We start from the raw sequence: 144,179 nt of genomic DNA on the forward strand, positions 1-144,179 counted from the left end.
GCCGATCGACTAAAATAATTGATAAATAGATAGCCAGATTAGTAACTGAAATTTCTCGCGTATAAAAAGCGTCTAATACACCAATATACGTAATACATATATAGGTAATATAAACAAATAAATATCGAACTATACATTTAATAAGGGTTAAGGGGTTATTATAATTGATTTAAATTTATATACTTAATTTTGTCGTAGCACGGCATTCGCACATTTCCAGATTACTAGTGTTGAATTTAAAGCGTGTCATAACATCTAAAGAAATAAGTGAGGCTACATGTATTGAGGAATTATTAATCAGATCGTATTCGGGGAGTGAAAACGAGTTAACAAATTTTCGGCGATTGTAAACTACGCCCAAGGTACAGGTAAACACAAAATTACACATATAAACTGTGCCGTGGTAAAATATTAAAAATGAAGAGCTATATTTTACAAAATTAAAATTTCAAATTTATACTTAGCTCTATACAGCCATAAACAGTTAATAGAATAAAATTAAAAATCATAAAATATATATAATTTAAAAAAATACAATATTAGGACAAATAATAACACTTCTTATTTATAATTGGTTCATTACAGCTATTTTATAATATGAATATTTAATAGAATAAAATTAAAAATCAAAAAATATATATAATTTTAAAATGTACAATATTAGGACAAATAATAACTTTTCTTATTTATACTTGGTTCATTAAAACCATATTATAACATGAATAGTGAAAAGAATAAAATCAAAAATCAAAAATCAAAAAATATATATAATAACTCGTATGCTTTGGTGGTTAAAGTTGACTCTGCTGATACTTGAGCCCATAATTCAGGTGGATACTGAGCTTCTTCATTTATATATACATCTACCAAATAATCAGCAAATCGTGTAATTCTCTCGTCGTCAGGCTTTGATTCCATTAAATAATTAACAAAATACTCGCAGATACACTTCCAGAGCTTAAATTTGGGCGCAGTTTACGTATGCCCCAAATTTTGGGTACCTATTACTATATTTATCGGATTTATATTTAAATCCGGGGAAAATTGTTTATGCGTTTCTCATCTGAAACCGAATAAGATTTAAGAGTACTGTGGGTAAGGTGCTATCGCTGTGTAAGTGGGTTTACGTTACATAAAAGGATTCCCTTCTTCCGGTTACTATTATTTAAATTCAACACTTTTCTAATTCTAAAACTATACTTAATATATAAATATTAGAATATAATAAAAGGTATACCTTTATAATCTCATTGAATTTCCTAGACAATTACTTACAACCGTAGTGTACTATGGTCTGCGCAAGTCCAACATTTTTAGTCTCCATTTCTTCGTCTTTTAACACTTAGGTAATAGGTATATATTTGGTCAGCAGCTCCTCGTGACTTGAACGGCCCCAAATTGTGAGCGGCTCATCGACATTACTTGATGACTGATCGAGCCAATCCGACCCTACCAAGACTTATATAAAAGTAAAATAAACTTACCATCACATGGACCGCAATAATTTTTCTACGGTGTCCGTTGAACTGCTACGTAACATTGAGGTAGCTACATCAAACTATTCCGGTACTTGGTTTTGAAGAATAGGAGCCGTTGTTAAATTAAAATTGCATTAATTTTTATCTGTGCATCTATGAAACTAAAACGATGCACCTAATAATTTATATTTAGAATAAAAAAAAATAATTCTACATCAACAAAAGGAATCAAGGAAAGTTAAAACGAGTTGCGGAAACTTTTAAAAATTACAAATAAGAACAGTAATCGAAAAAACATAAATATTATTTATGAAAATAAAAACTGATGTATATTATTTAAATGTTTTTTGAACGAAATCAAAAAAATAAAAACAATAATGAGAAATAAACAGTTTAATAGGTTTATTAGTTTATTAGTAGTTCCATGTATTCGTTAAAAGAAAATTAATAACAAACATTATTTAGCCAGTGTATTATTTTTTTTTTTTATTAGCATTTATTATTATGAATTATAATATAAAATTTTAATAAATATTTCATGTTTTATATTATAATGTCTTAGCCAATATACGATAATAAAAAATAATACTAACTATACTACTATACTAGAGTATTTTATAAATTATAAGTACCTATTTAATAAGTATAATCAATAGCGTAGCAAGGGTTATGACGAAGTATGCCTACGTAAGTAGTATTTTTATTCTACTTTAAATCATAAAAACGACATTTTTTTCAGTATACATTTTGAAATGAATATGAATTTGTTTATTTATACACACTATTACGTGTGACTTTAATAATGAAATCATGAAAATAGCATAAAGAAAATCCCATATTGTTATAAATATTCCATATTAATTATTGTTATTAACGTGTACATTATAGCGTACATTTGTCAATATTTTTAATTGGTACTGATACTCTGCTTAAGTCATACCACACATAAATATATTTTATTTTAAGCACGAGACTTCAAATTATATTGTTTTAAAAATGATTATCTTTATTTAATCGTATAGTATGCTGGATATTTGGAAAATGTGATCGCTTGGAATTGTGATCCAGCGATTAATAACAATATATATGTCTGTTTATTTAAAATATATAAACTACATCGTGTAGGACGTAGGTCTTCATAACCCGATACATTCATTATCAAATATTAAATACAGATATTTCTAGTCAGATTTTTCCACGTAATTCAGTGTCCCTTAAGATGCACTTCAAATATTGCATAATTATTGTTTGGGCGGTCATCATTTCTGCCAAAACGAAAAAGGTTGCAGGATTTTTGTTTCTGCCAAATCTATATAAATATATAATGAATGTGTTGAATTTGAATGTCATGTGTCATTATGTCATGTATCATTGATCTTATACGAAAAACGATTCTGAACGAAGATAATTTGTCAGTCAATGATAATAGGATGTATTATATTATTATACCTATATTTAAATTGTAATATATCGTTATTTTATTGGATTTCGAAAAAAAATAAATTCCAGACGCTCTTCGAATTTTTTCTATATTGATGCGGGATTTTTTTTTACAGTTACTTGAAGGAAAACTTATGGATAACCTTGTATTGGGTTTTTAACCTTAGCTATAAATTACAAACATTTTTTGAATTTTAACTTCAAAATTCCTTGCAAATTTTCGCGATTTCGTAAACATTTGAACTTTAAATGCTTATAAACAAAAATTGTGACCAACGATTTTTGATTTTCTTTTTTACAACGATAAGTACAACTTATAATAAACCTTGTATTAAATTTTAAATATTTTTTGGAAAGCTAGATTTTTTTATCAACATTTCAAGAAAAAAAATTTAGAAAAATCGAAAATGTCAGCGGTTTATAAATAATTTAATAAAATTCTAAAAACATCAGGAAAAACCCTAAAAAAGTGACGGAAAAAAGGAAATTTTTAGGCATAATCAGTTTTTGACAAAATTGATCTTTTTATTTTGCTGTAACTCAAAAACTAATCATTGTAAATACTTGAAATATTCACTAAATGTTTATATTAACGTTATCTATTTACGATAGTCGTTGCGCTTCAGTCTAATTTTTCAATTATATTCTATAAATTATAATTTTTTTCACAAATGTATAAACTATATTTTAACGTTATAAATACAAGTCTTTACTTTATTTTTTTTATTCGCTATTAGGTATACTATGTTTTTTATTGTTATTATTATTTATTTATTTAAGAAAAAAAATGTTGTTATTGATTCAAAATTGTAAATATAAAATATAATATTCCCTTGCATCAATAATGTACTATAATATTAGAATATTATTCTATAAATCATAATATTTTTTACAAATCTTTACCTTATTTTTTTGGTTATTTATAGTATATTAAATATTTGTTATTGTTATATTTTTATACAAAAATTATTATCGTTATTTATTATAATTATTATTGTTCGTTTAAAATTGTACCTATATTTCATAATATAGAGAATTTTCTTTAAAAAAAATGTATATATTTTTTGTTATCGTACTGTTTTATTAATATAACTTGTAAGGAATAACAACTATAAGATCATTGTATAGGTAATAAAATATTTAGTAATCATAGTGTAGATTATACTTTACTGCTCAGTAAGCTATTGCACTTATATCTTTAATTTGTCAGTAAACATGGAAAAGTAATATAGATATACAGTGTGTCCCGTTTTAAATGTACCACTAAATATCTCAGCCCGATAATCTTAGATTGAAATACGGTTTGCTGCAATAGCTAAGGGGTACTGAAGTACACATTTAAGGACAAATTTCAAATTTTTAACTCTTGTAGTATGCGCATGCGCAACACAAATTTTTTTTTATAAATTGCAACACCTATTTTTGTCACCGGATATGGATAGATTATTTTATTCTAAGTAATTTTGATCCATTGACCATAGTTCTAAACTAAAAATTGAATGAGTTACACCTTTTGGAAATTTTAAAATAATTAAATTTTTTCGATTTTACCAAAAAACATTTATTGTTTTAAATTTGAATTGAGTGATTTTTTCATAGATTTTAATAAAGAATGTGAAGTAGGAAATTAAATAAAAAATACTCCGTTACATTGTTTTGACTTTTGTTTATTTTTTTTATCTAATAAAATGTTCAAAATTTCCTCCGTTTTTTTCTAAACACATTTCCAATCGACGACTCACTTCTCTAAAGGTTGCTGCCAAAATTTATTCTTTTGTTAATTGTCTGCACGCTACCGTTATTTTATTTTTTAAATCCTGTAAGTTTGCTGGTGGATCTGCATAAACAACAGTCTTTAATAATGACCCCATCAAAAAAAATCTAATGGTGTTAGATCAGGTGACCGTGGGGGCCAATAATCAAACAATATCTACAATAATTATCGAAGTACTATGAATAAAATTAGAAATAATTTACTATTATCAAAGTACTAATAATAAAACTGGAAATAATTAAATAACTTTTATCGCACAATAATAACGCAAATTACAACGTCATTGTCAATTTAGTTGGTAAATTTATTTTTAAATTAATTAAATTTAATTTGGCTATACATTTTTTTTTTGGTAATTTTGTATTAAATTATTTAAATGTATTTCATTTTAGTTCAAAAATGACTTACTTTTGTATCAAATTCAAGCGTGTAATGTTTTTGGTAAAATCGAAAAAATTTAATTATTTTAAAATTTCCAAAAGGTGTAACTCATTCAATTTTTGGTTTAGAACTATGGTCAATGGGTCAAAATTACTTAGAATAAAATAATCTATCCATATCTGGTGACAAAAATAGATGTTGCAATTTATAAAAAAAAATTTGTGTTGCGCATGCGCATACTACAAGAGTTAAAAATTTGAAATTTGTCCTTAAATGTGTACTTCAGTACCCCTTAACTATTGCAGCAAACCGTATTTCAATCTAAGATTATCGGGCTGAGATATTTAGTGGTACATTTAAAACGGGACACACTGTATAAATAGATAGTTATAAAAAACCGGGCTGTGATATTAGAACTTATACACATTGAGAACACCACTTTACCTGTCATAATAACTTTGAAAACGGTTGGAGAGATAAGTAAGAGTTATGCGTATTCTCATCATAAAATAACAAATTGGGACAGAGTTTTCTGTTGGATATTTATTTGTAGGTTTAGTATTCTAAAATCAGACATTTCTGAAGTCTCAGTCTGAATATCTTTTAAAAGGTGTAAACTTTTTTGATTTCATAATAAAATAAGAATCATTGTCCATGTTTGTGTGCTGTTGTTGTTAAGTGTAAGTGTAAGGTGTAACAAATGGTTCATTGCGGCTTATTTAATACTTTTGTAGTTATTATGTGTAGTTTTTATTTATTATATAATAAATTAATAACTAATAAGTTAAACAGCATTCCTATCAAAGTTACACCGCGGGGCACGGTGCAGAAACAACTACTTTTACTTGTTTATAATGAGCAAAAATGAAACGTTTTGCCTTTCGATGGTGGGAGTAACCTTAGGGTTCGAATAAAATAATCGTCCTAATTTCGATTTTTATCTATCGAAATACTCCGAAAAATATTCTGCTTCAGAATATGAAATTAAAAACGTTTGTTGTCATTCAAAAAAAAATTAAAACTTAAAAAATGATAGGTAACAATAACAAATATTAAACAATTTAATATTTTTTTTAACGTTCTTTTAGTTCGACTGGAAATTACCTATATAAAAAAAAATATTTTCAAAAACATTAATGGATTACGAAATAGGTATTGAGTTTTGGTCGATAAAAGAATCGCCTTTATTATTAATAATATATTATTATAGATACATACCTACGCATTGCATTTGCATATTATCATGATTCACAAGAATAATTGCAAATGTATTAATTGTTTAAAACTGATTGCCATTGCATTGCAGAAAACTTATGTACTTGCATAAATATAATCAGTGGCGTATAGGTATGCGCGTATTTACAACTTATTTCTGGGGGGAGTGAAAAGTTTATTACGTTATAATATATTTGCATGTATAAATATAATCAAATTACAATATGAAATAAAGCTTTTTGTTCTTATTTGCTAAAAAATCAATCCTTTGAGGGGTTGGACCCCCTCCCTTTCCCGGTAAATACGCCACTGAATATAATATATATTAATATGATAATATTATCTATTTATTATACATATTTATTATTTTGTATTAAATATTATAATGTCCAGAAACCGTTTCGTATGACGTATTACATTTAGTGCCCCAACTAAGTTAGTTAATCATGTAGTGCCCTACCCAGCCAGCGTGGCTTGTTATCACCATTTTATAACCAAACCAATGGTAACAACAGAACTGTTGGTGATTACACGTTTCATATTATTCATAATATTATTTACATTACACACATTTACTCAGCTGTTTTACAAGTGAAATTGATTACGTGAACACTAAACAGTAAACGTGAATACGTGATAAATACAAAAGTGAATGAGAATTGATGAAATAGTTTTTATGGTTTGCGCCAGTCTCGTCTGTGATGAAATATTATTAAATTTGTAAATTTTTGTTTTTTGTTATTTGTAATTTTATTAAAAATGTTGGACCTTTTTACAATATTCAGCAAAGGCGGCATCGTTCTTTGGTGTTTCCAAAGCACCAGTCAAATTAGCCAGTTTTTCATTCCCTCAGTGAATTCGTTGATCAAAACTGTTATTCTTCAGGTAAATAATATTCTTGTCACATACTGTTAGATATGTTATGTATGTTTCACTTAGTTAATTTATCAGAAAATTGAAAAAATACATAGAAAACTATAAAATATTACCTATTTATGTTTAATAGATAAAATTTGTTAAAGATTGACATTATTTTAATTATTTTCAATTATTAATTAAAATAATTATAATAATAAAACATTTTATAAGATGCGATAATATTTAAATCATTTTCATGTTTTGTCATGCTCGAAAACTTAAATTTTAAAGATTAGTGCCTACATTTTAATTATTTATTTCTGTACTTGACAGCAATTAAAAAAAAAAAAAAAATTCAATAATAAAGTAATAAACATTTATAATAGCAAATAGCAAGCAATTGAATTGTAAAAATATACATATCATCAAATCAAAACATTGTGTGGTTTAATTCTTAAGATTTATCTTATACTTCACTTGGACCAAAAATTTAGGAAACAAAGAGTCCAAATTAATTATACTCATGGTTCTTTGGATATGGTTTTATGTTTTATAATTATCTTTTCAGTTTATTTGAAATATTGTAGTAAAATATATATATTTATTTCAGGAAAGGACAAGTAGTAACAACAATTATGAACAAGATTCTCTTTCATTGAAATATAGATTAGACAATGAGTTTGACCTGGTATTTGTGATAGCATTTCAAAAAATATTACAACTGTCTTATGTAGACAAATTTCTGGACGATATACAATTGGAATTTAGGGATAAGTATAAAAATGACTTAGCCCGAAAAAACTATTTTATGGTAAGGTTGTATTGTGTATTTTTTAATATAAATATTAATAATTTAATTTCATCTTAGGAATTTGAATTCAGTAAAAATTTTAAAGAAGTTCTTAAATCTGCTGAAGAATGGGGTAGGGCTCAAGCCTGTATTCCAAAGCAGATGCGTACATTCAATGAGTCTACAAAATCAAAAAAAACTGTAGCATCTATGATTGAACGAAAAGGCGATGATAAAGAAAATAAAAAAAATAGTAAGTTGAATCTTTTTACTATATATATTATTGAAAGAAAATAGTTACTAAATCAAGAAAATAATAAATATTTGAATTATTAATATCTAGTAAAAATGATTGAAACTCAAAAAAATGACAAAGAAGTTAACCATAACGGTGTTTCATTTAACGAGGAAGACTTAATCACTCAAAACCGATTAAAAATGGCTCAAAAAATGGGTGCTATAAATTCTAATAAACTAAAAAAAAATAAAGAGTAAGTGTTTAAAAAAATTTGTCTTTTCTTTCACATTTTAGAAATTAATAGTAACCAACATATTTAATTTAGGAAAGTGCCAAAACCTTCTCCTAAAGCAACTAAGCAACCGCGTACATGGCCATTAGGCGGAGCAGCAAAGGATATAAGCTCTTTAGATTATACAAAAGATAAGCCAAATAACAATGCAGACACTCCTATTGAAATCGAAACAAATAATGAAGTAAATAAATGTTTATCAATGTTTAATTAAATTTTATTTCATTGTCATCTATATAGTATATTCCATTTAAGTTAAGATTAAACCGTTCAGCTTACCATTAGTCATTGTGTTGGCGTATTTCCACCACTAAACAGCCCCTTATGCAAGCATTCTAAAAATACCAATATTGAAATATTGACACTTTCAGTAGGGGCTGTCTAATAGTAGAGATTTGTGAATACTTGAGTTATGATTGACTGAACAGTCCAATCTTAATTAACTGGAGTAATAGTTGTATTTAAAGTTTAAGCTATACATTTTACAATTTTAAGAAAATATCTATATAAACATTATTATTAGATTGTTGGACAAATGGTTGGAGGAATAAAAGACATAGAAATTGATAGCGAGAGTGAAGAAGAAGAATCTGATGAAAAATTTGAAACAGCTGCTGAACGTAAGAGGAAAAACGATAGCAAAAAAAGTGTATTCTCCATGTTCAAGTAAATAATTGATTTTCAATATTTTTGTGAATGTATTAAAACCGAAATCTAATTATTTTTTTAGAGGTTTAGTTGGAAGAAAAAATTTGACTGCTGCTGATATGGATCCAGTATTGGAAAAACTTAAAGAACATTTAGTTGCAAAAAATGTAGCTATTGAAATAGCTACTAAACTTTGTGACTCTGTTTCCTCTAAACTTGAAGGAAAGGTAAAATTATTATTTTTTACTGAAAAATTGAAATATGATCTTAAATATTTTTAAAATTAAAATTTATTTTTTATAGGTTCTTGGTTCATTTGAATCTGTGGCATCAACAGTAAAGAATACTATGATCGAATCTCTAGTACAAATATTGTCACCAAAACGTAGGATTGATATTTTACGTGATGCAATGATGGCTAAAAAGAATGATAAGCCTTATGTTATGGCATTTTGTGGAGTTAATGGTGTTGGAAAATCTACAAATCTTGCAAAAGTATGGGCTGAATAAAATTTCTTATTTGGTTCTTTTTTTAACTTAAAATAAGTTACTTATTATTTTGTCATATTTACAGATTTGTTTTTGGTTGATTGAAAATAATCTGAGAGTATTAATCGCAGCTTGTGATACATTTAGAGCAGGTGCTGTTGAACAATTAAGAACTCATACAAAACATTTGAATGCTCTTCATCCGGCAAAAAAACATAATGATCAACAAATGGTACAATTGTATGAAAAAGGATATGGTTAGTATTTAACATGAACTTTATTATGTACGTTTAATAACACTGTATAATACTGTTTATCCCTTAACTAGTAAGTTTAATATATAATAACTTATATTTATATAAAGTTTAGAAGGTAATTTTATAACAATCTTGAAGTTAGATGAATTACCTTATGTTGAAAACTATTGCCCATCTCTATTTCTTATCGATTTTACTCTAGCATATCAAATGAACACAATTATTGATGATACCAGGTGATTTTTTTTTATCATGAATGAAACACTCATTATTACAAAAACTATTAATATTTTTGAAAGTATTTCTTTTATATAATTTACAGTCAAAATAAAATAACAATAGTTTTTACATATAATTGAAATTCAGATGAGTAGTTATAAGTTATAATATTTAAATTTTAAAGTTAAAGATCAAAGTCAGGGAAGTAGGCTAAAATTTTCCAGGATTCCCTATGATATCACTGCAATATGACTAACAATTTTCAATTTAGAGCTATCTCTTAATACTAAGAAAATTTGGTCATGTCATACGGTATTTGAGTATGATGCTGCTGTTTGTTCACAGTATATTTAATGGCCACAATACAACAAATTGATCTAGTATAAAACAGGTTAATGAGATTTTTAGATTAATGTTTAAATACTGCCCATATAACCCACAATTAGAAGCCTATAAATGAGGTACTTGGTCTTAAAACATTAGCTGTCAGATGCTATGTCTTCAGTCATCGTTTCATTTCAGGATTGATAAAATATGGTCATATTAATGCAACTACTGTATTTATTAGAACAGCTCAGCATCCATATTTCTTGCTATTAATGCTCTTTCTAGTTTTTATCAACCGATAATTTGTTTTACTAGGATTACACCTTTAATTAGGATGATATAATATGTAGCCTAAGAACATTTTAATCATTATACCTAGGCATGGTATTATATTGTTATTTCTTTAATATAAATAATTTAACTATAATATTTTATTTACCTCTATTAAAAGCAAAATAGTTGTTATTTTTAATAAATATCTAGTAAATATATAGTATAAGAAATAAAGTAAATATAAAATAATTATATCACTAATCGTTAAGTTTATGGTGATTACAGGAAAGGATGCAGCTGGAATTGCTATGGAAGCGATAAACCATGCCAAGGAAGCCAAGTATGATATAGTTCTTGTTGACACAGCTGGAAGAATGCAAGATAATGAACCATTAATGCGAGCTTTGACCAAAGTAATTTATTATTTATTGGATATGTTTTAATGCTATGTATATTTGTATATTTTTATGAGGTTTTTAATATTTGTTATATTGATTTTCAGTTGATCAAAGTAAATGAACCTGACATGGTTCTGTTTGTCGGTGAAGCATTGGTTGGCAATGAAGCAGTTGATCAGCTGGTAAAATTCAATCAAGCCTTGGCCGATTATTCATCTTCAGTTACTCCGCACTTGATTGATGGAATTGTGCTCACAAAATTCGACACAATTGATGATAAAGTAAATTAATTTATTTTAATAATGACTAAATAACCATAATGTTATTTCTAATTAGTGTACAGTGTACTAAAAATATAATTACGTTGTAGGTTGGAGCTGCTATTTCAATGACATACATCACAGGTCAGCCAATAGTATTTGTGGGAACTGGACAAACATATACAGATCTCAAGTCACTGAATGCAAAGGCAGTGGTTGCTGCTTTAATGAAATAAAAACATGATTGCTGCACATTACATTTAAACAGTATCTTTAATAACTTGATTGACCTACAATATTTGAACTCCATGTATTTCTTTGTAATCTGGTGATAATTTTTTGGTTTTTTTATTAGTTATTTAATGAATGTACTAAAGTATTTTATGTTTTATTATGTAGGGAATGTTCATCCTACTTAATATGTATGTATTATTTGTTATTTTTCATTCCATTGTATTTTTGGTAATAAAAAAAATGTGGGCACCTATCTATTTGTTTATATATTTTTTTTATTTAAATCTAAATCCCAAAAACGACATATAAAGCACAAAAATCAGTTTTAAGATTCAAATTAATTAACTACTGAGACTTAAAATTCACAAAGTATGTGTTATAAATTATTGCATTGTTAATATATTGTAAAAATCAACAATTTATCATTTACTGCAGAACTACATTTTTTAATTATTCTAATTCTTAAAAATTTGTACACTTTTGAAAAAAATTTAAATATTTTTTATTATCTTTCTCTATTAACATTTTATTCTGTAAAATAAAGGATTACCAAAAGGTTACCTATAATGTTAAAGCATTTTTAATGATCAAAATTAAGTAAATACTAGATGACTAAATTAAAGATATTCAAACTTTTTCATCCCACGGCTCAACAAAGGCTCCTTTGTGTCTTCACAATATTTTTATGGCTCCCACAAAAGAACAACTGCATCCGAATTGTTTAACCAACATTCCAAGCAACATATATTCGAATTGGTTTCCGATATTTTTGGTAGGCGCACACATCAAAATTGGTCTGGAAAAAAGCTTTCTAAAAAGGTGAAGTATAATCTTATACTATTTATAATAAGTTCAACAGTTTCTTCTATTTCGCACATACAAACATCTTTCAATTTATGGATGTATTAAAAGAAGTTCAAATTGAAATATGTAAAATTGCGAAGTACAGAAAAACTACAAAATCTTAAATTTAAAAATAAGGAAATATATACAGGGTGATTCTTTTATCATAAAACACTCATTATTTCATAAAGTATTCATGTTTTTGAAAATATTTCTTTACATAGTTTCAAGTTGTTAAAAAGACTACGTTTTTATTAAAAAATTATATTTTTTTACTTTTTTGAATGGCAACATAGTTTTAATTTCATATCCAAAGCAGAATAATTTTCTGAGTATTTTTATTTATCAAAAAAGTAAAAAACTTAAAAAAATATTTTTAATAAAAACATAGTCTTTTTGGATATTTTTGTATCCAACCATGATCTTTCAACACTATGTGTGCGCACCTGTCAGGGGTCAACATAATTTTCTTAATGATTTTTGATTAACAGTTTCATGAATGAACCCTTCATAACGGTATGAGGGCCACTCATCTGAGTGCAGTGGCGTAATTGTGGGGGGCAAGAGGGGGCACTTGCCCTCCCTGACAATTTTTTGAAAGCTAAAGGTATATATTTTAACCGGGGGAGGGGTGGAAGGGTTTTGATAATAATAAATATATTACATTCATTATACATTGCCCCCCCTAGATTTTTTCCCATTTACGCCACTGTCTGAGTGAATGACGGAACCACCTTCAAATTACCAATAAAGAACTGGGTAGTAATAGGTAGATCCATGATATAATAGGTATCTTAAATCTTTTAAACATCGAATCGGTGCTTATAGTTTACACCAACATTATTGTACTTGGTAGGTACGAAAAAAACAGCTCTATTTATACCTTACCCAATATAGTGATGCGCCTACATAATTCTAGCACTATAAATATAGTTGAACCACTTAAACATTAAGAAACGATTTGAGTAATAACTTCAAAATTAAGTTAATGCAAGAAGAAGACTAGGTACCTAATACTGTAATAGGTTTAGGTAAACCATATTATATATATAGGTACATTAAAACATTAAGTTAGTCGCCAGACAAGATTGGACTGAGTGGACTGATTGGAGTGTGAAGTGACTGTCTACTGGACAAGTGTACAATAATACAATATTATATTTTAAATTACCGTTTTGGCGTTTTCTGCGAAATGAGACACAGCTTTGAATAATATAAATTATTTAAATTACGTATTTATATTTAAATTAAACATGCATATTTAATTTTATTCTTCCATGATAAAATTCCATGTGGTGTGATTTCCTATCAACATTATCAACTTATAAAATTAGCTAAATATTTATGTTCTATCTTTTAAAGATTATTTTATTTGAAAAGAAATTTATATTTTATTTTTTATCTATATTTATTCTATCCTCAATCCTCATTCCTTACGTTTGTACTGTTTGTAGTTTTTCAAATTTTATAATAATAATAATTATAAGTTTATAGTAAAATTTGATTGGAATTATGTCTATTAAAATGTCTGATAATGATTCACTAAATATTGGGTAAATTATATTTAATATATTAAGAACTTATTTTAAAATATTAGCCTTGCCTTTGAAATGACAAACTTGTCAAATAATATATGAAAGTTAATATACATAATTTTATTTTGTATTATAGTAATACTTATAAAGTGGCAAACAATGGTCAACTTATTAAACTAGAATCAAATATTCTTGGTGCACAAACTTTGATCGTAACTGATGATGATGGATCTCTTGAATCTGTTGATGAACAACCTACTGCTGCTGTCATAGAAAACGGAAACGTAACTGGAATTGTTATGAGTAAAACCAACGATACAAACATTACACAATATGAGCTTAGACCAAACAATAATGCTAGTAAGCATTCTAAACACTAAGTATATAGTTCTAAATTTTTAAATGTTGTTCTTGTTTGTAGCTCAGTTTTTTGTTGTACAACCAATTAATGATTTATTTACAACTACAACAACTGTTAAAAGACCTATTGTACCACTCAATAGTGAAGTGTCCAGAAAACGAGTAGATCGTACTGTTGTAACAGTAAGTAATTTAAAATGAATTTAATTTACATAATATTATCATCATTAATTATGTTGAAATAAACATTACTTTTTTTGTATTATTTTAACATCATTTTAAAGCTTATGTTAAATTATAAGCTTTATATTCATATTGTTGATAAATAAACTAAAATACATTTAAAAAATGTATGATAATGTTTAAAGAGGGATGCTAAAAGACGATTGACACACAATGAAGTAGAACGTCGAAGACGTGATAAAATAAACCAATGGATAATGTATATGAGCAAAATTATACCAGATTGTGCTGAAGAAAACAAGACTAATTATGATAACCAGGTAATATTAGGTACTTTTTTATAATGTCTATTTATTAAATAAGTTTTTTTAATGAATGATTATAAGAAAATTAATATATATCAGTCTTGTTTTCATTGTGTGTATAGATAAAGATATTTTTAATATCTCCATTATTGGATTAAAAAAAAATTCTAATAATTTTTTTTAATTATAAGCTTTACTGTATTTGTCAACTTAAATATTTATTATTAGTCTACTTTGGACTTTTTTGAAAATTTTTCTTAATAGTTGAAATCTATTATAATTTTATAATTTAAATTTAGTATTATTCGTTTATTTATTAATTACTTATTTCATTAAAAATTAAAATAATAAATTATAAATTATATTTTCAATTTTGTATTAATAATTCATAATAATTATCATTATTTGTTCTAGAGTAAAGGAGGAATTCTAGCAAAAGCATGCGATTATATTAATGAATTAAAATCAACTAATCAAAGATTGATGGATTGTGTCAAACAAATGGAGGCTGTTAGTAGACATAATGATGAACTAAGGATGGAAAATGAAGAATTAAGAGGAATTTTATCACAACATGGATTATTATCTGAAAGGTAATTGTTAATATTTCAATAATTGTTGACTGAAATTATGTGAGATATTTAAAATATGTATAAGTAAATGATTATTAAGCATAATATATGTTTTAATACAATTGTAATCTAGAGTATTGCCTACTGTATAACATTTTCAGCAAATTTCCAAATTTAGACTGGCACTGGTAAATTATAGGGTATCTAAAATAGTTTGGTAAAACTCTATAATATTATCGTGGTTGAGCATTAGCGAACAAATAAAAGTAAACCCAAGGATAAACAGTATTTAATAGTTAATTTTGGTCTATAGTTCTATATAAATAAGATAAGTAGAAGTTATAAATTAATAAGTATATGCTAAATAATCAAATTACCAAATAAAATACAATGGATGTTAAAATAGTCAAATGATCTACAAATTTTATTTTAAAGATATAATTCTATTTATATACAGTATACTATTCAATATATGATTTTTTAATATTTTAAACTTTTAGTTTTTATCATAAAATATTTATTAGGATTTACCAATTCTTATTTGTAAAAGTCTGAGCTATAATAATTTTTAGGAGTTTGACCAGACTACTTTGAATATTCTAGAATTTATTAAAATCTATTGGTGAAAGCCATCATAACAGCCTACATTTTGCAAAAATTTATATTTTAACCTTAGTAGTTAGTATGACAAATATTATGTATGTAATTACAATTGTATGAATTAATATTGTTATTATGGTTTTAGTTTTGTTTCGAGAGATGGTGATTCTTCGTGAGAATTATTAGAAGTTATAAATTGTGTTAAACTGATTTAAAATTCATCTTTGTTACTATATTTAAAACTTTCATAATACCTAAAAGACCAATGTTTTACTATTTATGTTTAAAATTTTAAATGTTTTCAATAATATTAAAATAAATAAGGGCTATTTAAAATACTAAATATAATATTGTATTATTAATAGCTGACTTATGATTTATTTTATTCAGTCCATAAAAAGTTAGTTAAATCTAACTATAATTTTAGATCAAATACTAAAAACAAAAACATTTTTTAAATAATAAGTAATTTATTATTAATTATTATTATACTTTAGTGACTACCATAAATTGTACTTAACTTCTATAATATATGTAATACAATATTTAACTGTAAATTATTATAGTAAGTTTAGAATATATAAAAGGTGTGTTTGTATTGACCTAAATTTTAAATTTCTGTTTGAAAATTCAGCTTGTTTGGTGACTACTGAACTGAACCTAACTTGAGATGTAGAGTTAAAATTAAACTAAATTAATATCTTAAATAATTCTTTGATCTTGAAAAATTCAATGAAACTAAAATAGTCATTTAAAGATAAATATTGTATGTGAATTTAACTGTTAATTGAAATATAATTTTTATTTTACCTAAATAAAAGCTCAGAATATAATTAAAATCTATTAACAGTCAACAAAACTATGCAAAATAATGCTTTTTTTAATTAAAAATATTCATTATCTGGTTTAATATTTTTTATTTGCAACTCTATAACATTTTTTTTTTATAGAATTTTAGTGATTATAAGAACTTAAAACATTTTTTTATGATATATAAAAAAATGTTATTGAGTGCCTCAATTTGAAAATAGAACATACCTTGTATTTATTTGTTGACTGTTCATAAATCTGTAATTATATTTTATAGTTTAGGTTATTGAAATAATTTTTTTATAAAATCTTCTCTTTATATCATTAAACAATTTCTAAAACTGTATTATTAATAATATATAAACAGTTTTCAGGAACTATTTTTATTAATTATGTATTTTTAATGTATAATAAAAGAAGATTTATATTATTTTAAAATAGTCTTCATATTGTCAAGTATAAAATTTATGTATAAGGGTTATTGTTTTTATTTTTTGTTTATAGTACTAATCTTGGTAAGTTTATTGTTTTGTGTTTTTGTTATGTAGTTTCTAATTATTTATAAGAAAAATGTTGAATGGAATTACATGCGGTTTTTTTTGTAAATATTAATTTATGCGTGGTTATTTTTATTTTATTTTCTTGAATATAAATCAGAATTTAAAAAAATAAAAATTTGTTTTCATTTTGTAAATTTTTAACCTTTTAAATTTTATTTTTATTAAATAATGTCCAATTTGATTACCATAATATTAAACTTCAAACTATGTATTTCACTTTTTTATTGGTAGTCTAGTGGAATGTACACAATTTAAATTCATTTATTTAAATTTAAAATTGTGATGAAGTAAATTATTATATTATGTATTATTAACAACCCGCTTGACGTCAAATGTCAAACTGTTGCTACATCCTGCATACTTATTGTGAACCGTTTAAGGTATTATAGATTTAATTAGTTAGAACTGGGATTTGAATTTAATGCAATATAATTTTTTTAGTGTTCTACTAAGTATCTATCTCTGTCCCCCTGATGTTTTCTTGGGATTATTTCAATAAAATTTTTATTTTACATTTTTGACTAATTCTACTTTATCGATAATTTTCAATGGTTTAAGAATATTTTTTACGATTTATTTTTGAAGCGAACGTAAATATTGTAGTACAAAACATATAGGTACCTATAACGTTTATTAAATATTGTTGACTACTGTAATAAAAGATGGCATATCGATTGCTGTCAGGCTGTCTGAGTGGTCAATTAATAGCAAATATCGGTCATTCAAACAAGACGTAGTTGTGGAATTTGTAGATACAAGATATTAGATCATAATAATATGCGTTAAGCGTATATGATCTGAGATACTACCCCAATTATTGGGACCCAATAATCTAATTATTATTTTATCATTTTTAAGAAGGTACCTATTTTAAATTGTCTTCTGAAAAATATTCACAATAACACGTTTCCGTCGTACTTTTTTTCTCGAGTTTAACGAATTTTTACTAAGGAAGTAGGGACATTTTTGATATTTTTCGAGGCATTTCTTAACCCCAGTCTTAATCGTGAAGGTACTAGTATTTAGTACCACTATTATATTATAGCATTGTGACGTTGACATGTGAACAGAAAACAACTACGTGGCGAGGGGGATGGATTTATTAGTAGGTAAAACATCTTACACGACCTATGACCGTGTCGAGAAATCAAATATTTTTGAATGTATAATGTATTAAGTATTTTTTTACATCAAATTCGTTTTGTTTGACAAATTATGATCGTCCAATCGAGCCAACCCTAATCCGGATAATCCCCATTGCGGCCTGCGGGCTGTTATTCGTCGACGTGATAAAACCGAACGAAAAATGAAAATGCACGGACATTTAACGCTTTTTATTACTACTAGAGTGCAGTCGTGATTTTCATTATTTTTTTTTTCTATAAACAAATGCACAGATGGAAATGGAATAGTGTTATGTTCACGGGTTCACCGTAAATGTTATTTGAATAATTGGTAGTTGGTACTGCACTACGCCGCTCTTGCATTACTCAATTAGGTACTGCATTCAGCCAGACCAGCCAGTCGACTTGTAGTGTCTTGTTCGAGTGTTTTTTTTTATACTAGATCATTCACGTCTATATTTATGTCCTCACTCGTCGTGTATTACTACAACAATAATTATCGTTCATTTTATTTTAATTACAATATTTTTTCATAGAAACGATTCCTCATAGTTATTTTGTTAATCTCTAATTTTCGCATCTTATTTTTAGTTTTTTTTGAATTGAAAAAAAAAATCATGAGCCTAAAATTATCTTCTCTTTTGACAAACTCAGGTAATTAATATTATAATTTTTTTTCTAGCAGTATTTAATCGAGCTAATATCGAATAGAGTAATATAAAATAAATAATATAGTTTAAAATCTTTAAAAACTGTGATGTATTCTAATATATAAATATATAATGTTGCATTGTGTAGGGATGAGGTTTGCTCTGAATGGTGTCACGAAAAGGTCGATTGCCTCTTTGTCGTCCTTGTCAGAGACTCATCGATTGCTGTATAAAACCTGTAGAGATTTTGCAGAAGGAGAGTTAAAACCTGTTGCAGCCAAAGTGGACAAGGAACATTTATTTCCCGAGAAACAGGTCTGTGATGACTTGTGTTAAATATTTAACTTAAAAGTATAATAATTGTAGGTAATGTAAGTATAATGAATTTGCATCATTGATAAATGTGATAAATTAATACTTATAATCTGTTAGTAATTTAATTTAATGCATTGAAATTTATATGGAAATAATCTTGCAATTTATATTTAAAGTACAAAGTCCGTGTGGACAGTGGACTATTTAATAAATACCTTTGTTCTGAAATTGCATATATGTTGATCAAGTATATAATAATAAACATTTAGTTATTTTAATATTTGCATGTTTTATGTCTATGTTATGATAAATAACTGTATTATACTATTCCTCCTACCAAATGATTATGTTATTGATGAGTTATATTTACATTTATAATTATATTCTAATATTTTATGTTGATGTTAGAAATACATTTTATAGTTAAATTCAAAAGGTATTAGATATTAAATTACAAGTATAATATTGCTATAAAGTTATTTGCTTAGATTATTTTTACTATATAGACATTAAAATTGATAGATATTATAAATATCTTTACAAGATAAAATCTCAAATATTGTCCTTAATTAAAGTTTTGTATGGTATTGACTTGGTATAATCAAATATATTTTTTTACTTGCTGTTTAAAATATGTGATTATTGGAAATTTTTTTTATGTACTTCAGATTAAAGAAATGGGAGAATTGGGTTTAATGGCAATTGATATCCCAGAGTCATTAGGCGGAACTGGTCTTGATTATTTGGCATATGCTATTGCAATAGAAGAAATTTCTAGGTATATTAAAAATTTAAAAATACATAAAAATAAATTTACTTCTATAATTTTTACTTTTTAGTACTTCTACTTTCTTATATATTATTTAAATATCAATATTTTTTTAGAGGTTGTGCATCAGCTGGCGTTATTATGAGTGTAAATAATTCTTTGTACCTCGGACCAATTAATAAATTTGGAAATGATAAACAAAAAGAGGAGTATATCAGACCTTTTACAAGTGGTGAAAAAATTGGTTGTTTTGGTCTTAGTGAACCAGGTAATTAAAACATTTATTGTTCAATAATTAATAGACCATATACTCAAGAAATTCCAGATAAGTCTAGTTTCAGTATAAATAAATTAATCATTATGTAAGAACGATCAAATTTCACGATTTATTTAATTTTATTGTTAAATGATTTAATCAATTGATAGTTATGCTTATTGATATTTAATGTTTTGATAAAAATAAACAATATGTATAAAATAAGAATAATTATTATTTGGATCATATTTCAGGTTAATAGTTCAACCTAATACAAAAAATAATCATAATTATTAATTACTATTACTAATTTGATTAAACATTGACCTTTAATAACTTGTTTATCATTCTTGATTTATTACATTATTTATATCTATAATTAGCCTAGATTACAATTTTACTCTTTTATCAAGCATCAACAAAATGTATAATAATGTTGCAAGATCTTTATCATAAATGTGAATAATGTATAACAAGTATACAATACAAAAGAATTTTTCTTTTTGATTGCTAAGTTTGAACAAAATTCAATAATGTATATTTATTCTACATATATATAAATATATTTTTATTGCAGTTATTAAGTAAAATTTTACCTTTATGTCTATATAATGTTGGGAAAGAATCTAGGCATTAATCCATGTTGAAAATAATCTATTTATGAATAATAATTCTATTTAATTTGATTAAAATAATATAATATAAACAAAAATATTGATATTGTACTTAGTGGTTTTTTTTAGTCACTACAAATTTTTATAATTTATTGATTGAAATATTAATAGGTAACAATTAATTGTAATTATGTTATCTTTGTTTAAGAGTAATTAAAGTCCAATATTTTGTATTATTAAATATGATTTTATTCATTTTTTTAAGGTAATGGAAGTGATGCTGGTGCAGCTTCTACTATGGCGGTTAAAAGTGGTCAAAATTGGGTTTTAAATGGCACTAAATCATGGATTACTAATGCTCATGAAGCTAAAGCATCAGTCGTATTTGCAACTACTGATAAAGCTAAGAAACACAAAGGAATTAGCGCATTTTTAGTTAAAAGAGAATATCCAGGTAAAAATAAAATTTATATATAACATAGATTAAAAGTTATAAAAATGTGTTATGTTAAACTGAATTTTATTGTTAGGGTTTTCATTGGGAAAAAAAGAAGATAAACTTGGCATACGAGGTTCATCTACAAGTAATTTAATTTTTGAAGACTGTTCAATTCCAGAAGAAAACATCTTAGGTGAACCTGGTATGGGTTTCAAAATTGCAATGATGACTTTAGGTAATTTTATATTTCATTTTTTTTTTCAATACTTTTCTAAAATAAGTGTATTCTTGTAGATGCTGGCCGCATCGGGATTGCTTCTCAAGCACTTGGAATAGCACAAGCATCTCTCGACGTTGCTGTTGAATATGCAACTAAAAGAATTGCATTTGGCGCTCCTATATCTAAACTGCAAAGTATTCAGGTATTAATATTTATTTTTATTTAATTAAATTGAATTAGCATTTAGATTAAAGTACTGTGTTATACAATTTGGACCTTACCATATTATGTTTTATATTTAAACTGTATTTTAATGAAAAAAAAAAAAAATATTTTTTAGAATAAAATTGCTGACATGTCTTTACGAGTAGAAAGTGCAAGATTGTTGACATGGAGAGCAGCTGTTTTAAAAGACGAACACAAGCCATTTACAAAGGTTCATATATTTTATTTTATTTGTTAGACTTATTAATTTAAAATTGATTTTTCCTTTGAAGGAAGCAGCAATGGCCAAATTAGCTGCGTCTGAAGCAGCAACATTCAATGCACATCAGTGTATTCAAGTGTTGGGTGGTATGGGTTATGTTTCCGATATGCCCGCTGAACGACACTACCGCGACGCTCGGATAACAGAAATTTATGAAGGGACATCTGAAATTCAGAAGCTTGTGATAGCTGGAAATGTATTCAAAGAGTATAACAGTTCTTAATGAGTTATTAGCCATAAGTATTAATACTGATATACTATTACCAAATAATTCAAGTGTGTACTACACAATCTACTGATGTTTAGACTGAATTTTTCATATTTAAAAGTATACCCATGTAAGTGTAAATTATACTTACTAAAATCATCCAAACATAATATATTATAATTGTTTCAACTCACTTATTGTTAAAACTGTATAGTATATTTTATATACTATTATAAATTTGTGACAAATTTTTAAATTTGATATTAAAATGTATATAATTAAAACAAAATAAGTTATAGGTATAAAATATTATCCGATTCAATAAATTAAATAATTATAATTATATTTTTTAATGAAATATAACTTTAATTTCTTGATTTTATAATTGAGAATTTTGTTTGATATACATATATTTTTTTAGATAAATAAATGTATTCAAATGTTATATAATATAATTTGTCGTTTATAATTCCTCGTTTCTATAATTTACTAATTTAGGACCTGGGTAAATTTCTAGTAATTATGATTCTTGTAAAAAGTGCCGATATATGGATTAGTATTTTAGATAATTTCATTAATGAAAATTAAACGATGATTAAAATTAAAAAAAAAAAAAATGTATTATAGATAACGTATAGTAACTGAAATGAAGACAGTATAATTTTTGTTTTGAATTTGTTAAAATCATTACAACACAACTAAACAGAAAATAAATATTTTGTTTTAAAAGAAAATTATGATAAAAAATTTAAGATTGGAATAATTAATTAATGAGCATTGCTTCTTTTTTTCATAATTTACTTGCATTGGTTGCATCTATAACCGTATTTTATTCATGGGGCAAATGTTGTTAATTTTTTGTTTAAAATAACTAACATGGTGAAACTGATGAGAGGGCTTTGGTAGCTCAAGTACGCCATCAAGAATTTAAGGCGAGATATTTTCCATATTTCTGTGACTGAGATCACAGATTCTAGATCTGTAATCTAGATACTATTTACAAGAACATGTTGGTATTACCAGTTGCGTTGGAAAATTATAGAAAATAATTGGTAAAATATATTACAAAATATAATAATTACTTACATTATATTATTTTATTAATTTATATAAAGTGTAGAGTAAGCATTTAAGCATTACTAACTTTTGAAAAAGAATATATTTTTAATTTTAACTAATTTAACTTAAGCCTTTCCCCACCTAGTTTTAAAAGCCTAATTATACCTATGCGAGTATACGGCTGCAACAATTATCGTTTTAGTGTGTGCATGTCGATTAAGAATTCATCACCACATAGCGTATATTAATCATAAACACCAAACGTTATGCTAACCAATTTTCTTCTTTTTTCATTGATGCAATAACAGTACAGAACAGTGGTTTTTAATAGTGGTCTGCGATACAAATTATGTGGAATCATTGCGCGCTATTGATGGTTTAGACTGTGGACGTATAACATACGAGTGCAATAACAGGGAGGATCAGAAAGTATATTATTTTTATTTTTGATAGAGTTACCTTAATTATTTTCTGAGATTTATTGCAAAAAAAGTTGTATATAAAAAAGTAATTTCAAGACACACTCATAAAAATAAATAACCTAACTAAAAGTCACTGGCAAGACTCGTGGGAGAAGGCTTTAAATACAAATAAACTCAAAGAAATTAAATCATCAATCGACCTTTGGAAAACTCCCCCACCCTCATCCTGGCATGAAGCAGTAGTCATCACAAGAATTCGGATTGGACACTCCCGTCTTACGCACTTGCACCTTATAACTAAGGAAGACCCCGCCCGACTTGTGAACTCTGTGACAAAGTGCTAACAATCAAACATATCACACTAGAACGCCCAAAGTTCAACAGTTCTAGACAAATTCTCATAAAACCCATTAACGATGCAACAAGGACTTGGCGAAGAGAACTCAAAAAATATATACAAGTTTTTCACAAACCTAAAAAAATTTAAAAAAATAAATTAAAATAAATGCACATATATTTCACAAACTCCCTCTATTGTTAAACATAATGTATTCCCAAAGTTGTAAGACCTTTACTTAACTGTTATTATCATGTAATTATTATAGGCTAATGACCTCAGAAGTTGAAGCCTTGTTTAAATAAAAAAAAAAAAGTAATTTTTCAAAATAAAATAAAACTGGGAAATGTAGACCACATTTTGAAAGTTATTCATCAGAGATTTGTATACTTGACAGAGTTCAAGAACTTTTGGATTAGAACATCCTAACAACATTGTTCTTTTAAAGTTGCAGCGACGAGAATGAAAACAAAAACAGTAATTTGTAATATCTTTTTTATAGTTTTATTACGTAAACTAGCATTTATTGTGACACTTAGTTTATAATAAATAATTAAATAACAAATCATATGTCTAATGTTTATAATTTAATTTAGGGTAAAATAAGAATCTTGTATATAATAATATTCGGTAAACATAAAATGTTGTCATGTAGAAGTATAATGAAGAGAGGACATATTTTCAATTTAAATACTTTTAAGTAGCAGTACGTGGTTGTAAATAATACAATGGATCGGAATTAAAGTAATCTATTTATAATGGCATTTATTTGTAGTTCTTGCCAAAATCTGCTCCTTTCTTAATGTTGGAAGCCAATTCGGGTAAGGCAGCCTTTAGTAATTCTTTTTCAAAATCGGACAGATTACCCATGCCGAAGTTCTTTTCAATTCCATTTTTCTAGAAAAAAAATTTAAAAATTAAAAATTATATACTGGTGATGGTGTTCAGTAGAGTCTAAGTTGCAACTTCAATGTGAATAAATTATAATTAAACAAATATTGTTCTTTTTGTATGTCATGTCGAATTGACAACTCAAACTCGAAAAGGGTTGAGTATTTAAAATTGCTAGTAAAAGTATTTTAAATTATAAGAGAACAGAATATTTCCCGTGTATGCTGACATTGTAAGGTTCTATTTTTACTTAAATTAGTTTATTATATAGTAATTAATAAGTTAAATAATTAAATAAATAGATAAAAACTTGAAATAAGAAGTTTCTTAATTTCTTACCATCATAAAATTTAAAAACTTCAATATATTTATAGTTTTTATTTATTTTTTTCAATAAAAAAGTTAAGTAAAGAATAATAAAAAAATTCAAGTCAAGTATTCACTCAACTCTAAAATCACTTAATATCAATAACCGATAAATAAGTAAATTGAATCACTTTAATTGTTCTATGATTTTATTTTGATAAGCACAGAAAAAATATGATTGTATAAAATATATGAATACATAAATATGCAATATTGCAATTATTATGAAACCATTATCATAATTTTTACACAATCACAATGTATTCAATAACAAAATAATTATGTTGGATATTGATTTGAATGGCATTTAATTAAATTTAATATAAGCTGTTCATAATATATATATAGCCTTGGAAGATAAATTTTTATGATACATAAAAAATAACAACATAAGCACAAAATTACCCCAATGAGAACTGGTGTACTGAAGTATGGTGAATCAGTTACTGTCGACTCTACAAATGAGCATTCTACGACATTTGGTTCCCCAAGAATTGCTCTACACATAGAAGTTGTAAATTTGGCACCTGCAAACGCCATAGACAGGGTTGCAGAGCCTGCTCCGGCTTTAGCTTGTACAACTTCAGTACCAGCTTCCTGAAAAAATAAATGATTTTTACTATTAAATTGTGTATAAAAATTAAACACAAAAGTCTAATTAATAAAAAAATATATTACTTGAATACGTTTTGTAAGTTTTACGAGCACATCATGGTCAAACTTCACTTGAGGTGTGCATTGAGATATTAAGGGAATTATTGTTGGTCCGGAATGTCCACCGATTACAGGAACGTTGACATCAGTAGCATTAAGACACTACAAAATAGATATTTATTAATAAAATATATAAAATATATACCATCAATTATATAAACAGACAATACTTACTTTAAGTTCAGCAATGAATCTGTTAGATCGGACAATATCTAAAGTGGTCACACCAAATAACCTTTTTGGATCATAAACATTAAGCTTCTTCAATATTTCTGCAGCAGCTGGTACAGCACTGTTGACCTAAATAAAATATACAATTATATAATATATTAAAACCTCACAGTAACTAATGTTAACTAATGATCAATAAAATTAAATATAAACTAATAACGAACTGAAAATAAATCAGAAAAATGTTAATGCAAATATACTCTGTCCAGCGAGAGAACATGCCGCGTCTTGACAAAAATTTGTTCTATACATTCTCAAGCAATACCCTATCATATCGACAGTGGTCTTGAGGGCAGTGTCAGGTCAAAATGCATATAATTGGTGTGTTCTCTTGCTGGACATAGTATAGAAATTGGATATTGCTACTGAAGTTGGACCAAGAGACATGACAAATAAATTTTATGAAAAAATATTTTAAAGCAGTTAAGTCCAGAATTGATAATATGCCATTATATTTTATGCTATAAAATACTTTTAAATTTACTGTATGTATGAGAAGAATTATAAATATTACAGACATATTATTTGGGGTAACAAATATACAATACATTTCAAGTAAATGATATTAATAAATTTGATATTATTATAAACAAATAAACAGTTTTTCTTATTTAACATTTAACTGAATTTATTATTATTTATACTTTAAACTCGACTGAAATGATAAATTAAATTATTTGTATACATAGTGTATACTATTTCAATAGTTAAGACATTAGTACCTAAATATTAATAGACAATAATACAGAATAATATCTACTAACTACAAAGTAAACAAAATAATAAATTCACAATAATTAAATCTAGAACAAAGAATTATACCTAAAATTGTACTTAGTATCATACAATGAACTTCGGTATAATAAAAGTATATTTAATATAGAAAATAAGTTAGATCAGTAGTTAACAATACTACAAGAGTGTTGGTTGATTAATTACAAATACAATTTTTAAAAATCAAAGTATAACAATGACTTTAGATTGGTGAGTATCTATTATTTATAATTTACATTTTGAGAACAGTGTTTTTCAGTTCTAAACCATGAGAAGATTTTTATTTATCGAGTTATAAAGTTTGTTAAAAGGACACCTAACCCACATATTTTGTTTCTGTTTACACATAGCAAAATACAGTACAGCAGATCCAATTTTTTGTTATTAGTAATATTAATGAACTGATCAAAGGTAATACAATTAAAATTAAAATATTATCTAGATTACCTTATTGGCTTTTATTGATATTTAAAATTTTAAAATGAGATGATAATTCAAAAATATCATAACTTAGTTATAACACAATTTAGTTTAAAACTAAACTATTAATAAAAGAAAATTACGCAAAATTTATTTTTGCTGAATTCATATTTAATATGTTAGCTAATATATGTTGTTTACAACATTTTTTACATTACAAAGACCACACAAAATGCCTTCATCTTAAGCAATTGACTAGCTGTTGACCTAAGCAAAAGCACTTTAGAACTTGCACATATCAATTAATATTATAAACGTTAAATGATATTATTAGTATAATAAAATTAATATTGTATAATCATATTTAGTGATTTCTCTAAAGCATCACCTTTAGTCAGTGTTTATCGACAAAATGTACTGGAAGATTATGACTATACAAATAGATCGTTCTTCTTGGGAATAAGAATATATTTTAAAGTAAGTAACTATGACTTAGATGTACCAACAAAATGTGAAAATGATACTTCTTTAAGTAATACAGGTAAAGTATATGTTAAATACGATGACAACACTTTATACCCAGAATTTATTGTTTATTATCGTTAGTAGGTACTGTGAATAAAATGTAATAATTTTTTTTTTTAATTTATTGAAAAATAAAGATTAAAAAAAAAAAAAATATTAATATTTTTCAATACTTAAAAAAATAAGAAATAAAATAGTAATTAAAATAGTTATTTTAAAAACTTTTCAAAATGTTTACTAGACTAGAAGAAAATTTATAAGTGATAAATTAAATATTTATATTATAAAAAAATTAAGGTAAATAAGAGCAATACATTACATTTATTTACTTAAATAAAATATAATAATTATAATTAATTATTGTAAATCTAGTCCTAATACTATAATAAAAAAATAAAGAATTATTTTTATTTTTAAATGAACACATATTTAAATTGTTTAAAAGTTTTTTTTATTTATTTTGTAATAACTAATTTTTATTTTATTGATTGTTTCAAATACACTTAATCTATATTTACAATTATTATTTAATTCAAAACTTAACTATTATACAAATTGAACACAAAATCACTTCCTTGTTATTAGCACCCACAACATGTTGAATGTTGTCTAATGAAAAGAATATTTTAGGTAATAGTTTATTACTTTCCAATAAGTTTAAGTATTGAATGAAATATTTTATATAGTCAAATATATAAAGGTAGGTACTTACTGGATTTGATATAATTCCAACAAGAGCATGAGGACTGACTTGTCCAATAACCTTAATAATATCGCATACAATTGAAATATTTGTATTGAACAAATCATCTCGGGTCATACCAGGTTTACGAGGAATTCCTGCTGGGATAATAACTACATCGGTATTAGCAACTGCATCCTAAAAAAAAAGTAAATACATAAAATTACATCAAAATAAAATATTAAATTAAGAAGGGATATTAATATAACAAGTTAAAAAAAAATTATACCAATTTCAAAGATTGACATCTTATTATCTAATACAATTTAGGAAGTAAAAAAATTGGCAATCAAAACTTTTCCTTGAAACATATAATGATTTATTTTTAGAATTTATTAAATTTATGACTGCCAAGAAAATAAACATATTGGCAATAATATAAGTAAAAACTAAGGACAATGTGTTATTTATATACTAAACATATAAATATTCTCTCATTATCTTATATACACAATTTTTTTTAATAATTTAAGTATTATACAATAAATTAGAAAGAAAAAAATTATGTTGGTACAATATAACTTTTTGTAAATATATGTATAAAAGAAATGGGCTACAAAATATAATTTATACAATTTTAAACACTAACCACTTACACTTATTATTTAAAATTTAATTTGGTTCAATAAACATTAAATAGTTATTTAGAAAACTCACTGATGAGTATTTTATTTTTAAATATTACTTAGGTACCTATTAACTTAATGAAATAGAGTAAAAATACTCTTAAATGACTTAAATATTACATTATATTTCAATCTTTGTTCTTTTTTAAATATTTTTATTTAAATCTTAATATTTTAGTTAAATCATTTAGATATTTTATTTTATATTGGCATATATCTAAAGATTAACATTTATATTGTTATGTTGGTTAATATTGATTTAACTAACAATCTTTACATAATGTAAAATTATGTAATATTATCAGTAGGGCTATCCACAGTTCATAAAGGTTATATTTGATTAGGGATGGTTTTATAAAGTTGTATCATTTAAAAAATTTAAAACTGTTAAACACAAATTAGTTTAGAATTAATTAAAAATCAACGTAAAAGCATTGAATTTTATTTATTTGATAATTTGTTAGTATTTATGGATATTATATTATTATGGCTGTTATTTAATATAAAGGAGCATATTTTATCAATTTGTGACTGCAAACATTTTTTTTTTATTTGTTTTTTAAATTTTATAATTTTTTGATTGTACCTATGAATACTAATTACTGTCTATATTAAAAACTAAATAATTCTTACAAATACATACTTTTAAGTTGTCCAATCCAACGTGACTGGTTACATTTGAATTAGTATCCATATGACTCAAATCAGCAACTACACCTGGAGTTACTGGAGCAATATCATAAATAGCTAAATCCGTGATGAGTGGACTTTGTTTCAACAATAAGGACAAGGGTTGACCGATGCCGCCTGAACCTCCACATACTGTTACTTTTAAACCTTTCTATAAATATATACAACATACAAGTATAAATAATTTAATTTATTAAAATATGAGGACAGGTACATGGAAAAATACATAATAAATACAAATCACATGTATGAAATATAATATTTATCATGTTTAGAAAAATAAAGAATTTTAAAATAGGTAATATTGTGTAATTAATCGACATGATGGTCAAGATTTTAAAAAACACATTCACATTACAAATTTTAGCAAATACTTAGAGTTAAACATTTTCTATTGCCAATCAATAGTTAACAGGATAACATAAAACCTAAATTATTTCATCAAATGTGTGGTAGGTATCGTTATAAAACATGTATTTTATTACCTTTGAAGAATACTGTCTAGCTCCTTGGTTAACGATGTTCTTGAATACTTTGGAAAACATATTTATAGTCGTAAGACGGAATTCAAAAGTAATAACAAAAAAATATAATTAATAATAAAAGGTAACTGCGAGGAGCACTAGTGATGTAGGTAGTTGTAGTAATAATAAGTAATAACACGTTAGTCGTACGGTTATAAGAGTTTTGAGGTAGAGACGGCAGAGTGCCAGAGTCGTACACCTACGTCAGTACAAAGTCGGCACGAAAACGGAAAAGAAGGAAAGATATAGAAACAGAAAGATGGTCGGTTTCGATATTTTCCTTATCAAAAATGGCGATTGACGTGTGGCGACACAACATCTGTACAACCGCTCTCTAGTAACAAATTCACAAACTATTATCGTCACAATTTTATTGTGTAAACAATTATAGTACCATCACGGAACAGTGCTGTTTATTATAGTTTGATCAAGGTGGATGTCAAGGTGGATAATGGATATATCCACCTCGAGTTCGATGATGTCGTATGGACGTGGACAAAATATGCATAAGATATTAGATACTATTACTGAACATACTACATTAGTACATTACTACAACTCTGTAGACTGTACTACTTATTATCGATTACAAATTATAAAGTAATAACTAACAAGACGTATAAATCAGGGTGGATTTATATATGTACATAATATTTTTTTATGTATCGTCCGAGAAATATTCTGTTTCGGAATACGAAATTAAAAATGTATAATATGTTGTCATTCAATAAATATGAAATTTATTGAAAAAAAAAAAACTTTAAAAATTGTATATCTTGTCAGGTGGCACTGTTGAAAGCTCTCGTTGTAAACATTATAGTGTCACCTTACGTCTTATCGTACAACTTTGTATAGATTGAAAATATTATCAAAACAGCTAAGAGCTTTAGAACTAATGAGTATCTGTACATATCTATCTTTTTTGTACATAAAATATAGAATAGGTATCTGAATATTGATTATAGATGATTTAAATTTTAATAACTAAATGAGTGAAATGATTTTATGAATCATATTCCGTTGGTAGTTCTACGCATATCTATACATCATATTGTCGCAACCATACTCATGATGATGCATTGCATGGGCGAAGGGCTGTGGATAGATATTAATTATTATAGCTGTTCAACATAAATCATAGATCGCTATATATATCAGGATAGGCGGCTGTGGTTCAGTATGTCATCTATCTTGAGTCGAGACGTTGATATCTACCACCTATTTTTTTTTAAATTTAAATTAACGCAAAATAGTATATTAGTATTAAAACACAATAAATTGCGTACATACACATTTAAATACAAAAATATGTTTTATGATTCAATAACATTTTTATGTTAAAAGATATTTCTAGTGTAGCATTGTAGCTACATATTTATAAAAACAAAAAAAGTTAGGTATCTAGTTATATTTTAATAGATATTAGGGTGGGCGTACGTAATTTGCGCCAAAAGTCTAAAAACAACCTCCCACCCCTCCACCAAAAATATATTTGTAATTTTCGCCACTTTTTAATAAGGTCGTAGTTTGCGCCAAATAGAACTAAATAAAAGGACATTATGTAATCTGTGCCGTTTTATACCTTCAAAAATTGTAATTTGCGCCCTTTTTACGCCAACTAATGAATTTTTTTACAAATGATAACGATCATATTGTATTTTTAATCATTGATCAATTAAGTTCATTTAAATAGTTACATTTCTAGAATGCACATGCGATTGATATCATGCAGACATGTAAATATCAAGATACCGCTGTTCAATATTGTTTTTTATTAGTTTATACTAGATTAGGCAAAAGTCGGTAAAAGTGTGGCGCAGATTACATATTCCATTTCGTTTTCTGTCGCAGCGCAAATTATATAAAATATTATATTTTGGCGCATATTACATACGTATTTAAATATACCTATCATTGATGGCGCAAAATACCATATCACATTATAGAAGTGTTGGTATACAGGTATTGTATCTCAGGGAGGCCACGATGAATCAATATAATTAAATGTGGTTTTTTTAAACGCAATAATCTATAAGAAAAATTCAATTTAATGATATTCGCATTTCTTATAGAATTACTATTGTAAGAACCACATTTATGTATATTTATTTGTCACTGAAATAATTATAAATTGTACAAGTGTGACACCGTAGTTTAGGACTTTAGGGACAAAATGTATATATTATATTTTTGCTTTTCGAGCAGCCATATATTACCCTTACGGCCTTACCCTTTACAATCCCTATAGGGTTTACCTAAAAACGTCAACCTTTTTAGTTTTAATGGTAATAAAAATGGTAAAATATGTTCAACTCCCTATTATGATAACTTGTGAAAGTATTTATTTTACATTAATTGAAGTTGAGTGCTTACAAAAATATGGAAAATAGTTTAAAATATCGTTGTGAGTAACTATAACATAATAGCTGTATAATGTATATCCTATAATAATAATAAAAAAATAATAATTACGAGGGGAAGACGTTTTTATATTTCGTATTTATTTTTAAATTTGATTATACAGGATTAGCCTTTGTAACTATTATATCCTATTTAAGCTCATGTCTAATACCTACATTGGCTACACTTAAATGTATTTAGAATGAATAGCATATTATAATAATTATTTAAAAAAAATCTATTTTCCTTTCTCATTATTCATTAGTTTCAAATTATATATTTTTCTATATTACAGATACTGCTTTTTTGTTAAACAATATTTCAGTTTAATTAAAGTCGTTATACACTTCACGATTCAAACAAATTTTAAACCTCATTGGGCTCTATATTTAATCTGTTTTTTCCGTATTTTAATAAGTTAAGAATAACGGTACAATCAAAAATTGTCGTCGGTACTTGATTTAGAAGTTATAGCTGTTTGAAGTCTGTTGAAATTTTGCAACATTTTTCCATTTATGTTATAACTAGGTATTAAAATATATGATCAATCAAAATTTAATGGTTTTTGGATCGTGGTTTAAGTCTTTATGAGTATCTCCAAATTACTTATGAATATGGGATAAATTCAACATTAAGGTATTTAGCGGAAAATACTTCACAGTTAGTGGTTTGTTGAAAAACTTTCGAATAGTCAATAAGATATCATTATTTTAAATATATATTATATTTGGTGAAATATTTAAATGTCTGCAATGTCTTTCACCAAGTGTAGCATTACGTGTGTTAAAATAAAATAAAATAAAAAACAGACAATATAATTATATAGTTGTGCAAAGTCCAGAAATTATCGACGAAAAAATAGTAAAAAGTGAACTATTAATTAATTTTTTTTTTATGATAATAATTAAAATATTATAATAGCACTATAATACAATAAGCACGTGTAATCAATTGTATTTACGACACTAAATTTAATCGTAAAGTGTTATCAGTGTAATAGATCGGGCTAAAAAGTATTACATTATAACGCGTAATGTATGCCTATTTGTTGAACTTCAAAATCTTATAACTTAGAATTCAATTTCGACTGACAAATTGTGTTCGCACTATCGTTACTATCGTTGAAATACGTAAGTCGTGAATAAAAATATGAAAATTGACGAAAGGCGTGGTTAAACGAGATGATTTTTTTCTCTATATTATTATAATGATTGGGAGTTGGGATATTATAATATAGAACATTATAATAACATTTCTATAAAACTTTTTATACAACCTAATAACGCTTAGAATTTTTAAAATCTTTTATCTGACAACTGTCTTTAGATTTCATAGAATAATGTTCAAAGGTTACTCAACGTCAGTCGGCTGAACTAGTTTCGGTGATATGATAAAGAAAAATTACGAAACTGGATTATTTAAATCTACTATGGAAAATAAGTTGTTAATGTTTTTGGTAAGAAAATGTTTAAGGAAATTTAAAAGACTGTCTGCGAGGTGACATCCGATGGAGTCATAATATATTTATAAAAATTATTGGTACTGGACACTTTACACTTATAGTTATATTTTTTTGTTTATTTTATCTCTGTGGTAGACAATATATAAAACAAATAAACAAATTGTATTTTATACAACTGCTTTATCAGGAGAATGGTAGAAAATATCAAGTAAGCTATTACTGCTATAATTAGTGGATATTTTTTCATATTAATTATAATAAAATTAAGCACTTGTTGTTTATGTACACCTATAGAGATAAAACTATAAAGCACGAGGAAATAATCAACGGTTAATTTTAGAATAATGTGTTCATTTTATGTCTCATGTATATAGAATATAGATAAAACGTGACGTAAGTAAAGCCGTCCAATATTTAATCTATAAAATAAATAATTGTCTACTAATATATTATACAAATCCATTAATAAAATATAAAAAAAATGATTGGTCAAAAAACAACAATCACGTGTCGATAAAATATTCAATGATTTTTTTCTGACGGCGCTTTGTATAGGCAATTTAGGGGCATATGTCATGTTACTGTACAGTACACATTTTTGTCATTATAATAACATAGTTTCATATCTACCTACTACGCTGCGTGTTTCACGATGGCGCTTAATTTTTATACTTATCAAAAAGAAACAACAACAGTATGACAATATATTTCAATAGAAAAATCGTTTCTACAACTAATATGAATTTTCTAAAAATAAGCTTATAATATATTACCAATAAAGTAAATAAGTTACATTTTTTATTTAAAGTTTATTCACATGATTCCCCTCTCCACTAAGCATCATTGTTTCCACCTATAGGTATATATATATGTATCAATATAATAACAAATAATGACATCTCTAAACATCTTTTGTATCTTGGTAACCAAATATAAACACCGTAATTTGACTTATTTTGTGAAACCTTATTGCGTTATATGTATATCATTGTTCCTATAGAAACAAACAAATACGTCTCTACAATCATTATTTTTTTTCTAGTCAAATAATGTATATTTTTTTGGTATCTTTCACCAATCAAGTTCAATAGTTCAATATTATAAGCGTTAATATGCGTATACGGTACGGTTATTGTTTGTTTAGTTATAAAAACGATGACGTTATATATTGTACGTAATCGTCTATAGTGTGTTTAGTTATATGAGTAGTTAGGATAAAATGAAATACGTCATGCTCAAAATAATAATAAAAATAACAAGACGGGGTTGGGCGTGTGTACCGTGATTTCGTATAAAACCCAACGAAAATGCAAATCGTTATTACATGAGTTATGAATTCATCAACCGATGAATCAAACAAACTCGATACTGCTGCATTAGGCGCGACTTCCGAATGTGATCGAATAGATTTACAAGAATTTTTAGATTTTTTAATATTAGCCTATCGGATAAACGACGTGTTAACTTCAGGCAAGGGAAAACAAGTACACGATACCTGCTGCATCAATTGGACTGAGCTGTCTCGTAATAATTTGTTTTTACGGTTGTCGGATAAAAAATCCAATACCACGACCGACAACGAGACGGGACAAGGAACAATGCTAAATACAAGCACCGAACGAGTGCAATGTATTCTCAAAAACAAGCTCAAAGACATTATGAATGAAGGTATTTTGGACTCTGTACTTCCATTTATAGTTAAAAAAACGTTGACAACAAATGTTTTGAAAACATTTGAATCGTTTGGCTCCAAAATTAGTAATAATCCTTCGAATAAAGACAAAACGTATTCAAAACCAAAATGTAATACAATCGACAATTCGTCCAGATCTAATAAGGAGTAAGTACCCGCAGTTAAAATACTATGTTAACATTTTTTTTCCATTAATCATACATTCGTACATTATTAATATATTTTTTAAATCAAAAAAGTACGGAAATTGAGATTAACGTATGTGATGCTGTTCAAAAATTAAAAAAAGTATTTCGATGTCCTAAGCGACTACTTATCTCGAAAATGGGATATTTTTCTGAGGTGACCAAAGGTATACAAATAAGAGATTTAATAAATAAGTTAAAGCCATAATGATTTATTGTCATTGTTTTATGAATTTGAAAATTATTTATGTCTTAGGACAACGGTTGGAAGATATTGATATATCAGTACATTGTGAAATACCTATATTTGACTGGTTAATAAAGTGGGTTAAGAAGGATTTAAAACCAAAAAACGAGTGGCCATCATTAGGTACTAATTTATAATTTTAAATTAAATATTATAATAATTATCTTATTTTTTTTTTTTAAAAATATTCATATTTTTGTACAGATAATGGAAATGTAGTGCCGATTTTAGTTTCTGCATCATTTCTTCAAATGGAACCTTTATTTCAAGAATGTTTACTATTTTGCAAAAATAATATCAATGATGTATTATCGTCTTCGGCAAGTTTTGGGTGTGTTAATGATGGAGTTATTACAAGGTTTGTAAGTAAATTTACATAATTATTGTTTATCATTTTTGGTTTAATAACTGTCAAACTTGGTTGCGTTTATCCATTTAGATTATCAAATCAGTTTAATAATTGTGATGTAGAAAATATGGTTGACGTAAAGGATAAATTAAAATCACGTTTGTTTACAAAATTGATATGGGATTTATGCAAACGGGATTCAAAACGTGAATTAGGTCATTATAGTACACTAGCTTATGCTTACTAGTAAGTTAAACGAATATAATTTTTATAATTTTCTCCTAATAAATGTTATTTTAATAATTTAAAATTATTGAAATTTTTATGACCATTATGTTAAACATACAATTAAAAAGAATAATTAATTAATTTTCATAATTGTCTATTTAAAAAACTAAAATTATAGACAAATCATTTTTTTTAAAACATTAAATTGATAAATTATATTTTCATTTAATAGTTCAAGCTTAAATATAAATATTACATATTGTATAACATTTTATATTATATTATCAGTTTCGTTTTCGTATTACTTAAAAATATATAAAAAACACAATTAATGTTTCTTTAATAAGCAATCTCATTAAATAATAATTCATTCATTATTATGGTCATATAAAATCTAATATTCCCTTATTTTATGTAATTAATATGAATTTTTGATATCTGAGTAGATATGTACAACAATACAAATATATACATAACATTATATTATTAAATATAATTAAATATTAATTACTAAATTATTTATACTAAAAGGTTTTAAACCTATTATTAAAACAAATTTTATAACTTAATTGATTAATTACCAATTATTCTTATTACAATTACCCGCCAAATAGAATACATTACGATATTATTTCTATATATTATAGATTAATTTTAGATTTACTATTATTTCGTTATTAATAATTTATTATCATAAGTAGAAACATATTTTTTTTAGGCATTGAAACATTCGTTATTAATTTTATTTATAATATTTAAAATACTTTTGTGACTTAAACATACATTTATGTTAATTGAATTGCCTATTTACAAGGAATAAATATTAAAATTAAAAATAATTATAATTTATTTTGTTTAATAAAATAGACCGAGTGAATAAACATAGTGTGTACCTTTATTTTACATTTTTTTATGTCTAATAATTATTTTAAACACACACATATATATATATTAGTTTTATTTCTATGATTTAATTAAAATTAAAATATTCAGTATTGGTCATTATTATAAAATAATTATTTATTATAATTTTAATAAGGTAATATATCTAAAATTTTATCAGAACTAGATATAATTTAAGTCAATCATATAAAACAAGGTTTTTTTTTATTAATCATATGTTTATAATAAGTTGGTAAGGTTTCGTATAGCTTTAATACAATAATACCACAGTTTTGTTTTAAATAAATCGATTTAAATGTTTTCAATTACTGTCATTAAAATGCCTATATAAATATCATAGCGTCTATTGAGATCTCAAAATAATTTAACTGATCTATTTTTAGTTGCTGTCGATGTAATATGATTTTGGTTCCAAGCGTTGCTGGCAGGATACCTTGTAAACCACCAACTTTTAAGATTGCTCAAAATGGAAGTGTCATTGCTTGTCATTTAAGGTAATATATATTTTCCTCTGCATTGATATTTTATATCTATTTATCTTGTAAGTATGTATAAATTAGTATAATATTAAGTTATTTGCTTTAAATATTCTAGCACTATCATTCAATAATATTTTATCATATTTTTCAATCTTAAGATAGATTGTTCTTACGTTATAATAAATTTAATTATTTTAAAATTGATCTATTCTCAGAATTAAGAGCATTGCGTAGTCATGCTGAGAGAAATTTAGATTATATTAATTATTAACTAATATTATATTATAATATATAAATATGTTAAATTATTACCCCGCAAAAATCTTAAAAAGTATAATAAATTAAATTGAGTTTAATTAATCTTTTTATTATAATATTGTAATATTGTTGAAATGGTATGTCTCCTACAGTTCCAAGAAAATATAAAGTGACCTTATAAACATAGAACTTATTTTAATAATTTTTAATAATATTTGTAACGCATTTAGTACTAAAGGGTTTCCATCTATTATACATATTTAAATAACTTTTTTTCTATTGAAAATGTTAAATCAATTTCAGACATTTCAACAAGACGCTTGTAGCGTTCAAAAGTATGCAATAGTTAATTTTATGTTGTTAAACCACCTTATAATTTATATAAAGACAATTTAAATTAAACTGCTTATTAATAAATCGATATTAAAAGTAAAACTATGAAAAATGAAATGAAATACAGAAAAACAGTGCTAACTAACTTACTAACCCAATGGATTCATTAAATTAATGCCCTAAAGATATATTTTCCTATGTCGCAGTATTATGAATTTGTTACTCAATTTTAGAATAGTAAAATAGTGACAATAGTCGTGAACAGTTTCAACTGAAAAAGGGCTTCTATAGTCTGATATGTATAATAATATAGATTAAATGATTAAATGATTTGATACTTATAAGTACTAAAGTACCTACTTAATGAATGAATTTTAATGTTAATGAATCAAAATGGATATTGAAATAAATAATAAGTATTATTGATTTATTATGCTTCTAAAAATAAAAGGTGTAAATATTAATATTTAATTTGTTTATTATTATCATATTTATCCTTATCATGACTTATTAAATTGAATTCTAATTTTTGGTGCTAAGCCACTTATTTACTTATAAACCAATTTTTATTATTATTTATTCAAAAATACATGTTTGATATTTACTCAAAAATGTGTTTTATCATTTTAAACATTATAGTACCTAATAATTATATCTTATTATTTTTCTTATTATAATTAATATTATTTTTCTTATTGTTTATGTTTGCTATGTTTCTGATTGAGAGTATACTATTATGTATACAGTATACTTGATAGTAAAATGTACGAGTTGAATTAAAATTAAAAATAAATAAAGAGTATCACTTATTTTTAATTTCGATTGGTTATACTTACTATACATTACTACTACAGAGATTCAAAATGGACATTAAACGATCACGTGAAGTCGTTGTTTTCTAAATACAAGTGTTGGCGAATTGTTTACTGGTCTCTATGGTCAGAGTGCCATTTCATGCGGTGTTCGCGTTGCCAATACATGTACCCGGTCAAGAATCAAAGGTGGTGTCAATTCCATACGCAACAGCCACAGTATTATCCGGTGGAAAACAATCGATATCTTTATTACCCTATTGGTAAAAATTATGTCTTGTATTATAATTGTTGTGTAAAGGCTACTATAGCTATGTATACAGCAATGACGTATTGTGAAAACACTGAATACAATATAATATTAATATTATTAATATTAAAAAAAAAAAAATTGCAACCTACGGAAAAAATTTAAAATCTCGTAGATATTAACACTGAAATCTTATATTTCCGAATTGGTAGTGTAGGAAAATTAATGAAGAACTCACCACATCGTTGTATTAACCTTAAATATGTTCATATTTTAGCAACTAAAATTACAGCTTATGTGAAAAAACATCATTTCCTTGAATGACCAATCCCTGAATAATTATATGAGGTTGTACATTTTTTTTATAGAGAGGAAGTTGTTAATTATTAATTAAAAAGCTTGAGCTTAATACGATAATTTGGGGGAGCTTTTAATAAATTTGGCTTTTCCCAATTTTAAAAGCAAAAATACGCGTGTAAATACTCAACACGAGATTGCTACATTAAATTGCAAATTACTTGCAAAATATTGATACAAGTTTTGTACAAATATCATGAGATGGGCGGATGAAACTTCATGTATTTAGGGAGTCTTCTTAATTTAGAGTCGTGTTGAAAAATTGAAATAACTCGAGGGGAGTCGTTGGTTGAGCTTTAGATCCACCATTTCTTATCTTGTTTAGGTGCCTATTTAATAATTTATGTTAATGTAAATTAAAGTAATTTTATGTTAAAATTTGTACTTAGTTATTAAAAATAATTGTCACCAGTGAAATGTATCTTTATATAAAACTTATTTGTATATTTTTAGGTCGTTATCCATGTTGCAACGAAAAAACTTTTAAATATGAGCCAATCAAAAATCCATTTGTAAGTTTCCACAAAAGATTAAAAATTTTATAAATGTTCAATTTAATAATTGAAGAATTATTCATCAGCGTGTATTGATTTATTATTCTGCTTAATAATAATCCTGTTTTTTTACTATGCCATTGCAAAGATGAGTTTTGTATATGATGGCACGAATAATTAGTTTAATAAATCCCAATTCAAACATCCAATTAATAATATTAATAACTTGACATTTTACAGACAATAATAAGAGATTATAAGTATTATTTTTCTTTCATCAAGAAGTATTAAGTTTTTCTTAAAAAGTATCAGATATACCGTTTCATCTGCGGAGGAGGGGAACATTGATTTGAATATATGCCAAAAATATTATATAATACTTGGAATTATTTTTAAGTTATGTGTACATTTTATTTTTCATATATACCTAATAGGTACAATTGTTGTGGCAGCCAAAAAATAAATAAATAATAATTATTATTATTAAATACTTTTAGTTCTCTTTTATTCAAAAACATTTTGTACATTTTATTTTAAATTACAATTTATCATTTATTACAATTAATCGTTGGGTCACGAGTGAAATTTTTCAGAAGGGTTAGACTGAGCTTATGGGGGCGGCTGGTAAACGAAGCGAAAAGGGGACAGAGATCCCTATAGTTATTTACAATTAAATTATTAAACTATAATTTTTTTTTTTTTAATAAATTGAGAAATATATGTATGCATGTCATCGTGTGAAATGTTTAAATGTAACTTTATAGGCTCTGGGTCGACGCTAACCAGTTGATATTCTGGATCTGTCCCTGATAATATAACATATTTTTGCAGGAAATTAAAACATATTGAACTATATTTTCACGTGTTATTGTAGATGACAAACATTAATATAATACGATTATATATTTATATTTTTGTTTTTTTATCTTTGCATGTCAAATTATTCCTGTTTTAGCAATAATTGTATTAATTAAACGTATTATTTGTGTAACGTTAATTTTATAACACGAATAAACACCATAATTTATATTACAACATAATATTATTATGTTAATTTCGGTAACTACCTATTTATGTTCCCTGCAAAATGTACACAAATATACAATATTAAATGACTTATCTATGTATTTAATAATCTCTTGTAATTGTATTAATCCAATAATTACATTATAAAATGTAATATTGTCAAGTGTTTATCGCATTAAACAAAATAATTTATTATCTATATTATGGCTTGTGTAAATAAAAATCAGTCTTGATGACGTTTTATTTAGTTAACGGATTGAGTTAAGTCCCATCGCGTACATATATTAATTTGTTTAATGATAATATTATTATACAAACAAATCGTAAAGTAACGAGTTTATAATAATTAATAATACTATTAACACAATTGTCATTGCTGAATATGATATAAGGAATATAAACAATTATTATGTATTATGTTTAAACAGGGTTGTCACTATCGAGAGCACATTCCGTTACTTGAACATACAGCCGAAATAGAAACATATAAAGTTATGCAAATGTTTCCATCCTTAACCATCACCGATCCACCTATGTTTTTCTCAAATGGGATTACAAAACTTATGGATGCGCATGGTAGGCTGTTATGGTGCTCATACGAAGATGTCTTGCCATTTCTGGCACGTGTTTACCGACAATTTTAATTTTACCTTTGACCTACTTTAAAAAAAAGATGCTATACAAACAATACATTTTTGAAAAAAATACTAAACTTCGAAGATAAATTTAAGTTTATAATAAAATTATATACTGATTGATTTAGCAATCATGCTCGCCCCCTTTTTTTCTTAAATAAAACATTAAAACATTTGTTCAAATTATGATTTTTGAAATTTTTAAACATAGGTACTTAAAAACCATTTTTTAAAATACTTATATCATACTTTTTAATACTATTATACTTTTACTTATTTTTGAACTATTAAATTTTAAATTAATATATAGAATTATTTTTTGAAATAATTATTACATTTGAATTTTAAGTATCTACAGTAATTTGTTTTCAAGTTACAATGAAAGATAAAATTGGTTCTGTCAAAAGTTGGATTCGCATAATAATTCTCGTTGTACATTACTTTTTTGTTTTTCCCATTTATCAAAAAGTATTGGGAATATTTTACTTTTAATCCCTTCAAAAAACCAACAAGATTCACTATTTTACCAGAAACCACCCTCATTTTTATTGCTTTAAATGGTAATAACAAAAATTATTATATAAAATAACCAAATTTTATAAGAGAACTCGTGAACTAATTTTATTACAGAACATACTATAGATTAAATCGTTTTGGGTCTTTATAGGCTTTATAGTGAAATATATATATATATATATATATATTATATGTATACATTTTTAATATTGTTTCTTGTAAAATATACGTATAGAGAATTTTTTTACAAATATACAAAATAAGATTTTGATGTACAATGTACCTACATCTACAAATTGTAAATTTATTGTCAATTATAAAATATTATACAATTATAATAATTTAAAAAAAATATTATTAACAATTCAAAATAAATTTACTGTATTTATAATATATTAATTTAAAGGTCAAATTTTATTTGTGAAGGTATTTGTTGACAATATTACAACATATAAATTACCGATTTTTAAAATCTGTTTTAAAAATGTGATCGATTGTCGAAAGTAGCACGTAACTCATGTAATGCATGTTTATCGAAATGATTAAATACTTTAATTATTAATAATTATTTTTCTTTCACTCATTTTATAAACAGGCGATGTAAAGAGCAACGATCAAAACAATAAGGCTTGGGCCACTGAATCTCATCGGTTCGCTCCGTTTATTGGTATACTATTATACTATACTTATATAGCTCAGATTTATATATTATACCACAATAATAATATAATTATAATATAGAAATCAAGTAGGAGCACGTACGCAGTTTTTCAGACTTCATAATCGTGTTTTTGTGCTTTATTTATAGCTTCAAACGAAGGTACGTCAAGGAAATCGCAGTTTTGGTGGGATAATATTGTGATGGGCACGTCATCAAACAAGAGACAACTGTTGACGGAATTGTGGGATAAACCTTTCGCTAAACGACCCGTATCGCCTAGTACAAGTAAAACATAATATTACAATGCATAAACACGTATTATTATAATTTATAATTATGACTGTATTTTATGCAAATGTATATTAATTCATATTAATTGATTAATTATTACAAAAAATATTTCGTTTATTGCGTGCGCGGCTTGTAAAGTTGTAATATTTGTTCATTTAAGTAATTTAAGAATATAGTAGAGACGGTGGTTGTATTCTATTACCCTTGCCAATTTGTAGCGTAATTTCGTTTTTTTTTTTAAATGGTATTGGAAATTATTTTTGATAATTAATTCCTAAAATATAACGTGTTTCCAACGAAAAAAATATATTAACTAATCGGAAAATTAAAAATATTATAATAAGTAGGTGTCTTATTGCTACTATAAATATCTATGATGAATATCTATTATATTAGCTTTAACTCGTTACAATTCAATTTTCCTTGTTTTGAAAAAATGTTTACTTGCTTTGTACTTTATTTATAGTAAATCCTTCTCTGAATAAATTTCTTGTTTTGTCCTGTTAAAATTATTTTAATATTTATAATAAAAATAAGAGAAATAATATACCATAATATATATATATTTATATATATACCGTATACCGATTGTTTTTTTTTTGTAGCGTGAAAGTTACTTTTCTTATTGAAATATAAATTAATTTAATTTCTTTTTAAAAGTAACTTACCCAATACTGCGATCAATTTAAACACAGATAATTAATTAAGTATAGGTACATTGGTGATACGAAAATATAATTGTGAAAAATGCCATTCTTTTTCTGTCCCAAAATAATAGGTGACAATAATGTATACGAAGCGACTGAAGTTCCATTGAATGATCGTTTGTCGTTTGGATCGTCATTTGAAGAAGTCGAAGATTCGTTGTCGAGTTTCAGTGACAGTGATTCGACTCATTCGGAAAAGACAACTTATAACAATAGACAACAAAAGATTAAACGGTCTTCGAAAGCAATCAGAACACTGAAACAAAGATACAGGTAACTCCGCTGTATTCTAATAAGTTCGGTAAATATTTAGGTAATATGTTTATAGTCTATAGTCTATACAATATATTGTAAATAATTGATAACATTTTTCATTTCAAAGATACTCTGGCACATATCAATGGTCGTTGACGGCACCAATGCGTTGCAATCAGGACAATCAGAGAGAATACGAAGAACGTTGTTTTAGACAAATTATACATCATCTGTTACATCAAAATGGTAATTCGAATGCAGATTGCAGTCAAGTGTTGACTACTACCACCAATCCTGTTGTTGATATTAGTCAACGATCTGGTAATTATTATGAAATACATACACTAAAGTATAGGAACACTTCATATTATAATATTACATTTTTTATTATGTATATAATATATATTTAGGTGGTTATTACGTAAAACTCGAAACTGAACTTCTATCAAAAATCGACCCAAAAAATGCTCAAAGACCGACAAGTACCGTGGAGCCGAAAGCTGTACAATTGAAAACTAAGCTAAAAAAAACCCCTAAACCACCTAATTCTTAACCTTAAAAAAATATTAAAAAACATTATTTGTTACAGTTATTATTTAAAAGTAATATATAATATGTTTGTTATCGTTTTAACTGAAGGAGTTTAATTTATGATAAAAAAAAAAAAAAAACTTAAATTAATAGTTTTATTAAATTGCAATTACACACACACAAAGAAACATTTTGGAATAGATACAAATATTATATTAATAAGAACTACTTTATATAATTTTGGTATAGATGGTCTAAAATTTGAAATAACATATTATAATAAATATAACTTAAAAGGTTACCCTTTGGTTTGGTCGCCTATTTTGCGACTAGATAACACACACACATACATATATACACACACACAAGCACGCATACGTGAAATCACACTTATTGATATTATCATATAGGTACATTAATGTTATACATTAAAATAAATAAAGACTTACGCGATCTGATAATAAACATTAGGAATCAATTAGGAAATGAATCATTATAGATGTGTTATAATATTATACATTATATAAATGCCAAGGGCAGTAATCACAAATCTTAACATATTTTGTATTATAATATAATATATATATATATGTACCTATGCTTAGATAATGTAACAAATATATACCTACCTAGGCGGAATCACAGAGGACTACAATAGAGAGTTACAATATAATAACTGTTAATGTATATTTATAATCATGGCCTATAAACGAAGGATTAACAATAATCGCAGTTTATTTGACATTTTCCGATAATCGGGTAGGTTCATGATTATGACTATTATATTATAATTCTAAATAATAATATTGTATTACCAAATATAATGCAGTCATGACACTTGGGTACAATTAAGCGATATATATTTAGTAAAACACGTAACTTAATACATTTCAAATGGTTTATCTAAATTATATATTTCTAATAACTAACTAAACTAAATCGTCCATGGACCATACATAATAATATCATAATATAGATTCTAATGACTATATATATATATAAAAAAAATTACAATTTAGGTATCTATAATAGGGTAATATATTAATATAATCGTGTAAATACAATAACCACTTTTGTGACATTAGTACACGAAATAATATATATACATTATACACTTATACATAGGTTAATAACACGAAATTATACGTACCTATATATATATATATTATTACGTGGCAAGAACAACGTTTTTATGCGACCCGATCGCGTGTAATATCAAACTATACTGCTTGCTCTATAATATAGAGTCTATATCATAATATAGGTACTCGTATTATAGTGATCGATCAATGATTTATCGATTTTCATTGGATGGGTATAATAATTTACTTTCTACCTATTTAGCTTTTTAGTTTTAAAAGACATGATTATGTGATACAAAAAATATTTTGCAGACACTCGATACAATTATATAAGACAAGGCAACGGTTAAATGATTATTACTAAGGAATTACGCAATAAAAACAATATATATATATATATAATTAAAAATAGAGTAAATCGAAAATGGTATAACTTTGTCGAAAAGCTGGTTATATAATATAATAATATAAATAACAGGAGCTACGCGTGGACTTTTCAACTTAGCTAAATATTATTGGCAAAACGAAATTAGCTGGCAGATAGTCACACCGGTGACATCATACTATTAACTTTAATATACGTTTCGATTTGAAAGCTTCGGCAATTAATTTAGTATGTGATATACACATACCTATATGTTATATAGGTTGTACATAAGGACTCGCTTATAATTGGCTATCTGAGGGCGATTGGAAAATAGGAGGTTTTAAAAAAATGTCATTATTTATGTTTACGTATATTTTTATACACTGTTGTAAATTACGATATAGTTCCGAATAGGTTTCAATCAAAATTGGTTCTCCACGGTGGACTGTTTCGCACGGGGTGTTGTATAAAAATTAGTTCCTAGTTGGAATTTTCGTACATATATTCTGCAGCTTTTTAAAAAAACAATTTGCAATAAGTTTTAAATCCTTGTAACCAAACTACAATTCCATTATAATAATATTTTATAAACTCAATATATATTTTATTTTATTTTTAATGATATTTTGGGTGGGGATATGATTGTTTTTATACTATGAAACGTGGAAGACGTACACCTGTGGATAACCCCTGTCGATTTGGGGTGTGGGTCGCTGAAGAGATGATGATAGGCAGTGATTCAGTCGTGGTAGGAGACGTAAGACTCCAGGGGCTTGGGCAGGTTTAGCTCGGCAACCGTGTCGGGGTGCGCGTTACCGTGGCGGCCGCGGAACAACGACCGCCGTATGGACTTGCGGCACAACTGCTGCAGCGAGTGCGGTTGCACCCACTGAGGTGCCAGGGCTTTTTTGATCTGGAAGAACACTGGTCCAAATATATTGTAACACTGAGCGTGACTGAACATAGTGCGCATGACGTGCGAGTGCATCCTGGTCGGGTCCTCGCCCATTGACTGGGCGTATCGTAAAAAAAAAAACGAAAAAAATTAGGTACCTAATTAATGTTTTTGAAAAGAAAAAAAAAGAAGAACCACATGACAACATACGTTAGGTTAGGTATTGACGTATTTAAATAATTAATATTTAGACATTAGACGTTAAGTAACACATCTACAACACAACAATATAAAGTTTAAATAAGTTGAGTAAAATTGCGAAGTTTAGTACTTATAGATGTTTAAATCCATTTAAATTCTCCTCATCTAAATTTTGAAATAGCTTAAATCCTATTATTAATGCATATGACCCAAATTTATATATAAAAAAATATTTTTAATAATACGATATGTCATATGAATTATATTGGTAAAAAAAAAACGAGAAGTACGCAGCAAAATTAAAAATGTAGAAATGACTTGCAACAATTGCAACTGGGTTTGATTACCCAGAATGTGGATACGTAATAATTTTTATCACAAGGGATGCAATAAAATATATTGTTATTTGTTGAAGTAATTTATTTTAAAAAAATGAGGAAAACAATATTCAGAACATTCAATGCCACCCAAAGTAGATTGTACGTTACCTATGTCTTTGATAGTTATAGCATGCACCTATCTTTGAGTGAAGAAAAATTGATACATTTTTTATAGTTTTTTATAATTTATAATAAACTTAATTATTGAATATTTTTAATTTTATTTTTGCATGATATAAATGCATACTTTAATACGTAATTAAGAAACTATCAATTAGTGGTACATACGTATTTACGCAATATAAATCATTACCTATTGTAACTTTGAAACAAATAGCAATATGAAGATACAAAATAGATTATATTAGATTTGAAAATTAAAAATTTTAATAGTTATCACAGCATTTGAATGTATTTAAAAAAATTATAATTGTACTATTTTTTTAAATGCCTAAATGCATAAATATACAATACTAAAATGTTTTTTAACTCAAATATGCCAAAGTACTTGATCAAAAATAAATTTCAGCATTAGCTATGAATTTAATAGTAACCACTAATGATGAAGTATATATACAATTTTAATTAGAAAAGTGCCATGTAAAATTTAAAAATAAAATGCACTTTGATATCCGGATCCTATTAATAAAAAATATTTACTATCAATATTCGAATTAATTGTTTTGTAAAGAAGTATGGCGTTATAACAGTAAAATTAACCTTTAAAAAATATTTTTTTTAAACCAATAAGCACAAAGATAGACCTTGAAAATTCAGTGTGATAATTTATTTAGATTACTTTGTATATTTTATCATTTATTATACCAACCTGTGAGAGTAGTGACAATGTGCGCAGGCAACTGTCGTCCATGCGCCTTCTGATCATGACGGATCGTAGAAACCAAGTGAATATACTGTCCAACGGGCTCTCAATCGGGTCATCGGTCAGGCATCTCTGAAGATCCGTCTCCGTTTTCGTGCGGTATTCCTTCAGTAGTTGCACGTAATGAAGTCTAGCTTCCGAATTGCAATCTATCAGCAATTTAAAAAAGTTAAAATAACGCGAACAACGCGTCACAATCTGGTGTATAATAGGTTTAGAATTTGCCTCGGCAGTCGGAACTGAGTGGGTCGCAGTAATGGATGCTTTTAGTTTTAACTAATCAATCATTATTTAAGTAAAAACTAATAAGATTTTTAATGGTGACAAAAATTTTACATATGTCAGCCTCTATTTCTAAAGATATTTTATACTATATTAATATATTACTATTAAAGTAACACTGGTTTCAATTAAAACAACTTTCCTATTTGTCTTATAAATTATAATAAACCTTCCAATTATCCGGTTATAATTTTAAATGTCTAGTTATTAAAATTGTGTTGGGTATAAAATAAGTGTAATAAACATGGACAGAGAAAAAAATTGTGTTTAAACAACTATTGCGTAAATATTTCCATTTTCCGTCGTTCTGTGTTAGTTTTTCTCAGTTATTATGAGAAAATTATAAAGAATTTCCCACGTTTGACCCCACAGAATATCACCCAGATCACATTAGCTATCAGAAATAACTCCCAATGATGAAGATTGAACCATATATTAAAAATGTGGGGACAGACACAAATAAAAGACTTACATCATTGTAATAGGTGCCAAACATTGTTCACCCCACTCAGAATCTAAAATGCCATCAGTCTTAGTCACACTGACGTACTTAAGTCGGACCGATATTTTTTAGTGATTGAAAAATAACCCTGTTTACAGCGACCTACTTAAAGAAGTGTTTTATATACGGTTCAAATATGGTTGAACTTATTTACTAGGATTTGGTGAATTAGGTAATACTCCCTCAGTGAAAACTAATTTATCATAACAGCAATAGATTAATTGAATTTATTTAAAATATATGTATTATACATTTTCTATAAAAGTTTTTGTATAATCGTATTATGTTTCTGGATTGAATACTGTGCGAGTGTGTGCAGTGGAAGATTTAGGATTTTGTTTTTTTACAACAATAAGTGTGCAAATAGTATTTGTTAGTACAAAAGTAGTAGATAAAACGTATATATTTGTATAAGATAAGATAAGATGAAACTACATGCTTTCGGTTGAAATATAAGTAGTATAAAGTATAAAGTTATTAGTTGTTTATTGCGTATCAAATAAACGAATATGATTATGAAACCTAGCTAAATCGTAAACATATAAATTTATTATTTATATCATTTTTTTTTTAATTTTGTGACATTAGGCATTAGACTAATTTTCTCTTAAGTACACTACTGTGTGTGGAATAAAGGAAGTAATTTTCCGCTAAAAAAATATAGGTCTTGAATCCTTGTCGATTTGATACCTAGTTGGTAGTTATGGGAAGATGGGTTGGGGAGGGACTTTTCCGCTGTAGATCGTCTCACCTTCTAGCCAAACGGTCGCTCCGCAGTTCAATAAGAGTCTTGTGATGTCTATCGCCTGATCCATGTAATGAACAGTGTACGTGATCAACGACCGACCACCGTTATTCAGCCAGTTTACATCACTACCAAATTTCAGCATCATGACTGCGAACTGGTACGCGCGTTTAAACAATCCGCAGTTCATTAGCCGCTTGGCGCCCAATATTAACGCAGTGTTGCCGTTCTCGTCCACAGCTTGCGACCACCTGCGTAGCTGTGCGACGGTTGCGTTGGCTGATGTCTCTTTCAACCGGCGTACCACTTGCATCCAATTTTTATGGATATCACCTGCAACCAATATAAGTGGATACCGTATATCAAAATGTAAAGTTGTCTGTAAGGAGGGGTGGTCATTTATCACTTAAATTGTTTGTAATTGTGTAATGTGTATATTGCTTACCCGAAACGATGTCAAAAAATATGAAACAATTGGCGTTTGGCACGTTTGGATGCTTTAGACATTTTGGGCTGGACTTGAACCGAAAGCAAAACTGTATGTTCGCTATCTGTAATACGATAGAAAATTTATAAGAAACTACGTAGTTAATGTTGGTTTTCCCCCTAAAACGTGTAATATTTTCTTAAAATTTCATACGCATATCATTTAAAATTGTTGAATAGTTTTTGTTTTTATTTTCACATATTATTATATTATATAATTCTCCGTAAAAATAATTATGTGTTTAAGTAAGTACTTCAATACAAAAAATAATCTATCTGCAGACATATACCAGTGTATAGTGATTAAAATACTCCTAACTCTAAGTCCTAATAAACTAATTAAATTAGCAAAAATTATAAAGTAATTGTTGGAAGTATCTCCAGTAAAAATATAATTAATATTGTTTGTATAATTAATAATTATGTGCTATTATTCTCAAATCGTTAAATGTTATAGTTTTAAAAAAAATGTACTGTTAACAGAATTTGAATTATTATTTTAAAGTATTATAAAATAGTAAGAATAAATAACAATTTACCGCCGGTCGAGTTGCTATCAATGCATCATAGTCTTTAAAACAAAATAACTGCAACTTATCACCAACCAGCCTCCATTCTCTGAACGCACACCTGCTGCAGCAACCTGCTTTTAACAAAAATATAAAAAACAATATCATTAAACATTCTAGTTTATGTATATACTATATAATATTATATATTGCCATAGCATCTGGCAGGATATGTTCTAAAGGCAAGAAGATCTAATCGTATGGGAATGATATTTAGTATTTTGGTGTTCGTAATTATAGTCCATACCTAGTAATTTGCAAAATTATAGACAGTATATTTATTTAAATATAAAACGAACAAATATAAAGTGAAGCAATATATGCATTAATGGTAATACAAAATGTTGAGTGCATAGTACAAAATTAAGTGTGCAGTGAAATTATGGTATAGTTAAATTTGTTTAATTATTATTTTTGATTCACACATTTAAATATAATTATTAATTATTCTAGAAAAATTTTAAATCTACACTTATCAATTGTCAATATCAATGCAAATTTAAGTTAAATAATTATTAGTTAAAACATTGTACACTTAAAAATAGGAATTAAATTATTACTCGTAATCAAAAATTGACTTTCAAGATACCTTATAAAAAATCTTATAAGTTAAAATTTTTTATCATAATAAAATTCAATGAACTCTAAATATCGAATATTTAAAGTACTTTATTTTACCTAACAAATGAATAATACATCTTCTGTCAACAGTCAAGCTAAAGATGTTTGAATATTTAATTGGTAGTTGCATAGTAGGTTATTGTATATGATTTAGGTACACATTGGCAACCCCTCCCCCCTATGTGGAGGCACTATAATGTTTGTAGTTGGTCTAATCAATAATCCCTTATATAGAGTTTTCAATACAAAAAAATACATACTATTATAGTCTTTGCAAAAAAGGGTTTATTTTGCAGAAAACTTTATACAATCTAGTTGTGGCCATGTGAAATGCATAATGTTGATTTATACGGAGTTATCCGTTAAACATTTAAGATACTCATTATTTAAGAAAACACGTTTTAAAAATATTTCTTTAATAATATTTTAAGTTATTAAAAAACATTATTTTTGGGGGAAAAATAATATATAATATTATATACTGTTTTTTTATCGTAATCATTTTTAAATTTTTCCCCTTTGAATGACAACTTACATTTTTAATTCATATGTTTAAACAAAGCGGAATATTATTCAAAGTATTTCGATCAATAAAAATCAATTAAAGTTTAGATGAACGAAGTACTGGACCAACATTTTTCAGGGTACACCTATATCACTCCACTCCGCTCATCATAATATAAACTATAAATAACCACTTCTAACTATAAGGCGTGAATTTAAATACAAATTGCATTTTTTTCCATTTATCCCAAAACATTGGTTGTCATTCACAAATTCGTTTAAAAATATTTTATTCTTGGAATTTTTTTTTAAAACATAGTACATTTTTTGTTATCATAATGGATAACATTTTATGAAAATTTACCATAAACTATACAATAACAACACTAAAAGAAAAAATATTAAATAGGTATTTATAATAGGTGCTTTGTTGTATTATTTTTATTACGTATGTTTTTACCGTGCTAGACGAATGCGATGGTAGCTGCATAATTTTCTGACATGTGAAGTCACGAGCAGGTAGCTACGAGTATAGATATGAAGTTTTATTTACAACTTGTATTACCCCAAATTTCGAAAAATTAAATAATACAAATAGATTTTTGTTTAATTATTTTATTTCTCATTATATTGAAAACAATTTTTAAGGACAATATTATAAGTTATATAATATTATTAGTGCATTAAGCCATATTTTTTTAAAGGCATTTTTTTTATTTTTTGGGATATTTAAATTTACACCCTACTTATAAATTATAACCTACTTGTCAAAAATTTAATTTTTATATATCAAACTACTAAAAAAATATTCTGCTTTTTAATAAAAAAAAATCAATGTTCTAAAATATTAAAAAAAAAAAATAACAATATTAAAAAAATATAATTATTTTTAAATGCTGTTATTTAACTTCCTAGAAATTATTCAAAAGAGACGATTTCAAAAATGTTAATAGTTTTTGAAATAACGAGTATTTTACATGAAATTGATTACCCGGTATATGTATAATAAATATATATATGCCGTATATAAAATATTGCTCAATCCGCAAACATACTTTTGCATTCTCCTCCGTGCCATTCACCGGCGATTATTTTGTCGATATCATTGTCTGCCGATGATATACACAGCGTGGACACTTCCGCCTGGCTCTCTGGTTGTTGGCTTTCTGACGATGGACCACCGGAAGCGACGTCTAACTGCAATGAAGCCAGCGGGTCGTCGCTACAACCTTCTGCACCCTCGGTCATACTGTCATTTTTGTCACTGTGATCAGAATTAAAAATATTATACCTAATATGTATAAGTATTCTAAAAAAATACATAAAGTAGTTATATAATTATTCATTTTTTACGATGGTTTTTTTAAAATATAAACCAAGTGTTTAATGTATGTCAAGTCATATTATATTATATGTATTAATATTATAGTTTTGATATTAAGTCTTTTAGCTATAGCTATACATATACTGCAAAAACATCTTCAGAGCGCTAAAGTCCATAAATGTTGCCCTGAAAAGTTTTCACAGATTCTTTAAAAGTTTCAATAGACCAAGAATCATTAATTAGTTCGCTACGCAATTATATTAAATAAAGTTAAAAATAAACAATTTATTCTAATAAATAATAGTAGATATACGCACTATACGATATATTAATTAAATTTGTATTACTCATTCGTCATTCTTATTAATTGGTATGTCTTACCATGTGTAACTAATACATATTGTATACTAACATCTAGCTAATTTTTACTTAAAGTTAATATTTTATATTAAGTAATTGAAAACTTAAGATAGGTTTTTAAATCCTATAGTATGATATGTAAGATATAACATACATCAAGTTGTATATCTTATATACTTAAATAGGAAGGTAGTTATATACTACATAATACTTTATCAGAATTATTGATAATAAACTGTTGGGTACTTAACGTAAGTATTAAGTAGAATTGTTAATAAATTATTGATATTTTATTGGCTTGTTAGAATAAATTATAACCATTTAAAAAATAAAAATAATTAAACCATTATATTGAAGTACAATAAACGGCACTTACGAAATTTAAGATTATGCCAATTATTGTGTCACTGAACTTTAGAATAATTATATTATATATATATAAACACACACATATATATATGTTTGTATATTCAAACATAGTACAATTGTTAAATTAAAATAGTAAGAAATATAATATCAGCCATCAGCTATTTTTTTATTGATATTTCGATAAATAAGAAAATAATATGTTTATATAACTATTGCAATTTTTAAAAACTTTAATACCTATCATTAATTATATTTATCACGTATATTAAACTTTTCGAACAAATCATGTACGCTGTAATAGATAATATTACATATGTATACATAACATACATAACAGAAAGTTAAATGGTTTTTTAAAAATTTGACTATTACTATTACTATTATTATGTCAAGTAGTGTATACCCAAGTTCACACGGTCATAGTTTTTGATGTCTTTATAATTGACTTCAGCGATAGCGCGATAGACAAACGCGTGGCGGTAGTCAAACTAAATTGATATGGAAAAAAACCGTGTTTTTTTTTATCTTTACCGTTATTCTATATGTTAACGACGTGTGAGGTGAACGGGAAACAGGGGAACATGGAATGCTGAAGGTTATTGCCTCTTCTACACCGCGCGCATAAACACTCCATGCAACGCGGAATTGTTCAAATCGCCACAATAATGCACATTTATAGAAAGTGGAAGTAGATATATATCGGAGTGCGACGCATCGTCGTAGTTACCATGTACTATAACGACGCTGGTAACAAACGATATATTATAATTAATAATGATTATTGTTACTTATATATTATATGCACAATATCTATATTATACATTGTATTATAATATGCGCTGCAGTGCTGCACTACTTCGTGTAACTGCAGTTTTAAGTATTTTTTTTATTCACCATTCGTGTGACATCCGTTTATATTGTATTAAACAATATAATAAATGTAGTTCATCATTAAACATAACTTACAAGTTGTTATAATAAGTCAAATGCAATATCATCGATAATATTATTGTTTTGTCGATATCCATTATTTTTCAGTACATAATAATATTCGATATTCTTTATTAATTCACGTTGCAAGTCATAAAATACAAGCATTATTAATAATGATTAATGACTATAAATATAAACTACTATAATATGTACAATAAATATAAAATTGTATTATATCTATAAAATATTATGACACCAGAACAAATATGTTAGGTAGGTAATTATTAATGCGATATCACGGAATTTCTTTAATAATAAGGAAAAATTATTTTAACTAATATAAGTACACATAAATTGGTTACGTTTTTGTATTTTATAAGCATGAATCATGAACGCACGATATAGCTGGTAATTTGCATTGATTGCAGTGTTTAAATTTATATTTTATATCAATAATGATACGTTATGATTAAAATACCATAACCATATACATAAATATTATTTTTCACTAAGTATAAGCCTCGATCACGCTTGTTAAAACATCAGTGCGGGGTAACGGTATGTCGGTATTTAATATTACATTACATTATGTTATAGTATCATACCAAGGTAGTGTGCGAGTATAGTATTTAATGACATTATGCTACGTTATTCACAAATATTTATATTTTATGACTATTATAGTGTTATCAATACATATTAAGTATATATTATATATGCATATCTATATAGTGATACTTATTATACCGTATGGCATTTATTATACATGTACAATATATATATATGTTTAACCAATGGTTATTATAAATTTTAATGTTAATGTTTAACATTAATATGTTTTGTTATATTTTTTAATAACTTTCAACGCTGTATTTGTAAGATGTGAATATCTAACCATATATTATGTATTAGATATATTTTTCAATCCTAATTTGCTATTTATTAATTATATTTCTTTTTTAATAACTTTTTGTTTTCAATATTTTAAAATATAATATATACGGTAATCGTACACAATAATAAAATAAAAGATTAACACAGTGTTTAAATTTTATATAAAAAACTACACAATTGTTGTATTAGTTGTAATTAATTTTTATGTATTACCTATTATGGGTTTCAATAACTGTCCTGCGCGATTTTATTATAATTTATAGGTATTTGATCTTATCTCATTCTAGTATTTTATTATTTTATTTTAATTTGGTCTATCAATATGATAATTATTAATATAATTGATAATACGTTAAAATTGCATATAGCTATTAAGATTTAAGAATACATTATTATAATTCATTAAAAAAATATCTGCTATCGTTGTATTGCGTTTCCGATGTTTCCATAATAGTACAATACATAATACGACAGTTTAAACAATAAGCATAACAACTGTTTTAATAATTTAATTGTTTTATTAATATAAAATTAAAGATCAGAACAATACTATCTCAGTGTAAAAAAAATATGAAAATCATAAATATTATATTAATATACCTATATACCTTTAAAAAATGCATCATATAAAGCAATGTTGAGTCATTGGGAAGTAGGTATACATTCATACCTAAATTAGAAACGAAAGAATATTATACAGATGAATATTGTGCAAGCACAATGCAGAACAGTACGCATAGGTCTGCTCTAACGGTTGTGTGTCCGTTATGTTCTTCATCGTTGTAACGATTGAATGAGCGCGTGTTTTTCGGCTACATTACACACCACTTCAAGTCGTCTTGGGAAATAAATAAATAATAGGTATTTATATATATATATATATATACAATATGTATACAAAAACCTAGAAAATAAACCCAGAAAACACTTTATAAAGACAGAGGTGTGCAGAATAGGAAAAAAACGAATAAATAAAAAAAAATATAAAAAATAAAGTGATGAAAGGTCGATCCTCTTTGCCCGTCGATGACCTCACGTATACCTACGTACAGCTGTTATATTCAGTCAATATCCTTTAAATTTAAAAAAATACACATGACTGAATATTCGGCGATATTTTTCTTTAGCTTACTTATATCTAACAATTCACGATCATGATAAAGATAACATTTTTCAATTATCATTATCAAATTAAACTATACAATTTGATAGTTTTAGTTATTTTGGATTTTAATTTTTAAAGAAAATAAGTAATAACCCATAATTTGGGTGTTATACTCGTATATATTTTATGTTTGTTTAATTCTATGCTAAAGTAATAAAAATATTATTATAAGTTAGGTATTACAAAATAATAACTAATAGAAGTAATGACTCCTATATTTAATATTTTAATTAGTGTTATATAGTTATAACTTATAAATACGACTTGGTAATAATGGAATAAAATCTAGACACAGTAATACATAGTTTAGGTATTTTGATTAATTTATACGCGTATATAATAATAAAATATTAAATTACATATGAGTTGTAAGTGATACTATATCTATATAGGTAGGTAGGAGTATAGTCTATACACATGGTATATAATGAATACTTCAATTCAATTACTCATATACCTGAGTGGTAAAGAAATATGAAAAATGACATCATATAGTATTACTGCTATTTTCCATGGAGTTCATGAACTTTAAGCTTAAAATGTTTATGACACCCGAGAATCACATTTTTGAAAACTCGATAAACATATGAATTCTAAAATATTTACCTTTAAAGATATTGTATAACGTAGAGGTTACATTAACAAATATTACAATTTATAAGTAATTTAATTTTCTCAATTAAAAAAAAAAACATTATGATAGCCATTTAAAAAAAAAAAATTTTAATAAAAATATATTTGCAGATTCCTAAAATTGAATATTTTTTGTTATTGTTTTGGTAAAAATAAATAATGTTTAAAATATTTGAAAGATATTTACTCGAGCGAAAAAAATGAATGAAAAAAAAAGAAAATCGTCAATATAATATATTATAATGTTGGTATGTTATAAATATTTTATGTTACGAGTATATGGTAACTCATAACGAGTATGCCAACTTCATGTTAAAAACCAAATACGCGTATAGTAATCAAACACACTCACTCGTTCGATGATTCCAGATGTCCGTTGGGTACTAAAATAAACAGACTGAAGAAGAGAAGAATAAACGTGAACTCGTTATTATTTCGAGTGGATTGAACGTGATATATCATATATACGGAATAAAGAATAAATGAAGTAACAATATATAATATTTAATATTTAATTTATTATATACCTATATAATATAGATACAAATTGTTTAATTTGAAATTCCGACGAACGATTTCCGCGCGCTGGCACATAATATATAGGCTCACCATGGAAACGCACTAATAATCTGTATCAGCCCGAAATGCGGAGCGGAGAAAAAATTACATGGTGAGAATGACGAATAAAACGAAAAACAAAACTAGGGCCTCTACGTGGATTTCTCAATCTCAGTCAGTCCGCGCTGTCACCTCAGCATGGTTCAACGATTCTTTTGTGATTCGAGACCTGCAGCCGCCTTCTGCTCCTCCCCTCCCGCTCCTCCTCCATCACCTCCTCCTCATATTCAACATCCATGCGGTCCAAATAAAAACCGATAAACCCGTTCGCCAAAAATAAAATATATATTTAATATAACAAAGAAGATACTTGAAAGGAAAAAAAAGAAAGAAAGAAAAAAGGCGAGTATGAAAAATATTGACGACATAACCGGTTGAACGTTAAAATAAAGAACATCTGTATAGTTTACTAGCTATATATATGTTTAATACAGCAAAGGGTAGAGTTACTTTGCTTGATGTACCTATATCATGTTTTTTCTTTGTACCTATATTCGTATACAGGGCGATTCATTCAACTGGGTGAATTTTGTTTTAAAAATAAATAAATTTAAATTCTGATTTTTAGAAATTTTATGTAAAACCATATTATTTTAAAATGTTTACATATTATGTATTATTTAAACAATATTCTGTGGTGGTATAAACTTATTTTTTCAAATATATAAATATTATATATATATATATCTATATATATATCTGATTTAACAGTAATAGGCAAACCTATTAACTCCGTGATAATACCTATCGAAGATCGAGGTTATAAAATATAGTTAAACAAACAAATAAATAAATAAATGTATACTTTTACTTAATCAATTACTTATTAATTAATTATTATACCCAAAAACCGCTTTCAAATTATAAAATTCTAATAGATCAATGTTTATTAATTATTAATAATTGTTATAATTCTAAAATCATCATATTTTCCAATCTGTTAAATTTTTTTACCATGAATTTAGTACATAATTAAGTGTAATAACTCAGTAACTACTTATTTAAATTTTGATACAATTTTATATATTTATCCTAATTTAAATACAAATTAAATTTCAAGTAATTTACAGTAAAGACAGATGGGCTTCAAAAAGGAAAATGGGAAATTCTATCATTACATTTGTCAAAAGACACTTTTTAAATGGCATAGGTACATATTCTAAGTTTTTTAAGATATGGCCTTTAAGGGTGTAATTATAAAAAAATAAGTCCAGAATTTGATTTTAAATACATAATTAATGAATAAATTAAAGCTGATCATATTTGATAAAATAAATCACTCTGTATATATAGCAGTTGGTCGGAGGCGGTCACTAGTATTGCGAAAATGTGAGTACGATGGAGAGGAATAGGTGGTCAGAAAAGGGCTAGATACATCCCGCTGAACTACCCGAACTTTGTGTATGTTCATATGTGTGTGTGTGTGTGTGTGTATGCACGTGCCATCGAAAACGCAATATAGGTCCTACAAATGGCGCGCGCCTCTGTCGATTGCGCTTTTACAGCGCTCGCCGCGGAATAAGGACGACACTATCACGCAGAATGGCCACAGAATGATTATTTTTTCGATTACAAATTTCAAGTGGATCGCATTGAGTTATATTTATATTTATGCATATTATATTGAATATGTTATAATATTATGTGCGTTCTTCCGTATTGCCAGTTTCAGAGCGCGGGAGAGAACGACCATCAAATTATTATTATTATTATTATTATTGCCGCGCCGTTAGCACACCGAGGTCGGTGAACCATCGGCGGTCACGCCAGTCCTTGCCAAATTATATTACCGTACGATAGCAATGCTCGCGTCGCCTACTGCTCGTAAACGTATTAATTTGTTCGTCGACAGTAAATTGCAAAATTATCCCTTAGGCATGCCGTTTCCGAATCTCAATTATTATTATTTGCGTCATCAGTTCAAACACTAATCGGCATACTTATGGAAGTGGTTATTTATTTTATACAAAAGGTTTTTTTTTATTTTTCTAATATAAATACAAATGTAATATAAATTACTTTTACCAATAGAAATCCTAAGCACTATGCTACAAAGTTTAAAAAAAAATTATTAATATATATATTTTATTATTAAACATAAGTAGAGTTTTATTCATATTATGAAACTGTTGCACCACTCTATAAAAAATGTATATAGGAGTAATATAAATAAATAAACTTAATACTATAGGTACATTGCATAGAGTACGTTAAACTCAATACATTTTTAGAAAATGCCAAAATATAATATATTTATTGTATAGTAATTAGTAACACAGTATTAACTACATGGAGAATAATTTTTGTAATACAACACATTAAATGATACATGAGTTCACAAATTACAATTTTTCCAATTCACATGTTTTGAGTGAAATTACTGATATATATGTATGCGTGTATAACTTTTTAACTATAAATCTGCAATGTATAGATAATGATAATACATATGTTATGTTGGACAGTTTCAACATCTATGATTTGAATTTTTTTAATTATAACAGTTAACCATGTATAAAATTGAATTAATGTTAAAAAATTTATGATTAACCTTGTATTTATTGTCTAACTATTTGAATTAATACAATTCATATTATAAACATAAATAGTACCCCCCCCCCCTATAATTTTTCCCAATTATTAAGAAAAATACTAATAAAATTTTACTTGCACTTCAAGAAAAAATTAAGAGGACGTCATACCCACGTGTGTTGTTTCTGTCTTACAATGGCCATAAATTAAAATATAAACAAAAGCCCATGAGATGCTCTAGATAATATTATTACCTTTAAGTTTGATAATAGGTAAATTGACTCTAATATTAAAGCTAACAGCATAAAATTGAATCTGGTGAACGGAAATTTGCCATGTCTTACGTTCGTAAGACAGACAATACATGTGGGTATGACGTCCTCTTAAGCCAAACTCACTACTGAAAACCATCTCTATTAAAAATTGAAGCAAATTTTCTATTTCAAAATCAAAACATGACGATAAAAATAAAAAATAAATACTGATTTGTTAGTAGTTAATAATATATAATTTTAATTTTAATTATTACGAAAGTTGATAAGTGTTATGGTAGCATATAACTATAATGAATTTTGAAATTCCTAAACATCAATTTCTTCTGTACTTATATGGCACGACTCATTTTGCGACATAAATCACATTGAATGACATGCAGACACAATAAAAATACACATAGAGGTGTGTGGTATCGTCGTTTGGGTTCCATCAATTTAATACTTATAGTTGTTCGCACATTTCAACAGGTTTTCCTTCACGGGTCGCGGAGTTTATAGCGTATTGGATTTGGACGTCGACGGGGTCAACGCACACCACGATCGGCCGTTAATCTTTTTAGGCACACCCATATTATCACCGAAAACTAAAATAAAAAAAAAACCACCAGCAGTCCTAAAATCCATTAAATGTAGCCGATAATTATAAACCAAATCGTGATTACACGATTGCCACGGAAGGAGAGAAAAAACAACATCACATACACATATATAGTAGAGGGACGGTTTAGAATAGCAATTATATTTGGTCAGGACGTTAACCCACACAATTCCAAGCTTAATTAAATTGTATAATGATTAAATTTCACCAATTTACCCCGTCCTATTATAGTGACAAAATGAACCAAGGCTAAACGTTTATTATATATTGAAAGTTATGAGTTATTTTTACCAAAAGCTTTTGCTTGATTAGTTCATACTCGTATCATATAAAGTTTTATCTCTTTACCCTTAATTTGTTCAATTAATATTTTGCAGCAATAAGTAATTAAACAATTTAAAAAGTTTAAACTCTTTGAATAACTTAAAAAAATATATTGATATTTATATAATTTTTTTGTTATTTTAGTATCTTTGTATTCATAGATTTTTTTGTTTTAGAGAATAACATACCTAATTTATTTTTTAGATCATAACATTTATAATTGTAAAATATAAAATGTCTAATTTTTTTTTTTAATATGACAATTTATAATATATTAGTATTTTAAAATTATATAATATTTTTTATTTATATGTCTATCATCTATTGATAAAAAAGAGATTTGACCAACTTAAAAACCATAAAACATTATTATTTACAATTGATTTATAGCAAGTTAGTAGTTTATTAGTAAAATAAAATGTTTTAAAAATTCAGTATAAAGATGGATTAGTCTATAATGAACTTTTGTGAAAACAACGATGGAAGTTCAATCAAAGGTGTAATAGATGAATACGTTTTTAACAGTTTAATAATTAACATATATTTTACGATATTACTATAATATAAATAGTGCAGTTTACCTATACTTCATTATCTGAATCATTTTATATAAAATACTTTTTGGTAGCTCTTTTAGTTCCTATGTGTGTGTGTGTGTGTGTGTGTGTGTGTGTGTGTGTGTGTTTATTACCTATATACTTTTATATTATTAAATGCAATGTAATTATTTTAATCGTTTTATCTACAAAAAATAAGTTTTTTTAAACCTAATTCAACTATAGTGTGTTAGTAATTATTATGTTTTATAACTTACGAGTATTTCCATATAAAACATATTTTAAATTTATAAATATATATTAAAATGTACATTAAAAAGCATTCGATAATATGAAGTCTTGACCTTATACTAGTTATACCTTATTAATTTGGGATTAAATGCAATCATATATTATTAACATTAATAACACCTAAGTAGTAAGTACTTATAAAATATGAACATCGTATTTTATGTTAGAAGCTTGAATATAAGTATCCGAAATATTTCAATTTTTAAATAGGTAATGTATTAAATAACTTTTAATTTACGATTTATGAGATTTATCTAAACAATTATTAGAATTTATTAAACTTTCGAATTAAGTTAAGTCACTATAATATAAGATGAAAGTTATTCGGTTAATCGGTGAAAAATTATATTTTTAGGAGTGGAGGACAGTGACCGACCACGCCAAGTACCTACATCGTGGGTCAATGATCTGCCTCCGTGTTCCGTTACTATAATATTATTATTGCCGTGTTGCTATATCATCGCGACAACGGTCGCTTTGTTTTTTTTTTTTGCTATACGTTTAGTCGGAAGAGGTTTTTTCATTCTTTATATTTTTTTTTCATATACAAGTCTATGAAAAAAATAATAATAATAAAGAATTGATTAATAAAAACCATATCCGGGTTGACAACTTCTTGACATCGGCAATGAAAAGAGTTAAGTAAAGAAATCATCGTATAGTGAAAATCTCGGTTGATTTGTACTGGAACGCACAATTCTAAAACCTAAAACATGCTACAGAATAGTCGCTATTTATGGGATTGTATGTTTCCTTTTAAAATGCAATGGTTGTCACTAACCTGATCTAATAAATCAAAACTAAAAACAAGAAGTTAATTTAAGTATTTTAACCCTTATCGTTGTATAATATTTCCCAACATGTTATTAACATATTGAATATTAAAAATTAATTTAACGTCTAAATTTGTTCTTGTTTTATTTTAAGTATAATTAAAGATATTTTATAAAAATTGTTAGAATTATAAAAAGTTAAAAACTAAATATACCGTAGGGCGGAGATTATTAAGATAATCAATACATTAATAAAATAAACTTAATAATTTATTATGTCATAAAAAAGTAATGACTACTTAATATTATACGTAGAAACTTTTAAAAATAGAACTTTATGAACAGATTAAATAACAAGACTATTTAAATTAAAATTATTATCAATATTCTATAACCATAGATAGGTACAATAATTACTTATTATTACTATTAGATAATTAGGCACAATTTGTGATATTTATTTATATTTTAAATATTTCAAAAATAATATAAATTATTCGTTAGATAATATTATTATACTGATTACACAAAATTATAACAAATAGTTTTACATTTTATAAACAAATTTATTGACCTATTTTGTATAAATTACAGTGTCCATGAAATATTCAAACATAAACTAATTTAAACAAAGGGTTATAATATAATTTACATTACACTACTACTTAAAAGTTTAATGTATAGTAATTACTCGCGAGACACCTTGTAAGTGCTGTAGATGCTTAATAAGTATAAGGCATGTGTATTCAATATAGTGCATTTAGTTCAATAACTATAATTTGCATAGATAATTTTATCTATTAATTAGATCAATGTTTAAATAGACGTAGGTATATAGAATATATAGAAAAATAATGAAACTGTAACAAACTTTTTACCCTATAATTGCATTGTGCGTAATAATACTCAAAATTACAGTTGGGTATAGTGTATACATATCCTCTATGTGAAACCAAAAATATTTAACATAATAAAAACAAATTTAAAGTTTAAAACAATAGTCACATTACCTACTGACTGTTAATTTTAAGAAATCCGCAAATATTTTTGAACGTAAGTAAAAAATTATAATACAAATTTAAGAAATGCAAGTGTACGTTCAATTGTATATATTAGTCAATTATTCAAATTTAATCCAGATTACATAGATATCACAAGATAATTAAATATTTTAGTCAACTTAGGACGTCTTCTAATCACTATCTACGGCAATTAATAATGGCGAATGCCGAATAATACAAAAATGATTACCGTGCATTTATATTATATAATATTTTAAGTTTGCTATAGTACAAATATAGTTGTATTTTATTCATGTAGATACAATTTCTATATAGCCAAACTCATGAAGCTGAACAAGTTGTGAGCAAGCAATCTACCAACTATATTATAATCACTACTATACGTTCTACTAAAATTATTACTAAGAATTATCAAAAATAATATTTATTATTAATTTTGCATAGGTACTTGTTTTAATATACGAGTAATCGGTTTAATTTGCAGAAAATGAAATTTTAAAACGACTGTTTCATTAAAAGTTGTCAAGAATTGTTCAAGTAAGTTATTTATTATCCTATGTTTTATACAATTATATTCATCGATAAAATAGGAAAAATTGTATTACGGTATTAAAACAAATATACGGTATACAGATTTAAATTAAACTGTTAACTTTTTTTCGTATAATTTTTTAATTAAATATATATACTATATTTACTATTGTTGGGATAAATATTTTGAAATCAACACCATACAATATATATCACATAAGTTAAAACGGACAGTTCCTATTTTATCGTTGTAGACAAAATATCTATTGTATACATAACAATAACATGTTAAGTATGAATACTTAGGAGCAATTCATTATAATAAGGTTTGGCTATAAAGAATGTGAAATCGCGTGGGATTTCTGACAAAAAGTGTTAAATGGATCTCTATTATAACACAACCTAGAGTAAGCAGTTTCATAGAACAAAAATTGCAGAATTTAATAAAAACAAACAGTTATATTTACTGTTGACCAAGTTAAAAATAAATATAATAATACAACTTATATAATATTATCGTATACTTCTAACTCCTACATTATAATAATATATAAATAGATATAAAAAATAATAAGAACATTAAGAACATATAATATGAGTTAATGAGTTATACAGGAAAAAAATTATTCGTATTTCTGATATTAGTTAGTTACATATTTTTTTAGTTGAAGTCTAGTGACCACTGAACCGTTGTATAGATGTAAAAAAATGATAGAAAAATTGTCTCTAAGTTAAATTATTATTTATGTGATGTAAAAAAATATCATAGTATGTAGATTGATGAACCCGTAGACACATTTACTAGCTGTATAGTACCTATAACTGTACTATCGCGCGTATACTTATATATATATATATATACATGTATATGTATAGTATATATATATACATGGTGCCGGATGATCCGTTACATACTTCATCGGGCGAATGGCGCATAACGGCAGAAAGATCGAATAGAGCGTCAGGGGGAAGCAGAGTGGTAGGTATAAATAAATATATAGTGAGATAGAGTGAGCAAGACAGAGTCAAAGAAGCGCGTACGGTATAGAGGGAGTGAGAGCATGACAACGCACAGGAATATACGATCAATGTCTCGCAGACGCACCAGCACCAGTTTCTCGGGCGGCGGGGTTGTACTAACTAGCAAGAGAGGGGAAGGTTAAGCTGCGCTATCAAAATTTAAGGTTTATGAGTCAATTGTGTGATGTCGATGATTAACCTGTTACCGTCATATATAAGTACTACCTGTTCCGGTAACGGCGTTCTCCTACAGTGGTGCTTCCGCCGCGCGGCTGCTGAACAAATAATATATATGCCTATCTGCGCAGTTACTAGTTAGGTACGCTAAGTCACTATCGTTATTTAGTTTTGTACATACATAGATGGATAGATACCTACCTAGTACATACATACGACTACAGTTAAGCACTGTACTGTAAGCCACACTAACGTCTAAAACACCGATAACCCATCGCAGTAGGTATATATATTAAATATACATATAATGTGGTCAACCACACAATATAATAATATACATACGCCTATATTATATTATCATAATTTGTGTTGAACGCATAAGGCGTAAAATGTCATTCAACTTCTATTCCATCGAATTATCAAAACGAATAAACCGTTAGCGAGCTACTCAAGTCAACAATCACAGATAACGAAAAATTTTAAACATAATACGTATATTTACAGTTTCTTAAACATTAGTTAATATAATATATATGTACCAAGATCGTTCGTTAAATTTGTCGAATATTTGTGTAATTTAAAATGAAACTAATTAAAAATCTAAACGATATTATACAATTGTTATAATATCTCGGATTTTTTTTTTGTGTGACAAGTATAAATTATACGTGAAACCCAAATCAGAAAACAGTAAATTATTCATTATTCAAAATAATATTATACTACTCTGTAGTCTGTATTCCATATTTCCATATTCTACTAGTATAATATGTAATTGATTTGTGGAAAAGTTTCAAACACAGAAACTCGTAGGATTTCACAAGTATTATATAACAATCAATTATCGAATTTAATTTTCGTCGAAATGAGGAAAACAGTATTAATATTAATTAACTTACCTAATTATGCTTTCAGTAGTTGTGACCCTAAGTCCTTTGGTTCGGTGTTCCTTCATAACTAAAATAACAAACAATTCAAAGTTAGATATATGTATATACATTTTTATAGTCATAAACTCATAACTCATTAATAATTTTTATATATTTCATTTTTATTGATACTTGAATATATATGATAAATATTGTCAAATTGTCAAATTAAAAAAAAAAAAAAAATTAAGCATTACGAACATTTGTATTTTGTAAGTACATACCAATTGTATCAATAGTTAAGTATCTAACGTTAGGTATACACATTTTTATCTTTATTATTAGGTAATAGAGTAACGACCGAAAAAATTGGGTTGAATGAACCTATAGTAAAATGAATAGAAGCTCTATGCGCTCGCCTAGTTTTTCTTTTATTAATAGCCTAAATACCGTTTTTAACCAATAAATAGAAATACAAAGTTCGATTAACTTCATACAATTAAAGATATTTTATTGAAAATTTAAATTTTATTATTTAAAAAAAAAAGGGTTGATATAATTTTATTAAACTTAAGTACATCAAAATTTAAAATAATCGACATTTATTAATAAATATTATATTTTAATTTATTACTGAAGTAAATAAATATTTAAAGAACTAAAATCCTTATTATTTAATTATATTTTAAATAAGTAGGTTTATCTAATATTATAATATATATTTTAATAAATAGTATTGTTAATTATTATAAATTTAGTATTTTAGCTATTAAAAAAGTACCTTTATAAAAAAAAGAAAAATTTTATATTTTTAAAATTTTTACAAATTGATTTTTAATATAAATATAAAGCAAAATTAATTTTGTTTGGCAATCTTAATTTTAAGCAAAAATTTCAACTGAGTGCAAAAAATAAAATAAATTTTAATGTAATGATGGATATTGTTAAATTAGTATTCTAAAGTAGCTATTAGCTATTCCAAATATTATGTTATATTATTGTAATATGGTGTGCTGCAATCGCCCCGTAATGTTATGGGATTATAGTTCAAGTACAATTGGTAATTATTATGTACTCACCGGAGAAAAGACGATACCATTTGCGTGCACTTAAGCCCTTAATTTCGATTACACCTAAATCAAAATATAATTGGAGAAAAAAAAATAATGAATTGAAAATGTGGTACAAGTGTAAGCAAACTAAAAACACTTCACATAAAACGTTATCACAATAAATGGTTTATTGACATCCGGGACAACAAAGTCGAACGGCGGGCTACGATGCACTGCGATCAGTTGAGTTCGCGCGCGCGGTCATCGGCTCGATTGGATTTCGCAGATTCGCCGGCGCAAGTGTGCCTACACTACGGCGCGCGGCGCGGCAGTAGACAGTATGACCACGTCAGGTGTGAGCCCGCGCAAAGGAGGATCTGCAGCAGAACCGTTACAATGTATTACCGTAATAAATATCTATATAGACCATAGAAATAATAATATATATATATAGTAAATACAAATTATATAATATTATTAAACCTACAGGATAAATAGTGTGTAATGTGGATAATAATTGGAAACTTATGTAGACTACTGACTAGGTTTTAATACATATTTAATATAATAAGAGTATAGGTGTATAGTCTAATCTGATTATGGTAAGATAGGTTGATTTTTGCTTAATATTTATTTATTTTATTTAGGTATTATACACCACAAAAATATAACACATTATTATAAATATATATTTATATATAAATTATATGTTTATATAATTAATGCATGTTATATGTAATATACCGGATGATTTAATGTAAGACCCTCATCATTTCAAAAACGTTTATGAAAATATTTTTTTTTTAATAATTTTAAAATCGTTAAAAACAACATTTTTCTAAAACAAATACCTATATTTTTACTATTTTGTATCATGATAATTTTCTTAAATTATTTACTTTTTAATGAAAAATACATGCTTTGTTAATACCTTATTCCAAATCAGAATATTTTTTTGAGTACTTCGATGTATAAAAATCGAATTTTGGTCTTCTGACAAATAGCTAATAAGTTATAGATATTTAAAGTTTTGATGAGTAGAGAGGAATATACAGAGATAGGTCGAAAAATGATGATTCAATACTCACTCCACTCATCTAAATTATAAATACTAATAAACTTATAATAAAATTATTATTATATTCAAAATTGAATTTTTATACATTCTGCTTCAGAATATGAAATTTAAAATGTATGCTATAATTCAAAAGAGTAAAGGTTTTAAAAAAATAGTAAAAATTTTGTTTTTTAAGAACTTAAAATTATGTAAAAAAAATATTTTCATAAATATTTATGAAATAATTTGGGTTTTACGTTAAATTACTCGGTATATTATGTATAATATATATAAATATACATAGATATTTATTTGTTTTATACAAATTTTTGTTATTTGTTGTTATTCATAAAATGTTTGAGGTTTTTAAATTGATTCAATACAAGATTTCTTTTCTTGCTGCAATCGAAAAATAGTAAAAAGGTTAGCGCGTAGATATGTACAGTCATATTAATTTATGAGCGCTTGAAATTTTATTTTTATTGAAACTTTAAGCCATTCTGAATATTGTTTTTAGTTATACGCAATGATATTTTTAAATTATTTAGTATGAATTTAAGCTACTTATTAAATGATCCTATTCAATAACAATTTTTTCCTAGTTACTCGAAATTATTTTGGGGAGGGGAGGGGGGTTGAACCCTAAACCCCTCTTATATACGTGCCTGATTTGATATATTATTATTATGTATAATAACTACTATGTTTTTGTCAACAATTAGTTCAATATACCTATCGCATTACAGATAAAATAATTTATTTTTCAGGATTGTTTTGTATGTAATTATTTATCATTGAATTCAAATTTTAAAAATCCATTACGGTGATCTATTCAATGATGACTCGTCATTACCGGGTTGCACTCGGAATCTATACATTATAATATATAGATACATAAAATCATTTGCCCGGATATTATTATTTGATATGATTTTATTTTTTGATATTTTTAAGTGAAAAATCTACATTTTTTTTAATATTCATTCTCATATACCTGATAATTACCAGATGAATACTTCATAACTGTGACACGTCATCAAAAAAGTAAGTATTGAAATATTATTTTATATGCCGTACTAATAAAAATCTTTCGAACAATTAATAACTATTTGATGGTTAAACATGTAGATTCAATTAGCTTAAATAAATATTGTTTAAACTGTGTAGTCTTATAGTCATTGAATACATGCATTAATATATTATTGATTATACATTTTAACGACCGGTTGTCTCGCATACGATTTCATGACTGTAATATTATAATTCAAACATACAGCCATACAGGTAAAGTCCAAAGTTCACCAAGCTGAAAAATGTACAGAAGCCAACATTCCAATGGAATCACAATAAGCATACATGCAATGCTACTTAAAACTCATGGTTTGTACGCCATATAATTAATCTATTTAAATATAAGTAACCACAGTCGTGATTTATGCATTGTATAATATTCTAGTTTATAGTATTTTACACTATGTATAGGAGAATCTACGTAGATATACAAAAAACCACTGAACTATATTAATTTATTATATTATTACTAGATACCCTCTACAGTTATAACTATAGGAAACGGATTTAAATACAAATTGAATTTTTTTCTGAATGTCCGAAAACATTGCTTTCTAAGCACAAAGTTCATTTCATACATCAAAGAATCAAAAAATGTAACTTTTGTTTTGTATTTTTAGTACATTTTTTATGTTTTTAAGTCATTTTTATACAGGAATTGATAAAATTCTATCAAAATTAAGCAACCTGATTATACAGTGCAATTTTTAAACTCAAGGTATTAAAAGTATAACAAAATAATATGTATTTATCTAAATTTTATATTCAGTTTTTGGAAATAATTTTCAGAGTAAAAAGAAGATAGGAGAACTAAAAGATGATGAAAATGATACAAATAATTAATACCCAAGAATAACAATTTATATAATGAAATACATTTTTTCAATGTTAAAAATAATATTAAGAGAATTTTTTTAATGTATTTTTAAAAAAAATGCCTGTTATAAGTCCATTAAATCGTATTTTTAATTTTTTTTTTTTTTTAGAGCATTTTAATCCGTTCCTTAGTTATGTTAACTGTCATGTGTAAAACATATAATAATAAAGATATAGGAGGATTAAATTTTAAACATTTTCAAAATCGGTTCAGCATAGATCCAGAGATTACCCCTAACGACGTCAAGAAATGACTTTTCTTTATATAATAGTATAGATATAGATAATTAATATTCACTATTTTTTAATACAACACACAATGTGTTGTATAATTTTTATAAAAATTATTTATAATATTCAAATTTTAAATGCGTGTGCCTATGTTACTTACAACTTACTCCTTGAGCGGGGCCTGATTGAATCAATTGAATTAATTATTTTATTAATAACTACTAAAGAAGCTATTATATTACATACATGTTAAACGTTAGTAAACCTTTTGTTATAATAATTTATTTTTTTTTTTACTTTTTAGAAATCCATCTCCAAATGAACTCAATTGATGAAATCCAATGATTTGAATAATATGAATCAATGAAAATATGAATCATAATCTGCATACCATTTTGATGGTAAATTAACTGATTTTATATTTTTTAAATACCTACGTATAATGCTATAGTAAGTTCTACTTTAATTCAATATTTATTTACTTATTTATTTATTAGATGTTGCCCGCATTCAACCCGCTCCACCACGACATGATGGATTAGAAATTGCGCCGCGTTTCGTTGTAGCCAACATCTCAAAGAGCCCGTCAAATAGTGGTCATACTATACAAAATTCCAAACTTTTACTTGACTACTTTGACTTTTACTCTAACGGATATGACCAATCATTTTCCTACAATGCATCTTATTAAAGAAAATAATAACTCCAATATAAATATAGAATTTGATAAAGCTGAGATCAGAAATATAATTAATATTGACCACTTAAATATGCTTCTTAGTATAGAAAGCTAGGATATAATATTATAAAATATGAATATTAATAAAGCTTACGAAATTTTCTCTAAAAAAATAAAACAACTTATTAATTTATCAACTAATACCTAATATTATCAAGTATTCTAAGATGAATAAAAAGAAAACTTAAAGAATGAATACCTAACGCAAGGTTTAATATTGTCTCTATTATGAAAAGAAATGTCTTAACGAATATACTACGTCTAAGACCATTTGATAGAGAATTAAAATCAAAATATAATTGTTATAGAACTTTATTAAAGATTTTAATAAAATAGGTAAATATATTTCATTACCAAAAAAAAAAATTATATTAGTAGGTAGGGATTCAAAATCTATTTGGAAAATTATAAATGAAGAATTAGATAAAAATAATACTTAGGTATAAATGTATAATATTAAGTATATTTATATTATTTATAATATTTAAACGAGAATTTCAATTTCTGTACTGTACCACCCTTTTTAATACTTTTAGATGGTCTTTTTATATATATATTTATATATAATATTTTATTTCTTTTGATTTAACACTATATATATAATATATATATATATATATACCTTTTACCAATAAATAAAGTTTCTTTTCAATTATTTTACATCTAATACAATATGATAATCGAATATACATATTAATATTATTATGTTATCGTTAAATTCACTATAGTTTCAATTATATTTTATATTTATATTGTTGTGTATAATATGTTTGTTTTATTACTAACATGGCCTAAACCATATTTTCTCTACATATTAAAATAAGACCTATTTGAAAAATGTATTATACGATGACTGATGATAACAATACATTTTGCAACTATATAACTTTATTTTAATATAACTATATGCTTTTTATGTATAATTACTTATTAAAGATATTTCGATATTTTCTTTCCAAGTGTTGTAAAAACAATTGATTTTTAGTTTTTATAAGTAAAAGTAGTTATAAAACCATTATTTTTGTCTGTTTTTTATCTTTATCAACTTGAACTCGGAATAGCTCATTAATTTCGTGATATTTATTATTTATCATTCATAGATATTTGATATAATTTGATATAAACAATACCAATATTATGATTATTATGATACAATGACTATTGAGTGACGAGTATACTTTTTGTGGCCTTGCAATGATTTTAAAGTGACCTGCTAACATTTTGGCACCAACATCCTTAATCAAATTCTACCAAGGTTATAATTATTTATTTTCAATTTAACGTCTTATTTTAAACATTACTTTATTATTATTATAATTTCCTATACGTGATGCGTTTATACTGATTGACTAACCTAAAGTCCTAATTTAACCAAACCTTATTATTTTGTTCGCTTAATATAAAAATACAAAAATGTTTATTCCAAATATACGCATTTTTAAGTTTGAAACTACAATAATATAATATATTAATCTCTATGACTTTAAACATGTTGCAATGTTTCATCACTATTTACTTCATATATACATTACTTATAGACTATAGTATACAAGTATACTAAATATACTTACGTCTTATAAATTGTAATTATAATGTATTAGGTGCCGTAACAATGACTATAATAGGCAAGTAAGAAAAACTAAATATAATATCTTTATATCTTTATAAAGATTGTATAGACTAGTAAAGTAGGCTATTGTAGAAGTATCACATTATTGAATTTTAAAATATATTTATATTGCATCCGGTTTTTACAGCGTTATATTTCAACAGTATTATTAAAATACGCGATGTAAGTACAAAAGTTTCATACATTAAGTCGTATTTATTTATTTCTCATCAAAATACTAAAAATCATACCTAATGAGTAATGATAAATTTCATTAAGTGATAAGATTAATTAAAATAACTTATACTGAATGTTTTTTAATTCAAAATGTGTATGCTAAATAAAGAATATCCTATAGTAAATAGTATAAATTAAAATGAAAGATTACTAAAATTAATAAAAGACTCATTAATCATACAAATCTTTTAATGAGTAATAGGTATTGCTAATTTTACCTCAAACGATATTATATTGCTTTTCCTACTTGGTAACTGACGTATATATTCTATATTGACTTTTTTAGTATTAAAATACTTACAAACTCCCAAAATAATAATTAATATTTATATTTCATTTTTTATAATATAAAGCATAAAGAGTTTTTCACATAATTTATAATAGACGCTATTTCATATAATGTATACAATTAATATACATTTCACAAAATAAACCAAAATGATCATTATACATCATGTATCGAATAATACGTACATGTACCTATTCACATTATTAAAATTTCACGATACTTATATCTATTTCACAAATAGAATAATTTTACTAAATAGAAACAACATACATATAACAATACATATTGCTTGGTATTTTGTTTGCTAAAAATGTTGGTATCATATAGAATAAAATATATTGTCTTGGCGCACTCTATAGACTATAATCTATAAGTACTGTATAATGCAGGGGTGGCCAACTTTAATAGACTTGCAATCGACCTCCGAGTTGTCGCGATCGACTAAAAAAAAAAAAAAGGTCAATAAACAAAAAATATATTACATGTACATGCGTGCGTGTTACACTTCTTTTATACTATATGACTATATCCGTGTATAATTATTTATTGCCTTTTTCTAAATCTAATTTTTATATTCTTAGGATATACAAAGATGCTTAAATTTATAAAAAGAAAATATTTTATTTGTTTTCTGAAAAAATTTCAAAAATTCAAGAAAATGCGAAAAAGTGTCGCGATCGACTAGTTGGCCACCACTGGTATAATGTATAATATATACACTACGTCTGGACAGATATTAAAGAACCTTAACTGAAAATACCAAGAAAACAACATATTTTTTAGATTTTTATTTGCAGGTGAGTGAACAAAAATAATGATGTTCTTCCAGTGCTTCCATACCACATTAGTATACAAAAGGTTAGTATCTTGACTGGGTATATTTGGATTTTCAAGATGACCCTATAATTTCTTTGTTTGGTACATTTGCTTGCGTAGTTATAAAAATATATAAGGTAGTTTTTATAACAGTTATAACAGTAAACAGATATTTCAAGTAGTTTTGTTATTTACACAAAATTATAATGATTAATTAGTTTCCGAATTCCTGCATGATATAGATTTGATCTGTATTCCAAATTGTAAAACTAATGTATTATAATATATACCTATAGTAGCATTATTATTTATTAAGAGTTTTAACAATAATATTATATATAGCTAATAGAATTGTCAATTTATTCTGTCTCACGATGTACGTATATATTTAATTCTAACGATTTGTAACTCCACGTAGATACCTTCTTACATGTTTTTCACACTATTGTTTGTTTTTTTACCACTATTATAACCCTTACTTGTACATATTTGTATAGTTGTATAGTTTTTTTCAAAAATAAAAAATAAAATGATTTGTTACTAAAAAAAAGCCGTAAAGTAAGTTCAGCTCTGCTGTACGTAAAGTTGAGTGTACCTCATTATTAAGTACACTGTAATTTGGAATGCGAGTGCATCAAATCTAAGTTCAATAATAAATCAATCATCAATGTATACGTTATAAGACGATTCTGCATGAAGACGATCTAAGTTTTTGGCAACTATAGTATGGTTTATTTTATCTTCATCATTTTTTTCTTTTTTTAGGTAGATATTTTAAATTGTGTCTATCTTTATAGACATTTTAAATTATAATCTTGATGAAGTCGGATAATTTAACGGAACTCAAAGATTTAAGATGAATATTATGTTGTAATTAAAAAACTATGATCTATGAGGAGGATATCTCGCTATTATATTATTATTTTACATAGGTACATAACTATATTATCAAAATATTTAGACTAATTTATATTTATACTACGAACCTATAAGAGTATTGACATTTTTAATGATCAGGGTAGTGGAGCAAAAAAAAATTTCTCTGGGAATATTAGGAATTATTAGTTACGACGCGTTACTTATATAGTGTTATATAATACTGACAATCGATAATATATTGAGCTAAGAAACGTCGAAATAATGATTATAATGATTGTACTTTTGCTATTTCTACAGACTGCAGGCACTTTAATTTACGAATTATATATATGTTATAAATTTAATAAGATAACTTAGTTGAAGAAAATATGATAATAGATGATTTTAAAACCTCAAACTCTTTTTTTTACGTTAGTCGATATATATAAATTATTCAATAATTATATAATTTGTTACTTTTAATGAAGATACATTTCTATAATACTGATGTAGGTATAGATTTTCTTAAAAATTTAAGAATTTGTATAGCATATCTATGTTTAAAAATAAAATATATATATATTTGGTAGATATACATAATTATATTATTATTTATGGACAAATCGGAAAATTATGCCTTCTATCATTTTTCCACGAATAAAAAAAATAAAAATTATAATAAAGACTATAACTCTCAAAAGCTATTTTATAATTAATTTTATTATATAAATAAAAATTTTAATTTTAAAAAATAATAAAAATTAGATTGAATAAAGACTTTTATATAATTACATCCATGGCAGGGACACCCGGAAGTGGGGTCCAGTGGAGGCCATTGCCTCCCCCTGAGATTTTTCGTGTCACTTACAAAATTGGAAGTTTGTTACATAAAGCTGATCTTGGGTATTCGGCGACTATTCGACAATCCTTGTATCTAACAAGTCATATAGAAGGTATTTAATCGCAAAAAAAGACATTACGATTATTTTCAATCGCTGAATCACTTTTGGGTGGTTCCTGAAGATTGTCTGTTAGCGCGGATGAGTCAAAGTAATTAATTAAATTTATTTATTTGTTTCAAACAAAAGGAGATTGCCATTACTTTTTGAATAAAATAATAAAATATGATGTAAATTCGATCAAATAAAGTTGTTTTTTGTTTAAACTTTATTATGTTTTTTCTTATAAATATTGGAACTAATAGTGTAATTTTATATTAACTTAAATTAGTTTTGATTAAAAAAAAAAAAAACTAATGATAGTATTACTAAATATTAGTAGATTTCTGCGGGCGACCCTGATCCATGAGGACTAACTGACTAAGTGTATAATATAATTGAATATCCCTATGTTTTATATTCATAAAAAATTGTATGTTTTACATTATGCTATTAGGTAAATGTACCTCTAAAATAATTAATAATTATTGATGATGCAGGTTGTAGGTAGTATTCTTTTAATTTAATTAGCCAATTATAATGTGGACTTCATAAAATACATAAGACATAAAATAACCACAAGTGAAAGGTAAAAATGTAATATGTATATTAAATCTTATATTTTAGGTCAAAAAAACATATACATATACGTTTACTATTAAAAAAAAATATCTATTATACCTATGTGTCAACGCTAACAATACTTAATAGATTAGCCTTAAGATTATTCAATTAATAGGATTTTATATTGTATATACAATACTAAACAATAACGGGTCGGGCTATATTTTGAATTATGACACCTCGGAGCACTTATGAAACCATCCTTCTGTTATCATATTAAATTTTATTTAAACATCAGAACAAACAAATACAAATTATAAAAGTATAAATCCTTGTATTTTGTATAAATTGTACTTATATTTAATTAGGACAGATATTTATACATAGTTTTGCATATTTTTTTTGCTTATTGGTGATAATTATAAAATACAATATTAATAATAATGTTCAAGATTTTATAAATAAGAGCAAACAGACGTGAATCCAAAGGAGAGGGTGTGCTGACTATGTTGGGGTGTTATATAGTACCGGGGATGGGAAAATTACTCGAAAGAAAGTAATTAATTACAAATTAAAAATTACTAAAAATCACAATAATTAATTACCAATTACAAATTACATCAAAATTTAATAATTGATTACCAATTACAAATTACTTGAGTAATTGAATTACTGTTATCGAAAAGTGCCCAACCCTGTTTAACACCCTCCTTGAGATGTTGCTTACATAGTTACATTTATTGTTTACTATCACAGTATCACACCACTACAATAATAATGAGAAATATTAAACTTCGTTTTTTAAATTTACATTTGTTAATTGTTAAATCAACAGTACTAAACCTACATATTAAAAAAATAAAAATAAAATCACATATTAAATACAAAAAATAAATCATATAAATTTAACACCAATTATAATTACCACCCATGGGAGGGGGATCATACCAATCTAATATCCTAATACAGGCTTATATTATTAACAAGGTATCCATCAAATTTTTTCTCATTTGTTCCTATAGCAGTTGTGTCTATTTACTACTTATCGACAATAGTGTAAATTATATTTTACTTCGGACAGGTTTTGAATGTTTATTGTATAAGACGGTGGTAAATTCTCCCAATTTTTAAACTAGTTAACCCTCTCGGATCAACATTATTATATTAAGCTGAAATATATATTGCACTCACTATAAAATCAAAATTTATCACAAATTAATTAAAAGTTCAAAGTTGTAATTTACTGCAATTTATATACTTCATTAATTTTTAATGTGTACGTTTATATTATAAACATTAAATTATTATGATACAATTATAATTTAATATACAAAGTTATTATAATAGATTTAAGATCCACATACTCTTCAAGTAGTATTGAAGTAGACCTGTGACAGTTTACATACACCATTCAGGTAGACAAATAATATTGAAGTAGATCCAGAAGAGTTTATAGGTCATTAAAATAGGAAGGGTTTACAACGGAGATGCCCGATTACAGTTCACAGGTAGTCGAATTTTGTCCCATATATATAAGTATCTCGATTGCGTCCAAACACTGGTTAATATGGGTAAAATAGTCTGGTTCCAATATAAATCTTTATTAACAAGGTTAAAAAAACTGCGTAATATGGGCCCTCGATTCGGTTTATGTGGGAAATTTTTATTTAGTCATAGCGTTAGAATTAAGAATATTATACACATATGTATTTAAAAACGACTAATTTAATCGGGTTTCGTTGTATCAATGAGATTGTGTTTATCGAAAGTAATGCAAATAATTACCACCCCTTTCTGTATATTATAGCAAAAATGGCACAAATTAATTTTTATAATTTCAATTGTTGAAAAAACGTTACAACGTTATTGCATGTACGGCCTTTCACAAAAAGGTGAACAATTTTGATGTAAAGTACCTACAACTACCTAGCGTTAAAATTGTGAACTTCAGATTAAGAATAAACGACTGAAAATATTATTGTTGTGCAAAGTGAAAAACTACCCTCTTTATGTTATTACAATTTACAATACAATACTACAGCAATAACAATTTTATACTACTGATCTTAGCTAAAAAAAGATACTTCCTTGTGGCTTGTAGTACTTTTTGTCCAGAATATTTTAAAAATAAGTAAAGATTTTTATGTATAATACTTATTGAGATATATTATAAATTAATTTTGTGCCCAAACTAACCCTTAATCATCTTTTAGGGGTAGTGTTTTTTTACAATCAGTATATTATTTTCAAAAAAAAAAAAGTTCATACAGAGATTTGTTGATTTTTTTGATATTTTATTTTTTTTTTTTTTTGAACTTATTTCGGTTTTTATGTGCAAACAGGGTTGGTCCCAACGTACCCACATTAAGCGGAATCCATTGTATAAACGCAGTCCTTATATTATTATATACCTATTCGACGAGAAAATATTATAATCACGTAGATATACCTCTATAGGTACTATTTATTATTTAAGATAATAAGTAGAGGTATATATTTATGAATGTATTCCATTGATAATAAATTAATAAATACACGATTCAATAAATTATATAGAACTATAGGTAATTTATCTGCTAGCATATGAATTATGCAATTCTGCAGTATGTAGCTAACTAACATCATTGATTTTATACATATATTAAAATGTATATTATGACCACGGTCCACGGTCCTAAATAATACAGAATATAATAGTCATATCACTCATCGAGTAGAATTGCCAAATAATACACTATTTCCAATTGATATCTTTGTCAAAATTACCGTTAATATAGTTTTTATAATTTAATACACAGATAAGTAGGTACTAGCGGTAGATACGTTACGAATGTTCTTTAATAGGTGCTTAATTAACGATTAGCGCATTTACGCTCAGGTTAAGACAATAAAAATTTGTATAACAATATTTTATATTATAAAGTGTGTACACAAAAATTACATTACCTACTTTTAGGATGATGGAAATACAATTTGTAGTAGGTACACTAGTTTTCTTCTCGTACTCATTATCCGAAATATAATACTTTAATGCAATTATATAATTATCAAAAATTATTTTTTATAATCAGAATAAATGAATATTACGTTGATAAATTAAAATACGTCATTAGTCATTACTCATTACCTATTCAATTTATATAATAGGTATAAATGGTATTTTGTCTTATAAAAAAAACATCAACATTTCAATTTTAATCATATAACGCCATCTGTCCGCAATTTTTAAATCAGATTATCAGAAGCACTCAAAAGGTAACCACTGATAGCGGCAGCAGCTGTGCGACACTGTTCCACGGACTATATAAACATACCTCGATATTTTAAGATAGTATCTTAAATCATGAAACACATACATATTTTATATATCAGCTGTAGATATATTATCTTAGTCTGTCGTGGTTCTAATTTATAGATTTTAGTGGATAGTGGATAAAAAAAAAAAAATAGAACGCAAGAAAAACAGAACGATTCGTGTTAAGCGCATGAAAAATATTTAAATTCACAATTAATACGAACGTTGACCACTTCACATATTATTATTATTTCTTTGATGTTACAACAAAATATTTTATTGTGCAACGACAATAAATCATAATGAATTTGATTAAATTTTGTTTGGGTTGTCAAACCTGGTGATACCCGTATTAATCAGGAACATAATATTATATAAATACATTTTTTACTACAACCGTAGTATTATTCCTCTATTATTTGCCAATCGCCATTCGGTAATCACCACAATTTATACCGAACAGTTCTTAAAAAAAAATAGTGGCCCGCGCGGCTAATCACCATTCACCAATCACGTCAAGTTGTCGGTGGTCGTGGGCCAACAGGCTCGCTATAGCGCGAGCCCGATCCGCACACAATGGAGGGGCGGGGAGGGGGAATAGTTTAAATTAAATAGATGAAAAAAAGGACGGCGGTGATACCGTGGTAGGAGACACACAGACACAGTGCGTGTTCCTCTTCCATCGCGCTCGTACGCCAACTCTCGACGGCCGCGCGACCGTGTCTCCTCGTCGCTCTCTCCTGCGCCGCCGCCGCTGCGTCCCATTTCGAAAAAATATTTCCTCTCCGTTGAAACGTCAGCGCTGAGGCCAACCGCAGCGCTGCTGTTGCTCGCCGCCCGTCGAGTCCGCTCTCGCTCGTCGTTCTACCTGTATTCGTTATGTTTCTTCTTTATTAGTTTTTATTACCACTATTGGCACTATTTAGTCGTAGGTACTCGTATAACAATTATTATTATTATTATTATTATTATCATCATCACCGTCGTCTATTTGGATCATTTTATTTCTCTTTTCACCCCGTCACGTTTACGTTCAAACGGCGCGTCCTTGTGTGCTCGTAAGTCGTGTTCATTCCGAGTTCCGATGGCGCAGGTCTACACCGCATTTGGCGACGACGACGACAATTAATTTGTTCACGGCGTGGTGGTGCTACTCGACGCCAATTGTCTAATATTGGTTCGCGACGACAACGCCCGGCCGCGATCCGCGATCTTCACCCGATATTCCTCCCCGGAACGTGAGACGGACACGATATATACTTGTTATACATCCACCCCGCACAACAACCACAACAACAATAATGTTCAGCAATAAACATTTTTGATATCTGGTCTCCGCAGTGCTCGCTTGCAACTCGGACGGCCGCAAGCCCTTCTTTTCGTTGTTTTAAAAATTTTTATTTATTTAGTTTTTTGAATTTTAACAAGTTTAATTATAAGTGCATGTGCAAATATTACTCATACTCCTAAGTTTTTTTTTTTTCTCGTTGCAAATTCAAGTAAAATAGTAACAACACGAGTGTCAATATTTAAAAATCATAAAAATGGGCAACCACAACAGTTTCAATTTAAATCACAAGGAACAGTTACACTCTGCCAGGATTAATTCACTTAACAAGGACCCAACACTCGGCATGTTACCAATGGAGAAACTTGGAAAGGTATTCCTTTTTTTTTCTTCTCATACCTACCCATTGTTTAAATATAATATGTAATTTGTTTAGTAAGATGTAACTCATTCAATTTTGTAATATTGATCAAAAATTTAAATTACATTAATTATTTATATTTTATTTGATAAACCTACTACAATTACAATACTGATCAACTTCTGCTCGTACTATCCTCTAATAAATAGCCATTGATTCAGTAAGTTAGCTGAGTACTTTTTCTAATTTCAGTTACCAACAAAAATTTAGATATTTAAGGCCTTAAAGTTTTATCTTTTAAAAAATTAATTATAATTCTAGGCAAGAAGCTACCTAGTTAATTGAAATAATATAATTATGATTTTGTCTTATCAATCTCATTGGTTATTTTTAATAGGCACCTATACTGTAGATATGGTTATTATTTTCTTTAAGTCAATATTTTTGTGTTGGAAAACTATACTTTTACCTATTATTTTGATTATAGGTAGGTAGGTAATTACAATTTGAAATTAATCTCTATTTTTATTATTAAGATGTATTAATTGGATTTAGTTATTTGTTAGGTCAACCCTTTTATGCCTGCATTTTTTTTTTATTCTGAGTAACCCAATATGATTTCATATTTCTTGTTGTATAGGCACAATGCAAATATTTTATTTATTTGTGGTTAGATGTACTCAGAGCAGTTAAAAAGCGTAGGTACCTATCATCCATAGTGTTAGATGTGTTTATTGGCTTTCTAGATATGAAGCCTAAAGAATAAAGAGTATCTATAAATTATAAAATAAGTTTATTTTATTTTATATATTTCATGTAGACTGTTAAATCCTATTACAATCACATAATAATTTAAATATACAATATATCATTTAACTGCTAATTTAGCATTACTTTGAAATTTGTATAAGTAATTTACAAATGGATCTATATTAGGATACTTATTAGCTAATTTCAACATGCAGTTTATTAACGAGTTTGACATTAAGTTGGTAGAAATAGAAGTAAAAAATGTGTAAAACAAATAAATATTTCTTAAATTACAATTATTTATTTTAAAATTGACCATTGATCTAAATAGGAATTTTGTAACGATTATAATTATAATAGGTATATATCGAGGTATATCTTAAAAAGTATTTTAAGTTGAAAAAATAATCCAAAAAATATCCTATAAATTAAATAAGTAGGTACATAGTTTTAAAATCAAATTCTCCAGGACTACTTAAAACCAGTATTACCCTATTAATAACAGTTATGATAAATAATTCAACTATCCAAAACCTGAAAAAATGTAATAATTGCTTATTTCATGAAATTTTTTTGAGAAGTCATTCAAAATAATACCTTACTACTAAGACACCTGCTGTGATATAAAGGTACTTGGGTATTACCATTTACCAAATTTATAGTTATAATTTTATTAAATTTTGTTGGTTTTTTCTGAATTTCTTTTTGAATTATGTTTTTATGTTTAACCCTTTTATTTGCTACCTACTTTTTTTAATATTATACATTTTGGTTTTAAATTCCTAAGAAAAATGTTAAATAATATTTTAAACTATCAAGGTAAGGTACATGTAATTAGTAGTATGATATTAGATGTAATGTACTATTGGACAAGTTAGTACCTTATATTATATTATACGTAGATGGATAATAATAATTTTTAACTATACTGATTTTAGAGTTATTACTAGTCTAGTTTAATTAAGTACTGTATGATTTTACTATGTCTCGCAATTTCAACTAATTACAATTTATGAACTACAATCTAAAATAATAACATAAAAATAAATCAATAATTAAATATGAAAAGTGTAATAAAATATTTATAATTTGTAAATCAATATTTCTAATTAAAACTCACTTGTGTATTTTATATTACAAGACTTATTAAATTTTAACAAGAATATTTTTATTTTATTTTTTTAATATGAATTTAAGTTATATGCTGTATTCTTGTACCTACCTTTAAACTATTAGAAAATTTATCTGGTTATTTCATACTTGTTATCCTATATAAACAATTTTAATTTATACGATTGTTAAATAATATTTCTGATTTACTTTTAATGTTTCAGTTATTGATTCAAAAGAGTTTAGAAGAAGATTCAATTAATGGCATTGGCTGTGGTGTATTTAAGGTACTTATCTAGTTTAGTTAAATTTATTAGAATTTTTTTTTGTCATATGCAATAATAAAATAAAAAATTAGATAATTATTAATATAATTCATGTCATAACTATTTTTTATGACTATAAATATAATTATTACTCACAGATATATTTAATTTTAATTTTAATTATGTGTGTTTAAATATTTTTTCAAGCGATACTTGTTTCCACAATATCCTGAAATGGCTCGTAAACTTTTTGCATTTCTGGTAACTTCATCTGGTGGTCCTGCTTCTTCCCATGTAATTAGTTATTCAAACTTTAAAACCCAAACTGAACGTTTGCTGAGTGTTTTGGCTGATGACCGCCAAGTATTGATGTACGTCACGGTGAGCGAGTCTTAATAATTTTATATTTGCAATTGGTAGATAATAACTAAATTAATAATCTCATTGAAATAATAAAATTATAGGTATTAAACAAAACAATATATTTAATTGTTGAAATATAACAATAAAGTTTATGTTTCTATTGCAATATTAACTTAAATTTTAACATAAGTTAATGATTAATAAAATTATATTAAAAAAAAAAATCAATTCAATTAATGATTTATTAAATTGAATAAGTAATATTATCATATTTTGTTAAACAATTAATAATATTAGTATTTTAGATTTTGTTTATGGACACTTGGTATATTTTAATTACTTCATACATTGTTATAAGTAAATAAAACAATGAAAGGTTTTAATTGAATTGAACATTTATAAATATAATATATGGATATTTACACTAATTTTCTGTAAATTTTTGCAATTTTGAAAAAAAAAATTAATGTTTTTATTTAGGTTGAAGTATTTATAACATTATATTTTTTGATCCGTTTATAGTTTATGAGTCTATTAAAAGTTACTTTAATTTTAGTTCCTAATGTCATCTTAACAACTAGAATACTTAGTGAATATAGTTTACGAAACAGATATTCTAATTTGCATTTGTGTTTGTGTTTGTGCCAATATAAGATAAAACTGTGTTTAGCCTTTAGTTTTTATTTATTTTAAATTATCGGCCAAACTATCAGCTGTCATTTAAATTATCCGCCCAATTGTGAACATCAGGATCTCATAAAACTATTAGTCATTGATATAATTTCTAAACTAAAATTTAATTTAAAATAAATATTAATTATATTCGTTGTAAAATGTCTTGATTTTTTACTTATATATTTGAAGTTACTTGCAAATAGGTAGGTACTGTTAATAGATAATTGCCCTTGCCAATTTATAATCTATCAATTTTAACCTCTATATACTTTGTTCAGTTTGTCGATGATAAATGATAATGAATGATTCATTATTACCAATACCACAGAATTTTTCTAATTGAACTCTAGAAAACTGATAATTCCAACTATCATAGTATATTGGATTTATTTTTTGTTATTATCACGTTATAATTGAATGATTTACTTCTATAGTATTTTTGCTGACAAGTTAATATGCTTAAATAATTATATATGTAATACCTTAAAGAGGACTCCATAACCGCATGTGTTGTCTCTGTCTTACTAACGTACATCATAACAAATTTTCGTTCAGCAGAATACATTTTGTAACGTTAGCTTTAATATTAGAGTAAATTTATCTATTATCAAATTTAAAGGTAAGAATATTATCTAGACAATGACATATGATTTTATTGATATTATCATTTTAAAGTGAGTTATGAATATTTTAAAGTTGTTATATTTTACATAGCTGTAACTCACTTTAAAATAATAATATCATTAAAAGCATATGTCATTGTCTAGGTAATATTCTTACCTTTAAATTTGATAATAGGTCAGTTCACTCTAATATAAAAACTAACAGCACTATATTGAAAATGGTGAACAATAATTTGCTATGTCGCACGTGTGTAAGACGGAAACAACACATGTGGGTACTACGTCCTCTTAATGTATAATGCATAAGCTCATAGGCTTAAATTTTAATTTCATAAAGTATTCACAGAAAATATTGTGTCTTATGGTTACGAAACCAATATATTTATAAAGATCTCATATAATTTAGTGATTTAATTTATACAAGAAAGTTTTGATTAAAGATATATTGTTTATACTTTAATATATCATAATATTTATTGATAGGTACTTCATAAAATATTAGTAATTTGATCCTCAATAGCTAAACAGATATGTGTAATTTGCTATGACATTAAAATATAACTATTTTTAAAAGGATATTGCATCTAAATTGGTTAAAAAAAATTAATTATTTAATGCTAAGAAGGAGAAAACAAATAGTGCGTATGCCGCTGACATTTTCTTAATGCAGTTTGTTTAATAACAGAGAGATTTCGTTATTTAAAATTAAATTTATTTGGTATATTATAAAGTATTGTAATATATATGTATATAATAATTGTATATTCATAGTTTACAGTGCACATTTTTTTTTCATTGATTGTAGTATTTAATGCAACAGTTATATAAAATATACCTAGGTATATAATAAATTGTGGTGTGTTATCAATTTTTATTAACTGATAAATATATATACTTTATACATCTTAAATTATTTATAAAGATATATTTGGACTTTAGTGTTAAATTATATAAGATTAAAATATGGAATGTTTATTGTTTAATAGTTTATAGAGGTCCTATGTTCTGATTAAAAAACTATTAATCAGTCATTATATAATTGTTAAGTTGGCCAATTACTTTATACCTTACATAGTCCAATGTATTTAAATTTATTCATTCAATAAATATTTTGATAATAACATTTTTTATCTATATTATCTAATAATTAGTTAAAAATGTGTTTGTTTTGATAATTGTAGGGAATGATATGAATTTATCTAGATGCTATTGATATTCAAAGATGAATAATATCTATGTAGTTTTTAATACTAGATATTCTGTCAACAGTGACGGTTTTGTTTGTAAATTAAAAATTATACCATATAACTTAATGATAAATATTTTTTTGTAAATTGATACATAATATTATGCGTAAATGATATCTGTGGTTTTAAAAAGGTAATTCAATAATATAACTTCATCATATCATTAAAACAATTCTTGCATAATTTTTTTTCTTTTCAAATTTAATCATAGGTACTTCTAAATTAAAAAAAAACAACATAATTCATAGAAATATTTACTTGTATATTCCTTTATTTTATTTAAAGTATATACCTAAATGTAGCATTCTATTATTTTTTTCATTCTAATTATAGACTTTTAACTCAATTTAAATTAAAAAAATTATAGATTATATTGATATGTAAATATGATATAATATATAATTATTTATCAATTAATCAAATTATTGAATGTAAATGCCTAGAATAATATTATTTCTCTTAATAATAGTTAGGCAATTTGATGACAATATTTAATTTTTATTTATTTATCTATACATAAATGAGTACATAATAGTGACAAATAACAATTGAATATATTATCTTATAAAATCTTTCATAGCTATAAGTATAAATATAAGTATATATTTATTACATATAGTTATGATCAGTTATCATTATAAATATTGAGAAATGTCCATTTAGAATTTAAATTTGTCTAGACCAAAAACAGTTTATTTCGCTTAAAATGATAGTAAATTCTATGTTAGTTAATAATAATTATTATTTAAATATCAAATACAAAATAGAATTAACTGCATAAAAGATATATCACATGACATTTTTATAGCAAAAATATATGATAGGTTTTGGATATTAAAATTTAAGGAGTTTTATGGATTCTAATTAATTTGAGTGCCGCTTTTTTTCACTATAAATTCTATAGAACATAATATAAATTTAAATCTTGTAATCTACTGTAAAAAGAATATTTAGTAATACTAATTTTGGCTTCTAAATGAAGTTATATATGGGCATTTCAGTTGTTTTGTTTTAATATAATTTATTTTCTATAGTCAATGGTAACAAACTAACAAATTGTAATACTTTTCATAAGAAGTATGGAAATAATAACCTATATAGTATGGTATGTAGTAGTTTTAATTGATAATTAAATAGTTGTTAGTGTGAATAATAGAATAACTAGGCACTAAAATACACTATTGTCCTTGGATTTTAAACATATATGAAATAATAGTAATGATGAAGTTATAACAGCTGTGTTATGTGTCCAACTATCTCAGTGATTAGGCTCAGTACTATAATACTAAATTAGTAATAAATTTTAATTCATAAAATTATGAAGAAGTATAAGTTTACATACAAAAATATAATTTATAAATATTTACTATGTTTGTAATTTGATGAATTCTTCTTTACTTATGGCATAAATAAAAAAATTATAAACTTATTTTAATTTGTATTATAATAACTTATAAAAAAATTTTTTTTTTGATAAAGCAGTTAAGTTTTTGAGGGGGCCTGGGAAAGGAGTAAATGCATAATATTTTCATGTCAGTATGATATATGACACACACACGCACACACACATAAATATATAATTTGATTTAAAATTAAACTATTTAACAAAAAAAGGTCATGTTTATTATTTTTGCAGTTCTCTTTCATTTTTTTTTTCAAACTGAAAATTATAATTATTGCTTAGAATAATGTTGAAAGTATAATAATATTGGTTTCAAATTTTTTATGATTTAAATTCTTGTATAGCTTTCTCGATGTACAAAGAATATTCTTTTATTTACTATTACTAATTGTTAGATGTATGCTGATGGAAAAGAAGAAATTGATCAAGACCAATTTCGAGATCTACTCATAGCTGTTTATAAACTTGCGATGGATCATTATCCTGAAGGTCCTCAGTCGTGTCGTTATATATTTAAGACTGTTCAAGCTGTTGTTGATTCTGCAGTGAGTTTAATTGCTTAATTTAATTTTATGCATGTTAATTAAAGTTAATTTTTAGTTTCATAAAAAATTAACACTAAAAGTGGGTTACTTGACCAATTGGATACTTCAACATTGCCCACGGTTAATTGTCTTACTCCATCGATATATTGTTCACATCTTGTCCACTGGTTACAGATCCGTTATTGAAAAGTGCCCATATTCCAAACCTAATGTAAGTATATATATTCATCTTTAAATAACTATGATTTATTTTTATAAAGGGAAAACAATTTAATAATTTTGAATATGATTCTATTTTGTTATTACCTCATTAGGAAAACGAACCTAATGTGAGTAAAATTGACTGAATTGTTTGTGATTTAATTAAATATTAATTGACTCTTTTTTTATTACAGGATCTCGAATTGACAACTCCAGTTTTGGAACAAGAAAACTTGTTCAAAGCCGAAAAGAATCCATTATTGCCATTGTCACAAGTGTGGATATTATCTACAACATTACCAGCATTATATACTCAACCAATTTTGCATTCCAAACCAACACCAAATTGTTTCAACACTCAAAACTTCTTATCAAAATTTGTAAGTTTTTAATTTACATATAAACCTTTTTTAGAGGGGACTATTTTCTTGATTCAAAGTTAATGATACATATAAAAAGTATATTCTCTGAGATTTTTCATCCTTATTTAAGTATTCATTTTTTTAAACATTTAGTTATAATAAAACATAAATGAATATTAATAGTAATAAATTATTTTATTCTTAATATTAAATTTAACCATTACTTTGCCTTGCCATAATTCACACATACTCTACATTCATATTTAATATTTTAAATTTCTTTTTATTTACTATAAAATGTGAGCTTCATTGTCATTCAATAAATATTATACAACTCAAATAAATTTAAATACTAGTTCAAATTAAATTTATCATTTATTATTGATCTGTTTTAAATAATTTTATTGGAACACAACAATTTAATTAAAATAGGTATAATAATATATTATAGGTATCAGTACGTTTCTGATATAATCTTCAAATAGTAAAATTCTCTTTGTAAAATTGTGTATTCAACCACATTAGACAATTAAACATTGTAAAGGAGTTATTTTAAATACAAATATTAATTCATTAATAATATGTTATTAAAAACCCGTTTATTCTTTTTGTTTGTTTAAGGAGTTCTTTAATCTCTCAAGTTCTTATTTAAATAAACTTTTTCTTTAAGAAGTATAAATATTTTGTGAATTGTGTGAAAGTAGTATTTACTAGTTGAATATTTAATCTGAAATGATATATACAATTTAATACTCAAACAAAGTTACTAATAGTTGGCAACCCTACTTTTAAAACCAGTTTTAATAACTGTTTAAGCTTGAAGAAACTAATTCAATTATTTTGCCTTCATTACTACTAATTTTACTGTTCAGCTTACACTGTTAATACAACTCGGCACTCGCAAATAAATAATATTATACAAGTTTAAATTGATCTACTGAATCTTTATTTAACAATATTTAGAGTGAAAAGACAATTTGTGTACTATATGTTTATGACCATAACTATTTTTAATTAATTTTTCATATATTTTAGAGTAGGTATCACATAATTTTTTGTTCGATTTTAAACTAATTCTCAATAAAATTTCTTAGTCAAATTAATTGCATTATCGCTTTTACAGATTTTATAATTTTTTAATCTATAAACATTATTCTTATTTCTTACATAAAAATGTTAAACATCTTTGCACATTTGTTTTAATATATATATATTATTTAAAATAAAATTGAATTTCAAAGAAACTTTGACACGATAATTAATTTTATTTAGTGGTAAAAAATTTTATCCATCTATTTTAGATTCTGAGCGAATGAGCGATAAATGAAATGATTTTACAATGATCTGTTTTTTTTTAATTTTTTTATTATTTTTGTGTTAGTCATAATTTTTTAGAGCATTATAAATACTTCATACTTCAAGTGTACTTCAAGGGGGTGTAAATGGAAAGTAGTAAAAATACCTGGTACTTTTCAAATTAATCGGGTTAATATAATTATTCAAATTTTAAAATTGTCTTTTTTTTATATTTCAATTTATGTTGTTTTATTTAAAAAAAAATTTAACTATGAAGCTTGATCAAAAGTTTTTCATAAGTTGTAAGTGTTTTAGTTACTAATGTTGACAAGGTCAAAATCACGTTAATTCATAATTTTTTTAATTTTAATTATTAAGGATTCAATTTAATACAGAGATCCTCATAAGTTTTTCTAACAAGATTTTAAAAATATACACAATTTATTATTATAATTTTTTAATTATTTAATATATTTATTATCATTATTATTATTATTATTATTATATAGCTCAATTTACATTTGTTTATAAAATTATCTATCATAAATAGGAATTAATTGATAAATAACTTAAATTTGAACGTGTAAAAAAATATACTAAAACAACAAAATAATATGTGTGTAACAATGTTAAAAAAAACAATAATTATCTTGGTACATTAAAAATATTTCGTTTGTAATAAACAACATATCAATTGACTTCTCTATTTCAACTTATATACTATTTATTTCAATCTTAATTTATCATGCACGATTTTAATATTTTCTTAATAATTGTAAAATGTTTGTCTGATACCTATGAATTTTAAAAATAATTCATAAACAGTAGATACTATATACTTAAAAATTAGGTTTTAACATTTTGTGATATATTCTAAAATGTACAATAGCAAATTTGCATTCAGCAACACCAATTTTGTGTTGTTAGTTTTAAATACTAGACCATTAGAGTGAATTTGTATGGACTTACGAAGCTTATAGGTAAGAAATATCTGTATGTATTTTATTCACTTATTTATTTTTAATTTTTAAACAAATTGTAATCTTCTTTTTATTGTAAAATTTTACATACTCATTACTCGCTTAAGAAATCAAATATCGTAAAAAAACTAATGTACAAATACAAATAATAATCTTACCTTTAAGATTTATAATAGGTTGGTAAATTTATTCTTATAAGCTAACAATTCAAAATTGGTTCTACTGAGCGTAGAATTGCTAGGTATGTATAGTAAGTTTTATGTTTGTTGAAAAAATTGACGCAATATTCGGGTTTGGCGTCCATTTAAAGTTGTCTGTATATATTATTATATATTAATATGGTATCATCTACTGTTTCCAAAACTTTCAGATTTTTCAATTTACCTCTAAATACTATGATTCTATGATATTAGTGTGTCCCGTGAATTATTTATCAATCCTATTTCGTAATAATACGCAATTATTTTTATGTCTTAAATCTAGGACTTTGGTTATACTTGTAGACAATCATTTTTTTTTAAAATTATATGTATATAAAAAAACCAACCGTAAATAATTATTTTAACATTTTATATATTTTTCAAATAAAGAAACATAATATAAGCCAGTTATAAATGTGACCATGATACTATTGAGCCGTTAAGGTCAATGTCGATTGTCCTTGATAAGTAAATGTATAAACCATACATAAATGATTTTCCAATCATTATTTTCAATTTATTTAATAAATTATGTAGATTCATAGCTGAATAATATATAAGTAGAAATGTAGAATAGAGACATTTTTACAGTTAAAAAGTAGCCAATATAGATAAACAAAAATCACAACTAAATTAAATTACTATAATACTATAGTAACTTAATATTAATGATTATTATAGTTTATACTCCAGTCAGCAATAAAACATACTTTTTAGTATAAAAACTGCTTTAGCAAATTGGATACATTAATTAGATGACATTTAAATATTGATTATTTTTTGTTGCTTTAAGTTTTAAATAACCGTGTTACGATAATAGGTAATAGGTACGAGCCAGTTTTTAGTAGAAAAACTGTAATATGTTTCATTATCGTTAATAGTTTTAATCTTAAACAAAACATGGCTGTTGCCTGTTGCTTATATTTGTGAATATCTATGAATGCCTGTACGGGCTCGACGATTGCGAAATTTATTTTGTTTTATTAATATAATACATTAAATTTTATACCTACATAGTACATACTTAAATATTACATTATTACAATTCATAATATCGCTATCCTACACCAATGTCATACCCAAAACTACCTAGTACAATATAATCTTTATCTGCCTGAATTTTTTTTACATATATTTTAATATAATTATATAAATTGAAACTATAGTTACGCAGAAATGTTAAACCATACGTTATTCTAACTATATTTAAAAAACGTCATAATATATGTCTTGAAATTTACACGTTTTTAAAAAAATTTGTATTTGATTATTTTCAATTTTCAATTTGAATTTATTTTGGCACTTGTATTAATGGTACAATAACTGTAATTCGTTCTAAGAGTTGTACCTAAATACTTTGCACCGATCTTTTAATTTATAAATAGATTAATTTTACCAAAACACGCACGTGCGTACAAAACAACATAATTTGGTTACGACTATTTTTAAATGTACATACTTACCTAATGTAAAGCTTGTAAATTAATAGGTATTTTTCATTATGTTTTTCACAATTATTATTGTCGTTCCATTTTGTTTTGTTTATTTTACTGTTATTGTCGAACCTCAATAGACGCTACGTATTTTCACTATTTTATGATCGGAAATAATATTAAAAGTGAAAATGTAATAAATTAGACAAAGAGAGTATGGTTAAACAATTGTGTTGGTTTGCCAATTAAATGTTCGTATTTATTATTATAAAATAAATAATAATGTTTGGTACTTTTATGATCGATTAATTACGGTGGTGCCGATGATGGGAAGTGAGAAGTGGAGGAACATCGTAGTTTTATAAACAAACAAAAGAAACTAAAACACAAAAGTAGTTTGCCCAATGTAGGTCATTCATATTATATTCTATTGTGTTGGGATTTACTACGAAGTAAATATATACACTGTACACCGTACACACGTGAATCAGCATATTTACCTATTTCAAGGCGAAGTAATTTTTATCTGATACGCATGTATTAATTGAAAAATGTTCCGTGAGTAGATTACGATTTAGAAGATACCTGTAGACAGTAGTTGTTTACATTTCATTCCGATTTCGTCATACACTAGATAATATTATTATAACATATAGTGGTTAAAAATAACTTTTTGATAATGAATGATATCATTCAATACTGAATTATAACACGTCTTTTGAATGTATTTGTACAGTATAATTCAAGATCAAATGGTGCTAATTGAGCGTGGAAAAAAATAACAAAAGTAAATTTAAAACAGCCAATGAATAATTGTTTAATGTGTGTTTTTTTTTAATTGATATTGTAGAAATATGAAATGCGAGTTATAGACTGTAGTCAATAGGTACTGTAAAATAGGCATAAATTTAATGAGAGTGAATAAACTATATATATGATCACCGCCTAAAGTACTTAATATCAATCTTCATTAACGATATAACTAATGTAAAATAAGAATAACAAATTGAATCAAGTATGTGTAATTAGTAGCTAGGCCATAGGCAATAATGGGTAATTGTTATTAAATTGGTAATAGAAAACAAGCTGAAAGCATCCGAGCTTTTATGTTTTATATTTCTATTACAGTTGGACTTTTCTTGTCCATCACATTGGACCCTATTGTACAACAGCAATCAACACGGTATCGGAAGTAATAGGTAATTATTTCCAAGTAAACTATTATGAATACTTTATTCCTGTTTTGAAATGTATATGTCTTTACATTGTGCTTTACATACAACGTTAAAAGAAAACGTTAGTGTGCGGCTCTTAATTAATAATTTAGGAATATAATCTTGTGTTTTTCTTCTTTTTTTCTATAGGTTTTTACATCACGTACTAAGTTATCGAGGGCCAACATTAACATTCTTGCGAGGTGATGAAGGGGTCTTATTTTGCATGGGTGGTACATCTGAATGGCGGGAGTCACACCATTACTGGGGTGGAGATGACACCATCATTTTGCAATTATTACCCCATTATAAAGTAATCAACCGTAAGTTATCATGATAACTTAAGAGTTAAAATTCTTTTTAATACCAACCAATTTCATTAAAGGTGGTCCAAAATCTATGTATTTGAACACATCGATACGTGGATATCCAAAGGGCATCAGAGCTGGTAACGACCCTAGAAAACCATCAATTGAAGTTGATGACTCGTTTCAACATGTTACTCACTGTGGCATACCATACAAATTAGAGAGTGTTGAAGTATGGGGTTGTGGTTCACCAAAAAATAGGTATTTGTTACAAATATTTATACTTGTTATACATTTATTTTTGTTGTATTTTTCTAATTTTCTAGTTAGAGACTATAAATTTCTTAAATATAAAATTAAATACACATTCACTAATACTAGTTATAATGTTTATTTTATATTTTAGAGAAGTACAATTGGATATAAAGAACTGGCAAATAAAAGAAGCAGAGAAGAACCGAACATTGAAAATGACATCTAAAGAATGGTTAGATCACCCTGATAGATACTTATTAGAGTTGGCTGGACGTCAGACATATTCAACATCATAAACCAGTTTTTAATCATATGTTTTTTTCAGTCCTCATAATGTTGTTTTTGTATGTGTACATAAGATATTTTTTTAACTATATTTCAACTCGTGCTTTAATTTCTCGACGTACTTACGGTTACAAGAGTATTATTTTATCAGTATTAACCGAATACCAGATAAAGTTTACTATGAATTATAGAAATTGACCATAGTTTTCAAAATAGAAATACTAAAACAAATATAAATAATTGAATTATTGAAAGTTTTGAAAGACTCATGTATTGTCTATATATATTTTTTTATTTTAACAGTATATTGTGTCCATAATAAATTAATGAAAAAAATTGTTTTCTACATTGGTTCTATAGTTGAATTAAATACAGTAATCTTGAGTTCTACACTTCAACCCATCATTATTAATTAAAATAGTTATTAAATTAAATTCAAGATTTATACATATCTGTTATTTAAAATGCAATCTTTTTCTTATTAACTGTTACAATGTTAAAATTTAAATTTTTTAAATTTTAACAAAATACAACAGAACTATTTTTTTTGTCAAGTGATAAACCTGTGATACATCTTAAAGCTCATTTGATGATCATGTAAGCAATTTTTATTAAATTATTGACGAATTTAATTGCAAGTCTGAGGGATTTTCAATCTCAAAAATGTAATTGAAGAGCCATAAAAATCAATGATTTTTTTTATCTATTCTTGTGTATTAAATTATTACAATAAAAGTAAAATAATAAGGAAGTACTCTTCAATTTATTTTATTTTGAGGTGTTAAATAAAAATTCTTATGTCTTGTATCTAAAATAGAGCTATATTTTAAAGATGATATAAGATCGTAATTTATTATTTTACAATTCTTTTTACTTATAATAATTTAGTCATTTATCATAGCAATTCTTATTATAATATATAAGTTTATATATATATATATATTTTTCTGTAATAATTAAATTGTACAATCATCATTATTATTATATTATAATAATACTTTTGCAATAAAATAAAAAGAGTAAGTTTTTATGATTGTTGTTCTTGTGTTAAAATAATGTATTCATGGTTATTTTGTTAGATAATATGAATCTTTTTTAAGGTTCTTAACTTACATTATTTTTGAACTGTCATAATTGTTTGGCACTTGTTCAACTACGTAACCAAGACATTGAGTCTTGAACATAACATAAATCAAAGTAAATATTATTTAAAAATCGATTTATTTGATGTCATATAATAGGTACATACCTTGTTATTCATATCTGGCCTATTTACAAATTGCATTTCATTGCCGGTCCTTGTACTAGGTCTCCATGAAATGGCCGTCGTAGTGTTATGAATCAGATAAGGCGGTAGTTTTTGCTTGGTAAACAAATAATAAATATTCAATTTCTCTAAGTGTCAATCAGATTCTTATACTCTGGTGATAATAGCTCACTTCAAAAAAGGGTCTGCCGAATCGAGGCACATCGGCATACAACTTGATCTCTTCCAAATGGAACGTCTTACACATAGGTGACGGTTGTCTAAGTATGATTTTAAGCTTTGAAACGTTGTTCCACGCCTATATATGATATGTGCATTATACATGAATTTAAAAAAGTTGAAAGTAAGTAACCTATCTTTGCTGTAAAATAGGAGTCGACTTTAACCCGTCGGTAAGTAACTGTTATGAATCGCGGATGTGCAAATTTGAATTCAATGTTAAATCACTGCATACGAAAAACAATTCTGAACGGAAACTATCGGTTAGCCTATTATGGAAACATATTGCAACTAATTATCTGTAATTTATTCTAGTATTAGTAATGTCTAGGGAATGGATTTAAATGCAAATTGCATTTTTTTCCGAATATCCGAAAACATTGCTCTCCGAGCACAAAGTTCACTTCATACATCAAGGAATTAAAAAATTTAACTTTTATTTTGCATTTTTTTTAAATATAGGTAGTAGGTATTATACAATTAATTTAATTAATATAGTATATTGAAAATTTCATTCTGTATATAAAATGTATAATGTGTATTTACTTACTAAAACTTTCAAATCTCCGCGAACAATATTTTTGAATTATAACAAAGTAACTTAAATCATTCTTTGTTTGAATATTAAATTTCTACCAAATTTGAACTACTAATGAGGAATTTCATAGTATAATTTCTATCTTTATTAGCTTTAAAAATCAAATATTTAATACTTTTAATTAAATTAAAAAATATTGCGACTATATACTATCACTATTTTATAATTGATAAATAAATAATTTTACATTTTCAAAGTTTTTTTTATCGTGGTTAATATTTGTCGACAAACCACACCCCGCACCTCCTAATAGTGTTATAGTGTTTATCTTACAACCGCCCCTGTTAATAAGACTTTAATAATACGTTGGGTCTTATGAATTTCAATAAAAAAATTCGATTTGTCAAGTTTCTTGGCTTATCGTCACTCGATCAATACAACTCTATATCTTTTTTTATCGTACCTCGGTGAAACACAGCGAGAAATAGTCCTGTGCGCCGTTTTCGCAGTGTGGCTGGTTCATCAGAGTTCGGTTCTTGATACCCACCTCCCAGTTCCTCGATCCCATCGGTGGTCCTTGCAGAGTATTCGATCTCAACAGTAGCACGCTCACGCTAGCCGTATAATAGTTTCTGAACGTTATTTCACCCACCTAAGGTTAAAAAGATAATACATTAATACATATAGTTTATATAATATATATATATACTATAGCTAGGTTTATCGGTTTATGTAGATCACAGGTGGCAGGTGCTTATAAAGTTATAAACCAAATGACGTCAAGATACCTCAGAAATGTAGTGTAAAGAATTATCTTTTTATATTTATATCAGTGTGTCTACTGACAGTACTGCAGTCTGCAGACTACCAGTGGTTTTTACCCTTATATACACTCTACGTCTCTCCTACTTTTGTACCACATACAGATGACCGCCCCCTTATATTTTAATCTCGAAGAATATTGAATAAAAACTTTGATATCGTAAAATATTATTGGTATAGGTAGATATTATTAAAAACGAAATATTAATTGTATGTTGCAAAACCTATACTTATTGATTTAAATAGGTAAAAAATAAATTTTACATTTTGTAGTAATTTAATTTTAGGAATTTCTTCACAATTCTATAATTTCCATCCCTTGGTTTCACGGTTTGTACCTTGTACTCATATAAATTAAAGTTAATTTAAACTTAAAATTAATTAAAATATTCTTCTTTATTTTACTTGTAGGTAAGCAACCATCCGCAAACTAATAATTTTTGATTTTTAAACTGAAATAGCGAGTTTTTTATTATTCATTAGTCATTACACAGCTGAATATATTATTTTTTTAAAAATATTTATAAATTAATAAAAACGAAGTGACAAGTATTTAACCTAACCTACTGGGGCTACTCCACTGACATCGTGGTCCGCTAATCTCGTCAAAATATTAAAATTTAAGTGTTATAATAATATATTATAATATATTAATATAACGATGTAGGCATTTTTAAAAATTATTAAAAAACTGCTATAAATAGTCAAATATTGATAAACGATAAAATTGAACGATACTCACTTTGGAGTGTTTTTGCAACTTTAGTTCGATGTATGAGCAACCAGTGAGCACTTTTTGTTTTTTGTGTATGTAAATCGGCACAGGACCTTTGACGCTGAAGTCCAACGGCCGAGACATGGACGGGCAGTATGATAGCGAATATTTCAATTTTGGTCTACGGTATGTCGGTATAGCAAAGATAGAAAAATGAAAATAATATTAAATAATAGTACACGTCATGTAAATAAATAGGTATACCTAATGTACAAAATAAGTACTCATGTATAGTAAAACGGCCAGTCAAAAAGAGCCGGAATGTTAGCGGTGAAAAGAAAATTGATAAATTCAGTATACTATATATAGTCTTATAATGTAAAATCTTAAACGACGATAAAAATTAAAAACACAAGTTACAATATTTATCATTTATTATTTGTTGTATCTACCATTATGTAAAGCCTCGTATAATACCTCATTGTACGGCGTTCGTTGTCTTCTTTTTCTTTCGTTTTGTCGTCCGCACCACCGCTCGTGGTATCCATTGTTAAATCGTGTAGGTACGTATTATATATACGTATGTGCAATGTGCATATGTATAATATATAGATATGGGTAATTATATTACCACCACGAACGTTTATTTTATATTACATATATCGACCTTTGCTAGAAACTAGAATCCGGCCTTATCGATATAATAATATCGTACACACCTGCCGCATCTTCCTCTGCTTGTATATTATACAGTATTATGTTAGATAGGTAGATATATTTATACGGTGCTACAATAATAAAATAGCGCACGCATCACCTTGGTAACCTCTAACCATGATTTGATGCGATGTATTAGTATTCATGTATAATATATTGTCTTCACTCGTAAACGATTTATTATATGAAATAGGTACGGACTACGGGCACGGGTGAAATAAAGGGTAATTACCAATTAGGGTAAAAGTGGGGGACTTAGCCCTCTCTCTTGGGCCATCTCAAGCCCCCTTCTTCAGATATTTGAATAAATTTTATTATAAAAGATTTTCTACCACTATCGTGCGTGATCATCACTTAGGACAGCGGTCCGCAACCTTTTGAGACAGTTTAGCCAAAAGTTACAATTTACATAATTTTCCTGTTTTTAAAGAGCCACAAAAAAATGTTGTTTCAATATTTTAGTATTTGCTTATATATAATTGAATTTTGATATAAATAAACGAATTTATACACAAAATAATATTTATTCATGTAAAAACATAAAAATATTTTTAGTACAAAACATATTCAAGTTGTTCGAACGCGGCTGACTTCCCGCCGAATCGTCTACATCGCCAATGGCTTTACAAGTCTCACGCGATCGGTGTGGAATGTCCGCGACAGGTCATCCCCCCCCTCTACGCACTCTCGGCCGGCCGATGTCCACTGCAACTTTCGTCCGGTAATCGCAAGGCTGTTTTTTGCCAGCGGCCGAACCTGCAGGCGTGTCCAATTTGCTCGCCCGTTCACCCCGTGTTTTTTCGTTGACCGCGTGGTCAACCGATCTGATTTTGGTTCTTTATACAATTTTTTTTTCTTACCGTTGTGTAAGCGACCATCGTCGTAAGTTCCGAGACAGTCGGGGCCTGACGTGTGCGTTACACTCCGTCGCTTAACATTTAAGTTATTGTACCATTATAGTTGTATAAATATATACGTGCCATACGTCAAAAGGCTGTCGCCTTACCAGCCCGGATTCCAGCGTGGTCTTGCCGAGTAGCAGTACAGGTTATATCTTTTTTCTTTTATTATTGTGATTATTATTAATTATATTGTATGTATCTAAACGAATATGTTTTGATTTATTATTAATTATTATTTATTACGAGTGATACGGGCTCGCATATTATTATTATTGTTATAATATATACGCTATTTTGGGGTTAATAAATATTATTATGTCTGGCGCATGGCGTCCGTTTATATAAGGCCTTATATATAAATATAATATATTCTATTAAAATTATATTGTATTATTGTATATTAATATTTTACACCGTGAGTGACCCTCCTCCTGTCCATATCATTATGCGAGTCGTTGCCGCTAACCGCGATATTCAAAGTAGGAGCGGAGCGGCGCAAACAAGTATTTTAGCAATAATAATAAATAATACAGCCAATCAATAATAGATAGTTATATGGTGACATCAATGGGAGCATTAGCTTTGCATGCATTTGGAAAGTTTGGAACACACTTAATTTTAGTTGATTATGATGGCCTATGCAGGTATTTCATATTCTTAAAAGCAACAAAAATATAATGTAAAATAATATAATAAAAAAAAATATAAAAATACATTTTATAAACTTTTTTTTTACTATTCAATCCGTGGTCTATAATAAATGTTCTCTCCATGATTCTGTCTTTTGCTTTGTCTTTGAGTTGTTTGTACGAATCGACTCTTGCATCTTTGATTACTTGACTTATATAACACGTTCTTGGCCTACCTCTTCCGCGTTTCCCTTCTATCATACCTTCCAGTATGAGGCTATGGAGTTCTTCATTATGTCTTAACGTACGACCTATCATATGCCATTGCCTTGATCTTAAATTATTTAGCAATGTTCTTTTCTCTTTGATTAAATCTAATACTTCTTCGTTCGTCATCAAATCCGTCCATTTTATTTTCTTCATTTTACACCAACACCACATTCCAAAAGTAATTTACTCTTAAGTAGAAATGCCTTTTTTGCTTGCCCTATTCTACTTTTTATTTCCTTTTTTAATTATAAACTCATAATTTTTAAATTATTATTATTATTATTACACTCTAAATTATTGAAATTCGTAATTATATTATAAGATAATAGACGATATAAGACGGTGGATCCCGTTGATCTTTTAGTGGAAAAGTTTAGCCTGATGATGTAATTAAGTAACAAAAGGAAGATTTCACTACTCACTAAACAATAAAAGAAAAATTAAGGAGAATACCAAAGAGCATTTTGTAAGTATTAATACATTCGATTCGTTGAAATTCGTAATTATATTATAAGGTGGATCCCGTTGATATTTTGGTATAGAAATTTGGCCTGATGTCACTAAATAACAAAAGAAAGATGGAGGAGAACTTAATAAAAGGAGGATGAAAGAAGATTCCGATGAACATTTCGTAAGTATTAAAACATTCAATTTTAATATTAATGCTGTGAATTTGTACAGGAAACTACATTATTTTTATCATACTTAATACTATAAAACATAGTTGTATTAACACATAGTAAAATTAGAGAATAATGAATTCATTTTCGAATCATTAATTTATTTTTTTATTTTTTAGGTATATTTTTTATTATTATTTTTGATATTTTTAACGTATCCATCAATCACAATTTTTACAGACATTTTATTAATTTTTGTTAATTTAGGCTTATAATTATTTTACATGTTCTGTAAGCATGTCAAATTAAGTTCTTTATTCTACGTTTATTTTAATTTAAAATATTTAACGCTTTTGGAATTTTTATATATTTTAAATCATTATTCTTTAATACACTATTGTAATTTATTTTATACTGACTTTTTTGCAATTTGAATGTATTTAAAAATTAAAAGGGGTTTTAGTACATTTGTCAAAATGTCAAGTGTATTTTAAGGTTTTTTCAATACATTCAATTATTTAATTCAGAGCAGTTATACTATACAAATATTATACGTGTTTTTGTATACCATTAAAATCAGCATACCGATACCATGATTAATGTACTTCTAATATTATACAAACACGTGAGCCTTTGATTTAAATATAAACAATACACGCATGCATGTTATAGTGTGCAATGCATATAATATTATAACGTACTTTTATTATAGTTTATATCGAAACATACTATACGTGTATATGATAGGGATGAATGTAAATATTTTTGTTGTTATTAGGAGACTTTTCACAAAACACGTGGCCTGAGACCGGGATATAAAAGAATGAGAGGTATGTCATATTATTATTATTATTTACTTATTTCTGTATGTTTTTATTTTTTTTTTTTATATGTAGTAAATGGTTTGCCCAACAAAGCATCAAAATCTACGCAAACTTAAGCATACCATGTTTTAAGGATTAGTGTTTAGGCATTTCATATTACTTGTACATTTTGTCTATGTCATGTGTGAGAAGTAAATGAACAATAGTGTGTGTAATCCGTTATTGCATTTTTCGCGACGAAATTTCAATTTCCAGATTTACGATAACAATCAAAATAAACCATGCCGTATCAGAATTTGCCAAAATTTTCATGTGTAATATGAAATGTCTAAACACTAATCCTTAAAACATGATATGCTTCAGCCCCCTTTGATTTTATTTCTTTACTAATTTAGAAATTACAAAACTTGTTAAATCATGTTGTCTTGCCAATCTAATTTTCCTTCATTTATAAAGTAAGAGGTGAATTTTTTTCGAATTACATCTGCATCTTTTATAGGCGTCCTGCGTGTGATGGATTTAGGTTTGTCAATGGTGCTGTATAAAGTGTATCCTCGTACTTGAAACCGTCTCTTAACCTGACATAATTATGCAATACACAAATAGCTTTAACTATGCTTTCGGAAAAATCAATTTTTACATCAAGTGGTCGGTGTAATATTCGCCACTTATTGCTCATAATTCCGAATGTGCATTCCACATAACGGTGTGCCAAAGTTAAACGATAATTGAATATCTTTTTTTCATATGATAACATTTTACCACCATAAGGCCTCATCACGTTTTCCGACATACCAAATCAGTGGCGGCTCGTGGGGTTCGTTGAAGGTGGGGCACAAATATTTCCTTCTTTTTCCACTATGAGAACTTTGAACTTACCATCAATTCCTGTTGATTTTTTAAATGAAATAAAAATTTCACACTTAACAGAATTATTAGAATGAACAAATAATAATTAATTGTTATCTTATCATGTTTTCAAAACCGGCGACGGTCGACAATAACAATACGAAGGCAATAGAACCGACAAAATATTATAAATCGTAATAGAAATAGAATTCGGGCACAATCCGATTGTGCCCGGCAATGCCGTATTAATTCGTGTCGAAAAGTGGGGGAAATCTAGTACTGTTGATCGGATTATCCGGGCACAACTTCGTTGTGCCCGCCGCCCAATGCGTATATATAGTATACACGTACCGTATCTAGGAGCACCCGTATTTGATAAAACATTGTTTTCGATAATATTCAAACTACCAAGTACCAACTTATATCATGATGAAAGAAAAACTTATTCAATATTAATTTTAATAATTGAATATACATTTTTCTTCTTTCTTCTCAATTTTTTAGGTGGGGCACGTGCCCGTGTGCCCTATAGCACGAGCCGCCACTGTACCAAATGCTTCATCAGCAACTACAGTGGCGTCATTTGGGGGGGGGCAACTTGGGCATTTGCCCTAGTCTAACATTTACATCAACCTTAAGTCGGCACATTTAAAAATTATAAGAAGTCTTATTTTTAACTACTATAGTCTATAAGTCCATTGTCATAAATCATAATATTGAATATTGATATTTTATAAATAAGTTATTAATCATTTTTAATTTCATTTTAAATACTAAATTCATTAGTTGACTGAAAGATTGACTGATAACCGACCGACGTGCCGTATGCAAGTGGGCAGTTGGTACTTGGCTGTCATAAATTTAGATTTTAGACTGGCACACTGCAAAGTACCTACAAGACGTGTGGACAATGTGTACTGGTACTATGGTGTACAACTTTACTGACTAATAAGAATTATTATATTTTTAGAATAGCCAAAACAAAATAGTCAAATTACCGAACCATTTCAATAGTACCCACATATTACATAAGAATATCAGATAAGACCTACTCGCTAAATATAACATACATGTTATTATGATGTAAATAAATAATAATTATGTTTCATTCCATTTTGGTTAATCGTCTCAATCGTCGATCACGGCTCCCGAGTGGTATTTTGTATTTCTGTATTCAACGGATTATCATTATTTTACTTGTTATTTTATATTATGAACAATAAACGTACTAAGGTACAATGTTTAGCCTGTGGTAGTTCATTTGGCCATGAATACCGCCGAAAACATGAACTTAACATTCATGGCGGTAGTCAAGTAAAAGTGAAAGACGTTAGTCTTGGTGTAGCCAACAATCCCTTTGCTGCTGCCCGATTGAACTTCGAACGCAAAGTAAGATATCTCCAATTAAATATTTAATTATGTTTGTAATATTATAATTTATATTGTCGTTTTATGTTTTTGTGTAAATAAGTATTTTATTCGGTAGTAGGTACTTTAACAAGTATGCTAATCATATTTCTTTTACTAGGTATCTAAAGGTGACTCAGATAATGTTTCATTAAATAAAAAATGTATAAATAACGCAAATTCTTATAATGAAACTGTTGTAAGTGAAGTAAGTAAAATATAATCTTATTAGGTATTAGGTACTAAAATAAGTATGCTAACTATATTTTTTTTTGCTAGGTATCTAAAGGTGACTCAGATAATGTCCCAATTAATTCAAACTGTGTGAACAAAATCTCAATTGATATATCAACTTCTAAGAATGATAGTCCGGTGCAACCAGTACTCAATGTCTTCCCATCAACTAATGGTAGGAGGTTTTCTGCTATGTGGTATACATATAATTGGATTGAGTATTCTATCGCTGAGGATTTAATTTATTGTTTTGCTTGTCGTCATTTCTCATCGCTTATGAACAACCCAGGAACCATTATAGGGAAAATACCATTTGTTAATTACGGTTTAAAATGCTGGAAAGAACCAAAACAAACTTTAAATAGCCATTGTAGAAATAAGAAGCATTTATTAAGTATGACTCGTTGGGTCGATTATCGTAATATTCAAAAAAATGTACAACAATCAATTGCTTGTAATCTGAATAAAGCCAGACAACAGGATATTTATGAGAATCGATTGCATGTTCATTTTTTGTTAAAATCTGCACTATTTCTAGCTAAACAAGGGTTAGCTTTTCGCGGTCACAATGAGATGACTAGTTCAAACAACAAAGGTAATTACTTAGAATTATTAGAAACGTTTGCTGATGATAAACTTCTAGTTCGCCTACGTTCAAGATATGGACATTATACAAGTCCCAGTTACCAGAATGATTTAATAAAAGTACTGGCTGAATGCACTAAACAAAATATTTTGAACAAAATGTCATTACTGGGAGCTTTTGCTATTCTTGTTGATGAAACAAAAGATGCTTCCAAAAAAGAACAATTAAGTTTTGTGTTACGGTTTGTTGATAAAGATTTTGATGTTTATGAGCACGCACTAGGATGTTTTCATATGACAAAATCAACTGCCCAAAGTTTATCAGATGAAATATTAAAAATTGTAAGTGAAAATAAATTGGATATTAATAAATGTGTAGCTCAGTGCTATGATGGTGCCAGTGTCATGAGTGGTTGCTTCACTGGTGTTCAAACAAGAATACAATCGATTGTTCCACAAGCAATATATATTCATTGTTATGCGCATCGTTTGAATCTCTGTTTAGTGCATACATTAAATAGTGTTTCTGCTATAAGTGAATTTTTCCAAACAGTTCAAGGTATTTACAAGTTTATTATGAATAGTCAAAATCGCTATGAATTATATGTTGAAGTACAAAAACAAAAAAAACTAGAAATAATTCATTTAGAAAGGTTAGTAGAAACTCGGTGGGCCTATTGGTACAAATCATTAAAGAAAATCAATATTCGCTTTAAGGAAATTCGTGAAGTTCTCAATGTACTATCATCAAATGGTGATGAAAAATCTAGGGTTATGGCAATAGGATATCTTAAAGAAATATCATCCCAGAGATTTATATCAATCCTAATTTCTATGGAATCTATTCTAGAAATAGTTCACTGTACATCAAATGAATTACAAAATAGTAAACTTTTACTTCCTTCTGCTATTCACCTAATAAATGTAACCAAACAAAATTTGTTGAATATGCGTTCAAATGGAGTTTGGGAAAAACTTGAAAAAAAAATTGTAGCTAAAGCTAAAGAAAATGATATAGAAGTAGACATTAAAAAAATCCAGAAAAGGAAGCAAGTTCTTAACAAGAATCTTCAAAATTATTTTATTTCATCAACTGTGGGCAAAAACATTTCAAAATTTACTTCTTTTCAAGACTTAAAAACAAATATTTATTTTGAAGCAATTGACAGGTTAGTTAAAAGATAATATATTAATATGTATAGATAATCATTCCTTTTTAATAATAAAACAAATAATATCTTAATTAATTAATTTTCAGATTTACAGTTGAATTAAATACAAGATTTTCAAATGATGTATGCAATATATTAATGGTGACAGATGTTTTTAATAGTTCTAGTTCTGAATTTTTTAATCCGGATTCAATTCATTTAAAACACTTTATTGAACATTACAAGTATTTTAATATCGATAAATGTCTTTTATCATCAGAATTTTTAACTGCTAAAACCTTATGTCTTAAAGAAAACTATGAAAACTTGGATCTTTATAATATTTCGCATCTACTCAATAAAGTTCATAATGCTTTTCCTGAAACATTAAAAATAATTTCAATCTTAATGACTTTGCCAGCAACAACAGCTACAAATGAAAGATTTTTCTCTTCTCTTAAAAGAGTAAAAAATTATTTAAGGTTAACTATGGGAGATGATAGGTTAAGTGACCTTTTAGTTATTAATGTTGAAAGCACTGAAGCCTCTAAAATAAATTTAGGTAAAGCTGTTGATAAATTTGCACATTTAAAAGAGCGCCGTTATCCTTTAATAGCTTAATATAATTATTACATTTTACATTATAAAAATAAGTAATTGATCTTTAATAAATAATGTTTATTGTTAATTTTGTTGTTGTATTTTTTAAAGAATTATATTATATTATTAATCAAGATGTTTAGTATTTACATTATGTGACTGTAAATACTGCTAACTACTTGTAAATCAGTATTAAAAGGTACCTATTACCTATTTATTATTTATTTACACATAACTCAATTATTCTATTTGACTTTAATTCGAATAATAATAAATACTTGACAAAATTGTTTATTTTTAATACTTCAAAACCCTGTGTGTGACGTTCATATATCTGAACATTTACCCTTCCACCCCCCTCACCTACTATGGCACTATCCTATGTGAATCTACGTGGACAAATTTCGAGTCGGCAAATCAGTGAGTAGTTGCCCTAGTCTAACAAAAACTGAAATGACGCCACTGAGCAACTATTACATATGGAACTTTAATATCTCCATTGTCAGTTATAGGTCTGTGATCAGGAATATTTAACTTCTTTTCAGTCAATATTTTATACAATGTAGATTCTTTAAAAATTCTCGAGTCACTGTTTTTACCAAAGCCTCCAATATCAATCCATATAAAGCAATAATTTGAGTCACATAAAGTCATTAAAAGAAGAGAAAAAAATGTTTGCAGTTATAATAAATAGAACCGCGAAATCCGGAGGTTGGTTTATTCGAATATGCTTCCCATCTAAAGCTCCAATACAATTTGGGAATTTTGCACGTTTTTCAAATTCATTTGATATATCTATCCATTTCTGATTGTTAGGTTCCTTCATTACAACATTCTTTGTATTTATTAAGATAGTAATTAAAATGCCTTTATCTAGTTTTGGGTTATTGAAATATTTGAGTAGCATCAGAAAAATCTTAATAGACAGCAATTGAAAATCTTGAACATATTTCCTGAAACTACGATGCGCTACGACTTACAATAATACGACACACGTTCAAAATTAACAACGTAGGTATATGATTTAATGTTTTCGCGTTTATTGCTTCCTGATTAAGAATAAATATATATATTTAATATACTTTCAATATGCTCACAACGCATCAACTAAAATCTTCTAAATTATACATTTACTTTTATTTTCCATACACAATTGGAATTTTCAAAATATTTACACTAATTTATTATTGTAAGCCGGCAGCTACACATTAATTATTGTAGAGGATTTCTGCTCATATTCGTTTTTGAGTATATGCGAAAAGACTTAAGTCGAGTCGAGATTAAATCTGACACAGTGACACGTTAATTAAAGTATAGCAACCTCTCTCTAGGCCATGGTACACTCAAAACATGCTAAAAGCAAAGTTTCTTCCCAAGTTTTTTAAACATTTTATTTTTCACACGCAATACTTATAGAACGGCTAAACATATAGGCAATATAGGTACGTTACTGCGTTGTAAAATAATATCAACCAGGCTATTACAATAAAAATAATTGTATACAAATCGTCATCCGATATTATTTTCGTCTACAATAAAAACAGAAATCTCAAAATAAGAATTTATAAATCTATTGTATGTATATTATGATTGTATCTATAAACATAATGGTCGTTAGAAAATCGTACAAATGGTGAAAATCATAAGAAGTTATAATATGTCGATGCCTGAAATAGTAAACAATAATACATTTATGATAGGTGCGTATAATTATACATTATTATTACAATTAATATAAATTTCGGTTTTATTGCAATAAACGATATTGGTAAGATCACTGAAGATTTCCAGTATTTCCACCACTGGATTAATAAACAATATATGATCGTTAGATCACTTAGATTCACACGCACACACACGTACATACCTACACAAATATGATTAAATTAATTTAATTATATTATTATTTATTAATTATTAGCGTAATAAATTATAAATATTGTAATCAAACGGTTGTTCGGATTCTTTGATTTTTAATGTGCGAGTAGTTTAAAACATTTCGTTAATGACAACGTATGTGAACGCTACACAAGTTCTAAAGGCTACGTTATATTATAATCAGGGTCCGGGACTTATAGCATTTGCATATCCATCATAGGTGATGTAAAACATAGCAGAGTGACGTACAAATGTCTTTTATAGTACAGAGAATTCAAATATGAAATTTTATTTTGCATATATTTTTTTTCGTTATACTGACGCATATTCGACGGTTTTTAGCAATTGATGAATAATATTGTTGTTTAAAAAGTATTAATTAACATGTTAAACGATTAATTACAAACATTTGTTTTGAGTGTAGTAATAGTAATACTATTGTCTATTTGTGTAGCTATCTGTCACGAAAATGTTGCATATGAACGTGATTTATAAATAGGTACTCAATAAATCGAAAACCCTGTAATTATCTGAGATGGTTAATTGAAAAACGTCTGATTGCATCTGATATATAAGTGCATTCTAGTCTATAATAGAATAGACTTTCAGTTCGAAAACTTTCGATAACACTTTATAGTACAATGCAATCACAAAGGTAAACATTTTATTATTATATTTTTTGGGTAACTTGAACCGTTGAAGCCTTCAAATATTAATAATTTTTCCTGTTTTTGCAACATTTTTCACTGATGCTTTGCGCCTATTGGTTGCAACGTAATGTTATATAGCTTAAAGCTTTCCTCCACAAATGGTCTATCCAACACAAAAATAATTTTTCAATTCAAACCAGTTTACCAGTAGTTCCTAAGATTACCGTGTTCAAACAAACAAACAAACTCTTCAGCTTTATAATATTATATATAGTATAGATTAGTTTTATTTAACAGCTACCAATAAAGTATGCACATGTTTATTATAATATGCTCAATGTTTGTACTAACATTATTTTGCTACTGATTGACAAATTGGAGTAAACAAACAAAACATTAATTACATAATTAAATATATTATATTTTATTAACATTTTAAAAATTAACAGTATAAATGAAAATATTATCAATACAAAAGATATAGATTTATAAATTAAAACATATTAAATGTGACTTACAAAAATTTCTGTAAGAATTTTAAATTAACCTAAGCATTGTATGACAGGCAATGTTACCAAAATAATAAAATGTTGTATTAGAATATTTTATTTTTACATAAACAAAAACAATAAATAAAAAAAGAAAAGATTATCAAATCAAGGAAATAATGGGTTTATGAATTAATCAATATTTTCTAAGGTTGGAACTTGGAACATACAATACAATAATTACCTAATAAAAAAATAAAAATAGTTAAATATCATTTTAAAGTGAATCTTTTTTATAATACAACTATTTTATCATTCAGTTGAATAAAAATAAAAAAAAATAAAAAAAACATTTAAAGATTTAAACTTTTACAGGAGATAATATTATGCTCTCTTTCTCTCTATATATACAGTGTTATTATTACCTGTAATTAATTCGTTATTTTTTTTGCTTTTTTATAAGCCATGTCATAATTGACATATTGTGTCATAACTGCAGATAGTACAAACTCGGAAGAGTAGATACCTGAAACAAGAATACAATTATTAAAAATTACATGTTAAAAAGGCATAGATTAGAAAATGTGACATACTGTGAAATTATATTTGGTATGCAGGCAACTTACATCAAAATGTAATCTAGTTAAATCTAATACAGTACATACATAGGGTTGCGAAAAACTGAATTTTAAGGAGGATCTACAATATTTTTGGGCTATGTCTTAACAATTGATTAATTAGCTTTACAAAAGAATTATGTATGTATAAACATTATTTTAATTTTTTTATAATAGCTACAGTGCTACACACAATAATACAACTATTACAGTATCATTATTATCAAGATATTTTCTGTATCATTTTTCAATAAAGAATTAGTCATTCGAAATTGGTGCATTACTTTGAAACTGTATAATAATAGGTTTTTACAAGCAAATATAAAAAAAAAAATATTGTAGGTACTGGACTTAAATGTTAAGGATATAATTACAAAATGTCAGATTTTCAGGCACACCTTAGTGCCCCCATGCATAGACCCACGGGCACATATTGATATTGTGTATTGAATTTGAGTATTATTAGATTAGATAATAAATAAAATAATAATAAAAGTAGAAACTGCAGATAAATATATTATAGCTATTAAAGGAAATTTATTTAAGTTTGTGTTTATTTATTGTAAAAAACTGTGTAGATTATAACATATTGGACCTACACTGTTAAAATTTTTTCATTATAGTAGTGTTTATTTTTTATACAAAATTTTTTGCTAACATTAGAATAGTAATAATAGCAATTCATTAAAATATAATAGTTTTATAAAGTATATCAAATATTAAATAACATCTGTTGTTTATAAAGTATTAAAATGTACACATTTAAACAGCTATAAAAATTACTTAAAAACATCAAAAACACAAGTTCACCAATATATAAAATATATTTATATATTTAATTATTAGTATAAAATAAGAAATGTTATTATGCCATTTTTTTTTATAGAGAGCATGTGGGATGGAGTTATATTAATTTCTTGGTTATATAATTATATTAAGATGAAAAGTTTTTTTTTATTTGTTATAAAGATGCTTGAATCTTGCATTTAATATTGAAAAATGCGGAGTAAAATAAAAATATTAACAAATTTAAAATTAAATTTGAACTTTCTGCTAACAAATTAACAGTTGTTTAAAACGCATTAAATTATATTATATAACAATAAAACATATCAAAGTGAATTGACCTTTAAAATATTCAAATTAATGTTTACTTACCATAAGATGACCTAATAAGATCAGCAACCAAATGAAGATCATTATTTGATGCGATCACGATATATGTGTTAGGTTCAAGTTCTTGGATAGCTCTCAACGATCTTCTTTGTTTTTCAACAGTACCACCGGCTGATTCTATTATTTGCCGAACAACAAACACTGATGGATGAGTAACTCCTGGAGTCACATAAAATATCTTTTCTTTGAACAACTCGTGTCGATTTGGATTCGATAGTATTTTATGTACTTTACAAATGACTTTCTGATCAACAGAAACTTCTTCAATAGTGTAAATTGCTTCACCTATTATTTTATGAAAATATTTTAAATAAATATAAAATACAGTCGTTAATTATAATTTCATCATTATACCTAAAAACATATGTTGGGTAGAAGAATCTTTAAGCCATTCCCCATTCACAATGTGTTTAACAGTTGAAACACAACATAAAAATTTTGTAGTTCTAACAGATTCTTTCATAACTAAATGAGTAGCATCTGAATAATTTTTAGCAATCGTGCCACCAAGTTGTAAGACCATCTGCAAAGGAGAAAATTTAACTGTATTAATCATTAATTTAAAAATATTATATAGCATACCCGTTGTTCTTCTTTTCCCAAGCCAAATCCAGAAAGCATGACACATGGTCGATATTCTATTGGTGGTGGGTTGATATTTGTAATAATTATATCAGCTGTACTTAAGTCATTATTTTCTTGGTCTGGGAAATTAGCATTTGGTCTAGGCCGTTTTCTTTTAACGGGAACGGGATTATTACGTACTTTGTCATACGATTCTTGGGTAACGTTAATTGGAATTTTCCATGCCGCTATAAAATACAATGTCAATATGAAAAAAATTATCATTGTTAACAAATACATTGAAATTTCATTTAATAAATATTATAATGCTGATTATTACAAATATATTACCCATTAAGTGAAGTACCAGATTATAATCAACTCTGAATGGATTGTTAAGATTGAACTGTTGATACTTGACATTCTCTGGTTGATACATACATGATAGATGGCCAAAAAGGATTTCATTTAACCATTGCACATTTACCACGGGTCGATTAATATCTCTAGCTTTTTTAACTTTTTTACCTTCTAATCTAAAACCATTAAATCACAATTTAGGAATTTAGTCAATAACAATTCAGTTATCATATAAAAATATTATATGAATTAATATAGCTATTTAAATAGTAAATTGCTTACTTTTTTGTAACCAAAATATTGTTATCAGCAGAAAAGTAAGATGTAACACGAGCACCTGTTAATTCTATCATGAATTTAACACGATTGCGTTCATCATTTTCAAAATTTGTTAGTGATATCAACATCTGTCGGCATGGTCTCTCCTCACTGTATGGAGTAGGAAAATGAAGAGCATACCATGGGGGCATAAGTTGTTGTTTGGTTATTATATCACTAAGCCAGTAAGCTGTAATACATCTTTTTCCATCGCGCAAACCCTAACAGCATAATTATTTAATTAACAATGTTACAACAGCTGTAAAGACAGTTTTTACTTATAAATTATTACACTACCTGTTGAACGAGTGGATGCTTTTGAGTTTGACAAAGAATATGCGTAAGACGTAAGGTATAAGATGGTTCAATTTCTCCACCGTGGTCCAGGATGATTTGTTTCCAGGTAGGTACTTCTTTTATGGTATCTGGACTTCGATCATATTCAACAATCAGAAATATACAACCAAGCAAACACTTATCGGGTGGTACTAGAAATTATAAAAAATTGTTTAATCTCATTTGTATAATATGATGACTATACATTTTAAGTACATTTGAGATTTGGGTTGTGTCCAAAAAATCTAGCTTGATGAGGAAGTTGTTGATGACCAACAGTTTGTCCGGCAGCACTTTTTGCTAAGACTGCTGCAACTCTTACAGCAGCCGATTGATTGTAGTTTGCAGGTAATGTTTTATTAGCGACTGCAGTTTGGACTGCTGTACGACCTACTACTTGAGCAGCACGATTTGTTGCAGTATTGTTGGTGACATTGTTTAAAACTGTTCGAGACTATTCATACACAAATAAAAAATAAATATAGGTATATAAATTTATTTTACATTAACAATACAATAATGTTATATAATATATATATATATAGTACCTGATATGTGCCTTGAGTAGTGCCTTGCTGTTGTGCAGCATGATGTTGAGCAGTCATCAATCTTAATTGCCCTGCGGCACTAATCTCTTGCCCTGATATTTGCTATAAGTCATAAATTTTTAGGTCAATAAATGTATGTTATATATTTTTAAATTACAAATAAAATATAAATATTAGCATGTTATTTTATTGAATATTGGTATGAACTATTGTTGTTATAATTTGTTATATACAAACACATGCTGTAATAACAAACATCGATCAAATATTAAATTAGCAAATTATTATTATTATTATATATATATTTTTAAACTAATAATATGATTAGATTTATAATATAAACCAGTAGATCTAAGTAAACAATTTTTGTTAATTTTGTAGTATAATTAGAAATTAGACTACATTATGTTAGCAACATAAATACACCATATTGAATTATCAATAAGTTTTGTTAAAAATGATAAAAGATTTGATTAATAAGCAATAAATTAGTATGTTAAATCAGTACAAATATAATAGATATAATTATAAAACAATAAAAATTGCTAGTATAAAATACAAAATGGGTGGCATTTATAGGATATTAATTTAAACATGGAAGTTTCATAATCTCATAGTAAGCTTAAATTGTCTTAAATATCCTAAATAATATTATCAATAGTTTAGATTAGAATGACCATGCACTAGGAGTATGGATTAGCTCAATATTAGAAATCAATTGAATGAAGTTATGCACATAGAGATGTGTCTACGAAGACAAAATTCAAAACAGCGTTGGTCCATCGTGTGTTTACTTTTTACCTGTTGCTGTGTTGAAGTGGATGATGATATGCCATTTTGTAAACGTATACTTAACATATTAGCAAGCGCAGTTTTGGTCTTAGGATTTACAACCAACGCTTGTTGATTTGATTGAGATGTTTGCTAGAAAAATGATTTTTGATGCAATCACAATAGCAACAATATTCCATTTATCCAAAAATAAATTGGATATTTGTATGCATTAAGTATAACATAATATTAAAATCAAACTGTATGTTTAAATAACTAAATGATTTTGATTTCACCTGAAATTATTAGCTTAATAACAAAAGATAAATTATTAGAACATTTTCAACAGTAATATATTTTCTAATGCATTGGTTACATTGACATAGAATAAAGGTGGATATTATTATTTTAAAATTTAATACTAAAATTGTGTTATATATTATATATATGGAACTAACTCCAGAAGTTGAGATAATATTAATTAAGGTGGCGTTTGTGATTTTCTTGAAAACCTTTGAGAAATTATATACCAATATTTTAAATACTTTATGTTATTGAAAATCTATCCTTTAACATTAGAAAACCTATTTTAATTCAATGAATAACATTCTAGCTATGAATCTAAATTAAAATTACAATTTAAGTTTTTACTCTAAAATTTAAATTGATGAACTATTATTTTAAATCTTACATGTAAAAACAAAAATCACAAACCTTAAATAAATAAATATATAATACAAATAATATAAATATTATAAATAAACAATATTTGTAATTAAAAAAATGTGTTATTTCACATATTTTTTTAAGCTTGAATGATGTAATTTACAAAACAATATATTTAATTTTTTTTTTCAAAGACTTAATTACTACAAGACATCAATAAATAATATTTTGTATATATATGTTATTTATGTAATGTAAAAATAAAAATATAATAACAATAATATAAATGGCAAAAAAATAAGCTAAAATAGGTACATAATATTATATAATGTATTAATATTACGTATAACATTATGATTGGAAGATATTTAGAACTACTTATTATGGAATAAAAATAGTAGAATATTAAACTTATTTGTTATTTAATTGTGATACCAAATTAGTAAATAAGAAGTGTACAGAATAATTTGAAAATGAATAATAACAGATTTAAATACCACATAAAAATACATTATAAAGCATCAAAAGATTTTTGCAAAACTTTTAAATCAAACAATAAAAAGTTATGATTATACACAAAATATTATTTCCAAAGTTAAAAATTGATCCTGTAATTATCCCTGTTAAAGAAAATATGCTATTTATAAATGTAAAACTGCGTTATAGATTTTAGGATATTTAAAAAAGAAAATTGTAAATGTATGTAATACAATTGAATCATTACTTTTAATTAAACAAGTATTAGTTTGATATTGTCAAAATAAATACAATTTAAATAAAATAAATAACATAATTGAATAATATGCATACTTTAAACTTTTTGTTTTGTTATTAAATATTTAAGTATATGACACGTCATACATTTTACAGGTTTCTACTAGACCAAATTATATCCATACAACTAATGTATAGTTATACAGTTCTAAAGAATTTAGTGAAATAACAATAACGAGTAAACATAGAAAACCTCAAACCAAAATTTTATCAAGAACACCAAAATAATGTCCGTCACCAAAAAGCAATCGCCCCAATAACATGTACACTTTTCCAACGTCAATAAAGTAATAAATCAATAATAAACTTACTGTAAATGGTTCTTGACTCGGTGTTTGAGTTTCAGTTGGCTCATTTGTAGGTAATGCTGGTGTCTGTTGTGGCTGAACAACTGAAGTCTGGGCTGTAGCAACTTGAGGTGATGGTACAACATTTGGCTGCATTGCTGCAGCAATTTGTGCTTGATTAGGGACAACCTAATAAACAATACATGTATTTTAAATCACAATATCAAATGTTTTTTACTTTACCTTAGATACCTGTTGTTGCATTGTTTGTTGTTTTTGTGAGGCATCCATTTGCAGTTGTTGTAGTCTCAACTGTTGGAGTTGTTGTTGTCTTTGATGTATTTGCGCCAATTGAGCAGCAGACATAGATCCGGAAGTTTGTTGATGTCCTGTAATCATTTTTTCATCTTAGTAACAAAATGAAACATTAACCATATATAACTAATTTACTAATCTTATATTAATATTAATTCTTAATTATACACAAGTTAAAACTAAATTAATTTAATTTTAGTTGTGCGTTGGAGCTTTATACAAATAAAAAATTTGATGTTATAAAAAACCACAGAATGCACGAAAATTAGGACATGATCTAAATATTCTAAATAGTAACAAACAAAAATATTAAATTTGAAAATATGATATAATTATAGAACGAATTTTATTAACAACTATTGTGAATTAAGTATTGACTATTTTTTTTTAAACTTAAAAATCACAATTAATAGTTAAGTTTACTTATTTTGTTTTTAGGTTTTACCTTAAGTCCGTTATAGGAATTAGGGAAAACCAATTTTTTAGAATTGAACATTTTTAAAAACAAGGTTATATAATAATATAACTATAATATAAGCAAACAGTTTCTATAACCTATTAATAATATAAACCTTATCATTTCAAATATTTATCTTATGTTTTTCAATAGCTGATAAGAGACGCGTGTACTACTACTACATAATATTAAAAACATTTAATTTGATATAAAAATTATATTTAAGTTGTCTATCACCTTATCCACTGCCTGTCTGCCTGCTTATTTATATAATTATTATTAGGTACCTATAAGGTAATCTAAGTTAATTACCTAAATTTATCTACAATGAAAAATTTGATAAATAATTATCGCTAACAAATAATATCAATTGAAATGCTGGGAGTTCATTTTTTAATTGGGTTTATGATTAAAATAAATAAATATTACTATAGATATGATTTTAATAGGTAAGGTCCTATAAAATTAATGTTATAAAAGTCATAATATAACCAAATTATCTTTCTTTTATATTTTTGAATATAGAAAATTATAAAAATAACATGTAATGATTTAAAACCGACTCGTATTTCTGTTATACCGTTTATTTATGTGATTTACATTTTGAGTGTGAAGTACCTACTAAAATCAAAAGCATAGCCTAAATCCTAAAACTAATGTATTTTGAACATTTATTTCAATTTTTTTGTTTATAATGGACTTTTTATTCATGAATATATTTGAGTTAAAGAATCGAAATTTAACAGATTCAGGACATTTCCTGAACGATAGTCAATGGCGATAATATTAAGTGCTCATATATATATATATGTAAAAAAGTAACTTATTAAGTTAAAAATTAATTTGAAAAAAATGTAATGAGTAAATTAACTTAATTTTAACTTTTAACTCGTTAATGCCCAGCCTTGCCAATTAACAGGTAAAAAATTCTGACTTTTATAATTTAGAGGTAAACATCTAAGTGACTGCATCCGAGTTCCGTCCCAAATATAAAAATTGTATTTAAGAGGACGCCATACCCACATGGCGCATATATTGTCTATCTTATACAAAGATACAAATGTGTATAAATTTTCGTTCAATATTATTATTTTAAAGTGAGTTACATGCGTTACAGCTATGTAAAATATTACAACTTTAAAATGTTTATAACTCACTTTAAAATTATAATATCATTAACATCATATGTCATTGTCTAGATAATATGCCTACCTTTAAATTTGATAATAGGTAAATTTACTCTAATATTAAAGCTAACATCACAAAATGTATTCTGCTGAACGAAAATTTGTTATGATGCACGTTAGTAAGACAGAGACAACACATGCGGGTATGGCGTCCTCTTAAAGATATACTAGTTTCGTCCTGGGTTTTTTTTTTAATGGATATACCAATTCCGTCATATGTTAAATATTTAGTTTAATGGTAAAATAATACAAATATATATTAAAATATGATTTAATTTATCGCACCAAATAATCGAATTTAACAATAAATTAATAACATATTATTTAGAAATAATTTGAAATAAAAATAGTATGATTTGAATTTTGAGTAAGTTAACGATACCAAATAAACATTTAAGTTGTTATTTGTACATGTCTGTATCATTTTAGATTATATCCTATTATTTTAATTATTAAAAATGAATTTAAATTTTGTTTTCACAAAGAATTGAATAACAATTTTGAACACTGGAAATGTATTTAAAAACAATACAAAGCATATATAAGGTACTTCAAATAATTGTTTACATCAGGAAAAACAAAGAAGTTGTCTTCAAAAATTTAAACCACAGCTATGATAGGACAGAAGAAACTAATTTAAATCGTCAAAAACTTAATAATAAATTAAGAAGAAAAGCTGTTGATGATATTTGTGAAAAGCCATAAGCAGCAGCGAAGGTTAAGTTAGGTTACTATTAAATTATGAAGATGTAGTAATACTATGAATATCTATATTTTTTGAACCAATGCATTTTATAACACTATTTATACATATTATTACTATTAAATTGTGAATATTTACAAATATTGTACCTAGTTAAACTTCTTTTTTAACTGTGATGGAATTAATATGTAACATTTTTTTTAACTGGGACGGAATCGGTATAGAAAAAGGTTATTGGGACAGAACTCGGATGCAGCCCTTTAAGTTTGCATATTATTTTATATATTTTATATGATGCCTATTATTTTTTGACATAATAAGTAAGAAATTGAAAATTGGCAGGGAGTATTGTATGGAGTGTGGTATTTAGAAAAGGAATATTAAAAATCTTACATAATTTTAGCCTACTCAGACTTTATTGTCCATGCTAAGGATCAAGTTAAAGCACTTAATTTTATTATTGTAGAATACTAATTAAAATCTGTATTTATATAAATTTTTTTTTTTATACAATTTGAAGTACAATATTTGTTTTTAGTTTTAACTGTTTATAAAAATAAAACATTTAAGCGATTTGGAACATTGTATCTTAGTAATTAAACCATTTAGAAGAACTAAAATATCAAATAAAAACCTAAAACAATTTAAATTTGTTAGTATCTTTTATAAGTTATTTTAGATCTTTAATATTTAAATGATAATAAATGTATAACTTTTTAAATCATTTTTGAATTAAATAAAGGATTAAAGAAACTTACAAAAAATTTACTATTATAATGATCTAGAAAAAAGGCTGAATTTTAATTAGCTTTCTAAACTTAAGCAGTAAAATTATTGTAGCTAGCAAATGAACAATTGCATAATACGCTAATTCAAGTGTAAATTGTTAGACTGATATTAGTTTGATGACTTTACAGTAGTTATTTTATAACATTTTTTGGGTATAGAGGCAAAGCCTTCAATGGCAAGGTATAACTTAATATAAATTGTAGCACTCTTGTTCACATTAGTTTAGATAACTGAATCAATGAGCAAAAGTTTGGAACTTCTGTATTTCCTATTTTTACTATCTCTACCTGAACTGGATAATGTTCATATAGAGAATGATAATATGATCTTATTTTTAAGAGGGCGTCACAATCGCATGTGTTGTCTCCGTCTTACAAGTATGTAACCTAGCAAATCTACGCTCAGCAGATCTTATTGTTTAGCTCTGTTAGTTTAAAAATTAAAGTAAATTGACCTAATATGAAACATGATAGTAAGAACCATCTGTGATTTTATGTTGGTTTTTTACGATTATTTAGTTTTTAAGTGAGTTAGGAGCATTCTTAATTTACACTATGTTATACACGCAAAACTTGATAAAAAATTAATATATCGTAGAAAACCAACATACAAACATAGATAATGTTCTTAATATCAAGTTTTATAATGGGTTGATTCACTATAAATTTTAAACTAACTAAGCTAAACTTGATCTGCTGAGTGTAAACTTGTTATTTTTTTGCACTTTAAGACGATTAAAATGGAGACAACACATGCGGGTGTTGCGGCCTCTTAATGATTCATTGATTTAATACACAACTAGTTTCTCAAATTGGTTTGACACACCACATTTAGTTTGTTGAATATCATAAATACATCTTTAACAGCGAATAAAAGAAGTTTGGAAACATACTTAGTACATAATAGTAAATACTAAGGTACTAACCTTGTTCAGTAACTGGTGACTGTTGCCAAACTGTAGTTTGCGGTTGAGCAACTTGCTGATTGTTCACCAATGTATTGCTTACAGTTTTTGCACTGGTTTGTAACCCAGTAGTGACTGTTCCACCAGCCATTTGTTGTTGTTGCTGCTGCTGCTGCTGTTGAGCCAACAGCTTTATAAAAAATCAAATATTATAACAACCATAATGGTTTTAAACACAATAATTTATAATATGTATTACTTGTTGTTGGCGTATTTGATTCCACTGAGCTTGTTGAGCTGGTGTCATCCCAGTAGACGATATTAGTTGATGATTGAGAGTACGTATCACAGTGGTTTGGCCATTGGGTGTTGTTGATGGTCTAACAATATTTGTACCTCCAGCTACACCGGCGGCTTGCTGTTGGCGAGCCTAAATGACAATTATTATTTAATTATTGATATAGAATATAATTATTTAGTTTCAATCGTACGTTAAATTGTTGTAAGACAAGGTTCCTTTGTTTTGTTAATTTATTAATAAATGCTAATCGTTCGGCAGGATTCATGGCCTGTATTTGCTGATGTGTTTTTGCATCCATATGTATCATCTGTTGTGGCCCATGCTAGAAACATTTAATGTTTATAAATACTAAGTTATTAAATAAATTATAAATGGTAAAAAGGTGATCAATTACCGGAGACTGTTGTGACCATATTACTTGTCTCTGATCCATCGGCTGTTGAATAGTTCTTTGAATGGTTAAAGTTTGTTGTGGGGGCCACTGAGTTTGAGTAGTTGGTTGTGTATTTGCATTATTCATGTTTACTGTTGGTTGTTGTCCTATAACTAAGGTTTGTTGTTGTTGAATTTGTTGGGTTTGTTGCTGGTTAACTTGAACACGTGGCTATAAAATTATTAAAATAAATCCATTATGTATACATGTAATAATACTATCAGTAGTCCTTAAAAAGTTTTGGAAACAATTTCTACCCCCAAAGGGCTAGAGAAGTAAAAAAAAAATAAAATCAGAAAAATAGAATCAATAAAAATAAATTAGAAATAACTAATAATGATAAACAGTAAATTAGTGAGAAGGTAATTTGAAATTGATAGTTGACTTAAATATTGGATGAATGGTAAAATAACCTGTATTAATGTAAGTCTAATGTTTTCAAGATTATACTATCTATTGTCGCTAAGTGTGAAATAAACCTAATTTGAAATAGTATTTTATAATATAGAAAATTTTTAGTCTCCTCAGATGAAATAGTACTTAGTAAGATAAAATACTTATAAATCATTACTGATAATATTTATATATATTAATAAGAAAATGTATCTAAATAATAGTACCATATTAGATGGTGGATGAGCCATACGCCATTGAGTTGAAACAGTCCCACCACCTTGTTGTACAATGCGTTGTTGGAACATCAATCTCTGCTGTTGTTGAAGTAGGAGTTGTTGCTGCTGATTTGGTGGATTTGATTGAGCCTGTTGAAGCTGTTGTCCATTTGAAACAATACAAATCTGAGAAGGTTGTGTAGACTGTACATTTTGTATTTGAGGTTGTTGTTGTTGTTGTTGTTGTTGTAAGTGAACTTGTGCATTTTGAGTAACTTGTTGAGGAAATTGTACTTGCTGACCATTACTTGTTTGAAATTGTATCTGTTGTGGCTGAATTTGCTGGATTTGTTGTCCTTGTTGCAACTGGTTAGAATGCTGTGGGTTTTGTTGTAATTGAACAGTTTGTTTCTGTAACTGAGTTAGTTGACCCTGTTGTTGACCTTGTTGAAGTTGAACAGTTTGTTGTTGTAATTGAGGTATTTGAACTTGTTGCTGTTGTGGCTGACTCTGCTGAATTTGAACAGATTGTGGCTGTAACTGAGGTACTTGACTATGTTGAATTTGTACTGTTTGTTGCTGTAATAGTGGTATTTGGTTAGACTGTTGGCTAGATTGAAGTTGCTGGACGTTTTGTTGTTGCTGTTGGCCTGACTGAATTTGAACATTTTGCTGTTGCAATACGACTTGTTGCTGTTGATTTTGAAGTTGTTGACCAGGAATAGACTGCAATTGTTGAACTTTTTGTTGCATTTGAATGTGTTGTTGATTTTGTTGAAGAGTTTGTTGTTGACCTTTTTGCATAATTTGAAGATGAGTTTGTTGACCCTGTTGTTGCAATTGCATATGGGTTTGTTGCATTTGCTGTTGATTAGGTTGATATTGCAACTGTTGTCCATGTTGTAATTGAATTTGTTTTGAATGTTGCATTTGTTGAGTGCGAATTTGTTGGAATTGATTTTGTTGTTGGGGCATATGTATTTGTTGCTGGGATAAAAGCTGATTATTAGCATGTGTTTGCTGTTGTAACTGTAATTGTTGAACTTGTTGTTGTGATAGTCGTTGAAGTTGTGGGGTAGACATTAATGACATCATTGGTTTTAATTGAGTAGTATTTGATTGAGCTGTTCCTTGAGTTACTTGAGACGATTGGGTCTAGACAATAAAAAGAAGAAAAAACTTTATATTATATATTTATCAATTAAAATTACCTTTTAATAATTATAAAATAACAAATTATATTAAATATAAGAAAATATGACGAAATAAAGATTTCATTTACATGAACAGGTTGAGATGTTGGTGGTGTAGGAGGTTGATTCCATGGTAAACGTTGTTTTAACTGTTCTAAACCTTGATTTTTGGGAATAACACCACCAGGTTGTTCAACAGGTGCATCAAAATCAGCAAACCCAGTAATTGTTGACAAGCCACTAGTTTGTAATTCTATAACAGTTAAAAATGTTAAATACAATTTCAAATAACATAATAATTATCAAACATACTAAACGATTGATTTGTAGGTAGTAATTTAGGCATAACAAGAAGTCTAGGATGATAATTAGTTTCAGGACATAATTCTTTGTTTTTCAAACAATCAATAATCCAATCAGGCGTTACAATTTTGATCTTATCTGAACCACTTGATAAAACTGCATCATATTTTTTCTAAACAAAATATTATTTTTACATAGTTTTATATAATAAATTACAAACAAATAAATAAAATAGATAATTCATGAATTCATAATATTTAAATGGATGTTAAATAATAACAAAATAGTAATAAAAAAAAAATACTATTTCAAATATATATTTATTAGTTTAATAATATATTTTTATTAAAAAATGATAAATAATTATTATGCTTAAAGCAATTAAAAAACATTTTAAAATGTATTAATGTATGTCAAACCTAACCTTGCAATTATAAGTATAGCATAAGTTATTTTTCTTTACAGAAGATACCAATTTTTATAATATACTGTATAAAAATTATTATATATATTTTTTCATGAATTTATTTACAAATACATAATAAATTACCCCAAATGGTTTGGTAACCACCAGATGAGTAGTTTTTTTAAGATTCAATGTTAGTTGGAAAGTGCCACCATTATAGGTAACTAGAGCCCATAGGATTTTACAATCATTTGCTGTCTGTTGAGATGCACATACAATTAATCCATTAAATAGATTATCTTCAAATGGATTAAATGGTTTTGTTCTGAAATAATATTATTAAGGAAAGATACACATCATTGGCACAAGTGTTAATATTGTCAAACATATTCATTAGTTAAATACATCTGTAAATAATTTAGGTAGAACATATTTTAATAAAAGGATACGGCAGTAGTTTGTTGCATAAAACTGACATACGGATCCATTCTGGAGTCACAGTAGTAACATCATATAATTCTCTTGCAGCACTAACATCAGCTTCTACATAATTTTTTCCGACAATACAATGTGTAACAGAATCAGACAGCAAACATGTTGATTCGGCATTGCTGTTTTTGAGCGCCAATAATGCCTACAACAGTAAGAACGTTAAAATTAACAATACCGTGAGCAAACTAATCGGTACTTACCTCGTCACCAATCGAACCACTAGCAAAATAGACAATTTTTTCAAATAATTTGAGTTTATTATCGCCATCCCGCGGCAAAGAAGAGTTTTGTGCCTCGTCGGCTTTAACAGAAGTATCCATCGTGGACAATGATTTTCCAACAAAATGTTAACCGGGCTTTATCACCATTTCGATTTTCAATAATTTTAGAAATATTTGTCTAGTAACTACATTTGTTGTACATTTGTATAATGTACATAAGTGGTTTACAGAATAATTACTATTTTTGTCATGAGTACTCGGCAGGAATAGCTAGTCTCTACCTATAATATCATTATCCTGAGAAAAATATAAACAATCGTTATCAGTAGACGCGTACAGTGTAACCAGCTACAAGAACGAACGAAATCGCCAAATCAATCCTATTTAAAATATTGTTATTTTTTAATTTTTATGCCTATGTACCTATGTTTGACCAATTTATAATTTTTTTAATTTTAACATTTACAATGTGTATAATTACTAAAATTAATGTATATATTTTTAAAATAACACGCAACACATGAGAAGATCATGTTAATCAAATTATTATTCTGTTTTCTGTAATGTTTGTCCAGATTAAATAAATATACAATATCTAGGATATCAAAATTAAGCGTGTATAATGAATAATATATTAAAAAAATATAAGGATATAGGTGAAGTATAAAAAAAGCTCACACTTCAGTTAAATTTTTCGGTAACATTTTCTTTATAACGCCTTTGAACAACATTGATGTTTTTGTTAAATCGCCATACGTTGATAGTTTATTTAATTGTCTAGGTATGAGTATAAGTACTTATTAGTTATTATTGACACCGGTTATGCTTCGGGATTTGGAACTGATGTAATTTTTATGGGAGAAGGAATTTTATCTCCATGTATATTATATTTTAAATACGGACGTACGAATGTACGATTATATATGTGGACTGTATACAATTAACTAATTAAGCTATTAATTCAACAACTGATTAATGACACTAATTTAAAAATGATAAATGGATAACGTTAAACTGATAAAGTATTGTTAAACAATAAACAGATATTTTTTTCAAACATTTTGTTTTACAATGGCATAACAATATATCTTTTAAATGGTGGATGTAGACAGACAGACAGATGCATCTCGTTATACACACATAAACATAAGTCGAATACATTAATACCTAAATACCGATTACCTAATTCAATAGTTGTACATCAAAACTGAATTACTAAACTATATATACTTATTGATTTTTTTTTATTTATTAAAATTAAAATGTTTCAACATATTGCATGCTATTATAAGTTTGATTACCTACTGATTACATTACAAGTTATAAATTACAATTAGTTATTAATCTTCGTCTTCGCTTGATTCTGAAGAAGGAGATCTTGCGGAAAACGTGGTTTTAAACTAGGTATTGATTTTTAGATTTTACAAGATTATCTTTGATCTCATAGTGATTTCATACATATAGATATACAGTGAAAAAGTACATAATGTACAAGTACTGATTAAATGTAAAATACAATAAAATAATAGGCAAGTTAAGTTAGGACGGTTAGGTAGGCACAAGGCGGCGCATACTACTTACGACCGAGATCAGTTGCTGGTGATTTGCGTCCCATCAGAAAAGTTTAAAAAGAGTCATAGACCTATAGTGGTGTATAGGTACTGTAGTATAGTGTACCTATATAGAGGGGGGCCCTAGGCCGAGCCCATAGTGAAATATCAGACTCAATCAAAAGTGTTGAAAAATGCTTAATTTACTATACATATGTATAATATAATAATAAATATGTATTTGTAAATTGAAATTCCTCTATTTGTATTATTTATGTCATTATTAAAACCACCCGGTAACCTAAAAAATGTTCCAGTTGAATATGCAGCTACACTGTTGGTAAATTGGCCTATAGCGAAAATAATTTCTATATAGATATGCCACTGATATACGCCATTGCATAGACCGTATAGTCTCTTTGATTTCATGAGTAACTTTTTATAGTAAATGCTGATAATATTTTATCGTTAGTCGCTAACTAACATAGATATAATATTTACGGACACAACTCGCGGTCATAACTCACGGTGACGACTATTATGGCAGGCGCAAGAATAATATGGTCAAGTTGCGTCCGCAAAACGAGATGCAAGTTACCTGTTGAATTTAGATACTACCTGTAAAATATAATATATATTAAAATATAGGACGCAAATAGTCGGCGTTTACTAGCTGGATCCGCTAGTCCCTTATTTAGTCTAGTTGGGCTCCACAGTTTTTCAGGTACTAGTGTACTACTCTAGTTGGGTCCATGGAAAACACATTTCCTTTTTCATTTTTACTATTGTCAGTGATCTATAAATTAGAACACAGGTACCTATGATTAAAAATGTTTTTTAAATTTCTAATTTATAGCAAATAATTATAAAATGGTATACAATGATATAAAATGGTTAAACAAATTCACATGGTTGGTAAAAATTTAAAATATAGAGCTTTTACAAAGTCAAATCTATTTATTTTATCCATCAATTTTCCGACATTTTTTTTCAATAAAATAATTTTTCTTTTGTTTTGTACACTTCATATTTTTATGTAACTATCGATTTTGACAGTTTTTAAGACTTCAATAAATTGATATAAGTTAGGTATATAATATTATTATCAATACTTGTAAGTCTTCATAGTTTTTATAGTCAGACCTAACTAGTGTGTTATCATTTTATAGTTGGACCCAATTAGTAGTTTATCTTTATCATACATTTTATCTCGGATCAAACTCGGATACGCCCTAAATAGTACCTATGTAGTTGCACAGGATGCCTGAATATATTATATAATATTATTACAATAATTGGATATAATTAAATTATATTTTATAACAATAGTTAATTATAAATACACGAGTATTCTCAGTGGGGCCCAGTATTTCATTATATGAAATTAAAATTAAATAAATAAATAAATAAATAAATAAATAAATAAATAAATTGATTTACGATATTATTTTATTTTAGCCTGTAGATGAGTAGATAAAGTATAATGTAATAATAATTGATTATTTACGTTTATGTGATTGATTGAACAATATAATAATAGCACAGAACAATAGTGAAGCCACATGCATTAATCATAATGTAAGTATGTATAGGTAACTATAGATATATTGTTAATTGTAGTTAGTAATAGAATTAATATGTATATACTAGTATCTTGGTATAGATATACAAAAATTTAAGATATTAATGAAAAGTAATGTTATTATTAATACACTTATTTATTTTTAAATATTTTATATGAATAAAAAAAACTTATTTAATAATTATCAATATAATACCTATATTTTATCAAATAATTGGATGGCTTTTTTATTCATGCCTACAAGTTAAATAATATTATTGTGCATTGAATAATTTACATGAATAGGTAGTATTTAATGGTATATGTCTCAACTTTAAATGTGGTTAGATTAGCACTTAAAGATACCTGGTTAATTTAAAATAAACGTGTTTTTTGTGTAGGTATGTCGTTTGTGTCTATGATTAATAGTTGATTGTAAGGATGGTTTTGGATAGAAAATTAGATCTTTTTTGTCTTTTAAAAAGGTTGAAATTAAAAATTGCATGTATTTTTTTTATAATAAATTGTGATATTCAAAAAAAAAATGAAGGTAAAACAAGAATTTTTTACGTTAACAAATTTTCGACAATATCGATTTTATTCTTTTTGGTTTATTAACTCAAAAAACGAATAAACGTAAATATTTTAAATTGTAAACAAATATTTATATTATTATTATGAATATGTACAATAATATTCATAATAATAAATAACTTTAATTTTTATAGCTATATATCACAAAAACATATCATGAAATATAATTTGTTGTATAGGCCGACAGATTCTCTCCACTCAGAATTGTTTTTCTTATTCAATGACATATCATTGAATTAAAGTTTAACACACATTAAATAGTGATCCATTCGATTTCTAATTTATAGCAGAGTACCAATTTATCTACCTTTTATTGTGTAACGTTTTAACTATTTTGTGCCATTAATAAACATTTTAAATTTTTTCGATTTATATTGAATAGCTTTTTTTTATTGGGTAAGATTGGTCTTTTAGGTATTTCAACAGTGCTCCTATTTTATAAATGTGAAGGATTATGCTGGAAACTTAGAAGAAGTAATGCGATTTTACTAATTTGCATATTTAAATCAAAATAATTATAATACACTATGGAATACACACTTGACTCATTAAACGGAAGCACTTTCTTCAAAATATTTTTTTATATGGGCATATAATATGTATAATGTATATGTGTGATTTTACGACTCTGCGTTAAAATATAATAGACATACATCTATGTTATTACTACTAACTTATTAGATGGTTAAAAATTGTAATATAAAAATATAAAGACCAAATAATATACTAATTACTAAGTATTAAGACGGATAAATCAAAATTTTTTGGAGATTAAAGACCCCGAGGTTTCAAAAAGACAACGAATTATTTACACTTTTACATGTCTGCGGTGATAATCGAACAGTTTCTTCGGTCGTTGATAATTGAACTGCTGATAATGATATCAAATTAACAATTATATCAATGGTTTGGGCAAAATATTATGATGCATTGATGTAAGTACTGTGTTATTTTTTATCATTTCAGTGTTTATCAGGTTTAAATCATTCACCGTCACACTATTATACCTATCAATTGGACATGCCTCACGCCACATTCTATAAATGTCGATAAAAAAATGTTTTGTTAAGACGTTAGGTCGAAGAGCTTCACAATGTTAAATAAGATTTCTCATATAAGTTATACTTATAGGTAGTTATAGTCTACATAGACAATGACTAAAATTAAAAATAAATGGTCACAATTTTTTTGTAAGCGTTTGAAGTTCAATTGAACAATTTAAATGTTGACAAAATTAGTCAAACCTACCAAAATAGATAAGTCTTGAACATTTAATACAAGGTTTTCTTAATAGTTATTCTTACAGAAGCTTATATATATATTTTAAATACATATGTTCATATTTTTTTTTATAAGTTAAAATGTTGACAAAATCGAAAATTTAAACGGAAAATAACCATTTTAATTTAATAAATATAATAAAATATCATTAGAAATATAGGTTGACTATATCAATTTTTTTCATATAAAATTATTGACCATTGAAACCCAAATTGAGTACATTAGTTTTAATTTATAGTGACCTATTCAAAGACAAGATACCCTTGACAGTTGATACCTATACTATGTAAAAAAGCTAACAATCTATTTCTTTTTTCTTTTGATTATGAAATATTTTCTAAAGTTATTATACTTGGTAATACTTGGTACACAAATTTCTATCTAAAATTAGTAAAAATTATAGTTTTATTAAAAGCGTTGATGTATACATGTATAGATATTTATACAATGTATAAACTACTATATAGTAGATACATTATGGATCATTATACCTTTATATTTTATGTTATACAATTTGAATGGTGTTCATGTTAAGTTTTTAGTTAATTCAATCATTTCTACCTATTTATTTTAATGTTATATTAGTATAATATACAGGACATCACACTTGTGGCTTAATTTCTTTCCATAAATAAACATTTGTGTTGGCTACACTACAAATGAGTTTAATATGTAGAACTTTCACTAGTTCAACGTACTCAAGTCTAACGATGCCCAGTGTCCATCTGGGTTCGTAAGTGTTCATTGGATAATACATTTTGTATTGCTGCAGTTGCTTCAATGATATTTTTCGAAAAGTAAGATACTATACTTATCTATAATATATAAAATAATACTGTTAATACATATATCTAATACGTAAACTAAATTATACCATAAGAAAATTAATAATTATATTGCAAATCAAATAATAAATATTATTAATATTATTTACACATACATTTTTTTTTAATGATTGTTTGGAATCAAATAATTTTTGGTTTTTTAAAAATATTGCATGTTTATTATTTTTCTTATTGAAATCTCTTTATTATTTAGAAAGATATTCTATTATTCCAAGATTTATTAATTATTAATAGTGTAAATATTACCTACTGTTTAATTTTTTTTAAGAATAAGATTTTTGTAGAAATCCACTGCTATTATAATACATTTAGTATAAAATGATAGTATAATACATTTAAAAGTAGGTATACCTACTACCTATAATAATGACGATCGTTAACATATTTTCTACTGGTTGCCCTTGAATCTTCCTTTCACTATATAATATGTATACAATGTCAAATCAAACACTTAATGATAGTATTCTGTATTATACAAATGATAGTACTGTTTACTTTCTAAACAATATTATTGTTATTATTGACACAATTTAATTAAATGCATAAACGCCATAAACATATATACATATATTTATAAATAATTAAAATAAGCTAAATGCAAATATTAAGAAAAAATTTATAACAATGCCCACAGTTATTCACAATGAAAAATATTCGTCAGTTACAAATGCATACGATGAGATGGCGATCAACCGCTACTGCACATTCTCCACATGTCTCTGCGGGATCATCTGAAGACTTAGAAGTGACTAATGAACTTATCACAGCCAAACACTACAGTCAGGTGCCAGGACCCACGCCATGGCCCATTATAGGAAACACTTGGAGAATGTTACCAGTTATAGGTATTGTATACAGCTAGGATTCAAAAGTATTCATGCACTATATAAAAAACGCTTAAATATTATGAATGCAACTATATATATATTCCGAAATTTCAAATAAGCACCTAAATATAAAGTAAACAACTTTACTTACACGATAAAAGCTCATAAATATAAAGAAAAAAATTGTTATCAATTAACTACTTTATTAACTTGGATATAAATATGTCATTTTACTCACAAACAAAAATTTTATTTCAAAAAAGTCGAATAAATAAAAAAAAAGAGTAAATGTAAAATGTCTATAAGTACTACTCAAAAAAGCTAAATATTTTAAATATTTCATCATATCTTGAAAGTGCATGTATAAACAATTTTAAATATTTTAAGTCTCATCATAACAAAAAATAAAATCGATTTTATTGAAAACTGATCTAACTTTTTTGTAATTTAATTTACTTTCCCTGATTATTATTTTAAAGAGAAATTTCTACTGTTGACTCTCATACAACTAGATAAAATTTTCTATTAGAAACATTATTTGAAGTTCATAATTATAACATTTTTCTACTAGAAATAAAAAGTTTCTTCAATTTTCACAATATATGATTTTACCGCTAATCTGCTTAGAATTTAAAATTATATCAGTTTTTTTTATTTTAATTTACCAAGAAACCTTAATTATTTTAACTAATATTTTTGATTTTAAGCTTATTATACTTTTTTTCTTCAGTCGTTCGTGTGTTATGGTTTTTATTAGACTAGCGTGTTGTGGATTGAACATTTAAATTTTCAATAATTTAACTGTTAGGTATCTACATATATATTACCAATATGAAAACATTATTTTTAAAGATAATAAGCAAATTTTAATCTTATATTAGTTATATTCATTAAAAATTAATACTTAGGTATACTGGAAATATATTAAAAATATGTTGATAAATTAAAATTTATAATATTTGAATTATTATGCCAGAATATGTCAAATTTTTCTCAAAATATGCAACTATATGCAAAACAAAATTTTAAATTTAACCTGTTTCCTTGAAACGAATTTTTATATTTTTACTTATCAATTAATATGATATATATCAGTATATACTAATGTAGACAATGTAGTATATAGTATATATTAATGATTTATATCCAAATACATAAACTTTTGAACCCTGAATAAAATAATATTTACATAGTATATATTGTATATACATTATACTGTAATGATTCAAATATTGTATTTTTTAAGTTCAAACTTTTAATTATTATATACCTATATTATGTCGAAGGTCCGTATCAGATATCAGATTTGGCAAATGTTTCCTACATCCTGTACAAACAATATGGGAAAATAGCAAAGTTGGGAAATCTTGTTGGTCGACCGGATTTGCTATTTGTTTACGATGCTGATGAAATAGAAAAAGTGTATAGACAAGAAGGTGATACACCGTTTAGACCTTCTATGCCGTGCTTGGTAAAATATAAAAGCCAGGTTCGAGGACAATTTTTCGGGAGACTACCGGGCGTTGTAGGAGTGTGAGTATTAAGATATAGGTACAACAAATACAATATGTACACAGTACAATATTAATTATTATAATAATATGTGTTATAATATTTATAAATTGACGTATCTTTAGACACGGAGAACCGTGGAGAGAATTCAGAACCAAAGTTCAAAAGCCTGTTTTACAGCCACAAACTGTTAAGAAATATATTCAACCAATTGAAGAAGTTTCCGACTATTTTATAAAACGGTACGTTTATAGTTATGGAAAATACATTTATACTCATAGCATTTACATGATCTACATAAAAAATATAGATTTTCTCATCGCTGTAATAATTATTCATTTTATAATACTTCCTGTATAGGATGCAAGAGATGAAAAACGAAAATTCTGAAATGCCAGCTGACTTTGATAATGAAATTCATAAATGGGCTTTAGAGTGTATCGGCCGTGTGGCATTAGACGCAAGACTAGGTTGCCTAAGGCCAGATTTACCAAAAAATTCAGAGCCACAAAAAATAATCAATGCCGCAAAATACGCTCTTCGCAACGTGGCTTTATTAGAGCTTAAGTATCCGTTTTGGCGATACTTGCCATCCACGCTCTGGAAAAAATATGTTTCAAATATGGATTATTTCATTGAGTAAGCATGCAACGAATTATAATAACACCACAGGTACCTACATGATTAAAAAAAAAAAAAATTTAATTAAAGTCAATGTTAATTTTAAGTAGATATGTGGAAACAATATATAGTTTTACGTTTCTATTGAGACCGGAAAAGGCCAAAAAGTAACCAAAGTAGCACCTATTTATATCAGGGATGTACGTCATATCATTATTAGCACAAAAATAGATATAGTCGTAGCTATGGGGTTGTGTAGGGTATGCCGTGGCATCCGCTAAACAAAAAATAAGTTTATTACATTACAAAAAGTAGACCAAGTCAGACAATAAAATTTCTTATATAATATTATGTTAACATTAAATGTGTATATAATTATATAGGTACCTTAATGAAGTCGTTATAATCTTATCTGTATTAATAAATTATTAATATTTTTATAGAATTTGTATGAAATATATTGACGATGCAATGTTGAGATTAAAGAATAAATCACAATCGGTAAATGAAACCGAATTGTCTTTGGTTGAGAGAATTTTAGCGAATGAATCTGATCCAAAAACTGCTTACATATTAGCGTTGGATCTTATTTTAGTTGGGATTGATACGGTTTGTAAAAATTTATTTATGTTTATTTTAATTATGACATTATGTGATTAAAATTATTCCTATAAGTATACAATTTATAAATTTTAAAATTAATATTTCAGCGTAGTTTTTTGAATAAATAATATTTTTGGTGCTTGTATTGCGCATTACTTATACGTACCTACTTGTTTTTGTTATGTTTAATGCTACCACTATCCACTAATTAATTGTAATATTATTTAGCATGATTTTTTTTTAATTTCTATTTTTATAAGTATGTATGGATAATATTCACGTTTAACTAATATAATATATTATAAAAAAAATACTTAAGATCTGTAAAATTAATTGTTATTTAGATTTCGATGGCCGTATGTTCAATGCTTTATCAAATAGCCACACGACCAGAAGAGCAAGAAAAAATACATCAAGAAATATTGAAAATTTTACCAAATAAAGAAGATAAACTTGATGCAAGTAAATTAGAAAAAATGGTTTATTTAAAAGCGTTTATCAAAGAAGTATTGAGGTAAAATTATATAAAGTTATATACAACACACGTTTACAGTTTACTTATTAAATGATTATTATTGCAGAATGTATTCAACTGTGATTGGTAATGGTAGAACCCTTCAAAAGGATATGGTGATTTGTGGATACAGAATACCAAAAGGTGTAAGTTTAACGTTGTAATATATTATATAATAATCTTTTACAATGAAATATACCTATAGTAAATATAAATATTAGTTGAATTAAAGGAATAATAATTGTAAAATATTGTATTTAATTTCTATTTTACTAATTAATACAAATAAATTATTAATTATTCAGTATCCTGAAATTTCTTGCATAACGATTTCCCAAACTACAAAAATAAAAATATATTAATTGTAATTCTTAATTAAAAAATAAAAATAAAAATTACTTTTATCAAAATATGCAGTGAAATTTTCTAAATTATTGATACGAATAGATTTTATAGCACTGTAATTATTTTCACTGCCTTCATTATTATAATTTTTGTCTTGTTCTTTATTTTTATCTAAATTGATTTTTTTCGTCCAATTTACATTTATATTTGAATACTTATTTATAGTTTTCTCACATTTTAAATAATATTTTTTAGGGTTGTCGTTGTTTTCTTCTAGTTTATTTGCTTGATCGAAAAATGAATCTGAACTATTATTAATCATTTTCGAGTGGTTTTGAGTATTACTAGTTTGCGCGAACATCTTATTTGTAGAGGTTGATATCTATATAGATTTGCACATAATGTAAAAAAAATGTTTTAACAAAATACAAAAATAAAGTACATTGTATAAATTTAATTGTTATCAAGGAACACTAAATAAACTTAAAATAATGCTTATTTTAACAGTAAATATTCGTTATTTATAAAAATGTTGGCTCATTAAAATAATGAGTGCTATAAACAGTATAAACCTTTTAAAAATAGTATGATAATAAAGTTTATTTTTCATATAGATTCAATTAGTTTTTCCAACAATTGTTACGGGGAATATGGAAGAATATGTAACGGACTGTAAACAGTTTAAACCCGAAAGATGGTTGAAACAATCATCAGATTATATTCACCCGTTTGCTTCGTTGCCGTACGGGCATGGTCCAAGAATGTGTCTAGGAAGAAGATTTGCCGACTTAGAAATGCAAGTCTTCTTGGCAAAGGTAATTCGTATATTATAATTAAATCAAATAATTGCTTTTAATTTATTTAATTTAATTTATTATTAATATTAATTTTTGCATTCTGATTAAAATTGTATTAAGATGATATCATTTTATAATATAATTTTAAAATGCATAATTAATAATTTTATGAAATAATATTTAATTTTGTACAGTTGATACGATCGCACAAACTTGAGTATTTGCATAAACCATTGGATTACAAAGTAACATTCATGTACGCGCCTGATGGCGAACTAAAGTTCAAAATGACTGAGAGGCCTACGTCATAATAAAATCAACAATTCATTTGAACATAAACTATAAGAATACTTGTTTTTTTTATTTGTTATAGTATATTTTATATTACTCTATTATTTATATACTTTTATATTATTATGTTTATTTACTTGTAAGTTTTGCTGATTTATTGTGTTAATAAATGTTGAATTGGATAATTGATTTAAATTAATATCCATGACCTCCGAATTTAATTTTTGATTTTTTGCAATTTCCTGATCCGTATACTCAGGGCCTATATAAACCAAACTTTTTTCGTATTCGTTCATGTGAAGCGATTCTATTATTGGTTTTATATTCCTATATACATCACAAATTATTAATAAAGTTGTACGTCTATTGATGTTAAGTTATATTTATTTTTTTCAAAAACCATAAATACTTAGTATATTTATTTCTCTTTGGATTTTCTACTTTATTTATACTATAAGTATTTTGACCATTATGACTATAAAAATCCCATTGATGTTTATCATGGTAATCATTGAAAATTATCATTTCATGGTTTTCTATAAAATTGTCTGTATACTGACGATTTTTACCTTAAATATTGATAAACAAAAAAATTCTGCTATAATTTAGATATAATACAATTTTATTTATAATTTTATTTATATTTGCAGAGATGGGATTATCATAAACATTTTAAAAAAATGCCTTTAAAATTAATCTTAAGATTATAATATGCACTGTATGTTTTCATTTTCATATACGAAACTGCATTCTTATAGTTTAAAAATAACGGAAATGTGGTGTACGACAGTGCATTTTTTTTATTCAGAAGACACTTTAAAATACTACTTTTACCTAGTCACTGAAGTTCAAAATAAAAATATTGTTACCTAGGTATCTCTTATTTAATTATTTGAAGACATGAAAACGGAAGTCGATGCTGGTTTTTGTTACAACAATAAATGTTGAATTAGGTATATTATACATATACGACCAGTCTAATAATAAATTATAAAAAATGTTCTAATAACACCAAAAAATTCAATTTTCCTATTATATATGATGGAGTTACGTTATAAAAATCAAGAAAAAAACATGGTATTAGATAAAAATTCGTGTCCATTTATTAGATATGTAGGTACGTGTAAATTATGAATTTAATGTCTTCATTTTTAAAACTTTTTTTGTAAATACTTATTTAGAATAGGTGCAGTTATTTTTATTTAAAATTAGATATCGATTATAATTATAGAATAAAAATAAAATATTAACATTTTTTAATCGTTTATTAAAAACTTAAACGTTATATCGTTATTTAAATAATTTAAGTACTTTTAGTATATTTGGTTCCTTTATTGATGAATATTGTTTTAATACCATTAAAATTCATATTTCTGTTGTACAATGATTCTTCATTTTGAGTTGTATAAAAAATTGAATTTGAACATTTGTTTGCACTGTCATTATCATTTAAAGGTGTGATTGCTGTAATTGAATTATCCAATTGATCATTAACATTTTCATTATTTAATTGACAATTCTTCTGATAATTTTTTTTATGGTCTTGTTTATTGCACAATTTTATACAATTATGGTTTTCAGGTAAATGGTTAAAACGATTACTGTAACAAATAAAATCATAATTTTTCGATCGACTAACGATCCGCTTCTTAAACACGTATGGCTTTCTTGGCTCAGTTGAGCTCGGTGGTTTTTTACTAATTAGATTATGAGATTTTTTATTTTTTGTCAAATCGGTATCTGTTTTTTCATTTTTTAATTCTGAAAAATTAAACTTAGGGTATGCATTTTTATTTCATTTGTGCAGTAAATTGATTATATATATATCGACAATAACTACTTACTTTTTAATTCTTTGTTGTCTTTGCATAAGGCCTGATCACAATATTTTTTCGAGAAATCAGTTGATTTTAAATTTATATCACTTACTTTGTCAGTTTTAAACAACTGCTTTTGATTGTTTTTGGATTTCTTCTTTCTTTTTTTATGTCGGTTATTATCTACAATCTTTCCGGTCCGTTCTTTCTTTAATTTGTTTTCGGCAATCTTTAAATCACGAAATGGACCATTAAGTACCAATTAGGTAAAAGAACACCAGTAATTTTAACAATGATTTAGATATAGTTTATAGATTATGCAGGGTGCTACAGAAAAAATTAATTACATCCGTTCTATTAATATATAAATTATTTTGATATAACTAGCCATAATCCCGATCATTGTTAATTAAAACAACACTTTATATTTATTAGAGTTAAAATTATTACATATAATTAGTTAATGATAACATATGTCAGTTATTTATGTTTCACTCTGCAGAATGTATACGTCACGTATACCGTACGGCGTACACGTATACTTAGATATTCAATAATTTATATATCATAGTAGTAGAATGGATGTATGAGTACTGAGTAGTATGAAGGATGGTGATACGTACCGTAAAGTGATATTTTTTAGTCATTTTCATATTTTACACAATATATATATATATTAAGTACAATATGAGGTATAAATTACTTTTTTTTTTTTAACAAACTAGTATTGTTTATTTATAGCTGTAGTTGCTAATGAATCCAATTATTGCTAATTTTCAAGATTAAAAAATGTTGTAGATAAATAAATCTGATTACTTAAAAATATATTTTGAATTTTGAATATAGTAATTTAAGTATTGGATATAATAACAATAATTCAATCTAGATTATATAAATACATATTATTATGTTAATTATGTATTTATGTATTTGCACTCTTGTATATTTTTCTAGAAGTAAAGAAATATTTGTTATCTCCCATTTCTTGAAAAAATCTAATGTTGATTCATTTTTTTCTCGTGCTTTAAACATAGTTAATAAAATGTCCTCCTCTTTAGATTTTTTGCATCAAGTTGTGATATTTTTAAATTTGATGTTTTATTAATTTTAAGAAATATATATGTATAATCCAATTATTATTATATGTATTATGTATTTTTCATATATTACTATATTAGGTATATTAAAAAATTTCTAAAAAAATGTATTTAGCTCTAGAAATATAATTCATTTAAATTAAATCTATTAATCAATTTATTTAAGTTTAGAGTCTTGTTGTACATAAACCAGTGAACCAAAATATATGATTTTAACTTTAGAATTAAAAAAAAACACCATAAAAATCTATTAAAAACTATAGTTGTTACCATTTGCAAAAAAATGTATTTTTAATATTGGTAAAACTGCTTGCTTAAAAATTTTAAAATTGTCATACAAAAATTAGCCGTTTAAAATAAAAAAAACACGTTTTTTCAATTTTTTTTATTAATTCCATGTTATCGAACCATAATTATTAAATAAGCCCGCGTACAACGACATAAGATACATTCTGTATATTATAAATTATAATCAAACATTATCGCTTATGTGTTTTTTCTAAAAAAGTAGGTATCATCTTTTTTTTTTTGACTGTGCAAATAAATAGAAATATAATATCATTTTTATTATGTGAAAAATAACTGAAGATATTATGAAGCGGAAAATAAATGAAAATAATTATTTGCGTAACTAACTAGAAATATATTTTATGACAAACTGACAAAATAAATTCGTGTGAAGTAAGCCAGAACTGGTATAAATGTACACTATTACTCACGTTTCTTGATAATGATATCAGTTACGTCCATCCAGATGGATCGGTGGGCAGGGGATAAACAATCGTGAAATTAGTGTCTATATAATAATATCTTCGTTGCAATACCGTCCTTTCACTGCAAATTTCATTTTTTCTGAACCGGACTGACGGGTATTAGCTCGTGTACTATTTATATACATAGGTAGTACATTACGAAATAAACATTTAAGTTAATTTATCCCACGGCGAATTTACGAAAGAGAAAACCCTACCTACATTGTAACAAGCACCAAGCTATACGCGTTTAGTGTTTGTCGTGTATTGTTGCGGAAACCATCGTGATAAATTTACTATAAACTTCGGTTGAGATTTTTTTATCGAGTTTCATACAATATACAGCGGATACAATGTTTACAACTACATGCTAATAATTGAACAGGTAATTAATAAAAAAAATTATTAAAAATAAAACAAATTATAACGGTAATCAATAATCATTGAGCACGAATGGGCAATAATAATGCTGTGATCAATAAAAACTGCATACCTACCAGGTTTACTGATATGAATATATTTTAGAAACAATAATATTTTATAATACATAGGTATTACGATTATAATATTATGTAGTCCGTGTAAATGTAAATGCACACACCACTTATATACAATTCAAAAACTAAAAGGACTAGATATATTCTAGTTTATCATAGTTTTATTCTTAGTGAAAACTTAAAAAATAATCAAAGTATTTTCGATGTAAAGGTTTTTTTAATATTATCTAATCTGTTTACAATTTCTCTTATTTATTAAAAATTTTTTATTTTGACTAAATTGTTTATGGCAATCCATAATAAAATTCATAATTTGTTTTTATACATTACAACTTATTTTCTGTAAAATAATCTATCATGTACGATTGTTTTAAAATTCGAAAGTATAGCTTTTTTACTGTTGTATCAAACGTAAAGTTATCAGTATTTGTTCACGATGAGAATGCGGAACGAAATCTAGGACAAATAAAATTTCTAATATTGGAACGAGTTCCTACCTATATAATGATGTACCACGACACATTATAACACCTATGAATCAATTCGCTAGCTATATGCCTACAATCTATGTGAGATATCTATACCTGTAGGGGAATCATTATACACTTATTGATGTCATTCGTTACATAGGTACGTCCGGAGCCGGTTTGGTTTTTTATTCCATCACATCGCGTCTCAATCAACCACGTGGTATACTAAACAAGATGATACAATATAATAATAATAATAGTACACTCTAATAAGTAACGGATTAATAATATATGCGCGCAATTGCTTGTTTTCAGGTCGCAATATAAATAATAAAATGTCCGTGTTGGCCAAACAGTTGAGGAATTTAAGGGTTAAAATTTGTCGTGCTAACAAGTCCACAGCAGTTCTTACAAGCATATCACAAGACGATGTAGATTTTGCCAAAGAATATTCGGAACTACCAGGCCCTAAGTCGTTACCGTTGTTGGGCAATAATTGGAGATTCATGGCATATATCGGCAAGTGCATATTATTATAATATCAATACTCTATAGAGTAAGCAAACTATTTTATTTCGAAACATTTACCGTTAATTTTTGTTATTAAACAAAAAATAAACTCATTATGATTATTAATATAAATAAATATATGATTTATAAAATTAATAATGTAATTACTATTAATTGCTTTAGTCCTTATAATTCAATTTTCAGTT

General features: G+C 26.3%; 12 protein-coding genes and 3 long non-coding RNA genes across 26 annotated transcripts in view; 10 read left to right on the forward strand and 5 right to left on the reverse strand.

The window, feature by feature from the left end:
- The first annotated feature begins 6,913 nt into the window (after positions 1 to 6,913).
- LOC132921491 (signal recognition particle receptor subunit alpha homolog) lies at positions 6,914 to 11,824 on the forward strand. Its single transcript, XM_060984540.1, has 12 exons — positions 6,914 to 7,173; positions 7,757 to 7,957; positions 8,015 to 8,189; positions 8,280 to 8,427; positions 8,500 to 8,650; positions 8,990 to 9,132; positions 9,197 to 9,341; positions 9,418 to 9,609; positions 9,689 to 9,860; positions 10,965 to 11,092; positions 11,182 to 11,358; positions 11,448 to 11,824. Exons 1-12 carry the CDS (start codon positions 7,048 to 7,050, stop codon positions 11,571 to 11,573), a joined length of 1,884 nt encoding a protein of 627 aa, XP_060840523.1. The 5' UTR covers positions 6,914 to 7,047; the 3' UTR covers positions 11,574 to 11,824.
- On the reverse strand, positions 11,673 to 13,574 carry LOC132921492 (uncharacterized). Its single transcript, XR_009660894.1, has 2 exons — positions 13,303 to 13,574; positions 11,673 to 12,367 (listed from the first exon to the last, which is right to left on the reverse strand). It is a non-coding gene; the product is annotated as an uncharacterized LOC132921492 (long non-coding RNA).
- Positions 13,575 to 13,777: 203 nt separating this feature from the next.
- Positions 13,778 to 16,338, forward strand: LOC132922713 (upstream stimulatory factor 2). The gene is made up of 6 exons (XM_060986364.1): positions 13,778 to 13,967; positions 14,086 to 14,309; positions 14,371 to 14,492; positions 14,678 to 14,812; positions 15,212 to 15,390; positions 16,115 to 16,338. The coding sequence occupies exons 1-6, from the start codon at positions 13,927 to 13,929 to the stop codon at positions 16,143 to 16,145; spliced, it is 732 nt and encodes a 243-aa protein (XP_060842347.1). The 5' UTR covers positions 13,778 to 13,926; the 3' UTR covers positions 16,146 to 16,338.
- Positions 16,339 to 18,747: 2,409 nt separating this feature from the next.
- On the forward strand, positions 18,748 to 22,614 carry LOC132921813 (short-chain specific acyl-CoA dehydrogenase, mitochondrial). The gene is made up of 9 exons (XM_060985022.1): positions 18,748 to 19,117; positions 19,262 to 19,428; positions 20,097 to 20,206; positions 20,314 to 20,465; positions 21,333 to 21,521; positions 21,598 to 21,741; positions 21,801 to 21,928; positions 22,067 to 22,162; positions 22,224 to 22,614. The coding sequence occupies exons 1-9, from the start codon at positions 19,081 to 19,083 to the stop codon at positions 22,434 to 22,436; spliced, it is 1,236 nt and encodes a 411-aa protein (XP_060841005.1). The 5' UTR covers positions 18,748 to 19,080; the 3' UTR covers positions 22,437 to 22,614.
- Positions 22,615 to 24,720: 2,106 nt separating this feature from the next.
- LOC132921126 (malate dehydrogenase, mitochondrial) lies at positions 24,721 to 30,992 on the reverse strand. The gene is made up of 7 exons (XM_060983979.1): positions 30,704 to 30,992; positions 30,172 to 30,369; positions 28,873 to 29,040; positions 26,385 to 26,510; positions 26,175 to 26,312; positions 25,902 to 26,093; positions 24,721 to 25,136 (listed from the first exon to the last, which is right to left on the reverse strand). The coding sequence occupies exons 1-7, from the start codon at positions 30,761 to 30,763 to the stop codon at positions 25,005 to 25,007; spliced, it is 1,014 nt and encodes a 337-aa protein (XP_060839962.1). The 5' UTR covers positions 30,764 to 30,992; the 3' UTR covers positions 24,721 to 25,004.
- Positions 30,993 to 35,519: 4,527 nt separating this feature from the next.
- LOC132920240 (SANT and BTB domain regulator of class switch recombination-like) lies at positions 35,520 to 45,916 on the forward strand. Its single transcript, XM_060982480.1, has 14 exons — positions 35,520 to 36,444; positions 36,537 to 36,649; positions 36,739 to 36,852; positions 36,934 to 37,087; positions 37,169 to 37,324; positions 38,593 to 38,703; positions 40,134 to 40,354; positions 41,152 to 41,210; positions 42,647 to 42,794; positions 43,965 to 44,036; positions 44,178 to 44,315; positions 45,100 to 45,301; positions 45,411 to 45,604; positions 45,694 to 45,916. The coding sequence occupies exons 1-14, from the start codon at positions 35,936 to 35,938 to the stop codon at positions 45,834 to 45,836; spliced, it is 2,334 nt and encodes a 777-aa protein (XP_060838463.1). The 5' UTR covers positions 35,520 to 35,935; the 3' UTR covers positions 45,837 to 45,916.
- Positions 45,917 to 45,955: 39 nt separating this feature from the next.
- Positions 45,956 to 69,891, reverse strand: LOC132920241 (uncharacterized). Of its 4 annotated transcripts, none has more exons than XM_060982482.1 (8): positions 69,676 to 69,891; positions 68,627 to 68,684; positions 54,387 to 54,595; positions 52,177 to 52,280; positions 51,597 to 51,702; positions 51,158 to 51,484; positions 49,569 to 49,771; positions 45,956 to 48,275 (listed from the first exon to the last, which is right to left on the reverse strand). In XM_060982482.1, the coding sequence occupies exons 2-8, from the start codon at positions 68,680 to 68,682 to the stop codon at positions 48,003 to 48,005; spliced, it is 1,278 nt and encodes a 425-aa protein (XP_060838465.1). In that variant the 5' UTR covers positions 68,683 to 68,684; positions 69,676 to 69,891; the 3' UTR covers positions 45,956 to 48,002. The 4 variants fall into 4 exon arrangements, with proteins under 4 accessions (XP_060838465.1, XP_060838464.1, XP_060838466.1 ...); XM_060982481.1 differs by having other exon boundaries at positions 52,177 to 52,283; XM_060982483.1 differs by lacking the exons at positions 68,627 to 68,684; positions 69,676 to 69,891 and adding an exon at positions 54,973 to 55,081 and having other exon boundaries at positions 52,177 to 52,283.
- Positions 69,892 to 69,897: 6 nt separating this feature from the next.
- Positions 69,898 to 73,619, forward strand: LOC132920242 (uncharacterized). Of its 3 annotated transcripts, XR_009660713.1 has the most exons (4): positions 71,504 to 71,749; positions 71,982 to 72,085; positions 73,188 to 73,284; positions 73,381 to 73,619. It is a non-coding gene; the product is annotated as an uncharacterized LOC132920242 (long non-coding RNA). The 3 variants fall into 3 exon arrangements; XR_009660712.1 differs by lacking the exons at positions 71,504 to 71,749; positions 71,982 to 72,085 and adding an exon at positions 69,898 to 70,046; XR_009660711.1 differs by having other exon boundaries at positions 71,504 to 72,085.
- A 9,266-nt stretch (positions 73,620 to 82,885) lies between these two features.
- Positions 82,886 to 97,738, forward strand: LOC132919800 (uncharacterized). Of its 2 annotated transcripts, XM_060981654.1 has the most exons (11): positions 82,886 to 83,889; positions 85,962 to 86,024; positions 86,211 to 86,384; positions 90,709 to 90,858; positions 90,914 to 91,069; positions 91,173 to 91,187; positions 91,254 to 91,439; positions 96,459 to 96,529; positions 96,695 to 96,867; positions 96,930 to 97,113; positions 97,259 to 97,738. In XM_060981654.1, exons 1-11 carry the CDS (start codon positions 83,773 to 83,775, stop codon positions 97,401 to 97,403), a joined length of 1,434 nt encoding a protein of 477 aa, XP_060837637.1. In that variant the 5' UTR covers positions 82,886 to 83,772; the 3' UTR covers positions 97,404 to 97,738. The 2 variants fall into 2 exon arrangements, with proteins under 2 accessions (XP_060837637.1, XP_060837639.1); XM_060981656.1 differs by lacking the exon at positions 91,173 to 91,187 and having other exon boundaries at positions 82,887 to 83,889.
- Positions 97,739 to 98,268: 530 nt separating this feature from the next.
- Positions 98,269 to 101,662, reverse strand: LOC132919801 (uncharacterized). Of its 3 annotated transcripts, none has more exons than XM_060981657.1 (6): positions 101,431 to 101,662; positions 100,981 to 101,134; positions 99,880 to 100,068; positions 98,832 to 98,957; positions 98,642 to 98,755; positions 98,274 to 98,567 (listed from the first exon to the last, which is right to left on the reverse strand). In XM_060981657.1, the coding sequence occupies exons 1-6, from the start codon at positions 101,499 to 101,501 to the stop codon at positions 98,502 to 98,504; spliced, it is 720 nt and encodes a 239-aa protein (XP_060837640.1). In that variant the 5' UTR covers positions 101,502 to 101,662; the 3' UTR covers positions 98,274 to 98,501. The 3 variants fall into 3 exon arrangements, with proteins under 3 accessions (XP_060837642.1, XP_060837640.1, XP_060837641.1); XM_060981658.1 differs by lacking the exon at positions 101,431 to 101,662 and adding an exon at positions 101,218 to 101,348; XM_060981659.1 differs by lacking the exon at positions 98,832 to 98,957 and having other exon boundaries at positions 98,269 to 98,567.
- A 763-nt stretch (positions 101,663 to 102,425) lies between these two features.
- LOC132923134 (uncharacterized) lies at positions 102,426 to 104,921 on the forward strand. The gene is made up of 4 exons (XR_009661101.1): positions 102,426 to 102,717; positions 103,794 to 103,937; positions 104,014 to 104,102; positions 104,870 to 104,921. It is a non-coding gene; the product is annotated as an uncharacterized LOC132923134 (long non-coding RNA).
- A 1,659-nt stretch (positions 104,922 to 106,580) lies between these two features.
- LOC132918961 (zinc finger MYM-type protein 1-like) lies at positions 106,581 to 108,507 on the forward strand. Its single transcript, XM_060980316.1, has 4 exons — positions 106,581 to 107,153; positions 107,293 to 107,379; positions 107,451 to 108,332; positions 108,496 to 108,507. The coding sequence occupies exons 1-4, from the start codon at positions 106,977 to 106,979 to the stop codon at positions 108,505 to 108,507; spliced, it is 1,158 nt and encodes a 385-aa protein (XP_060836299.1). The 5' UTR covers positions 106,581 to 106,976.
- On the forward strand, positions 108,492 to 110,059 carry LOC132921382 (uncharacterized). Its single transcript, XM_060984378.1, has 2 exons — positions 108,492 to 109,159; positions 109,249 to 110,059. Exons 1-2 carry the CDS (start codon positions 108,567 to 108,569, stop codon positions 109,760 to 109,762), a joined length of 1,107 nt encoding a protein of 368 aa, XP_060840361.1. The 5' UTR covers positions 108,492 to 108,566; the 3' UTR covers positions 109,763 to 110,059.
- Positions 110,060 to 112,834: 2,775 nt separating this feature from the next.
- LOC132919772 (PAX-interacting protein 1-like) lies at positions 112,835 to 127,777 on the reverse strand. 4 transcript variants are annotated; one of them, XM_060981602.1, is made up of 23 exons: positions 127,469 to 127,777; positions 127,226 to 127,410; positions 126,921 to 127,101; positions 126,380 to 126,542; positions 126,157 to 126,320; positions 124,884 to 126,029; positions 124,225 to 124,434; positions 124,021 to 124,152; positions 123,789 to 123,959; positions 123,551 to 123,719; positions 119,418 to 119,563; positions 119,199 to 119,363; positions 117,478 to 117,600; positions 116,677 to 116,778; positions 116,345 to 116,582; positions 116,090 to 116,280; positions 115,757 to 116,013; positions 115,466 to 115,650; positions 115,133 to 115,362; positions 114,905 to 115,073; positions 114,533 to 114,835; positions 113,183 to 113,283; positions 112,835 to 113,001 (listed from the first exon to the last, which is right to left on the reverse strand). In XM_060981602.1, exons 1-22 carry the CDS (start codon positions 127,586 to 127,588, stop codon positions 113,189 to 113,191), a joined length of 4,845 nt encoding a protein of 1,614 aa, XP_060837585.1. In that variant the 5' UTR covers positions 127,589 to 127,777; the 3' UTR covers positions 112,835 to 113,001; positions 113,183 to 113,188. The 4 variants fall into 4 exon arrangements, with proteins under 4 accessions (XP_060837585.1, XP_060837587.1, XP_060837584.1 ...); XM_060981604.1 differs by lacking the exon at positions 112,835 to 113,001 and having other exon boundaries at positions 113,028 to 113,283; positions 119,427 to 119,563; XM_060981601.1 differs by lacking the exon at positions 112,835 to 113,001 and having other exon boundaries at positions 113,028 to 113,283.
- Positions 127,778 to 133,114: 5,337 nt separating this feature from the next.
- The window catches only part of LOC132920674 (uncharacterized), a 16,191-nt gene continuing 5,126 nt past the window's right edge, over positions 133,115 to 144,179 (forward strand). The window contains exons 1-11 of the mRNA XM_060983234.1: positions 133,115 to 133,272; positions 133,955 to 134,165; positions 135,434 to 135,680; positions 135,785 to 135,901; positions 136,020 to 136,298; positions 136,724 to 136,889; positions 137,228 to 137,397; positions 137,465 to 137,543; positions 138,357 to 138,557; positions 138,734 to 138,843; positions 143,738 to 143,982. Of these exons, the coding sequence (XP_060839217.1) occupies positions 133,964 to 134,165; positions 135,434 to 135,680; positions 135,785 to 135,901; positions 136,020 to 136,298; positions 136,724 to 136,889; positions 137,228 to 137,397; positions 137,465 to 137,543; positions 138,357 to 138,557; positions 138,734 to 138,843; positions 143,738 to 143,982 (1,816 nt within the window). The 5' untranslated portion in view covers positions 133,115 to 133,272; positions 133,955 to 133,963. The remainder of the gene's footprint in view (positions 133,273 to 133,954; positions 134,166 to 135,433; positions 135,681 to 135,784; positions 135,902 to 136,019; positions 136,299 to 136,723; positions 136,890 to 137,227; positions 137,398 to 137,464; positions 137,544 to 138,356; positions 138,558 to 138,733; positions 138,844 to 143,737; positions 143,983 to 144,179) is intronic.

Source organism: Rhopalosiphum padi, chromosome 2 (assembly GCF_020882245.1).
Source record: "Rhopalosiphum padi isolate XX-2018 chromosome 2, ASM2088224v1, whole genome shotgun sequence".
NCBI lineage: Eukaryota > Metazoa > Arthropoda > Insecta > Hemiptera > Aphididae > Rhopalosiphum > Rhopalosiphum padi.

Bases quoted from the DNA above. Each gene is read 5' to 3' on its own strand.
- LOC132921491 (XM_060984540.1), top strand. From the start codon at position 7,048: ATGTTGGACCTTTTTACAATATTCAGCAAAGGCGGCATCGTTCTTTGG. The intron at 7,958-8,014 runs GTAAGGTTGTAT...ATTTCATCTTAG, and splicing joins CCCGAAAAAACTATTTTATG to GAATTTGAATTCAGTAAAAA. The intron at 9,133-9,196 runs GTAAATAATTGA...TTATTTTTTTAG, and splicing joins AGTGTATTCTCCATGTTCAA to AGGTTTAGTTGGAAGAAAAA.
- LOC132922713 (XM_060986364.1), top strand. From the start codon at position 13,927: ATGTCTATTAAAATGTCTGATAATGATTCACTAAATATTGG. The intron at 13,968-14,085 runs GTAAATTATATT...TTTGTATTATAG, and splicing joins AATGATTCACTAAATATTGG to TAATACTTATAAAGTGGCAA. The intron at 14,310-14,370 runs GTAAGCATTCTA...TCTTGTTTGTAG, and splicing joins TAGACCAAACAATAATGCTA to CTCAGTTTTTTGTTGTACAA.
- LOC132921813 (XM_060985022.1), top strand. From the start codon at position 19,081: ATGAGCCTAAAATTATCTTCTCTTTTGACAAACTCAG. The intron at 21,929-22,066 runs GTATTAATATTT...AATATTTTTTAG, and splicing joins CTAAACTGCAAAGTATTCAG to AATAAAATTGCTGACATGTC. The intron at 22,163-22,223 runs GTTCATATATTT...TTTCCTTTGAAG, and splicing joins AACACAAGCCATTTACAAAG to GAAGCAGCAATGGCCAAATT.
- LOC132921126 (XM_060983979.1), bottom strand. From the start codon at position 30,763: ATGTTTTCCAAAGTATTCAAGAACATCGTTAACCAAGGAGCTAGACAG. The intron at 26,094-26,174 runs GTAATATATTTT...TTATTTTTTCAG, and splicing joins AACTTACAAAACGTATTCAA to GAAGCTGGTACTGAAGTTGT. The intron at 25,137-25,901 runs GTAATTTTGTGC...TTTTTTTTCTAG, and splicing joins GTACACCAGTTCTCATTGGG to AAAAATGGAATTGAAAAGAA.
- LOC132920240 (XM_060982480.1), top strand. From the start codon at position 35,936: ATGAATTCATCAACCGATGAATCAAACAAACTCGATACTGCTGCATTA. The intron at 36,650-36,738 runs GTATACAAATAA...TTTATGTCTTAG, and splicing joins TTTTTCTGAGGTGACCAAAG to GACAACGGTTGGAAGATATT. The intron at 45,605-45,693 runs GTAATTATTATG...ATATATATTTAG, and splicing joins TGATATTAGTCAACGATCTG to GTGGTTATTACGTAAAACTC.
- LOC132920241 (XM_060982481.1), bottom strand. From the start codon at position 68,682: ATGAAGGAACACCGAACCAAAGGACTTAGGGTCACAACTACTGAAAGC. The intron at 54,596-68,626 runs GTAAGTTAATTA...TTCTGATCACAG, and splicing joins ACTACTGAAAGCATAATTAG to TGACAAAAATGACAGTATGA. The intron at 51,485-51,596 runs GTAAGCAATATA...TATTGGTTGCAG, and splicing joins ATTTTTTGACATCGTTTCGG to GTGATATCCATAAAAATTGG.
- LOC132919800 (XM_060981654.1), top strand. From the start codon at position 83,773: ATGGGCAACCACAACAGTTTCAATTTAAATCACAAGGAACAGTTACAC. The intron at 90,859-90,913 runs GTGAGTTTAATT...GTTAATTTTTAG, and splicing joins AAGCTGTTGTTGATTCTGCA to TTTCATAAAAAATTAACACT. The intron at 96,868-96,929 runs GTAAGTTATCAT...ATTTCATTAAAG, and splicing joins CCATTATAAAGTAATCAACC to GTGGTCCAAAATCTATGTAT.
- LOC132919801 (XM_060981657.1), bottom strand. From the start codon at position 101,501: ATGGATACCACGAGCGGTGGTGCGGACGACAAAACGAAAGAAAAAGAA. The intron at 100,069-100,980 runs GTGAGTATCGTT...TTTTAACCTTAG, and splicing joins AGTTGCAAAAACACTCCAAA to GTGGGTGAAATAACGTTCAG. The intron at 98,568-98,641 runs GTATGTACCTAT...GTTATGTTCAAG, and splicing joins GGCCAGATATGAATAACAAG to ACTCAATGTCTTGGTTACGT.
- LOC132918961 (XM_060980316.1), top strand. From the start codon at position 106,977: ATGAACAATAAACGTACTAAGGTACAATGTTTAGCCTGTGGTAGTTCA. The intron at 107,154-107,292 runs GTAAGATATCTC...TTCTTTTACTAG, and splicing joins GATTGAACTTCGAACGCAAA to GTATCTAAAGGTGACTCAGA. The intron at 107,380-107,450 runs GTAAGTAAAATA...TTTTTTTGCTAG, and splicing joins ATGAAACTGTTGTAAGTGAA to GTATCTAAAGGTGACTCAGA.
- LOC132921382 (XM_060984378.1), top strand. From the start codon at position 108,567: ATGAATAGTCAAAATCGCTATGAATTATATGTTGAAGTACAAAAACAA. The intron at 109,160-109,248 runs GTTAGTTAAAAG...ATTAATTTTCAG, and splicing joins TATTTTGAAGCAATTGACAG to ATTTACAGTTGAATTAAATA.
- LOC132919772 (XM_060981602.1), bottom strand. From the start codon at position 127,588: ATGGATACTTCTGTTAAAGCCGACGAGGCACAAAACTCTTCTTTGCCG. The intron at 124,153-124,224 runs GTAATTGATCAC...AAATGTTTCTAG, and splicing joins TATGGTCACAACAGTCTCCG to CATGGGCCACAACAGATGAT. The intron at 116,779-117,477 runs GTAAAAAGTAAA...TATGACTTATAG, and splicing joins CCACTTCAACACAGCAACAG to CAAATATCAGGGCAAGAGAT.